The 123,134-nt window shown below is 40.1% G+C and overlaps 2 protein-coding genes and 1 pseudogene across 3 annotated transcripts; 2 read left to right on the forward strand and 1 right to left on the reverse strand.

Annotated features, from left to right (window-relative positions):
- Positions 1 to 23,998: 23,998 nt before the first annotated feature.
- On the reverse strand, positions 23,999 to 100,541 carry ELMOD1 (ELMO domain containing 1). Of its 2 annotated transcripts, XM_012495882.2 has the most exons (12): positions 100,141 to 100,541; positions 73,382 to 73,483; positions 60,978 to 61,123; positions 60,812 to 60,840; positions 59,862 to 59,959; positions 55,772 to 55,901; positions 43,167 to 43,300; positions 40,365 to 40,433; positions 39,857 to 39,880; positions 36,561 to 36,611; positions 34,716 to 34,849; positions 24,996 to 25,760 (listed from the first exon to the last, which is right to left on the reverse strand). In XM_012495882.2, exons 2-12 carry the CDS (start codon positions 73,396 to 73,398, stop codon positions 25,588 to 25,590), a joined length of 1,005 nt encoding a protein of 334 aa, XP_012351336.1. In that variant the 5' UTR covers positions 73,399 to 73,483; positions 100,141 to 100,541; the 3' UTR covers positions 24,996 to 25,587. The 2 variants fall into 2 exon arrangements, with proteins under 2 accessions (XP_003253133.1, XP_012351336.1); XM_003253085.3 differs by lacking the exon at positions 39,857 to 39,880 and having other exon boundaries at positions 23,999 to 25,760.
- Positions 46,363 to 55,616, forward strand: LOC105737564 (annotated as a pseudogene).
- LOC115838551 (translation initiation factor IF-2-like) lies at positions 99,168 to 101,760 on the forward strand. The gene is made up of 4 exons (XM_030828703.1): positions 99,168 to 99,210; positions 99,501 to 99,830; positions 100,111 to 100,698; positions 101,720 to 101,760. Exons 1-3 carry the CDS (start codon positions 99,168 to 99,170, stop codon positions 100,650 to 100,652), a joined length of 915 nt encoding a protein of 304 aa, XP_030684563.1. The 3' UTR covers positions 100,653 to 100,698; positions 101,720 to 101,760.
- The last annotated feature ends 21,374 nt before the right edge of the window (positions 101,761 to 123,134 follow it).

The raw sequence follows: 123,134 nt of genomic DNA on the forward strand, positions 1-123,134 counted from the left end.
TGTGAGTTGAGATACATTCGGACGTCGTCAGTTAGAATCTCAAGTGATGGATATGTCCCCCGTATGTAGTTGCTTCTCCTCTCTCTTCTCAAAAGGATTCCAAACGTGGCAGGGAACAGAGTCAGGTGACCTATCTTTTCATCTATTCCACCACCTCTTTATTTTATTATTACTTTATTTCTTCTGAAGGGTTTATTTATGACCTAAACAAGGAACAGAATCTAAGCCAAAACATTTTGTTCCTTCAAATAACAAATAACATGCCTGTAATCTCAGTAGTTTTGGAGGCCAAGGTGGGAGAATCACTTGAGGCCAGGAGTTTGAAGCCAGCCTGTCACACAGGCTGGAGTGCAGTGGTGCGATCTCAGCTCACTGCAGCCTCTGCCTCCCCAGTTCAAGAGATTCTCCTGCTTCAGCCTCTTGACCAGCTGAGACTACAGGTGAGTGCCACCATGTGCAGCTAATTTTTGTATTTTTTTTTTTAGTAGAGACGGGGTTTCACCATATTGGCCAGGCTGGTCTCGAACTCCTGACCTCGCGATCTGCCCGCCTCGGCCTCCCAAAGTGCTGGGATTACAGGCGTAAGCCACCACGCCCAGCCTCTAAAAATTTTTTTAAAAAATTAACTGGGTGTGGTGGCATGCACCTGTAGTACCAGCTACTCAAAAATCTGAGGCAAGAGGATCACTTGAGCCCAGCAGTTCAAAGCTACAGTGAACTATGATTGGGTCACTGCACTCCAGTCTGGGCGACAGCAAGACCCTGAAAATAGAAGAGAAAAAAAGAAAAGAAAGAAAACAAAGACAAGAAAAACCCCATAAATAACATAGGTGGTTTCAGCAATAAAATAAACTGACCCCAGGTGTAGAACTGGGGCAAGGTGTAGTACCCCTCAAGTTGAGAAACCTTTGCCCGGAATGAGCCTTTGTGGAAACTTTCCCGTGGGCTTCCTTAAAAGTTTCACTTTATATCCAACATATACACAGCAGAGGGCGCCCCAGTATAACCCAAGAGCCCCAGGGCCACTGAACAGCTCTGCGATTATTGGGCCTTTGCTCAATTCTTACACTTCTGGTGATGTTTGCTCAACAAACATCTAATGAGTGTTTATTATGTGCCAGGCACATACTCTCTTTAGGCACTTCAGACACAAAGCTGAATTTGGCTCAGTTCCTGTTCTCAAGAAGCTTATATGCAGTCAGGCAGGGGAGATGAATGTGTGTGTTAACTAAAAATATCAACAGCTAACATTTATTTTCCACTTACTATGTTTCCGGCACCATGCTAAAGGCTGTGCCTCTAGAATCTCATCTACTCTCCATAAGAGCTTTCCAAGTTGCTTATTATTATTACGGCTGGCATCACGCTGTGAGAAGTGCTATAATCAAGGAATGAAAGTATGTGGGAAGGAATAAGAAAGACTTAAGCCTACCTAAAGGAGGTAGAGAAAGAAAGAAGTGACATTGACTATTTACTCGTTTACCTTTTCTTCAACTGTGAGCTGGTTGAGTGCCCAGGCTGTTTTGCTCAGTTGTGAGACCTCAGTGCCTTGTCTCAATACATATCTGATGAATGAATGAATGATGTTTCAGCTGGATCTTGAATGACAAGTAGATTTTCACAAGATAGGAAAGAGAAAAGGGCCTCCTAGGCAGAGGATGCAGCATAAGAAAGTCATTGAGACATTATTGTGAGATACTCAGGGAATACCAAGTAATTTGGGGTAAGAATCAGAATACAAAGTGGGAAGTGGGAGGAGAAGCTGGAAGGTCGGTTGTTGTCTTATTTAGCTACTGCTGTGTGACAAATCACCCTAAGTCAAGTGGAGTAAACAATAAGTATGTATTACTGTTTACACAAGCCCTCTGGGGGTTTCTGCCAGACTTGGCTGATTTCATCTGGGCTTGGTCACAAATAAGCAGAGACCTGGGGGATAGGCTGGGGGCTGGCTTGCCTAGGATGGCCTCACCCACACATGTGGTGATTGGCTGGATGTTGGCTGAGACATGAGTCTCTGATCATTTAATAGGCTAGCGTGGGCTTGCTCAAGTGGCAGTGGCAGGGTTCCACAAACGTGAGTGGACATGGACAAAGCCTTTTTAGATGTAGGTTTGGAATTGGTACTCTGTCATTTCTACCACCTATTGACCAAAGAAAGTCACAAGAACAGCCTAAATTCAAAGATTGGGGAAATAGACTCCACCCCTTAATGGGAAGAGCTATAAAGTAAAATTACAAAGGGTGGGGATACAGGGAGGGGTCATGAACTAGAGACATGTTTGCACTCCAGCTATTTCCGTTGAGACTAGATAACAAAGGGTTTTCACCATCTGAATGCCAAGTATGGACTTTATTTTGCAAGAATGGGAAGCTCTCAAAGGCATGACGTAAGTTTAGATCTTAGAAATATATCTGTGGTAGTGTGACATGATACAAAGTTTGAAGGGAGGAGAGATTGAAAGCAAAGTACCGTTGAGGAAGCGAATTCAGCAGTACAAGATGATGTGGGTTTGAACAAAATCTATGATGTTAGTTTAGTTTATCTAGTCTTCCAAGTTAAATCAAGACCACCTCCTCTATTCTCTGTCCCCACCAATTCATTCTGCATAGAGCTTTAAAAATGTGAGTTTAAATACATGGGTAAGAAATCAATCTAGATGACCTCTAAATTTCTTCTGTATGTTAAGTTTCCATCATTCTAAGAAGAGCCTTGTCTATGGTTGTTTCAAATGCCTTAAGGATAAAATACCATCTAAAGGCGATTTTTCTTACATAAAATTTGTGGGGAATCAAGGAGGGTCTTTCAGCAAAAGAAAAATGTGATCAGACCTGCCTATGGGAAGCTAAATTTCACAAATAAGAGTAGAATAGATTAATGGGGGAAAGTTGTAGTGGGAGAACTATTTGGAGTCCATAGACATAGTTCATATACAAATTTATAAGGACGCGGATGAGCCAGTGAGTGGGCAGTCAGGGGTGGACTGTGGACCCTGGGGGTGGGAGAGGAGGAATGGATCTGCAGGGGGATTCTATTAAGATTAGAGAGAGGCCAGGCGTGGTGGCTCATGCCTGTAATCCCAGCACTTTGGTAAGCTGAGGTGGTTGGATCACCTGAAGTCAGGAGTTTGAGACCAGCCTTGCCAACATGGCGAAATCCTGTCTCTACTAAAAATACAAAAATTAGCCGGACATGGTGGCAGGGGTCTGTAATCCTAGCTACTCAGGTGGCTGAGGCAGAAGAGTCTCTTGAACCTGTGGGGCGGAGGTTGCAGTGAGCCGAGATCATGCCACTGCACTCCAGCCTGGGTGACAGAGTTGAAACTCTGTCTCTCTGTTTGTTGTTTGTTTAGAAGCATTTTGATGACTAAATAAACATTTATTTTTATTTGAAGACTAAATAAACATGCTTTTCTCACATGAATTACAGTGTAAGTATATTTTTTCCATATTAGTACTTATTATTTATTACTGTCTCTTCTTGGCTATATGAACCCAGGCAACAACTGTGCCTCAATTTCCTCATCATAAAAAAGGGATAATGGGGCCGGGCACAGTGGTTCACATTTGTAATCCCAGCACTTTGGGAGACTAGGGCAGGAGGATCACTTTAGCTCAGGAATTCGAGACCAGCCTGGGCAATATGCAGAAACCCTGTCTTTACTAAAAATACAAAAAATTAGCTGGGTGTGGTGGTGCGGGCCTGTAGTCTCAGCTACCAAGGAGGCTAAAGAGGGAGAATCACCTGAGCCTGGAACCCGGAGGCTGCAGTGAGCCAAGATCGTGCCATTGCACTCCAGCCTGGGCGAGAGCGAGACCCTGTCTCAAAGGAGGCGGGGCAGGATAATGGTAGTATTTTTCTCATAGCACTGTTTTGAGGGTTGAGTTAATACATTTAAAGTGCCTTGAATACTGTACATTGTAGTGTAAGCACGCAATAAATTTAGCTTTGAACATTTTTTTATTATTAATATTATAAAACAACATTATTTACCACTGTGCTATTGTTTTTACTTTTTTTTTGAGACGGAGTTTCGCTCATTGCCTAGGCTGGAGTGCAGTGGTGCGATCTCGGCTCTCTGCAACCTCCGCCTCCCGGGTTCCGACGATTCTTCTGCCTCAGCCTCCTGAATAGCTGGGGTTACAGGCTTGCGCCACCATGCCCAGCTAATTTTTTGTATTTTTAGTAGAGATGGGGTTTCACCATGTTGGCCAGGCTGGTCTTGAACTTCTGACCTCAAGTGATCCACCAGCCTCGGCCTCCCAAAGTGCTGGGATTACAGGCGTGAGCCACTGTGGCCAGCATGAGCATCTCTTTATATAAAATCTTTTTTCCTCTATCTCAGATTACACCCCAGGGACTGAATCCCACAAGGTGAATTACATGGTTAAAAATCACACTCTTTTTGGGCTCCATGGCCTTGTGATTTGACTTTTAAGTCTCTGCATTACTCTGTGTGGTTGGAATCAGGGAGGTTCAGGCCTAGCTCCAGGCAAAGCAGAGGTGAAGGTGAATGTTACCTAGGTTCCTCCATTCTCCCCTTTCTATGCTATTTTCATACCCTCCTCTTCATTCATTCCTCAATTATTCTGCAGAGAACTTGCTGTGTAGCAGGCGCTGTGCTGCGCGCTGCTTGAGCAAAGAAAGCCCAGTCCCTGACTTGAAGGAGCTTCAAGTCCAGAGGCATGATTACAATTTGGCAATGCTGTTTTGGCGCGAGAGGACTTGAGCTGAGCTGAGGGAGCAGCAGAGAGCTCCGCCAACTAAAACTCTAAAACTTAGGGGTTCAAGTCTTTCTGGGGGAGATAAAACTTGAGATGAGTCAGGCAGTAGAAGATAGCAAGATACTGACATGAATTTGACTCTGCCATTGTTATTTAGTAGATATGGGGCCTAAGGCAGGTTTTAAACTTCTCTGGGCCTCAGTTTCCTTATACATAAAATGGGGATGAAATTGTTGTGAAAAACAGAGAGAGTTGTTTGTAAAGTTCTTGGTATACAATAGCTAATAATGATGCAGCACTTTCCAGGTGCCAAGTATTATACTCATTGAATATATTATTGAATTTTGCAGGCAGTTACTCTCAGGCGATATAACTCTTGAGTCCTCATAACAACCCTATGATGTGGATGCTTCCATTATCCTCATTTTACAAATGAAGAAACTGAAGCCAAATGTATTGTGTTAGTCTGTTCTCACACTGCTATAAAGAACTACCTGAGCCTGGGTAATTTATAAAGAAAAGAGGTTTAATCCACTCACAGGCTGTCCAGGAGGCATGGCTGGGGAAGCTTCAGAGAACTTACAATCATGGCGAAGGGCAAAGGGGAAGCAAGCAGCTTCTTCACATGGCAGAGCAGGAGGAGAGAGCAAAGGCAGAAGTGCTACACACTTTTAAACAACCAGATCTCATGAGAACTCACTCACTATCACGAGAACAGCAAGGGGGAAATTCACTCCTATGATCCAATCACCTCCCACCAGGCCCCTCCTTCAACAATGATCATAATTCAACAAGAGATTTGGGTGGGGACACAGAACCAAAACAACTAACTTGTTACATTGATCCTAAATGGATAAACTGGGACTTTAACCCGTGCTTTTAACTGCTACACTATAGAATCGCCATAAAACGTCCCCCTAAATTGTGAATTATTTATTTTTAAGAGTATATTTTTAATTTTTATTTTTGTTGAAATGTTCAAGTTTTAGATACAGGAGGTACATATGCAGATTTGTTACATGGGAATATCGCATGATGCTAGGGGTTGAAGTATGGATCCCGTCACCCTAGTAGTGAGCATAGTACCCACTAGGTAGTTTTTAAAAACCTGCTCCCTTCCCTTTACCCGCTAATACTCCACAGTGTCTATTGTCCCCATATTTATGTCCATGTGTGCTGCTCCCACTTATAAGTGAGAATATGTGGTATTTGGTTTTCTGTTCTTGCATTAGTTTGCTTGGGATTATGGCTTCCAGCTCCCTCCATGTTGCTGCAAAGGACACAATTTCATTTTTTTTTTTTTTTTTTTTTTTTGAGATGGAGTCTCGCTCTGTCACCCAGGCTGGAGTGCAGTGGCATGATCTTGACTCACTGCAAACTCCGCCTCCCGGGTTCAAGCAATTCTCCTGCCTCAGCCTCCTGAGTAGCTGGGATTACAGGCCCCTGCCACCACGGCTAGCTAATTTTTGTATTTTTAGTAGAGACAGGGTTTCACCATGTTGGCCAGGCTGGTCTCGAACTCCTGACCTCGTGATACATCTGCCTTGGCCTCGCAAAGTACTGGGATTACAGGCATGAGCCACCGTGCCCAGCCTCATTCTTTTTTATGGCTGTGTGTATTCTGTGGTGTTTGTGTACCACATCTCTCTATCCAGTCTACCATTGATGAGCACCTGAGTTGATCCCAAGTCTTTGCCACTGTGAATCATTATTAAAAGAGGAAGCGCACACAATGCAGAGGAATCGGCATGTTAAGGTCTGGGACATAAGAGACAGTATAACACTGTGACTTAGGCACATGGCTGGTTTTGGTGGAATATCATTGAATCAGGGAGGATTTTTAACTACTAGCAATAGAAATGAATTCAAAATAGTGTAAGCTAAAGGGAATTTGTTGGTAACATCCAGGGGCCCACACAATAGACATGAGCCTGAAGGACCAGGCTTCAGAAACATGTAGAATCCATGGACATCTCAACAGGCATTGTGGGGAAAAAATCATCTGGTGAGCAACACCTAGAAAGAATGACATCCGATCCTAGCCCCAGTTGGCTCACATTCCAAGTCCTCATAGGAAGTGTCCTATTGGCCAACCTTAGTATTGCATGCTAAGACCAGAGGAAGGAGGATCCTAACTCTTCATCTTCTAGTGTGAGAAATGTTTTTCAAGAATTATCCTCTCTCCAGGACTGCAGGAGGATAATTATTCCCCTGCTAGCAAATTGAGATGCTAATAGAATGGGGATGGATGTTGAAAGCTCAGTAATGACCTAGACCACTGTATGTATTGAGAGTAATGACAGTTAATGTTGAAGTACCGTTCCCTAAGTCATCAAACAGGTATTTATTTGAACTCTGAGACTTTGTGTTCCAAGGAGAGAGAGAGGGAGATGTTTGATCATCTTTCACACTGTCAAAAAAAGTAGACATAGGCCTCATTACTCTTGGGAGATTTGAAAGGTTTCTGGAAAAAGATAATAGCTGAAAGATTATTCTTTTTCATCATACGTTCAAAGTCTAATGTGGATAGCTACCTCATCCTTGGCTTTGAAATGACAGTTTGCCAGCTTTTTCTCTCTTCTTACAGCTCCTTGATGAAGAGCTGATTCTTGCATCGAAATTAAGGTAGATGACATATCCCCCAAATTACATTTTCTGTTTTATGGCTGGCTTCTTCTTTCGTATAGAGAGTTGGAGAATTTCAGAAGTGGAGAAACATTAGAGATTACCTAATGTCTTCATTTTCTCGATGAGGAAACTAAGATCCAAAGACATTCTGTGGTCAGCCCAAGGTCAAGCAGAAATAAAACTCAGTTCTGATCTCAACTCTGCTTTCTCCATCCTATCACATAGCCAATGAAATATTTTTTTCTCAGATTTTTTTTTTTTTTTTTTTTTTTTTTTTTTTAGGGTTTACAACACGATTCAGATACTTCAGAAAACTGAGCTTCCAAATTTCTAGGGAAAATATTCTCCCCATTCCATAGGAAAATGTGAGTCAGTTTCTCTCCTTCAGTTTTCCTGTACCCCAGCGCTGTTCCCCTTCTCCAGTTTCTGTGGCACTCGGCCCCCGTATCTTGCCAGTGTGCATTCGACCATAGCACAAGGATTGTTATGCTCTGCTCATTTTATGAATATTGTCTGGTGACCTTGGCTCCTTTATCTTTGCCTATATACACTGTACCACCTAACAGTATTTCAATCAATGTATGAATGAGAACTTGTAGGTTGATTAGTTTGTCAATCGTCTTTGTTTTGTGACTTACTTCTGCTTTCAGCACTTCTTGATCCTGCTCTCCACAGCCTCGGGCTGCCCGCCTGTCCACTGTAGCAACCTGCTTAGGCTACAGCCGTGTGTCATTCCCATTCCGGCTATCTTCCCAACCATCAGAGTTAGCTCATTATTAGTATCTTAGGCTTAGTTGCTTTGTTAATTTTGATGATCACATTATTAGGTATACATAGAGAGTGTCTGTTTCAGATACTTATTGCTGCATTATCAATCATCACAAAATGTAGTGACTTAAAATCACAGGCTCTTATTGTTTCTCATGAGTCTACGGCTGAGTGGCCCTTCTGATCTGGGTTGAGCATGGCTAATCTTGGCTGGGCTTGCTCATGCATCTGTAGTTAGCTGGCAGATCAGCTGAAGACTTGTTGGTCTAGGGTAACTTTGCCAAAGACAGCTTGACTTGCCTCCACGTGGTCTTTGGTTCTCCAGCAAGCTAGCCCAAGCTTGTTCCCATGGTGGTGAACATGCTAAAACAGAGGAACAGGAAACTCAAAGGTTCTTTTTTTTTCTTTTTTTTGGACGGAATCTCACTCTGTCACCCAGGCTAGAGCACAGTGGTGCAATCTCAACTCACTGCAACCTCTGCCTCTCAGGTTCAAGCAATTCTCCTGCCTCAGCCTCCTGAGTAGCTGGGACTACCGGCGCATGCCACCATGCCCAACTAATTTTTGTATTTTTAGTAGAGACAGTGTTTCACCATGTTGGGCAGAATTGTCTCAATCTCTTGACCTTGTGATCTGCTCGCCTTGGCCTCCCAAAGCAAAAGTTTCTTTTTCTAGCCTCTGCCTGAGTCAAGTTTGATACTGTCTATTGGTGAAACGCAAGGCACAAGTCCACAGTCAGTGGAGAGAGTGGAGAAATCAGATTCAGGGAGGTGTCAACATTGAGGCTTCTAGTGCAATCAATCTAGCACAACATCCATATTAAAATAATTTAAAAACTATCCAAGGCCGGGCACAGTGGCTCACACCTATAATCCCAGCACTTTGTGAGGCCGAGGCGACTGGATCACCTGAGGTCAAGAGTTCGAGACCAGCCTGACCAACATGGTGAAACCCCGTCTCTATTAAAAATACAAAAATTAGCCAGGAGTGGTGGAAAATGCCTGTAGTTCCAGCTACTTGGGAGGCTGAGACAGGAGAATTGCTTGAACCCTGGAGGCAGAGGTTGCAGTGAGCCGAGATCAGGCCACTGCACTCCAGCCTGGGCGACCGATCGAGACTCTGTCTCAAAACAAAACAAAACAAAACAAAAACCAACTATCCAAGCTGGTTGGTTGTCATATATATGCATATATATAAGAATGTATATGTAGATAAATAGATGATAGATAGAGAATGTCTATGTGTGTGCAATTTTAATCCAAAACAAAAATAATAACCAATGGAGTAGTAATCAACGGAGTAGACATTAGTTGTTTTTTGTCGCCCTTCTCCAGTGTCCATTTGCCTCACTTCTTCTCAAAGTACCTGATTTATTTAGAGGTGAATGACTCCTCCTCTTCTTTTCATGTCTGTAGTTTTGGTGAAGTGGCACATGACCACATTTAGTCAAAGCACCTAGCAACTGTCATTGTTCAAGGGATGAGTGCATGTCTCACGTTACGCTACTAAGAGACTCAATTCCAGGTCATTATTTAAAATAGGCCGCCCTACCAAACTTCTTGCCAGGACCCGAACCTAAAATTAAATAGCGTGGGAGCAGCTTCAGTCACTTTGCCACTGTGGAGCCAAGAGATGGAGACAAACGCAATTCTGGTGACGTTTTTTGAGCTGCTAGATTCATCTATGTCTGAAGCCAGATGCATGATTCATTTATTGATATTTATTGATGGTAATCAGTAAATCTTTTTATTTTATTTAAATGTTAAAAGATGAGTACATATAAAGTACTTAGATCCATTTCTAGCAATAATAAGCACTCAATATGTGCTATTACTTGTTTATAGCAATTTGAGTTGGGTTTTCTGTTATTTGCAATCAAAGGAATTCTAACTTAGGCAACCAATGAGAGAACGAGATATTGAAAAGAGCCCATTTATAATAGTAACGGGGAAATTACAAACCCGCCCCCCCCACCAAATCCGTAGGCATTAACCTAGCAAGAAATGAGACCTATATGAAGAAAGTGACAAAGCCTTATTGAGAGACCAGAAGAAGATCTGAATATTTGAAAAGAAACAAGAACCTAGATGGGAAGATTCCATATTTTAAATGGATTAAATATCCATAAGAAAATCTACAAAGTTGTCTACTGATTGGTTCCTTTTTCTCCATGTCCCACACCCTGATATACCTACCCCAACTCTTTCAAATGCACACTCTTCTTTCTCCTGTAATCGTGCACTCCTGATTTCACCTTCCCAATATTCTCCGAATCTGTTTCTTCATCTATATACTCACCTCTACAATTCCAGTTTGGGCCCCTATAATGTGTCACCTGGACTGCACTACCAATTTCCCAACAATCTTGCTGTTTCTTTTTGATGCTTTAAATTCAGCTTCAAGTTCCAGCTTTTTTTTTTTTTTTTTTTTTGAGACAGAGTCTTGCTCTGTTGCTCAGGCTGGAGTGTGGTGATACAATCAGTAGCTCACTGTAGCTTCAAACTCCTGGGCTCAAGCAATCCTCATGCCTCAGCTTCCCTAGTAGCTAGGTCTACAGGTGTGTACCACCATGCCTGGCTGATTTTTTTTTTTTTTTTTTTTGTAGAGATAGGGTCTTGCTTTGTTACCCAGGCTGGCCTTGAACTCCTGAACTCAAGGGATCCTCCTGCCTTGGCCTCCCAAAGTGTTCAGATTACAGGCATAAGCCCCATGCCTAGCCAAGTTCCAGCTCTTTAACTAAGCCATCATCCAAGATCTAGTTGCCACGATATATGATAATGATTTGTGATCCCAATGTCTGAAAATGGAGTCACTCACGTCAAGTGACGTTGAGCCCATAGTGAAGCTGTTTACATCTCAAAGTGATAAACATATGTGTAATGGACTGAGGTAGTAAGATAATACCTGCTGTGGCCTAGAACCACTGAGACATGAAATGAACCAATAAAAAGTAAATTCAGAAAGGTGGCTGAGATAGTGAGAACGGACACACCTCTGGAGGACCACAAATGTAGCAAGAACGTGACCTTGGACAGGACACCTTTTGATCCTCTGACACTGAGGCCTCCTCCCAACTTGGCATTTGCCCCCTCCCCATCCACTCCCAAGGCTCTGCCTAAGAGAAGCAGTGACTTCGTTGCTGATTGAAGTCAAGGACTTTGGACCCACTTAGCCACGTGTTGGTCTCCCAACCCATCGCTGTGGTTTGTTACCTCCAATTACTGTTTCTATGGATGTTATACAGGATATTATTGCTTCATTAATTGTATGTGACTCTTTTGCAACAAGCTGTGAATTTGAGCACATTTAATTGGTTATTGAGTCATTGTGAAAGTCAGAGTTGACACACCTAGACTGCACAAACCTAAGTAACACAACACCATTTTTATCCCATGCTCCTGCTCTCTGACAACACTGAATTGCTTGTAATGTTCTGTGCTCTTTCTCACCTTAGTGCCTTTATTCATGTTGTCCCCATGCGTGGCCTCTCCCATAACACCTAGGACTTGGTACCAACCATTGCCCTCAGCTTGCTCTAGCATAATGAACTGTTTATATGTCTGTCTCCCAACTCCTGGACCTGCAAGCGAGGAGTAGGTCTTATTCATCTTGTATCCAGGTACCTAGCAGAATGCCTGGCATATAATAGGCCCTTGAAGAAGATTCGCCGAAGCCTGGAAAAAAGAATGCAGGGTTCCCCGACCCTCTGATTGTGCCAGAACAGGAAAAATGAACATTTCTTTGAGAGATATTCCTCCATGTAACAGGACCATAAGCAAGTTGGCCCCAGGGTGTGTGAAGCTGATGAGCGGGAGAAAATAAAGACACAATATTCAGGGTTGAGCAGTGAGATGGAAAATGAATAAGGTCACTTGTGCTTAAACTGTCATTCTTTGCAGCAGCGATAATAGCAAGACATAAATATTCATGATGTCATTATTCAGAGAGTTATGAAGTGTCAGCAGAGGATGTTCTATCTGGAATTTTTGCTTCAATGCCTAAATTTATTACTGGTAAAATTAAGCAAAACAAAACAAAACAAAACATAAATAAAACCCAGTGGTCTCTGAGAGCCAGCGAGACGATGACAAACTCTCAAGGTCATGGCTAAGCAAAAGGAGGGCCCTGGTCAGCGCCAGCCCAGGGGGCTCCTCTCTGAAAAGGCTTTTATCTGGAATATTGCTAGGGTTGGCTATCATTGCTAATGGCAACCTGGCCTGAATACTTAAGAGGGTCTCCTCTTCCTTGCCAAAGAATATGCATAAATTCACTCTCCTGAGGCTGTTCTTTCTTTCTCATAAGGTTATTTGTGTTATTTAAATAAAAACATTTATTATTTTCTCCAGATTACAGATGGCATATATACTCACGGAAGAAAATGTGGTTAACAGAAATAATATGTATAAAATAAAAATAACTTCTAATCCTACCACCCAAAGATAACTGTTTTGGTATATTTTCTTTCAGTTCCATTTCTAACATAATTTAAGTGCTGAACTGGTGGGATATAGCATATGTTGTGTAATAAAGAACTGAGCTGAGCCAGAAAAGCTGGGTTTGCAGCATATCTGTGCTAGTTTCTTAAAGCTGGGAAACTGTAAGCATGGTACTCAGTTTTCTCATTTGTAAAGTATGGATAAAGACAATATACCACAGAATTAGTTTGAGAGTTAAAAGAGAAAATGGGCCTGGCTCAGTGGCTCACACCTATAATCCCAGCACTTTGGGAGGCCAAGGCGGGTGGATCATCTGAGGTCAGGAGTTTGAGACCAGCCTGGCCAACACAGTGAAACCCTATCTCTACTAAAAATACAAAAATCAGCCAGGTGTGGTGGCACATGCCTATAATCCCAGCTACTCAGGAGACTGAGGCAGGAGAATGGCTTGAACCCGGGAGGTGGAGATTGCAGTGACCGAGATCACACCACTGCACTCCAGCCTGGGTGACAGAGTGAGACTGTCTCAAAAAAAAAAAAAAAAAAAAAAAAAAAAAAAAAAAAAGAGAAAACGAATTTGTCCTAATATAATAGGACCATAAGCAAGTTTGCCCCACGGTGTGTGAAGCTGATGAGTGGGAGAAAACAAAGCCCGAATACATTTAACTCAATGAATAGCATGCACTAGGTGGTCAGTCATTGGTAGCTATCGTTATTATTATTATTATTATTATTATTATTATTATTGAGACAGAGTCTTGCTCTATCGCCCAGGCTGGAGTGCAGTGGTTCGATCTCGGCTCACTGCAAGCTCTGCTTCCCGGGTTCATGCCATTCTCCTGCCTCAGCCTCCCGAGTAGGTGGGACTACAGGTGCCCGCCACCAGACCCGGCTAATTTTTTGTGTTTTTTTAGTAGAGACGGGGTTTCACCGTGTTAGCCGGGATGGTCTCAATCTCCTGCCCTTGTGATCCGCCCACCTCAGCTTCCCAAAGTGCTGGGATTACACGTGTGAGCCACCGTGCCTGGCCACTATTATTATTATTAATAACTTAAGTCATCTAGTCTCAGAAATCATCCTACCCTCCTCCCTATACCTCACCCCTACATCAAGCCAGTTACCAAATCCTGCTGATTTTACTTGTTTTGTGCTACGCAAATATCTATGAGGGGATGGGATACTCAAATACATCCCCTCAGTCTCTGCTTTGGTTCAGACCCTCGGAATTTCTTCCCTGGGAAACCACAGTTCTATTTGTTTCTTTTTCTGCTGCCTTCCAACCATTCTTCAAGAAGCAGGCAGAGAGAATTTCTTAGATGCAAATGTGACCACATCAATCCTCTGTGATAGTCACAGGGCTGCCTTATATACGCGTGTATATATGCATATTTGCGTGAATATATGTGTGTGTGTGTGCGTGTGTGTGTGTGTTTGGGAATTGTGAAGCTGAAGGAAGGAGTTTTGTGCTTCGGCCCCAGGAGAGGGATGGAGGGTGTGGAACTGTGTCTAAAATCCCATCTGGGCTTGGGTTCCCCCTAATGGAGGAGTTTGTGCCAGCCTGAAGACACTGTTTTTTAGGCATCTTTGGTGAGGCTATTGCTGCAGGGACCTAGGGACCAGGGGGACTCTGAATGATTTGTCATAACATCTGCATGACCCACAGCTGCAGTGTCAGCTGCTGCAGCAGCAAGGAAGCCAGGAGGGTTGAGCTGCAGAAGGCAGCAGCCTGCTGAGGGCTCTGGCATAGCACCAAAACCAAGGCCAACACCCACTCTCTCTCTCAATCGTTTGTGGAAGAGCACATCTGGATGTGTGGGTATTCCTAAATCTTCCTCCAGGAAAGATTTCGAAGAAAGGATCTGTGTTCCTGAATACAAGCAGACCTGGTACACCACACCCTTCATGACCTGGCTTCTGCCTTTGCCTCTGGCTCCTGCCTCATTTCTAGTTAGGTACCAACAACATCCGTGCTCCAGCCATTCTGTGCTAACATTGTTCTCTGGATGTGTCATGTATATCTCCATGTGTTTGCACCTGGTCTGTTAGTCAATATTAGGTCAGACTGTAAATAACAGAGATTTAAATAAAAGCTAGCAGCTTAAACAAGATGGCTTATTTCACTTTCACATTCAAGTCTAGAGGAGGACAGACCAAAGCTGGTAGATCTGCTGAAGTTCTCAGGGATCTAGGCTATGTCCAACTCACCACTCTGACATCCCTAGGATGTGGCTCTTCTATTTACGGTCCAAGAAGGCAAATATCGCATCCGGTTTAGAGCAGCAAGAAGAACCTAGAAACAAGGGAGCAGAGAGTAAGTCCCACATATCTTTAAAAAAATTTTTTTTTTTTTTTATTGAGACAGGGTCTCACTCTGTTGCCCAGGGTGGAGTGCAGTGGCATCATCTCGGCTCACTGCAGACCTCCACTTCCTGGCTCAAGTGATCCTTCGGCAGCCTCCTGAGTAGCTGGGACCACAGGTGCGTGCCACCATGCCCAGTTAATTTTTGTATTTTTTTTTTTTTTTTTTTTGTAGAAATCGGGTTTCACCATGTTTCCCAGGCTGGTCTCGAACTCTTGAGCTCAAAGTGATCCACCTCCCTTGGCCTCCCAAAGTGCTAGGTTTACAGGCATGAGCCACCGCACCTGGCCTCAGTTCCACATATATTTAATGGAATAATCTTAGAAGCTTCCAACAATGCTCCCACCTACATGCTATTAATCAGAATTAGTCAAATACCTAGCTGGAAGTAAAGTCAGGAAATGTAAGTCTTTGTTCTGGGGAACGATGTGCTCCAGTTTAAAAACGAGATTTTCTGTTACTATGAGAGGAGGTTCCATCAGATATTGGAGAACAACTTGCAGCCCCTGCTTACTCGGAGATTCCTACTCTTCTTTAAAGACTTGGGTTAAGCAACAGTTTTCCTGGGGAGATCTTTAACCCTTACCCTCAGCCAAGATTTGTGCTCTCAGAGCTCTCTGAGATCAATCATAACCCTTGTTCCATCGTGATGTATTTGCTTAGATGTTTACTCACTTCCAAAACTGATAACAATTTAAGGGCAGCTATAGTGTGCCTGGCACACTGTCTGCCTCATAGCAGATTAATAAATATTTTCTGAACGGACTGTTATTATCCAGACAAGAAACTGAAGAGCAGAGAGATTCAATGATTTTTTAAAATACCTGCGCACCCACAGAAATACATCCAAGTGATTTTTGACAAAGGTGCAAAAACAATTCAATGGAGGAAGGATAGCCTTTCCAACAAATGTTACAGGAGCAATTAAATATCTATAGGCTAAAAAAATGAACCTCAATCTAAATCTTCCACTTTATATAACAGTTAACTCAAGATGGATCAGAGACTTAAATGTAAAACATGAAACTCTAAAACCTTTAGGAAAAAAAAATCATAGAAAATCTACAGGGCCTAGGACTGAGTGATGAGTTCTTGGACTTGACACCAAAAGTGTCACAATCCACAAGAGGAAAATTGATAAATTGGACCTCATCAAAATTAAAATCTTTGTTTTGTGAAAGACTCTGCTAAGGGGATAAAAAGACAAACTAAAAAACTGGTAAAAAATATTTGCAAGCCACATACCTGACAAAAGACTAGTATCCCATACGTATAAAGAACTCTCAAAACTAAACAAACGATTCAACTAGAATATGGGCAAAAGATATGAACAGACATTTCACTGCAGCGGTTATAAAATAGCAAAAAAAAAACAAAAACAAAAACATGAAAAGATGTACATTTTAATTATTAGGGAAATACCAAATGTAAACCACAATGAGATATCACCATATATCCATGTGAAAGGAAAATATCTTGGGACCTCCAAATCACTAAGCTAATGGGAAAATTCAAGCTGGCAACTGCTTAGGGTAAACCTGCTAAACAAACTGTGGTATGTTCACTCCATGGAATACTACTCAGCAATAAAAAGGAGTGAATTATTGATGCACACAAAAACTTGGATGATCTCAAGGGAATTATGCTGAGTGAAAAAGCCAATCCAAAAAAAAGGATATCAACTGTATGATTCTATTTATAAAATTCTTGAAATGATCAAATGATAGAGATGAAGAACAGATTAGTGGTTGCCAGGGCTTATGGGGGGTTGAGGGAGGGAGGTGGCATATTTATAGTGATGGAACTATTCCAGATATTGAGTGTGGTGATGATTTCATGAATCTACCAACATGAGAAAGTTGCATGGAAACACACATGCACGTAGAACTGATGAAATCTGAGTAAGTGGTTAAATTGTATCAATGGCAATTTCCTGGCTGTAATTTTGTATCATAGTTATGCAAGTTGTTACCATTGGGGGAAACTGAGTGAAGGGTAGATGGAATCTCTTCATATCATTTCTTACAACCTCATGTTGTAAAGAAATACAATGATGTTAAGAAGTTTAATAAAAGATGCTTTTGAAAGCTGGAAAAAAGTTCTCCAAATAAATGTACTTAAAAGGTATTAATTATAAAAACAAGTAAACCCATAGCTAATGGTATTTTAGATAGATCCTGTTTAGATGATCCATGTGTCCTTATGTGAAATAGTAATAATTTTTAAAAAGAGAACTTCTCACATTTGTATAGCAGGTTCATCCATGTTATTTCTTTCTTTTTTTTTTTTTTTTTTTTTTTTTGAGACGGAGTCTTGCTCTGTTGCCAGGCTGGAGTGCAGTGGCACAATCTCAGCTCACTACAACCTCCGCCTCCCGGATTCAAGTGATTCTCCTGCTCCAGCCTCCTTAGTAGCTGGGACTAAAGGTGCCTGCCACCATGCCCAGCTAATTTTTGTATTTTTGGTAGGGACTGGGTTTTACCATGTTGGCCAGGATGGTCTCGATCTCTTGACCTCGTGATCCACCCGCCTCAGCCTCCCAAAGTGCTGGGATTACAGGCATGAGCCACCACGCCTGGCCTTCATTTCTTATTTAAATAGGGTCAGGAATATAAGTTTAAGCAAGGAAAAGACCTGAAGCCAGGAAATTAGCTATGTGGCTTATGGTAAGAATGCACATAACCCCCAAACCTACGTTTTCATAGAAACATGTTAATAGCTTTCTTGTAATTGGCTAGTATTTTTAATTGATTTAAATTCCTCATCTTTATTCTAGATTATTCAAAAAGATTCAGATGGGTGAGATTCTTTGGTTTATTTAAGAATGGATTCCACCTTCTCTGCAAAGGTTTTGGTATTCTCTTAAAATAGGGTTAGAACAGTTGGGCAGCAGAATTGTACTATTTTGATTGTATTGGTGCCTTCAAGCTCCTGGGTTCATTCTAGGAAGCACAAAGCTCAGACTTCAAATAACTTCTAGAAAGAGTTGGTGCTATGGACTCAGTTGTGCCCACCCCACACCCCGGACCATTTTATATGTTGAAGCTCTAACCCTCCATGTGACTCTATTTGGAGATAGGCATTTGAGGTAATTAAGGTTAAATGAGATCATAAGGGTAGAGCTCTAATCTAATAAAACTGGTGGCCTTATAAGAAGCGTCAAAGAGGCCAGGTGTGGTAGCTCATGCCTGTAATCCCAACAGTTTGGGAGGCTAAGGTGAGAGGATTGCTTGAGACAAGGAGTTCAAGACTGGCCTGGGCAACATAGTGAGACCCTACCTGTAAAAAAGAAAGTTAGTGAGGTGTGGTGGTGGATGCCTGTGGTCCCAGCTGCTCAGGAGGCTGAGGTAGGAAGATTGCTTGAACCCAGGAGTTCGAGGCTGCAGTCAGCCCTGATGGCATGACTGCACTCCAGCCTGGGTAACAAAGTGAGACCTTGTCTCAAAAAACAAAAAAAAAAAAACAACAAAAAAAGAGAGAAGTAAAAGATTCTCAGCCAGGTACGGTGGCTCATGCCTGTAATCCCAGCATTTTGGGAGGCCGAGGCAGGTGGATCACCTGATGTCCAGAGTTTGAGACCAGCCTGACCAACATGATGAAACCCCACCTCTACTAAAAATACAAAATTAGCCAGTGTGGTGGTGCATACCTGTAATCCCAGCTACTCGGGAGGCTGAGAGGCAGGAGAATAGCTTGAACCCAGGAGGCGGAGGTTGCAGTGAGCCGAGATTACGCCATTGTACTCTAGCCTGGCAACAAGAACAAAACTCTGTCTTAAAAAAAAAAGATTCTCTCTCACGCTTTCTCTTTGCACATGCACAGGGGAAAGGCCATGGGGCACACAGTGAGAAGGGGGCCATCTGCAGGCCAGGAAGAAGGCCCTCACCAGAACCCGACCATGCTGGCACACTGACCTGGGACTTGCGGCCTCCAGAACCGTGAGACTGTTTAAGCCACTGAGTCTATGGAATTCTGTTACGGCAGTCAGAACGGACAAATACCATCACCAAGCTGCAACCAGGTGGTTCTGGTTAGTGAGGGAACAACGAACAAGCTAACAAGTGAAGACTCTACTCATTTGTTTTCTCCAGCATCTAGGAGATTGGCCATCCTGACAGACACCTTGAAAGAAGGATCCTCTGAGAAAGGTCATCCGTGGGAGTCTACATCGGGGCAGGACCAGCTTTGGCTACTGTAGGAAGCGCCCCAAGCAGCATGGGGTGGGGGTAGGCCACCCTCTGAGGCCCATGTCCAGGATGAGGCCCTCTTCCTCTCCATGCCAGCTCCTGTTTGCAGCTCTGGGTGATGACGACAGAACACGAAGTCCTTTGTTAGAGGTGGGAGCAGGGTCAAGTTATAGTGACTGCGTAAATTGAGGGAGAACAAAGGGAATGTTTGATTGATTTCTAAACCATCAACAGCTGAGACTAAATCTTGTCAGGTTTCAGTGAAGAACCACATCAATAATCCCTAGAGAAGTGCTTCTCAGCTGAATGTGCACACACATCACCTGGGGGAGCGTTAAAATGAAGATTATCATTCAGTAGGTCTGGGGAGGGGGCTGAGATGTTTCATTTCTAAAGTGCCCATCGTGGTGGTTCAAAGACTGGGCTTTGAGAAGCCAGGCACTAGATTTAGACTGTGAGGTCCCTGAGACCAAGGCTACACTTTCTTGTCTCCCATTTGGTCCCCAGACTTGGCCCGATGCCTGGGACTAAAATAAGTTTTCAATACATATTTGCTGAATTGAATTAGTGGGGAACCCTGGCTCCAAGGACAAATTTTGTAGCTGAATTCTTTGTTAGAGGAAGCTCATAGCCAAAAACCAGAGGGATGAAAATTGAACCGTAATTAAACCTGTGTTTAACTAGTCCTTTGGAGTTTCCCAAACACTTATAGCTAATAATTATTAGCTTATTTGAATTTTACTCCTACAATAATCCTCTGAAGAGGAGCTGTCATTATTATTTTTATGTTACAGATGGTAAAAACGAAGTTGGAAGGATGAAATCATTGACCTGAGAAAGGTAGCAGCACGTGCACTAGAACACGCGTCTTTGGATTGCAAGTTTTTCCTGCCGTGCTCTGCAGAAAGAGTAAAAACGTCACCCAAAGTGGATGATGTAACCCTTAGTACCATATAGCTTGAGGCTGTTGATGTCCCTATTCCTCTATAATTGCTATACACTTGGTACAGAGAGCTAATATGTCAAAAATGTAAGTATATGGGTGTAATATGAGGAGATTTCTCAAAAAAATAATTCATGAACTCTCTCTGGGCTGCTTGGACAAACCAGCTGCAACTGAGAGCTCCTCTCTCTTCCAGCAAAGATGTTGCATCCCAGCTTAGCTTCCCTTAAAACCAGAGATTTCCTCCCCCAGGGCAACATCCCACAGACCTTAGGGCCTCCAGGTGCAGGGAGCTAGTGCTCCCACTCAGCTCCCAAACCGCTGGCAGCCAAGCCAGACTGCCTGGCTGCAGTGTGGTCTGATCAGATCTTCACCACTTGGCCGAGGTTGCCTTCAGGCTTTCCCTAAAAGAAAGAACAACAGGGGGCAGGACTCTCTCCAGCTGAACTCAGACCGACACCACCAGGCCCTGGTGTGCCTTGTGAGCATGGGAAGTACCTGAACCTTCTTCTGTTGCTGACCCTTGCTTTAGAAATTTTCCTAGTAAAGCTGATTCCAAAACTTATGCCTTGTGATGCTGTGGAAATCCTCCGAGCCTTTGTAGGGTAGGTGCAATCAATCACAAAGGGACCATTTAACTTGAATGACAGAGGGAGTTTACCTAGGGTTTTTCACATTAATCTCAGCTTTCTCTTCTCTTTGCCACTCTTTTCTAGTGGCCATAAACTCTTTTTTTTTTTTTTTTTTTTTTTTTGAGACGGAGTTTTGCTCTTGTTGCCTAGGCTGGAGTACAGTGGTACAATCTCGGCTCACTGCAACCTCTGCCTCCCGGTTTCAAGCGATTCTCCTGCCTCACCCTCCCGAGTAGCTGGGACTACAGGCGCCCGTCACCATGCCCGGCTGATTTTTGTATTTTTAGTAGAGACGGGTTTTCACTATGTTGGCAAGGATGGTCTCGAACTCCTGACCTCATGATCCATCTGCCTCGGCCTCCCAAAGTATTGGGATTACAGGCATGAGTCACCACGCCCGGCCCATAAACTCTTCTTCTATGGTCTTTCCCAAAGCATCGTACAGTGCTATGATTAAAAAAAAAAAAAAAAAAGTAGTGAAGAGTTTGATCTTTGTAACCATGTCCTGACCCTGTCCTAACCATCTCTGTGGGGTTTCCATGAAGCATCCCAGAGATGTTAGTGGACAACAGAATTCCTGTTAGTGTCTATGAGTGGCAGCATTCTGAAGGCTATGTCAGGTCAATGAGACACAAGAACCTCAGCTGCAAAAGGAATGTTTTATTTATGAAGCGCGCACATGCCCAAAGCCCTCGTGTTTCTCCTTCCACAGAGATAAATGCCGTGTAGCTTCTGGCCTGAGCTTGCCATCACACAAGTCCTGCAAACTCACCTTGCTGAGGTTTCCCCTGCAAGGGAGCAGGAAGGAGGTTTGCAGCCCTCCTCTCCTGGGGGAGACAGGGATCAGGAGAAAGAGCTTACGGTCCTAGAATTGTTCTTTGAGTATCAAGGAGAAAAAAATCTGACCAAAACTGTGGGCAGTCCTGAGGGACAGTATGGCAGCATTTGAATTCACCCTACAGACATCTGAGCGAGAAATATTTATGAACACATCTCCTATCACTTGGGGGTGGAGTGTGTGTGCGCATTTGTGTGTGTTTAAAATTCACCAGTTCCCTGGGATAGTAGAGGATTCCAGTTAGGTAGACAGCAGCATAATGATTGAATGTCTGGGGTTAAGTCCTTGGGTTCAAGTCTAGCTATGCCATTTATCAGGCTGGTGCAAAAGCAACTGCAGTTTTTGCCATTACTTTCAATGGCGAAACCGCAATTACTTGTGCGCCAACCTAATACTTCTCTCTCTTGAGACCTTTGGCAATGTATTAAATTATCTAAGCCTGTTTGTCTAGAAAAACAAGTATGCAGGCAAACAAAAACCCATCCGATCCTGTGTGTTGCTAAGGAAATGAAATAATGCAAGGTAAGGACTAGCACCGTCCTGGCACATGGCATAAAAACCTGCTAAATGTGAGCTCTTGAAATGGAATCTGTACCAGAATCTCTTTCATCTTCTAGGACTTGATGTTATACTTGGTCCTGCTTTTCTGCCATTTTTTCTCTAGATTAGATCAGCTACCATTGTTGAGCTCCCTGAAGAGTTAGAGGCATTGCTTTAATACAGTCTGGGTCAGAAGGCTCAGTGGCTATGGGCTTAGCTGATGTTTTCCTTTTTCTCTGCCCCCTTCCTCTTCTCTCCATCATCTCCCATCTCCTATCCTCATATTCCACCAACTCTGGTCCCCTCCTCACTCCCCTTCAATTTGGATCTGGCACCGTATGTTTACGGATCAAGATAATTTGTTGCCATGGAGTTTGATTGCTGGGTTTTATTTCCCCATTGCCAACTTAGGCCCCATCTATGCAGCTGAATTTCTCAGCTCAAACCAAGCCCATGCCTGTGATGGGTCTCTAAGATTTTTGATAGTATCCTGGATATCAAAATGTCTATATCTCTATGATGTACTTCTCCTGCCAGAGGCTTGAAAGTAAAGAAATTGGGCTATATTTGCCTAATTAAGTTGTGGGTGGACAATCCTTACATCTGTCTCTTGGTGTCTCTTGGCCACCTAACATCTCAATTTTCTTAAACTGTCCCAGTTTAGTCTGTTGTTCTAAAGAAACTATTAAGAACATCCTCTTTCTCTCTCAACAGTGTTCTGTTTTGGAAGATATATTGTAAGGTCACCCTGTCTTTTGGGATTGGCATATATTTAAGCCTCTTTTCAAATATGGAAAAGATAGTGGGTTACCAGGCAAAATTTTTTTCAGCACAGTACAATAACAAGAACTGTGAGAAGGAAGGTCAGAGTCAAGTTTCAGAAACAGTGCTTCAAAAGGTTTTCTTTCTGTAGTGCAAACAGGAATGTGTTTTTATCATAGCAAGCAGTGCTTTGGAAGACTTGGAAGAGGCTTGCCGCACAATTTACATTTTATATGGTCAACCCTTATTCAATGGAAAAGTATAAGCTAAAAATATTCAAGGGAAACAAACACCACACACACACACACACACACACACACACACTCCACATGTTGTTGATGCTTTTGAAACCTCTCCTCTTCTTTTTCTCACCTCACTTTGTGTGACTGGGTGGAATGTATCTTCCACAAAGTGGTGTGAATGAGAAATCTAATAATACTCAGAGCTCAAAGGAGCTGTCACAGCTTGTTCATCCTAAGATTGTGCAGCCATGTTCAAATACAATAGAAAGAAAGCATCCTAGGAGCCGAGAGGGGAAACTCTTAGCTTTGTTGGCTTCAACTATCTCTATCTGAACAGAAGAGACGCAAGCTGGTGTAAGTGCCACATGCCGTCAAGCCGTGACGGTGACATGGGACCACAATGGATAAAAAGAGACAATGAGCACATGTGGCTGGCAAAGGCTGGACTGCATGTGGAATAATGCCTTCACCTACAGCAGCTGCAGATACGGTGGAAATTCAGGGCTCCTCAGGCAGGCCTGAGGAACTAGGCTGACAAGTTCTCCCTTACTCGGGAGAGGAATATACATTCTTGTCATTACTCATGGTATCCACCATGTGCTAATCAACTCTTTCCCTTCCTCATTCTAAGAAGGGACACAGGGCCATAAGAAAGGCAATGCAAAATGCTGCCACCTGGTACGTGGCTGAAAGGGAAAGAATAACACAGTCCCAGAAGGGAGAGAAAGGACAAGAAAACAACGGGTAGTTAATGTTTCTGCTTTATCTAGCAACAGCCAAGCCAGGTTTCCTAGGAAGTTATGAACCTGCTGACTCTGGCTGTGAATGATGGCGTGATTTATAGTCAGCTCCAGGTTGTCTGTCTTTGACATTCTATTCACTCACATATTTGCATATTCAGAAGCTGTACGAGCACAAAAATATTAATATGAAATCCACTGTACGTTACAGTAGAATGACATGTAATTTATTCATGTAACTGACAGTTAGGCAGTACTCAAAATTCATTTAAATAAGCAAGTGGTTACACAAACATCTAATAATACTAAAATTGGTAGTCAGAAGGTATAAAATACCATGGGTATGAAATGCCATGGTAAATACTATTCAACAGACTACAATCATAATTCCAAACTAAATCACGGTTTTTCAAATGATTTTTAGCAGTTCTGGAACAATTCGACTTTTCCCTTTCTAAGCAATTTACTTCTTCCACTGATACAAGACAAGGTCATTATTTTCAAGAAATATCGCAGAGTGACTTAGCTTAGGTTGCTCTCTGGAAACATATTTTCTTGCAAATTGTTTTTTAATATTGCCCCTTGACATAGAAAACAAACTAGTCAGCACTTAGTTCCTCAAGCAAGTATGCTTGGATCAGAACAGTGCTAGGGTGTAACCCCGTTCCGCAAGAGGCAGGCAGTGAAAAACCTTTTGCAGCTTTTGAAATATGCTTATTTCTTTTCTGAGGCTTCAAGCATCATACACTTAGGCATCCAAGCCAGTGAAGTTATGAGAATAAAATAGTTTGATATACAGATGACTATGACACAATTGCAACTGGGGCGAAGGGAAGTTACAATATAATTCTGCAGTACTTCAAACAAAAACAGCTCCTACCTAAAGTTACTTCTTGTGAGCCTCATGACATTTTCATGAAGTGTAGCTATGTTTGCAGGAACAGTTTGGCTTATCATGTGTCTGTCTGTATTATTTTATTTATTTATTTATTTATTTATTTATTTATTTATTTATTTATTTATTTTTGAGATGGAGTCTTGCTCTGTCACCAGGCTGGAGTGCAGTGGTATGATCTCGGCTCACTGCGATCTCCACCTCCCGGGTTCAAGCGATTCTTCTGCCTCAGCCTGCTGAGTAGCTGGGATTACAGGCACCTGCCACCACGCCCAGCTAATTTTTGTAATTTTTAGTAGAGGTGGGGTTTCACCATGTGGGCCAGGATGGTCTCGATCTCTTGATCTTGTGATCCGCCCGCCTCAGCTTCCCAAAGTGCTGGGATTACAGGTGTGAGCCACTGCACCCAGCCCTGTTTTGTATTATTTTAAAGTCTTATACTTTATCAGAATGAGGTCCAAGCATGAACCTGGCTTGAAAAGCTAGCAGCAGTAGTCATGAAACATATCAATAAATTAAAAGTCTTTCACAGAATGAGATTCAGCTAAACTTCTTACATACAAAATACAGCTAGAGAAATACAATTCTTTAATGCTGAATTATGAGGGAGAGGAAAAAATGTCTAAAAAAATAGAAAACTCTCTCCATACCTGGGTATCAAGGCAAGATGTAACACTGCATAATGCCACAATATGAGCAGTCACTGGATGACAGATACTCCAGAAACAGTAGTCTCTGGGGATCTCGGAATTATGACCAAGAGATGAAAACACTGTACCAAAAGGCATGCATACAATCACTGTGTGCATTCAATGCGTGAGCTGCGACCTAAGCAGAGATCTAACAAGACAATGAGGCAGTGTTCCAGGGTATCCATTAAAACTGGCGTGGGCAACTACATGTTGATTAAACCTTCTGAGGCAGCAAAATGTGGGCACAGAGCCATGTCTGGGTTCTGCAGCTGTTTGATGATCCTCTTGCGGAATTTCTCCCTCACACGGTTAAATTCCATTATGTCCATGGGGTCCTCTTCGATCCAAAACTTGTGAAATTCATGCATCAAATAGCCTGTTGGAGACAATACAATGATAAGAATGCAGGAGGAAAAAAAATCCTTAATCACATTCAAAATCATTCTGAATGCTGAGGGAGATGCTGAACCAAGCCACAGCAACCATGGAGCTCAAAGAAGACATCAAAATCTAGAAAATACCACTGTTTAAGATTATTCTTTAAAATCAGTGCAGTTGAAGCCTACCAATCTGCAAGCTTTTTGCAATTGGCCCTGGAATCATTCTCACTCTTCCCAAGCAGGAAGACAAAATCAGTTCTGCCATCTCTTGAATATGAATCGCATCGGGAACGTTTTCTGAAAGGCTGACAGTGACTACTTCATCCTTCTCCTCCTAATTAAATTAATGAAACGGTCGAACTTTTCAAAATCACCACACTCAGCCTTTATTCTCTTGATATTTGATGTAACTAAAGTTTTCAGTTACCCCGACAAATCAAACAAATGCATTCTGACACTCTATTATGAGACAATAAAAATTGTAAATCAACCCTGAACAACACAGACTGGTCATTAAACCACATGAAATTGTTAATAAGACTTCCTTGCTCTGAAGCAATAATTTCATATTCAAATCCTCTGGTATCTCAAAAATGCTATCCACGAGTGATCTGGATTGAAACAATTTGGGGAATAAATGTTAAGTATTTGATATAAGAACCTATTCATTGTGCTTTGTTCCCCATTATGCCCCCTCCCACTACCATATTTGTTTAATTATTTTTATCTATCACATTTAGTATTGAAATATGCATAGTGTGTTTTTTTTTTAAAATACTAGATACTTATAGGTAGTAAACTACTACAAGCTCAGGTGACTCTATGTATTAGAAAGAAAAGTACTTAAGGAAGTAATCCTAGTTTCAAAAAAGAAAAACAGCCAGGCATGGTGGCACATGCCTGTAGTCCCAGTTGTTTGGGAGGCTGAGGTGGATCACCTGAGCTCAGGAGGTCAAGGCCGCAGTGAGCTATGATTGTGCCACTGCACTCCAGCCTTGGTGACAGAGTGATACCTGTCTCAAAAAGAGAAAAAGAAGACAAAAGAAAAACAAAGATTATGCAAAATTTTCTTTGTCTTAACATTAGAAGGAGGTAGAAAATAGAAGACAGGATTCTGGAGCCAGAAACCTGGCTTGAATCCTTGCTTTTCCACCTGCATGCATAAATGAAAATGGGGAAGGGGAGGATGAGAAGAGAATTTGGAATAAACATACTTAATTCTAATAGTACAAAAAAAAAATCAATACTTTTTGTTTTTTCTGGTAACTAGCTATGTATGGAAAAATGCTCAACATAATTTCATACATTTTAAAAAATCTTTACTCATATTTTATTTTAATACAAAATTAGGAGTGACCTTCACTGCCCCCAACACAGATGGCCGGCTGCTGGTCCACTTCCACAGACCCTTCCCTCTGGTTACTTGTCTCATTACATTGTTAAGCATGCTTATATTTGTTTAAGTATGTGGTCTCTCTGTAAATGTAGGAGAAGGAGGGTTGGGTTGACTGTTCCATTTCTTTTTTTTTTTAAGTTTATTAATTTTTTGGAGGAAAGATCTTGCGATGTTGCTCAGGCTGTCCTTGAGCTCCTGGCCTCATGTGATCCTGCTGCCTCAGCCACCCAAATAGCTGGGACTCAGGCACATACCACTGTGCCTGGCTTATGCCATTTCTTTTAGGACTAGCCTGCCCTTGGGCCCTTCACAAACTAGAATTGACTGTTTTTAACATTTCTGATGAGGGCACACACCAACCATCACCCTACTGGCCTTGAGGTTACACAAGCCAGGGCCCCACTATCACTGTCATGGGAACCTGAACACATCAGAAAAGGCCCAAATCAGAAGTATCAGTCACCCCAGAAGCCATCTCCTCTGTCTCTCTTCATCTGATGCTTGGATTCCCGGAGGCAGCATTCAGGCTTGAACTTCTCTGGTGACAACACTGACTGTTTGTTCCTTGGATGAGGAACCTGATTCTTAAAAGCTTGTTTCTTGCCAGGCACTGTGGCTCACACCTGTAATCCCAACACTTTAGAAAGCCAAGGCAGGAGGATCACTTGAGGCCAGGGGTTTGAGGCCAGCCTGGGCAACACAGGAAGACCCCGTTTCTACAAAAAAAAATTTTTTTGAGACAGGGTCTTGCTCTGTTGCCCAGGCTGGAGCACAGTGGCGAATCTCAGCTCACTGCAGCCTCCACCTCCCAGGTTCAAGTAATTCTCCCAGGTTCAAGCAATTCGAGCGTGTGCCACCACGCCTGGCTCATTTTTGTATTTTTGGTAGAGATGGGGTTTAACCATGTTGGCTGGGTTGGTCTTGAACTCCTAACCCCAAGTGATCCACCTGCCTCGGCCACCCAAAGTGCTGAGATTACAGGTCTGAGCCACCACGCCTGGCTTACAAAAAGTTTTTTTTTTTTTTTGAGACAGGGTTTTGCTCTTGTTGCCCAGGCTGGAGTGCAATGGCACGATCTTGGCTCACCACAACCTCTGCCTCCCGGGTTCAAGCAATTCTCCTGCCTCAGCCTCCTAAGTAGCTGGCATTACAGGCATGCGCCACCATATCTGGCCGATTTTGTATTTTTAGTAGAGACAGGGGTTCTCCATGTTGGTCAGGCTGGTCTTGAACTCCCAACCTCAGGTGATCTGCCCGCCTTGGCCTCCCAAAATGCTGGGATTACAGGCATGAGCCACCGTGCTTGGCCACAAAAAGTTTTTTAGAATAAGCTAGCTATGGTGGCTTGCATCTGTTGTCCCAGCTACTTGGGAGGCTGAGGCGGGAGGATCACTTGAGCCCAGGAGTTTGAGGCTGCAGTGAGCTAGGATGGTGCCACTGCACTCCAGCCTGAGCAAGAGAGAGAGAGACTCTGTCTCTAAAAAACAAACAAACAAATAAAGTTTCTTCCTCATTCTGGGCCTAAATCTGTTGCCCTGTATTTCACAGAACAACTTCAATCCTTCTCTAACTCAAGTGTTTGAAGTGTGCTTTATGCCCCGAGCTTTTCTCTTTCCCTGCTTCTCCTCACCATTTCTCATATGCCATGATTTGGCGCCTGTTTGTCATCTGGTTGTCATACTAGCTATGTGTGGAAAAATGTGCACATCAACAGAAACTTGTTTCCTCTGATCTCGGTATCTTATTCAACCAACCAAAAGAATTCAATCACCTGTCCATTTCAGTCACTGGGCAAACTCCTAAAATATTCCAAGAATGATCTGGGGTACTTGTTAAAAATGCAGATCCTCCCAGATTTAACCAGACTTGCAATTCAATAAGACGAAACTTGTGTCACTAAAGTTGAGAACTTTGGTCAAGAAGATTCTCTTTTTAAAAAGAAAGTTTCCTTGGCTTCCTTCTAAATATAATTTTTATGGTTCTAAAATAAATCTATGATAATTTATAATTCCTTCTTTCCTTACTATATAAAATACATACATAAATTTTCCTGACTGGTCTCTGAGCTCAAATAAACACAGCTATTTTGTACATAGAGTCAGGTTTCCAATACTATGAATTAAAATCATCGATAATGCATCTCATTAGTATTTCATGAGTAACAGCATCTTTTCTCCTGTTGACAATGATAAACAGGCAATATGAAAAATCATCTTTTAATGAAGAATTCATTTTTCTGCAATATACATAAATGTTCACCTTTCTACAATGTGCAGGAATATTGGCAACTCACTCTAAAGGTGATGTAGTGTGGCACAGTTACAGAAGAATGTGGATTCATTTGGTTTCCCCATTTTCCTACCTTACACACAATTATAGAAAAACATCTTGAAAGGTTTAAAGGGCTTGGGTAAGGGTAGAGGAGGGGCTGGCTCATAATCTGATACCATGCTCAGGATTCTTCCTCCGAAGATTGAAGACTGATTCCCTGGGACTCTCTTTCTCTATCCCATCAGGAAAATAATTAGAGACCATGTAACATGATCTTAATCAAAATGCAGAAATGGTGGTCTGGCTTCCGAGGTGCATATTATAGTCATAAAACTCCACTCACTTATATAAATTACAGTGTTCAAAAATTCATTTGGTCTGATCTGTCAGTTAACTCATCTGCCGATGAACAAATATGAAACAGACACAGTACTAGGTATTGCGGATGAAGAAAAAGGCAGACTTCCTGTGCTCCCTAATGCTGGGTCTTTTGGAGAGAGGCAAACAGGAATATAATTGCAGCTGATGATTTGTTCACTACGGAAGCTAACAAAGTGGCATGGAAAGAAGAGGAGAAAACAGAGGCCAAGCTATTTCCCACCATCTCATTGCATTCTTACAACAGCTTTGTGGAGTAGGTAACACAGATATTACATCTCCATCTTTCAGATGCAGATATTGGGCTCAGATGAGTTCCTTGAATGGTCTACAATAACAGGTACAGCTGGAAGCTGGAAACCAGGGCCTGAAACCAGCTGACTTTTCACCACGGCAATAGGCTGCCTTTTCCAGTACATTCTGTTTCTCTGGTTCTTATTCCTACGGAATAGTTCCTTCTTTTGGAGGTCAAAGAAAAAAATAGTTTCCTTTTCCTCTTCTGGCCTTTGTACTTTCCCTTCTGCTCATTACACCTAACCTCACTCCATTTCAATGGGGCTGTGTGTTCAGTGGAGCTTTAGACTGAATGCAATTTTTGTAACATAGTGCCTTGGCAGCTCAGTGTTCACCGAATAATACTGTAAAGTCAGAAGGATGGAGCTATTATATTCTTATATTCTTCTACCTAGATGGAATACTTGTTTTGAATACTAATTTGACTCTCTGACTCCAGCCTGCAGCATATTTGTTGCTGCTTGAATGTCTTGGTTTTGCTTCACTGCATTTGGTTAGTAGAGAGCAGAGACATATGCAAGGACACAGGTAATTCCAAGAATATTACAGAGGAGACGTGCAGAACTGATCATGTCTGATTGAGGAACAATGAATCTAGGGCACAGTTGGTTTCCCTTAGAGAGGCCTGAGTCTCTCTGCCTACATACACCACAATCCATGGGGGGATTGCTGCTGCTTCCAAAACCTGATGAGGGCCTTCGGAAATATGTAATCCTATTGCATACTTGCTCATCTGGGCTAGGATTCTCTTGGAAGCATATCAATCCAGGCCAAGACTAATATTTTTTTTTTTCTTTTGTAGAGATGGGGTTTCACCATGTTACCCAGGTTGGTCTCGAACTCCTGGGCTCAAGTGATTGTCCTGCCTCAGCCTCCCAAAGTGCTGAGATTACAGGTGTGAGCCACCGTGCCCAGCCTAATGCTAAAATTTCCCACAGAAACTAGACTATCCTTTCTCCTGCAAAAAACATCAGCCAGTATTTCAGCCTTCCATATATCCATCCATCCATCCATGCATCCATCCATCCATCCACCCACCCACCCACCCGTTACTGAGCACCTCTACCCTGTACCAGGTTTTATGCTGAGGATACAGCAGTGAAACCTGCCCTTAAATGCCAATTCTTTACGATTCTAACTTTGACTTTTTCCTGGGAGTGCTCCCCCACTGTGTGGCTCTGATATTCTCCCGGGTGCTAATTAGTCACAAATCTGTAGCTTGAGCCTTTCTAATCCTTCAGCACTCCAGAGCCCTACCTTATGAGAATGCCCAATCTGCAGCTCCATACGGATTTCCCAAGAGCAGCTCACCCTCAGTATGCCTAAAACTAAACTCACTCTACCTTCCCTCAAAACTACTTCCCTGATTTCCCTAATGAGCATGGTAAATACAGAATAGGGCAAGTATAAGGGGCTAGGGAAACACGGCAAGAGGCTTTCTTTATCTGGATGTTGATGCTCTTTGACGTGGCTTACAGAGCTCTTCAGGACTGCCCTCCATCCTGCTCTTAGGCTTCCAGTGCCATCTCTGGTCACCACCCGGCAAACCCTATGCTCTATTTCTTAAATCCACATACTCTTTTGCTTTATGGCCTTCACTGGACCACTCAGCCACCATTGCCTTATTTCCTGCCACTCATTTTTTGGGTCTCTTCAAAAGTGGCATTTGCTTTGGAGAAACTTCCCTGACTTCCAGGCTGAGTGAGCTAAGGCAGTCACAGACTTTTTCAATATTTATTTATTTATGAGATGCAGTCTCACCCTGTCACCCAGGCTGGAGTGCAGTGGCGCAATCTCGGCTCACTACAACCTCCACCTTGTGGTTTCAAGAGATTCTCGTGCCTCAGCCTCCTGAGTAGCTGGGATTACAGGTGTGCACCATCACACCTGGCTAATTTTTGTATTTTTCATAGAGACACGGTTTCACCCTTTTGATCAGGCTGGTCTTAAACTCCTGACCTCAAGTGATCTGCCCTTCTTGGCCTCCCAAAGTGCTGGGATTACAGGTGTGGGCCACTGTGCCGGCAACTTTTCCAATTTTTAGAAGCAGTACCTTTACTTCCTCAATCACTAAATTCTTCCCACTACATTTTATTTTTTTAAAGACTTTTTTGTTTCCCTGAAGATAATGCTGTACCCACTACATTTTAAGTATTTGTTTAAATGCCTGTCTTCCTCAGCATAGAACCTAATCCATAGTAAAATCTCAATCGTATTTGCTGGAGATGCTCAGAATTTTTATAGGAGTGAATATAATCATCCAATTATCAAAGCAGGAGCTGTGATAATGTATGTAAGGGACTTACATTTTCCATTAACAAGTTGTAAAGTATATGTGTTTTATAATTTACTTTTCATTTTTATCTAAGTCACACATGCACATTGTTCAGAATCAAATAGTTTAACAGGTCTTGTTACAAAAACAAAAAACCAAAAAACCCCCCAAAACAAAAAAAAGCAGTCTCCTGCCCTAATTCCTGCTTTCCTAAAGCAGTATTTCAATTCTTTTAGCTGATTATTTTGGTTATTGATCTTCATAGCTCTAATCAACATGCTTTCCATTACTTGATTAAAAATTTTTTTTCTTTATAGAAGATAAAGATTTAGCTCCCGCTCACTCACCCCAGACACATAGTCACTTATTTTCTCACCCTTTTCTTTCCTTTGTATTAATAACTGCCTTCTTTTGTTTATTTGCCCGGCTTCCCCCTTAATTTAAGCCTAAACTGTCTCCTATATATGCCAATGTCTTCTCAATGTGTTCAAACATGGTAATATTCTGTCAATTTCATGTTCTTCAAAGAGTCTCTCCCACAGCCTTCTGACCTTCTAGAATCTAGATTTATTATTTGCAGCCAATTGCACAGATATTTTGGGCTTTCCCTTCACTGCTCTCCTGGGATAGATTTCGTATTTTCTAGACCCCATTTATTCCTTTAGGATTATTCTCTAACTTTGTGGAAATAAGCTTCCTGATAAAGGTATAGGGAAGTAAAGTTTAAGACCTTGCACTAAGAAACTGTCTTTATTCTACTCCCATACTTGATTGGTAAGGTAGTAAGTTATACTGTGTATAAAATTCTAAACTGGAAATCATATTCTCTTACTTTTAAAAGATATTCTCTTAACTTTGATTGACTGATTGATTGAGATGGGGTCTTGCTCTGTCACCCAGGCTGGAGTGCAGTGGCACAATCATAGCTCACAGCAGCCTTGACCTCCTTAGGCTCAAGTGATCTTCTCACCTCAGCCTCTTGAGTGGCTGGGACTACAGCTGGCTAATGTTTTATTTTTTGTAGAGACAGGGTCTTGCTATGTTGCCTGGGCTGGTCTCAAACTCCTGGGCTCAAGCAATCCTCCCACCTCAGCCTCCCAAACTGCTGGGATTACAGGTATGATGTGCAGTGCCCAGTCTCTCTTAACTTTTGAAGACAATATTCTAATTTTTTAGAATATTGTCTTCAAAATATACATACAATGTTGCTGTTGAGAAGTCCAGTGTCATCTTGATTCCCAATTCATTGTGACAGCTTTGGAAGTTTTTGGGGTCATCTCTTTCCAATATCATTAAATTTCACAATGATTAGAACCTTGGTGTGGGTATACATTAATCTATTATGTAGGTGCTTATTACTTTAAGTATGAAAACTCATACTTCAGTTCTGAAAATTTTTCTTAATTTATTTCTTTGATTCCCCTTCCTTAGTTTTCACCACTATTTTTCTGGCACTTCTATTATTCAGACACAAGACCTCATAGAATGATCCATTAATTTGACAACCTCTTTTATTTTCTATTTTTCATCTATGCCTTTTTGTTCTACTTTCTAGGAGAGTTTCAACTTTATCTTCTAATCCTTCTTGGAGATTTCATTTCTGCTAAAACATAGATCTGCAAATTAACTCAGGCTGTCTTCAGAACCTGTACTCTTAAGTGCTATGCCATGAGGATCAGAGGGAGAGAAACACCCATGATGTCTTTGAGTCAGACCAGAAGGGGATACACTGGAGATTATGCAAGAGCAGGAAAGAGAATTTACCATGCCTGAAAATATAAGTGTAGATTTTTGAATGAGAAAACAAAAAAAATCAGAACCAATAGAGGAAGTTCAAAGGCTCCAAAGCAGCCAAATCACAAAGATCTCTCAGCTTCGACCCTTGTCTGGAGTGTTCTATAGAAATCTCTCTCTCTCTCTCTCTCTCTACATATATATATATATAAAATATAAAATATGTAATATAATATATTATATTATATAATATATATAATATACATATATATAATTTTTTTTGAGATGGAGTCTCACTCTGTTGTCCAGGCTGGAGTGCAGTGGCACGATCTCAGCTCATTGCAACCTCCATCTCCCGGGTTCAAGTAATTATCCTGCCTCAGCCTCCCAAGTAGATGAGATTACAGGTGCGCATCACCATGCCTGGCTAATTTTTCTATTTTTAGTACAGATGGGGTTTCACCATGCTGGCCAAGCTGGTCTTGAACTCCTGAGCTCTGGCAATCCACCCGCCTTGGCCTCCCAAAGTGCTGGGATTACAGGCATGAGCCACCGTGCCCAGCGTAGAAACCTATATTGATAATTATACAACAGGATACTTACAGAATGTTTGCTGAAAGTGAGACAATGTTGGAGCTTCTGGGGCGATATTGTAGAAATGGGTTTTTAGAGCTCCGCTGACCAGTAGATTATATGCCAGGTCAGTTATATTGATGCCCACAATTGCAAATGAGTACCTATAAAGTATAAACCACAAAACCAACTGTGTGTCACATATAAGAAATAAGCATTTCCCATTAGCATGCTAAAAGACACTCCTACCAGTGCCATGACCGTGTACAAATGCCATGGTAATGTCAAGAAGTTAGATCTGTGGTCTAAAAGGGGAAGAACCCTCAGTTCTGGGAATTGCCCACCCCTTTCCCAGAAAACTCATGAATATTCTAGCCCTTGTTCAGCAAATAATCAAGAAATAACCATAAAAATAGCCAACCAGCAGCCCTTGGGGCTGCTCTACCCATGGAGTAGCCATTCTTTTCTTTTATTCTTTTGCTGTCTTAGTAAACGTGATTTCACTTTACAAAAAAAAAAAAAAGGCATTTCAATAATGGATAATCTGATATTTAACTTACTATTAAATTATCAGAGTGGCAGGTCACCCTTCCATCCCCACCCTATCAAAACCTTGACTTTGGTAATTTAGCAGAAAATTTCAGTAACGTGTATCAAGAGAATTGGTAGTTCATATACTTTGACCTTTCCATTTCCAAATATATGACAGAAAAAAAATCCGAAGTGGACAAAGCTTTATAGATATAATTCATTACAGCATTTTAAATAATGGCAACGACATGGAAACTATTCAAATATCCTAAAGAAGACAGATAGCAAAATAAATTATGGTAATCTCATATAATATACTACACCTGATTAAAACTATCTTCTTAAAGACGATTTCAGCAGGATATAAAACATTATGGATAGAGCAAGCCATTTTATTATATACACACAGATGTGCAAGAAAAAAACTAAAATAAGATGCCACAAAATATTAACATGAGTATGCTAGAGTAATAAGATTGGGGTGATTTTTTGTTTACTTTTCTGTAATAAATTGTATATTACTTTTATGATGAGAAAAATGTAAATAAGGATCTTAACAAATGTATATTTTCTAGTTCCTTATTTACATGTTTACCAAAAATTAACGGAACCTGAGTTCTTAAATCCTCTCTGCTAATATAAATCCAGCACAGAAAAAAATTCTCTGTTCAGAAATATTTTTGGATAATATGGGGCATTATAAAAAAACTAAAATAAATTTTTATCAAATTGCCCAATGTTTGGTAAAATCCTTAAAAGAAAACTACCAAACACAATTTTTTTTTTTTTTTTTTTTTTTGAGACAGTCTCACTCTGTCGCCCAGGCTGGAGTGCAGTTGCGTGATCTCGGCTCACTGCAAGCTCCACCTCCCAGGTTCACGCCATTCTCCTGCCTCAGCCTCCCGAGTAGCTGGGACTACAGGTGCCGGCCACCACGCCCGGCTAATTTTTTGTATTTTTAGTAGAGACGGGGTTTCACCATGTTAGCCAGGATGGTCTCGATCTCCTGACCTCGTGATCTGCCCGCCTCAGCCTCCCAAAGTGCTGGGATTACAGGCGTGAGCCACCGTGCCCGGCCCCAAACACAATTCTAAGTGATTTCTGAAAATCATTTCCTTATGATTTACAACTTTCTACCTTGTCAGTTGTTCATAGGCAAAGTAATATCATATAACCATACAGATAAATCCACAAACATATAAAAGGGTGCTTTAAACATTTTAACCAGATTGTATACTTCTATTAGGACAAGTAGAGTTTCAGCCTTGTCTTTCATGATACTCTAGTTCTAGTTCTGGTTCTGTTTCAGACGGACCATCTTTCCATGTGAGATCCCATACTCACCCAATTGCCTTATCCATCCTTTTCTTCTCCCATTCTGCTTTGCTGAATTTGCTGAATGGATGAATGAATAAGTAAGTCAGATTTAACCTCTAATTGGTACTTGTTCTCTTTTAATGCTTATGTTAAAACTGTTAACTATATGCAGAGATGTCTGTAGCTCAGTTATCCAACAAATGCTAAGCCACAGTACAATTTATATGGAGGTCAGAAATGGAATTATTTAAGACCATGCTATTTACCTCCTATCCACTTTAGTATAGCCACGGGAGACAGCCCTAAAGGCCAAACATTAAGCTATTCTTTTGCACTATCATTAATGATCAAACCTGTCCTTCCTGAAACATTTAGTGAGGTAACTAGATGTTGCCTCACTCTCTCATGATTCCCTACTGCATTTTGTTTGGTTTTACCCAGTGGTGTTTATCCTATTCACCATACTATAATAATATTATAAATAATGTTATTATATTATTTGTGATGCCTGGTACATGGTAGATGCCAAATAAATGTTCATGGATAAGTAAATTATTGAGTTAGTAAAAGAAAGAAAAGAAGAAAGGAAGGAGGGAGGGAAGTAAGGAAGGTAAGGAAAGGAGGAGAGGGAGGAGAGGCGGGGAGCAGGGGAAGCAAGGAAGGAAGAAATAAAGGAAGCAAGGGAGGGAGAGAGGAGGGAGGGAGGGAGAGAGCATTTACAGGTTTTAAAAATTCTGTCCCAATAAGTGCTGTGGTATTTCTTCTGGCTAAGCTAAGTCAGTAAGCCACAGCAGCTCCATTTTCATCTGTTTTTATAATTTGAGCTTCTGAATAAGACTGTTTGAAAAAAGATTTCTATCATAGAAGCATTCTGAAAATGCTCTCTCTCTCTCTCTCTCTCTCTTTCTTGGCCTCGCTCTGTCATCCAGGCTGGAGTGTGGTGGTGCAATCTCGGCTCACTGTGCCCTACATTCTATTACTCTGTGTGCATCTGCCCCACTCCCACTCCCCACCATACAGCCAACAGAAGGCGGCAGGACTCATGTTCCATTCTTCCCTGTGACTGATGTAACCTTTATTCAGTATTTTACACTAAGGTCATATGGCCTTTTCTTATATTTCCAATGCAGATAGAGATGTAATTTAACAAATAAGGAGGCACCATTTATTTATAAAGCTTTGTTGAAGAGAAAAATGGGTGCTTATAAACTCTTATATATAAAATTTGTATAAATTGTATAAACTGTAGTTTGCATTTGAACTCAATACAATATAAAAACTAGTTATCACGAATATTTAATTTCTCTCTATCTAACTAGAAGAAAGGAGCATTCTCCAGAACACACAGCAAAGATTTTATTACAAGACATGCATATAATACACACAACACACAACCACAAAGACATTACACAGAATTGATATTTAACAATGTGTACTTTCTATTCCATAAATGGCTATAATTGAAAATGACGGTTTTTAATTCATATTAAAATGTGCCACCTATTTTTAAAGTGTAACTTCTGGCTAACAAACCAAACAGCTGAAGAGGAATCAGGAGATCAGGAGATTTTTTTACCTTAAAGATTCATATCCAAACTAAAATAAGGTATGTGTGCAATTTAAGAAATTTTATATATAAGAATTTATAAGCACCTATTTTCTCTTCAGCATAGCTTTATAAATACACAGTGTCTCCATATTTATTAAATCATATCTCTATCTGCATTGGAAATGTAAGAAAAGGCCAATGATCTCTACTTATTTGATACTTATAGGATATCCTGGCCCACACAGATGGCATTCCCCTTGTTGGGAGAAAACAAACACACACACAAACTAATAGTCAAAACTTTCTCCTTTAACTTGAATCCACTTTTATCCCTCAAGTTACTTTAATACTCAACCAATGGATGTTTACAAGAGCAGTCATGTGTCATGCTTGCTGAAGGATAGACAGGAAAGAGCTTTCCTTAGTACACACTGACTTTTCTCTCTTGAACACCTGAAATATTCAGGGCTTGACAGAACCTACGTTGATATAATCAATCCATATATACTTTTATCAGACATCAATGAAAGACAGTAGCATTTTGAAACATTCTGATCTGTATCCAATGACATTTACCATCAGTTTGAAGTAATTAATACATGAACTTTATTGATTCAATTTTATTGTAATTTGAGGGATAAAGTATGGTAATTTTATACATGACTACACATATATGCATGCACACACAAATGCTAGTCTCTTTTTAAGTAAGAGTAGTCACCCCAAACCTCAAATACTTTCTCTTGGATGGCTGACACAGGAGATACAACTATAAAGCTTTTCTTTAAGAATGACTCATAGACAAAGTCAGTCCCCCTCCAATGGTTAATCAGAAATATTGCGAGCTTATTGTCACTTTCCAAGGACTGCAGAGGACTCGTGTCTTCTGACTGATGTTCCTCCAGGAAATGCCACCTGAGAGCATGGAAAGACTCCCCAGCCAATTTTAACTAGAGGGAGTTCAGAGTCTCTACATTACAGAAATATCAATTCAGAAGATGTAGTTAAAAAATTAATATCACTTGATTTTAACCGTATAACAAGAAAGAGCTAAACGACTGTAGTGGTTTTCTTAAAGGAATGAATTTTTAATCTTATAAAATATTACAAATGTAAATTTGGGAAGTGTAATATGACTTAATGAATCTTAGCCAAATGAAGCTAGAATGAGTAAAATAGTAAGGTGGAGGGGAAAAAAAAGCCCAACTCAACCTATCCCTGAATCTTGAGACGGTTTTGATAATATTTTGGATTTACTTAGCAAACATGAATACTAACAACTAATCTACCATCATGCTGAGGAGAAAAAAGTAATATAAAACTATGATTGCAAAATAATGGAACTCCTTCTAAGAAGAGTGACTAACACACACACAAAAAACTACCATTTATAATAATCAAATTAGATATATTAATAGAAGAGCAAAGTTATTCTGTGCAACAAAATTCCCAAATAAAATGCCCCTCTCGGGGGTAAATGGAGTCAGAATAGGTGTGGTGAGGTGTTCAGCCTTTAGGTGAGTATTCAAAATGTTTCTCCAACCAGGTTTTGTCATGGCTCTAGAAAGACTGTTTGACATTTTCCAAGTGCTCAGTCTCATCTGGTTTTCAGTTTGTTAAAACATAGCCCAGCTATAATTAACTGTATTAGATTAAAAGTTTGAAAATATTGGCTTTTTGAAACAAATAAATTGAGTTCCTTAAAAAAATTCTTACCCATACTTATCCTAAGACAAAATAAAAGCAATAAAACACAAAAACAAAGAAAAAATACCTTATTTCTTCTTTAGTGATATCCCTTCATGTAATCAAAGAAAAAAATTAGAAAAGTAAATGAAAATGCAAACAATTTAGAATCTAGAATTTTACAAGAAAGAAAGAAAGAAAAAGCCTTAGTAATTCCAGATGTTCTCACCTGGTCCCTGACTTCTTAACTTCCATTCTTCCTTCTGTTCCCCTGTCATCTTTCTTGTCTCTGGACTCTTTCCCCCAGACCCTGCCCTTCTTCCATGCCCACCTCCTCAGTCTTCCTGGACACTAGTGACTCTATCAGTCCTTTAAATACATATCTCACCTGAACGGTGCCACTTTACATCCTAAATCTTGAAATGAGTACCCGAAGTTTTAACCCTCCAACTCAGCATTTATTACAAGGGCTTGTTTGAAAAAGCTTTGAGCCTCACTGTCCTGAGAATCTCATCAACAGATACATGCAGGAGATGAATGAAGTTCATTTGATCTAACCCATAAAACCTAATTCATCTGTTACTTTCAATAATTACCTGCATTTTGGATGAAGAGAGTCAGACAGGACCTGCTGAGCTGCTGTGGCATCCCTTTCTGCGAAATACCTGCAGCGGGAGGGAAAGAAAACCGTAATTCTATACTTGCTTACTTGCTGAATATATTCATTTTAATCCAATTCGAGGTCATTTTGAATTCAGAGATGGATACTGGCATAAGGTTATCACTTGTTTCAGCTCCTCCAGGGAACAAACAGCTTTTCACAACAGAATTTTCCAAATGTAATGACATGGTAGTGTAGCTGTGAAACCCACATAGATTTACGAATGTATCCAGTAGATTTTGAAAATTTAATTAAGAGCTTTGCCATTACCCAGAGAACCAAGGATTTTATTATGAAGAGGGGTTATAGAAGAGGGGGTCGAATAGTTCGGTGTTTAGAGGCAGAAGGCAGAAGCCTTGGTGAAGGGACATGATGAAAGAAAGAAAAGACTGGAGGAGATGAGAGAGGGTATGTTTCAAATATTCACTGGGAATTTGAATTCTGGATGAATGGAAAATATCTTACTGAGTATAGATATGTTAAAAACAATAACATTTTATTCTAAGAGGAAAAGGTAGTTAAGTTTCCTAATAAACACAAAAAGTTGCACACCCTCAAAAACGATTCATTAAAAAGTACTTCATAGAGACAATGATAAAACAATAGCACATATTATTTAATGTGATGTGTGTATATTTCCTGCATCAATCCAAAGGGTAAAAGAAGTTCTTGAATTTCCTCTCAGGAAATTTCAAACCCAAGTCAGCAATTGTAATGCACACATTCATAGTTGTTAATGAGACTGAGTTTCTTTTCATACTTTTGTCAGTTATCTGGGTTTCCTCTTTTATGTCTCATCTGTTCATATTTTTTGGCTCAGTGAGTCTAAAAATGTCTTCAAATAAAAAAGACAAATAACCTTATAGAGAATAATATACTGAACATAGATCCTTTATCATTTATGTGAGTGTCAGTCTTATCTCATTTTACTTTGTTTATGGGGCTTATCTTACTGCAGTTTTCGATTTTAATGTGTGAAATTTATTGATTCTTCTTTTCCAGTTGATGCTTTTTTTGCTCGTGTCTTTAAGAGATCTCTCCTTACTCAGATATCGATTTTCTTCTAAAAGTAGGAAAGACTTGTTTTGGACTTTCAACTTGTGAACTGAGGTGAGGTAGTGATTTAATTTATTTTTCTCAGTGGAAGGCCAATTGTCCCAGTTATTTGAAAGCTCAGACTTTATCCACTTATCTGTGACATTGTCTTTGTCATTAATGTTTACTTTCCATTCATTAATATTACATTAAAATGTTTCATAAAAGAATGGGTGCTTATTAAACTTCTTAAATTTAAAATAAAGGGAAAGATCTAGGGGAAAAATGGGATGCCACCAAAATGACTGAGTAAGGCTTAATTAACTTCTTTTAAAAATACATCACTGCCCTAATAGGGTAGTGTCAAAGGACACAAGAACCAACTTGAAAGGACCCTTTGACTCAAAAAATAATGACTACACATGACTGAATTAAAGCATGAAAAAAATAACAAGTACAATTAGTTGAGTTACAATAAACATATAAAAACACAGGAGTTAACAAATGGTGTTTTAAAAATAGAGAGAGCAAAAAAAAAAAAAAATTGATGACTAACAAGGGAACCAGGCTACCAACTACTGACTCTGAGAATTGGTAAGCAAATACAAAAATTGAGTATCTGTCCTGCCTGTATTTCAGATAAACCAAATAACTATACTCTATAAGGAAACCAGGTCTTTAAAAATTCCAGCCAACAATTACAGGAAAAATAACAGAAATTGAAAAGCATTATTTATACAATTAATTAATTGGTTCAGTAAAGATCATAGAAGGAAGAAAGGCTGATGGTGGACTTTACACTGGAGGCATCAGGCTGGGATCCCTCTGATTTGTTGCAGCACAGGGCTGAGAGTGGAGGGACACTGAAGGCCTCCCACTGTGATGTCAACCTGAATCTCTTCAAGCCTGTCTGCATACCTCCAATTTTCAGGAAATACAGGGGACGGATACAAGTGCAAACAGACAAATCCAGACCATGGGACATATTACAGGACAACTGTTCTGAAATCTTGAAGGTAATGACATGGAGGAGGGGGCAAAAGGAAGGGACAGAGCAAGAGAGACTGATCTAATTTAAGAAGACCAAAGGGCATAGTAACTAAGTGCAATGTGTAGATCTTACATGGAAGTGCACTAGGACAAACCAGCTGTAAAAAGTATTTTAGAGAGAACTGGGAAATTTGAATATGGACTGGATAAAGATGACACCAAGGAATCATTGTTAATTGTGTTTGGTGTGATAATGGCATTGTGGTTAATGTGAGGTAATATTGATATTTTTTAGAACTACACATTAAAATATGAAGGGTGAAATGATGGTGTAGAATTTTCATTAACACCCTTCTGCCAAAAAAAATGTTGTGAATATTTGAAAACGTCAACAATTACTGAATCTGGATGATCTATACCAGGGTGTTCTTTACGATCTTCTCTGTTTTTACATGTGTGTGAAAATTTTAAATAATAAAACAATTTTTAAAATATATTTGAGATTTGCTTTAAAAATCCATGAAGTTTGCTGAAATACAAGGAAGGTAGCAGACACTTTTAACATTTTATGAACCTGACCTCTCAGGGGACTTGAATGTTTTCTTAGTCTTATGGGAAGTACCTTTTGAAGCTAATTACTCAACTTTTGCCATTTCAGTATGAGGAGACCAAAACATCACTCGAACACTCAGCTGCCCTTCATTTTACTTACTGCAAATTGTACAGTCCCAGAAGTCCCATTCCTCGAAAATCTGTTTTAGGGTCATCACCTTGGAAACCAATTTCACACCACTGCTTAGAAATCCGAGATTCCAGTGGAGTATTGGGCTTCAAGAATTTCCATAACTGTAGGAAAAAAAAAAAGAATTACTCTGTTGATACACCCTTTCCTATTGGTTCAGATTTTGTAAACTACATTATTAGGAGGAGCTTTGCAAAGCTGAATGTATGCAAATACATTACAATTAAAGATGTGATCATCTTTCAATTATTTATGACAGCATTTCTCAAAGTATGATCTGAAGCCTCCTTGGAGGTTCCCAGGACCTTTCCAGAGGGTCTGAGAGATAAAAACAAAACCAAAACACAACTATTTTATAATAAAAGAAGAAGTTATTTGCCTTTTCGCTCTCATTGTCTCATGAGTACACAGTTGAATTTTCCAAAGGATGCATAATATGTTGTGATATCTTTGCTCTGAAGGCAATAGATTGAGTACTTATATATTTTAATGTTTAAAGTCTATTTTAATTTTGAATGGGAAATTAGATAGTAGGTAGGTAGGTAGATAGATAGATAGATAGATAGATAGATAGATAGATAGATAGATTAGATAGATAATCTCCCACAAAAAAGCTCTTTGGTGCTCTCAAAAATATTTAAGAGTATAAAGAAAAGAGAGAAGAGGAAAAATTTCAGGGCCACCTATATTCAGATTCTCAGAAAATGCTTTAATGTTATATCAAAACTTTTAGCAGCATTATTAACCAAAAACAAAAAAAAATGAACTGACATGAGTTTCTTTTTGCCTTTTTTTTTTTGGAGATTCACTCCGTTGCCCAGGCTGGAGTGCGGCACATGATTTCGGCTCACTGCAACCTCCGCCTCCTGGGTTCAAGTGATTCTCCCGCCTCCATCTCCGGAGTAGCTGGGATTACAGGCATGAACCACCATGCCTCACTGATTTTTGTAATTTTAGTAGAGGCGGAGTTTTACCACATTGGCCAGCTGGTCTCAAACTCCTGACCTCAAGTGATCCGCCTGCCTCAGCCTCCCAAAGTGCTGGGATTACAGGCATGAGCCACCACACCTGGCCGAGTTTCATGTTTTAGGTCTCACCTATAACAGGAATGAGAGTAAACATTATCACATTATCATGTAGCTGGAGGAAGGAATATCAGTAATGTTCATGAATAAACCTCAAAATGTATTATTATCTTTAAGAGTTACCAAAAGTAATTTCAATTAAAATCAATTTTATTAATATATTATTGGACAATTATAAATTTTAAGCATTATACTCTTTACTGCTTAATAAGCTGGTTCTATTTTTTAAAGTTTTCTGTAGAAAGATAGATTCAGCACATATCATTACTTGAGAGAGATGCTGAGACCCATATTTGTATAAATACGTAATGCTCAGACTCTTAGTTTTTTCTAATAGAGATGGTCATGTAAGCAAGTTTACTATTTAGACTTACATCTTCATTACCGACAGGGTATAAACACAAATGTAAAATTTACTTACTACTATTTCAGAAATAATTCAATTTCTAAATTGCTTATTTTACATTACAAAGCTTAAATGAAACAGTAATACACAAAACACCTTGCTAAATCAAATTGTCACATACCTGACACAGTGTAAAACATAATATTCAATGACAGAAAATACTAATAAAGGCTGTTATTCATTTTACTAATGTTATTTTATACATTAATCTAATACTACTTATTATTCACATTATACAATATTTTATGTTAGTGCCACAACAGGTAAATTTGATTTCTCTAAAGGGCGAGAGAAAAAGGGTAAAAAGATAGGAAGTAGATCTCTCATGCTTGAAAGCAAAATATCAAGCATGAATATATAAAATCTCTTTTTAAAGAATTCATATAAGAATGTGCCAGTGCCGTGCATTCATCAAAACAGAAACTGGCCGGGCGCAGTGGCTCACGTAATTCTAGCACTTTGGGAAGCCGAGGATAACTTCAGGTCAGGAGTTTGAGACCAGCCTGGCCAACATGGTGAAACCCCATCCCTACTAAACATACAAAAAATTAGCCAGGCATGGTGGCGCACACCTGTAATCCCACCTACTTGGGAGGCTAAGGCAGGAGAATTGCTTGAACCTGGGAGGCGGAGCTTGCAGTGAGTCGAGATAGCCCCACTGCACTCCAGCCTGGGCACAAGAGTAAAACTCCGTCTCAAAAAAAACAAAAAACAAAAACCAGAAACTGTTTGAGATCATCAGAAAAGACTAAATGAGACCAGGTGATCGTCACTGGGGAAAGGTTTATTTAAAAAAATCCTTTAGAGGGCTGGCCATGGTGGCTCACGCCTGTGATCCCAGCACTTTGGGAGGTAGAGGCGGGTGGATCACAAGGTCAGGAGATTGAGACCATCCTGGTTAACACGGTGAAACTCCGTCTCTACTAATAATACAAAAAAAAAAAAAAAAAAAATTAGCCGGGCATGGTGGTGCGCGCCTGTAGTCCCAGCTATTCGGGAGGCCGAAGCAGGAGAATGGCTTGAACCCAGGAGGCGGAGCTTGCAGTGAGCCGAGATCAGCCACTGCACTCCAGCCTGGGCTACAGAGTGAGACTGTCTCAAAAAAAAAAAAAAAAAAAATATATATATATATATATACAAACACACACACACACACATATATGTATGTGTGTGTATATATATATATATATATATATATATACACATATATCTTGTTTCATGGAATGAGTGCAGCAAGGTGGCAAAAGCAGGTGCTTCATTTCCATAGGTGCGTGATAAACCTCACTCATTAGGTGAATGCTTATAGCATGGGATACTTAGTAAATGCTTAGTAAAACATTTGAATAATAAAATGCATTTTTTTTTTTTCCTTGGGAGACAGGGTCTCACTCTGTCGCCCAGGCTAGAGTGTAGTGGCATGATCTCGGCTCACTGCAACCTCTGCTTCCTGGGTACAACGGATTCTTGTGCCTCAGCCTCCCAAGTAGCTGGGACTACAGGTATACACCACCACGTCCAGCTAATTTTCGTTTTTTTTTTGTTTTGTTTTGCTTTTTTAGTAGAGACGGTTTCGCCATGTTGGCCAGGCTGGTGTCAAACTCCTGACCTCAAGTGATCCACCTGCCTCAGCCTCCCAAAGTTCTAGGATTACAGATATGAGCCACCGTGCCCGGCCTGAATAATAAAATGCTTTAAAAAGAAATTTCATTTTAATAATTGTATGGATCATGAAAGACTAGACAAATGGCTCAAAAGTGTTCTTAATTAAGTTGTTAATCTTCAGATGATGGCACTGTGGTCATGGCAGAGGGCATGGCAATGCTGAGGTGGACCAGGCTAGGCACCTGGCCTGATGATTCTTTTGATGAAATGGACAGTATGCTAGCTGTTCAGCAGTATATGCAACGGAACATAAGAGTCAAGATTGCTCCAATACTGACAAAAATCTTGAGCCACCTGAAGCCAAGATGCAGGTATATGGAAGTATGAACATTTAAGGCAATTCTGCCTTGAGCTAAATGGACTTGCTGTCAAACTTCAGACTGAATGCCATCCAGATACTTGTACTCAAATGACAGCAACTGAACAATGGATTTTTCTTTGTGCAGCTCATAAAACTCCAAGAGTGTTCTACTACAGACTATACTAGACACAGACTTGATGGTGCTGTGTCTTCTGTAAAGCAATAACTATTTCCCCAGCAGGGTTAGTATAAAGGAATCATCTATAGCAAAACTTGGACCAGCATACTTTAAGATTTCCAGAATATTTTCACATGCTTTTTTTTTTTTTTTTTTCCCTAGATGGAGTCTCATTCTGTCACCCAGGCTGGAGTGCACTGGTGTGATCTCAGCTCACTGCAACTTCTGCCTCCCGGGTTAAAGCAATTCTCCTTCCTCAGCCTCCTGAGTAGCTGGGATTACAGGTGCCAGCCACAATGCCCAACTAAGTTTTGTGTTTTTAGTAGAGATAGGGTTTCCCCATGTTGGCCAGGCTGGTCTCAAACTCCTGACCTCAAGTGATCTGCTGGTCTCGGCCTCCCAAATTGTTGGGATTACAGGCGTGAGCCACTGTGCCTGGTCACATGCTTCTTTTTATTACTCCAGATATTGGATGAATATGAAAATGAAACATTTTTGTGTCATTTTGTATCACTAAGTTTGTGATAAAAGAAAATTTGATGTCCAAGGATAACCTGATTGTACCAATTTTAGAAAAGAAAGTTCAGAATTCAGCTTCTGGAGAAAGTAGCATGAAGGGGAATCACAAAGAAAAATATACCGATCACATGATTAACATTAATTATGTACGGTATGTATCATTTTAGACCCATCAATCATGTATCCATATTCTAGCTTCTTTGTTTAGTATAGTTGTCTGCTGTGTTTGCCTTTTATAATTAAAGTTATTCATAAGCTGTATATTCACCAGTGTGGAACTCATTATTTTAAAATAAGATTAGTATTATCTGTTTATAATGTCTGTTAATAAAATAACTTACCGTTTGGTAAAATTGCTGCTAACCAATCATTGGTTTATGATCCTCATCAGACAAACCCATCTATTAAAAAATGAGTAAGGGGCCGCGTGTGGTGGCTCAGGCCTGTAATCCCAGCACTTTGGGAGGCCAAGGCGGGTGGATCATGAGGTCAGGAGTTCAAGACCAGCCTGGCTAAGATGATGAAACCCCATCTCTATTAAAAATACAAAAATTAGCCGGGTGTGGTGGCAGGCGCCTGTAATCCCAGCTACTTGGGAGGCTGAGGCAGAGAATTGCTTGACCTGGGAGGCGGAGGTTGCAGTGAGCTGAGATGGCACCACTGCATTCCAGCCTGGGTGACAGAGTAAGAGTCTAAAAAAAGAGTAAGCTCATACAATCCATTTACTAAAAAGGTAGTAATGTTTTCCTTTGATTTTACCTCTGAGTTTAGATATTCTAAATTCTGTAGTACATAGTTCCATCTTACCTGAAACACTTTTATCTCATTTTGGGAAATGAGTTTTTAATAGAATTATGTATAATCTAAATATAAGTGCAAATGAAGCATTAGTAATACTTAAATATTATCTCACTATGCTACATAAAGTATATTTTAGGCTAGCATACTTGGACAGGATTTACCTTCCTGCACCAGTGGGCTGTTACATGTAAGAGGATGATGATAAGGCATGTAAATGATGTTCCCACTGGAAACCTGCCCTGTCCGCCCTTTCTCATTTCCCTTAACTCTCTCCTCCAACTAGTTTAGCCGAAAAGCTTTCACCAGACTGTGATTTTGTGGTGGCTTATGCCTGTTTATATTTGTATTAATTGCTTACAGATTATACTTCATATTAGCAATTACATTACACTGCAGGAAAAATATATTGGCATAGGCTCTGGCATATCTTGGTTCTACTAAATTGTGGCAACTATTTAAAAAACAAGTTATTAAACTAGTTTGATTCTTCCTGTTAGATATATATATATATTTTTTTTCTTTTTTCTTTTTTGAGACAGAGTCTTTCGCCGTCACCCAGGTAGGAGTGCAGTGGCATGATCTCGGTTCACTGCAACCTCTGCCTCCCAGGCTCAAGCGATTCTAGTGCCTCAGCCTCCTGAGTAGCTGGGACTACAGGTGTGTGCCACCATGCCTGGCTAATTTTTGTATTTTTAGTAGAGACGGTGTTTCACCATGTTGGCCAGGCTGGTCTCAAATGCCTGGCCTCAGGTGATCCACCTGCCTCGGCTTCCCAAAGTGCCTGTTATTAATATTAACCTTTTTATCTAACCATCTAGGCAGCATTAAATAGGACTGAAGAAATATTGTAGTATTTATTTTATATCCCCTCTCCACAAAGTTTATGTTTGAATTACATGCACACATGAGATTAATTGCAATAATTCACAGGTTTTAAGGGTGTTGATGAATGGTCATACATTTATTGGACCTTGTTATAATTCAGTGTCCTAATAATGATTCAAATGCAGATTGAATAATTTTATAATCTATTGAATGCTGTTTTTGATAAAGCACAGGAGGTTTTATTGCTAAACTGATTTTTTTTTGTTTAAAAATTTATTAGCTCCTTTATGAAAAGGAAAACAAGGATTCAATCTATTTAACTTGCCCTTTCTGTCAAAATGCTTAGCATTATGCATAGGTACATTATTCAAAATGTCTTTTACCAAAAGAAAAAGAAACGTTTAAATGTAAAAATATTTCTACATTTGAAATTAAAATTCAGAAAATATTCACCCCCTAATTTTTCTTTCTGCTAGCACAATAAAAAGAAAAAAAAGAGTTTGTGATATTCAAAGACAAGTAAATATCTTCTACGTGTATTATCCTTGGACTCCCACTCAAGTTATGCTGCCTGTTTGTTCACAGGTGAAAAAGTCTTATAATGTGTTTAGTGGAGAGATTACTCTCTATTTGATTAAGAACAAGAAAAGAGAATCCATTGCTTTCTTTATGGACTCACTTATATATAGGAAGCAATGTAATGAATTTATGAACTATTTTTTAAAAAACGTTGAATTACTTTTCAGGCTTGAAAATAGTATAATTTTTGTCATTCTCCTGTATAACAAGATGCAAGAGCTGCTTTTCCACCATTTACAGTCTAGATTTCTGATTACAAAGATATACTCTTACTCATGCTCTTTCTTACAACATGATTAGCTAGTATGTTCACACACACAGTTGAGCTTTAGACTTAAAAAATCTGCTGATTCCCCGCTACCAATAGGATAAACTAATTAAATCTAAACATATCATGCCTTCACAATCACCAAACCATATATCCAAATTCATTTGCCTTTCATGTTTCTAAACTCTAACATAAATAACTTTTTATATCTCTCTGATGCAAAAATCCTCAATAAAATACTGGCAAACCGAATCCAGCAGCACATCAAAAAGCTTATCCACCATAATCAAGTAGGCTTCATCCCTGGGATGCAAGGCTGGTTCAACATACGCAAATCAATAAATGTAATCCAGCATATAAACAGAACCAAAGACAAAAACCACATGATTATCTCAATAGATGCAGAAAAGGCCTTTGACAAAATTCAACAACCCTTCATGCTAAAAACTCTCAATAAATTAGGTATTGATGGGACGTATCTCAAAATAATAAGAGCTATCTACAACAAACCCACAGCCAATATCATACTGAATGGGCAAAAACTGGAAGCATTCCCTCTGAAAACTGGCACAAGACAGGGATGCCCTCTCTCACCACTCCTATTCAACCTAGTGCTGGAAGTTCCGGCCAGAGCAATCAGGCAGGAGAAGGAAATAAAGGGTATTCAATTAGGAAAAGAGGAAGTCAAATTGTCCCTGTTTGCAGATGACATGATTGTATATCTAGAAAACCCCATTGTCTCAGCCCAAAACCTCCTTAAGCTGATTAGCAACTTCAGCAAAGTCTCAGGATACAAAATCAATGTACAAAAATCACAAGCATTCTTGTACACCAATAACAGACAAACAGAGAGCCAAATCATGAGTGAACTCCCATTCACAATTGCTTCAAAGAGAATAAAATACCTAGGAATCCAACTTACAAGGGATGTGAAGGACCTCTTCAAGGAGAACTACAAACCACTGCTAAACTGATTTTAATGAGGCACTCAGGGTCAAAAAATCGTACATGTTGTGATCAAAGTATTTAAATCCTTCTTTTGAACGAATTTAACATGAGGAACTTCTTTTTCATTAAAAAGGTTATTTTGAAATTAAGACAAAAATGTATTCATCTTAATTTTTTTTCAGACTTAGGGAATAACTTATACTGTATTATGAGACAAGAATGTACAGCAAAAATGTGGGGCTTGTAGTATACTGAGGGTATGTATAAATAGTTTATGCCTTTCCGAGCCTGCCAGTCCTTTTGGCTTTGAACAGTGCCCAGCAGCCACAGTCATTATTGTACCCCTTAAGAATTCTTATGTCCACAGTGAAAGGAATGTTGACTTTGAAATTATGCATTTATATTAATGGTATTATAAACCAATGGGAATAGTAATTTTTAAAACAAACTTGCTAAATATTGAGAGGCTAAACCAGTAGGTTAATAAATATATGTAGCAAATTAAATTGTCAAACTTATTTTGGAAGATGAAAGCCCATTATGCCAAAATACTTATATGAAGTACAATTATCTGTATATTTCCTATGTAAAAAAAACCTTGAGCCAGGCGCTGTGCCTCATGCCTATAATCCCAGCTACTCAGGAGGCTGAGGCTGGAGAATTGCTTCAACCCGGGAGGTGGAGGTTGTGGTGAGCCAAGATTGCACCACTGCACTCCAGCCTGCGTGACAGAGTGAGACCCTGTCTCAAAATAAATATGTATAAAATAAAATAACCTTGAGCTATTCCGATTCTCTTCCAATAGGTAAGCTCTTCCCTGAAAAAGTATGAGTAGGGGATGGGGTGCTCCTGAAGGATAAGGTCATGCACTAGGAAGCCAACTTCAGATCTGAGAAACGGTGGTGGGCTTATAGTGGGGACTCTGAGGAATCCACTCATCTAAGACTGTGCTACTGGGAGTAGTTATTACAAAGCCACCTGCGAAGCGGAGGAGACCAGGGGCTAGGAAAAGTGATGCCTATAGCAGAAGACAAGAAACAGATGTGGAGACTGCACTCTGAGTCAGACTGTTATCCATCACAGCCTGCTCTCTCTGCTGAACTCTCTTCGCTGTGAACTGAAGCTTTACACAAGTTTATTTGAACATTTCTGCCTGGTCTCGAACCCTCTGCAGGACAGAAAGGGAAGGCGATTCATCTACCCTCGAGCCAGAGAATTCAAGGAGAAGCAGCTTCTCACCAAGGTCACCGTGGGATTGTCTCTTTCCATCAGGAGAGGGTCTTTATTCTGGACTTTATGTTTTTCATTAAGTGCATGAATCCACCTAGAATTTTGTCTTCATTATTAATTTGGTTGGAACACTTTTAATAGAAATGTCCATATAAGTGATTCATATGGACAGTAATATTATTCAATTTCATCCCAGGCTATATTCAAATGATCATAAAATCTAGATTTTTAAAATACTTTAGAACTCTAGTAACACTGATAATGCTCTCCTATGCTTAAAAAGCCAAGCACTTAAACGTGTGGCAATACTATATATGACCTGTGCTTAGAAACTAGGGGTCAGCAAACATGTTTTTACATTTAACTTAATTTAATTATTATTATTATTATTTAGAAGGGTCACACTCTGTTGCCCAGGCTAAGCACAGTGGTACAACCATAGCTCACTGTAGCCTTGACCTCCTGGGCACAAATGATCCTCCTGCCTCAGCCTCCCAAGTAACTGGTACTACAGGTGCACATCACCATGCCCAGCTATTTATTAAAAATTTTTTTGTAGAGATGGGGTCTTGCTATGTTGCTCAGGCTGGTCTTGAACTCCTGGGCTCAAGTGATCCTCCTGCCTCAGCTTCCCAGAGTGCTGGGATTACAGGTGTGAGCCACTGTGCCTGGGCACAAACTTTGTAAAAGACCAGTTGACAAATATTTTAGGTTTTATGAGCTGTATGGTCTCTGTTGTAACTACTTAACTTTGCCTTTAAACTAGGATAGCGGCCATCGCAGCCATAAACGCCATACATAAATGAATGTGGCTGTACTGCAAATATTACTCGTACAATGGGTGGTATACCAAATTTGGTTTGCAGGCCTTGGTTTGCTGACTTTTGCTCTAAACAGTTCTGTGAAGTAGGTAACAAGGGTATTATTACCCATTTTAAAAATGAAGAAGCTTAAGCTCAGGCAGTGAAACACAAACCATGGGTCAGCCCTGGAAAGACAAATGCAAACAAGATGTGGTTTGTCTCTCAAGACCTAGTGCAGTGTGGTAGGTCAGAGCCCTTAGCTACCACCCTATATGAGCTCGCATAGCCACTTCACTGCTCAGCTTCAGTTTCCTCATCTGAAAAATGAAGATAACAGCAGTGTATCACCACAAGGCTACTGTAATAATGAAATGAAATAATGCCAGAAAACACCGTAACAATTGGCACATACTAAACACTCCATTAATGTTTTATTATTTCTGATTTTATTATCGTACTTGAAACTTGAACAAACTGAAGAAGAGAACAAAGATTCCTACTCCTAAGTTTGCTTGGGGAGTTAGTGACGGTTTCAAAATTCAGTGAGTGAGGATTTAAAATACGAGCTGGCTTCTGCAGTGAGAATAATGGGTAGCAGAGGGAACAGCATGAACAAATTCCTGGGCATATGGTATGGCACGACTTATTCTGGGTCACGGTGAATGGCAAAGCATGGCAGAAATGTGCTATATGTGTTGAGGATACAGGAGCAGTAGCTTCATGAAATACACTGGAAAGCCTCCAAAATGCCATGCTAAGATGCGTGGGCTTTCTACTATAGGACATAGCCTGAAGTTTCTAGTCTAGGGAATGACAATGAATATATCTGGGTTTTGAGAAAAAAAAAATCCCTCCAACAGTATTTTAGATGATGCGAGAGAAGAATCTAATGGTTACTGGCATAATTAAAAGGCTGTCACAGCCCAAGTTGGAGATGATGGCTAGAATAAGGCATTGGGCAAGGAAAACATTTCAGAGATACCTTAGGGTGCTGTATGGATAAGATTTAGTGACTTTTTGTTTGTCTGTTTGTTTGTTTTGAGATGGAGTCTTGCTTTGTCACCCAGGCTGGAGTGCAGTGGTGCGATCTAGGCTCATTGCAACCTCCGCCTCCTGGATTCAAGCAATTCTCCTGCCTCAGCCTCCTGAGTACCTGGGATTACAGGCATCTGCTACTATGCCCGGCTAATTTTTGTATTTTTAGTAGAGACAGGGTTTCACCATGTTGGCCAGGCTGGTCTCGAATTCCTGACCTCAAGTGATCCACCCACCTCAGCCTCCCAAAGTGCTGGGATTACAGGCATGAGCCACCACACCTGGCCAGATATAGTGATTTTTGAAGATGAAGAATATGCCCCAATTGGATTATAAGCTGCTTGAGGGCAGAAATGATGCCTTTCCCCAAAGTGCCTAATGCAGCAATGAACAGCCCTGACTTTATAATTTACTAGATGTGTGAATCAGAACCTGAGCTAAAATGCTTATAGTTTTCTCATCTGTAAAATAAAGACAGCCATCATTTCCTTGCCTACCTCATATAGCTGACAGTTTAAATGATAACACATAATCTAATCATAACCACAGATAAAAGTCATATATACAAGTTCTCAAGATGTAGCTAATGAACTATAATAATTTGTGTATTCACTCATATTTGTTGAAAACCTATTATGTGCCAGCACACATAAAATGGATCAGCTAAAGATGGTGCCTAGCAGGCACCTGGATGTCACTCATTCTGAGGGAACCTCAACTATTCTAATAAATTGTTCAGGCTCTTGTGACTATCTGTTAATTACAACACCTCTTTTCTCTGTCACCTGTTATTTCCTATGTTTGGGTAATTTTGTTGAACTACCTCCATCAGAAAATGGTCAGGAAAAAAAAGGCAATATAGAGAGATAAAATTCAGCAGGTTAGCTAAACTTCAGCAGAGAGAAAAGGAAGAAAAACTATTGCCAAGAATGAGGCATCTTTAATTTTTAATGATTCACATCAGATCCAGCACTAATTAACAGAGACAAATGAGTCATCTGCTTAAGTACTTACATACACAAAAACATACACTCCTTCACACAAAAACACAACAGGATACATTTTTGAAATTACGTCTTCTGTTGACATTTTTCAATAAAATAAAGGCAGCTAAACAAATGTTTTCTTACAATTTTGTTACTGCCTTTTTGAATTCTAGGAAAAGGCAAGGAGCTACCCTAAAGCACTCTAATTCTAAAGAAGCATCTATTTTCAGAAATGAATTTATAAAACATTTCAGGTAAGTATGTAGTTCTAAAGGGTAGTCTTAATTATTGTGGAGTCTTAATTTCTTTAGCCCCAAACTCAGTGTTTTGAGGGAAAGTTTTACTGATGTTTCTTAATATACCATCAGATCCTGTAAGATTTTTAAGGTTTTGCTTTGACAGCCAGGAGTATTCATAACTCCACGCTATTTCTCCAGAAGTTCTAGTGTGCCAAATATAAACCTTTACCTCTTCTAATACTCTCTAAGTTAATGCATAAATAATCAGCATTAAGATCTTGGGTAATTTCCCAAGAGGGCCATTGCTGAAGCCGAAACCAACTTTATCTTCTCTGATGTGTATTAAAAGTCGTAAATGGGAATCCCAAGTCACTCTTTGACAAATGCTATTTCTCCTGTTGGCTTTCAACACTTGTTAAACAATCTAAACTTAAGCCAAATGTGAGAGCCCACAGAAATCACCTCTGATGCTTTCTCAGATTACGAAAGAAAATTGGCTTTGAACTTAACTTCTCACAGGAATTTTCTGATGAAAAATTTACTTCCAACACCTGAACCAGCAAGAAAACTTGACCTTACCAACCAGTTAGGTGCCCGTGTCTGATCCATCTTTGTACCCCCGATGTCCAGAGCAGTGCCTAGCACATAGCAGGTGCCTGGCAAATGTCAGCTGACTTAGATGAAGAACTGAAATGTGTTCAAGCACTAACCTTCAAAAGCATTTCTTCATGTTGGGGATTATCAGAATCATAGGGCTCTCTACGCAGTTTTTCCACATCTGCAATAAGGTTTCTGTACCCAACGATTTGCAGAAGGCAAGCCTGAAGAGAGATTCCCAGCCTAGGGTGTTCAAAAACAGAAGAGACGCACAAGGAAGAACAGGGCATTCACTTTGGCATTTGTTCACGTGATGTATGCATGATAGAACTTTTCATATTAATATAATATTCAGGAAATTGCTCAAAGATGATCTATTTAATAGAAGCACAATTCTTATTAAATCTCCACATGGACAACTGTAGAACCTGGCTAAAATTTGCCTCAAAGTCTGACTTTTTTCTAAAGCTAAATTGCAATGGTATGGCTTAAAAATAAGGGATTTCTGAGGCCAAGATGGGAGGATTGCTTGAAGCCAGGAGTTCAAAACCAGCCTGGGCAACAAAGCAAGATCCTATCTCTATCAAAACAAAACAAAACAAAAACCCACAAGGGATTTCTTTATGCGGGTTACTTGAAATTATAGGTAATACTGGGCTCTTAGGGATTATATAGCACCTCCCTAGGTGGTCATATCAGAATTACTTTAGAAAGATGTGTGGAAAAGAACGAGGGTGAGGACAACAGAAAAAGCCCTTAAGGGCTTCAAGGAAAAAAAATCAAAACAAAATAAAGTGAAACAAAATAACAATAACAACACCACCTCCACTTGGGAATGTCCTCCTCAGGGGAGACAGTGCTAAGAGGGTAGTTACAACTTTACAAGATGTTCTATTACATTCTGACCGCTGTAGTTGTCTGAACACTTTTTCTTATGCTGAAACAAAATCTGCTTTGCTTATTACAAAGTGGTTCAAATTCTGTTCTCTAAGCAAATTTATTTCCACCTTTTCCCTGCCATGACTATTTAAGATAGTGAGTCTTCTAATCTCTAGGGAAAAGAGAAATCTAATTTCTTCAATTCCCTCTCATGGGACATGGCTTTCAGATGTTTTATTTTGTTTTTATTTTTTATGTTTTGAGACAGAGTCTTGCTCTGTCACTCAGGCTGGAGTGCAGTGGTACAATCTTGGCTCACTGCAACCTCTGCCTCCTGAGTTCTAGTGATTCTCCTGCCCTAGCCTCCCGAGTAGCTGAGATTACAGGCGCCCACCACTGCACCTAGTTTTTATATTTTTTAATAGAGACGGAGTTTCGCCATGTGTGGCCAGGCTGGTCTCGAACTCCTGACCTCAGGTGATCTGCCTCCCTCTGCCTCCCAAAGTGCTGGGATTACAGGCATGAGCCACCGTGCCCAGCCGGTTTTCAGATGTTTTATGATCGTTCTCAGTCTTCTCTGAATGTACACTATTTGAATAACAGCACCCTTAAAGCATATCACTAGAACAGAAAACAATCTGGCAGCTGTAACGCACAGAGGATCATTACTTTCTGTGATCGGAACGCTGTTTTCCCTGTCTACAGACTCTACAGTAAGGTAGAATCTAAAGGTCTAAAAGTAGTACTTCACGTTTATTTTTTCCTCCTAAATTCTTTAGAGTCATGTATTTTCTGTGGCTCAAAAATGGCTGAATATTGGCAATTGCATATGACACTCTCCAATCTAGTCTTTTGTCTTGTTCACTCATGGACTTTGAGCATGTTTGAGGTGGTGTGGTGGTGGTCATTATAATCACTGTACATTATCATATTTTATTTTTAGGGGTAAATGACATGCACAGATGTTAAATCTCAAATTGAGGGCAACAGAACTTAGAACTATGTACCTGCTCCAAACGTACAGGACAGTCAGACAGCCTAGGAATACTGAACTTTAATAAAGTCATATTCAATGAATGGCTTTCATCATTACTTGTTACCGTAGCACCAAACAACTAGGTCAGATATTAAAATTTAGGAAAGGGCACCATAGCACTAGTCACCCAGAAAGTCAATGTAGGATGGAGAAGAGAGTTAATTTTGAGGGAAAGAGGAGAATGGAAGGAATATAAGAGGCAGGAATAAGGAAAGTCAATTAAATTTTCTCTGGCTGGGCGCGGTGTCTTACGCCTATAATCTCAGCACTTTGGGAGGCAGAGGCGGGTGGATAATGAGGTCAGGGGTTTGAGACTAGCCTGGCCAACATGGTAAAACCCCATCTTTACTAAAAATACAAAAATTAGCCAGATGTGGTGGCACGTGCCTGTAGTCCCAGCTACTTGGAAGGCTGAGGCAAGAGAATTGCTTGAACCCGGGAGGCGGAAGTTGCAGCGAGCCTAGACTGAGCCATTGCACTCCAGCCTAGGCAACAGAGCAAGACTCTTGTCTCAAAAAAAAAAAAAAATTAAAATAAATAAATAAGTTTTCTCTGTCGTAATTTTTAGTGCCACCATAAGCAGCACTTAAAAAAATGTAATTAAAACAAGTGAGGTTAATAGTAGTAACAGTTTGGTAAGTTATAAAGTGTTTCCCCCATCTCTAAGCTATTTCTTTGTTTTCTCAGAAAAGTACTTAATTTTTTTATATCAGAGCTTACCAGTGTTGCTCTGTAAAAAAGACACTAGAATCCACATGGAGATTTAAAAAAAAAACTACAGGTTGAGTAACCCTTATCTGACATGCTTGGGACCAGAAGTGTTTCAGATTTTGGAATATTTGCATATACATAATGAGATATCTTGGGGATGGGACACAAGTCTAAACATGAAATTCATTTGTGTTTCATATACACCTTATACACATAGGCTGAAGGTAATTTTATACAACATTTTTAATAATAGATGCAGTCTGCCACATGAAGTTAGCTATGGAATCTTCCATTTGTGGCATGATGTCAATGCCCAAAAGTTTCAGATTTTGGATTTTCAGATTAGGGATCCTCAGCCTGAAACTAAAAGGGTCTTTTAAAAAAATGAGAACAAGAGAATGGATGGCAAAGAAATGCTCTTGAATGCACCTTATATAACTTTCATAGAAAAGATTTGCTATTAAATCTAATCCAATCTCTAAACATGATTACAGGACCCATATATCCCTCTTGCCAGTTGTAGTCTTAAATTTTTCGTTCAATCTTATTTATAATGAATTGCCTTCTTATCACCTTCCCAGAGGAATAAAATATATGTTAGAAGGTTTCAAAAAGACATTTACTATAAAAGTAAATCAACCTTTGGTAGCTGAATAGGCAAAAGGCAGCTAATGAACTGAAGTGGCTGCCGAAGAACGCTATGGAGACCAGGCGAAAATGGAGTTTTTGTGATGAGCCCCTGGATAGCTAGTATCTAAAATCCTTCCAAGAGATAGACCTATGCAAGTGTGCTCTGAAATTCCCTTCAGCTACAGTTCCTGTAATTATTAATAAAATCCTTTCTCAAAGGTAACACCTGAAGTTCTCAGACACGAACATCTAAAAGACAGTTTGATTGTTACCAACCTAAAAACTTCTCTAAATATATCTGCATTTGGAATTTATTCTACCCAGTGGCCTTAGTGCAAAATTTTACTGAAAAATTGCTGTACCCAGTGGAAAATATACAGCTAATTTTAAATGTCACGAACATTGCCAAATGCATTTTAATACTTCCAAGATGAGAGGAATAAATTATGAAGTTCTAAAGTCTTCATATAAAAACCATTTCTCCTTCCCACACATGCCTGTCTTCTTGACAAGCAGGTAGAAACAGTCTCCAAGATTCTCAGCCTGTCATAAAGTAATATTCATGAAGGAAGTGAAGGACTATTCTAGATGGAACAGAATCAGCTTAAGCACATTTACAATTTGAACATTTACTGTTAGCGTAAAACACAGGCATCAGATAGTCTGATTGTTGATGAATGGGCTCATCTTTCTCTATTGGGGCACCCATCACATTTGTTACATTCTCTGCATCTGAGAAGCATAAGCGACAAAGGAAGTACAAAGTTGCTGCCATTTACAAACATGAAAAAGGTACTTTTTTTCTTTATTCTTCATCTGAAAGTCAAAACATGGCAGATGATTATTTTAGGGAGGGAGGAAAAAAAAAGAGAGGAGACAGAGAAACACTAAATCTGTGGCCATGTGATTTGTGTTCTGTATTTCTGACATAAGAAACATATTCTTACTGTGGATTTACGTCAGGATTAATTTTTTTCAGTTCCATGATATCTTCTATAGTTTTTTCAATAGCGTCAGGGTGAACACTCACAGAAGTCTGCAACAGCTGGAAAACATGTTTCAATCACTTTCCTTTTCATTAACACCAGAGGCTTAATCAGTATCTACTGGGATAGAGGCTGCAAGCATTCGCTTAGGCTTCTATATGAAGATTTAAGTTAAAAGCAAAAATTGGTTTAGTGTACTTGAATTCTAATAAATTTGACATTTTCATGATGGGGGGGGGGGTAGTGCAATTTTCCTGATTACTTTAATCAGGAAAACACATACAATTTTTTTGGTTTTGTTCTTACCATTTTCCTGTTTCAAGCTACCTGTATTGAAATGTAGTGTTTTCATTTCCTCACCCAACATAGTTCCTATTGTTAATGGGCATTATGTTTATGACTAAAGAGTGAGGCACATGGGGGAGAGAGTCTTCAGGATTTCAAAATTAATAAAATAAAATTATCAAGAATCTTGAAAAAGAAAACAGGTTTTCTTTCTTATGTGGATGATCCACTATGCTACAAAAGCTACAAAAGCTAGCATAGTGGCTTCTTTGATGTTATTGAAAAATCTTAAGTATAATGTTAAATGATTTGGATATTGAGGAAATAGTAGGGAGTTAATACTACGTTCAAGGAATATTTATTTTATGATTTGGGAAGAGGTATAAGAAAGGGTTCATTTGACAATGAAGTAATAAGTACTTCACAAACCTGCCTAGAAATTCACATACTGGCTGTTCTCATGTAAATAGTACCGTGGTTTGTAATGGGCAAATGATTATTTCTTCTCAGTTGGCAGTAGTTTTCCTAGCCAATGGTATATTTTGGTTTCTTAGAATTTTTACTTCTTATGATAGGGGTAAGCTTCCAAGTGAAAAAAAAAGCTGCTGAAAAATAATTTTACTTACCTTACTTTTAGAATCCCTCAGTGATGTTTCTGTGAAAGCAGTAACAAAAACAGTCATTCAAAGATTATCCTTTACACATGGTTTAGAATTACTACACTGAAAGATAACATCGTATCCTCCATCCTACCAACTCTACCTTTTGCTTATTTCTTTGTGTCAGGCTTACCGATTTTCATGGTTCTAGAAGCTCCCGGCTTGGTATTGTAACAGATCCGTTGTAGTTCACATCTTCCAGTTAGCTTCCTCATTACAAATTTCAGGCAGCGCCACAGAAATTTACAGTAAAAATACAGGCATACCTGGATCAACATTCTGTGAAAAACAAAAGACAGCACCCTTCCAATAGAACTCTGGAAGAGAAGAGAAAGCAGCCACCACCAGCAAGAAAAGAAGCCCAGGAGAAAATCAGCGGTTAGAAAAATCACCTTATACTTAACATATGTTTCTAGTCCCATGCTACTTTATTTGCAGTAGCTACACTTACTATGACTGTAAGAAACTCCAGAATTTTCTATTCCAGTAAATCTGATATTCCAACAAACTGAGGATGAAGCATTAGAATCTTTTCTTTTCCCTCCTTTGCCTAAAAACATCTTGGAAATAAATGAGTACCTTGAAAACAGAATCCTTTAATACTGCTTGTGTTTTAGGAGTCACCCCTCCCTTTGACGCAGGGGAAGAACACGCTCTCCTCTTTTGCTTCCATGAACAGCCTCTCAGCTTGCCTCTTGTCCATTTCCAGCCCCTCCCTAGTGTCCTCCTCACCCTCTGCCAAACCCACTATTTGATTCCTTCCCTTGCTCCCGTTCTTTCCTCTCTCCCTCTGCTTTCCCTTAGGCATTGCAGACCTCCTTGAGGACTTGGTTGCGGCCACCTGCCTTTTCTGCTGACCTATCCTAACATTCCCTGGCCTTGTCAGAAGTCCTCCTCATCAATTTACTGAACAAGCACCATTGACCTTTGATTTTCCTAGAGGTGACAACCTTCCGTGATTTAAATATTTCAAAAACTCCTCTTGAGAAGTTTGTTCTTGGCTCTTGCTAAAGAAAGTTTTCTTTACTTTATACCCTACCTCACTCCAGCAATACCTCAACAAATGATGAACTATATTGTCACCAGTCATGTGCTTATTCACACATCTGTAGCCCACGTAAGTCCATCTTTTATGATGACTTTTAATTTTAAAAATGTGAGTGCCCACTATTTCATGGTATGGTTCAGAATTTCAAAATGACTCAAGCTTTAGTGGTAAAGGGACTTATTATCCAGGAACTTATATAGTCAACCTATTTTCTCTTTATACTGTACATTCCCAGGAGGCAGAATTATTTATATTACTCCCTTTTGGTGTCATTTGGAAAAGATTTTTCTTTATTCTCAAAAGTTCACTAATTCCTTCCAGTTCTAAAATAAGGTGATGCATGGTCACTCAGATATACTGGAGTAGTTAACTAGTAGCCTCTACAATGTGATCCATCCCTGAAAAAGAATCAAAACCTTGGCCTTGTTCCTTTCCTTAAATTGGTCTGGTTCCAATAGCTTCAACAGCCTTGTGTTAAAAATAAAAACTCGAACAGTCTGATTTGCACAAAGGCATAGAGTTTATATCTTATAAATGCAAAGGAAATGGAAAGAAACCTTACAAAACAACCGAGCTGCTGCACTGAGATAACATAATGGAATACTTTGCAGGCAACAAGGTTATGTCCTAGAATATCTAATAACATGAAAATATCCATGACATGTTTATCAAGTAGAAAAAAGTTAAAAAGAAATATGTATGGGATAATCCACTTTTCCTTTAAAAAATAAAACAAAAATTTTAATAGTAATGTATAAAGCAGGATACACAACAAAAATGTTAAGAGTGGTATTGATTGGTAATAAAATAATCAGTAATTTTAATCTTCTTTTTTGATTAAGTACATTTTTGTAATAAATATGTATTATTTTACTTAAAAAACAAAAATTATAACTAAAATTATGATGTATAAAATGATCACCAAAAGCCACTACAAAAGTGCATATAAAATTTCCATGTATAGTCAGTAAAAAGTCAACCAGGTTCTGCGGAAAGACAAAAATGGATTTACTATATTGTAAAGCCTAACATTCAGCTGTTCTAGTCAAATATATCCTAAGATCTGTTAGGATTTTGTTTAACAGCTTCCAAAAAAAAAAAACACCCCAAAAAACAACAACAACAAAACCCAGTAACCCTAAAAATAAATTTAGTGGGATATTTTAATTAGACAAGTGAGAAGATTTATAAAACCTCAGGGCTGGACGCAGTGGCTCACGCCTGTAATACCAGCACTTTGGGAGGCTGAGGTGGGTGGATCACGAGGTCAAGAGATCGAGGCCATCCTGGCCAACATGGTGAAACCCCGTCTCTACTAAAAATACAAAAATTAGCTGGGCGTGGTGGCACATGCCTGTAATCCCAGCTACTTGGGAGGCTGAGGCAGGAGAATTGCTTGAACCCAGGAGGCGGAGGTTGCAGTGAGCCGAGATCATACCACTGCACTCCAGCCTGGCGACAGAGCAAGACTCTGTCTCAAAAAAACAAAACAAAACAAAAAAGCTCTCTTAGAAAATGTTTTTCATTTTCTAACTACTGGATAGCTATGCCAAAAAAAAAAAAAAAAAGATTGAGCAATATCTTGTTAACTGGTCCCCAGCCAAATGGTAATGATATTAATTACTGGGATATATATGTATACACATTAACATATTAATATATACTATTAATTACTAAGTCAAAGATAAAATCTTTCCCTAATATCTGTTCTATGTGCAATTTTCAGGGAAGTCCACCCCATCTGTGGGCTTGCACCTCAAAGCAAGCTACCTTTTAAGTCTATGTGGCAGAACTCTTGCACAAGTGGAACTATGTGATAATCCAGTTCTGTTTGTACTAAATCTTCCTAGAGAAGAGGACCCTTATGATCGTTCATGGAGTGTCTCTGTATTCTTCCTATTTAGGTTCCAAGGCATCAAACAGAGCTTAAATTAAGCTACAAAAAGTTTTCCCTGTGACCTCTGTATCAGGTCTACACAAAGAGGAGGCTTGAGACCTAGCAGTGTCATCTTAAGTGGCAGGAAGTGTCCATATATAGAGTTACCTACAGCCCAACTCTAATTTCTCCCACTGGCATCCTTGTATATGAGAAAAATGGCTGTGTTACTGTTTTGCATCAAGACAGTCTTACATCAAAAGGAAGAAAAGACATCACATTCTGTTTGCTTGTATCTTTTAAAAAAAAAACTTCCTTGATGATGCTCATACTGTCAAAGACATGAAAGCCAGGAGAAATCCACAGTAGAGGTTAGGGATGAAGCATCATTTCTTAGGGTTCACCACTCTGTGAAGTAAATCACATCTCTCTCACATAATCATAAACAATTTCAATTATGCACATTTGAATTATGAAATGGTATCTATATGCTGCTTGTTCTTTCATAATTCCTAGGCCAACAGGACCCGATAATGCTACTTATTATCCAAGATATATTCTATTTTCTCCCCTTATTTTTCTAATGGGCCAACATGCCCACAAATATTTAATTAAAACCTCGGCTTGCTATGCTAGGTACCATACTTTCTTGCTATGCTAGTTACTGTATTTTTTAAATCCAGATCATCAGATCAAATTATGTTTTGACAGGTGTAATTCATTTTGTGTTTAGGTTAGAAACCTGGTCCAGGCAGGTCATGGTCAGAGACAGAAACACCAGGGCGATCCCTTACTTTGGAAACAATATACAATTTGCTTCCTTATAAAAGGACCAACTCTTCAAAACCTCCATGTGAGCAACTCAGGCTGGCTGTTCACCATCAAATACTGCCAGGAGCTCACTTCTTAAATTATTTGGACCTATTTAAGTCCCTAAATCACAAAGTTTATGGAAAAAACTGCTGAGGATCAAAAGCAGAACAATAAAAATGATTTACTATTTTGAGAGAATGTTATATTGGTTTGACATGTTTACCCTTAAAAGGAAGCAATAAAGAAATAGATCTGTAAATGCTCTTGAGCTAATCAGTGGTTGTTTAGGAAAGAAAGAAAGAAAGAAAGAAGGAAAGAAGGAAGGAAGGAAGGAAGGAAGGAAGGAAGGAAGGAAGGAAGGAAGGAAGGAGGGAGGGAGGGAGGGAAGGAAGGAAGGAAGGAGGGAGGAAGGAAGGAGGGAAGGAAGGAAAGAAAGAAGGAGGGAAGGAAGGAAGGGGAAGGGGAAGGGGGGACAGGAGGGAAGGGAGGGATAGGAGGGAGGAACAGGAGGGAGAGAGGAAGGAAGAGAACAAGGAAGGGAGAAAGAAAAGGTGTATCCGTTTCTTATTTGAGTTTAAGGATTTAGGGATTCATTATACCCTTTCCTCCTTTTAATTTCATTTGTTTTATGTCCTTTTTTTTTTCATGACTGCATGCTTTGGGAGGAGGCATTTCAAGTGTACCTGTGAGACAGAACCCACTTACTGTCTCTTGCACCAGCACTAATCTCAACCTCCTGTTTCACACCCTCTTCACCTTCTGAACCCTCTGCTCAGGGGGTTTATGGCTCTGCTCCTTTCTCTCCCAGGCTGAATCAGGAAACCAATAAGCTTAGTTTTAACTGGGCAATATTCGCTTTTCTTCTTCATAACACTAGACTTAGATTTCTTCATTTTGATGGAAGATTCTTGACTCACTACTAAAAAAAATCTGTTAGATTTTGTAAGAACAACAATTAAATCCTCAAGACTAGATGGAGAAAATACTGATCACTACCCCCTCTTTCTAATAACTACATGCATAGGCAGCAGTTTTTTTGTTTATTTCTGTTTTTTAATCACAGCTTTTTGATAGTGTTCCAAAAAGAGTTACTGTAGCTTCCTAAGATGAATGCCTTGCTTAAACACTGGGAGAATCTGATTCAATAATAAGAGCTATTACACATGCTCCATTTCCAATCTTTTCTGTTACTGCCTTTTATTAATATGCTGCAGAGTGATGTTTATGGCTGAGTTCACAGCAGTGTTCTTCCGTAAGGCAATTATGATCACGTTTATTATTTAACATTCATTCTCTAGTTTGAACCAGAATAGCCACTCAATGTAAATTATTCGAAATGGATCATATCTCTGCTACCAAACAAAAGCAACCTCCCGTTTTGTGGCGCTTTGTTAGAGGAATCCATTCAGGAGGGATGGGGCCTTCAAAACAGGAAACACACCTAAAACCATGTAGCCCCTTGCCTGTGGGGTGAGGGGGTGTGGGTACCTGTAATGCAACACTACTCCATCATCTTAAATTTGTGACTCTGACGTCTTCTTTTGGAACAATAAGAGAAAAGTGGCTTATTTTGAACAGTTTCAATGAATGTGCTAATGAAAGTTAATTCTTGCTTGAAGAAATCCTGTAATAAATAAAAAATACACTATTGTTGATGAAAGATATGTACAAAAATAATCACAGTTTCTTGGTTCAAACCACAGTTTCCCAAATGAAATACTTTTCATCTAAATGCCATAAAGAGGAGCAAGTGGCTCAATGTCCCCGGCAGTTCATTTAGTTGCTCCATTGAAGTTCCTAAGCAGGGGCACTGACAATCGGTTGGGAATTAACTTATCAATAGGTACTTTACCTAGGAAATGGGACCATCCCTATAAGAGCTCTCTACTAGGAAGAGAGGCTGCAGAGGACTTGGTACATGAACTGGAAATGTGAAATCACACAAAGAAACCATCCGTGGGTCTCTAGGAAAACAAGAGTATTTCCTTCCTATAGAGCAGGGGAGAGGTTCCAAGATCTCATGCCCAGATAGTGTGGGGCCCTGTGGTTTTTTCCCATTATTCTTTTTCTGAAGAGATCACACTAGCTTCTGAAAAGTAAAAATCAAGGGGATTTGTGGTTATATATCTATCATGGATCAATGTTATTCAAAATCATACTGCTGTGGCAAAGGGCACTCTTTATAATATATTCCAGGGAAATTTTATCTGAGGGCTTAGAGAGCACTAGTTGATTGTGTAATAATTAAAATAAATGAATTAATAGTGTAACCCTTTCCTTTCAAAGAAAAGGAGGTACAGGTTTCTCTTAATTTATTAACAACATCATTATTTAACCAAAATTTTGATGCTTAAACACACTTTATAAGATTTATTTCTATTTATTTATTTGTCAAGACACGGTCTTACTCTGTTGCCTAGGCTGAAGCAGCCTCGACCTCTCTGGGCTCAGGTCCTCCTACCTCAGCCTCCCCAGTAGCTGGGACTACAGGTACACGCCACCATGCTCGGCTAATTTTTGTATTTTCTATAAAGATGGGGTCTTGCTGTGTTGCCCAAGCTGGTCTTGAACTCATGGGCTTGAGCAATCTGCCCGCCTCAGCCTCCCAAAGTGCTGGGATTACAGGCATGAGTCACCGTGCCTGGCTACAAGATTTTATTTTTTAAAATCAGGTTATGTTTTACTCTTTGGATAATACTTTTATTGACTTATTTATAAGGAGAAGCAATGAACACATTATAACACATTATACTTTGACATTTTAAAAGTATTTAAATGCAACCTCAAATATAAACTTTTACTGGTAAATAAAAATATTTTTAAGGCAACCCAAATTAAGTAAATATATAAATAAAGGAAAGTCATCAAAGGTATTATTCATGCTCCATCATCCATTATAGGGTTCAAAATATTCTACAGGGGATAAGAAATAGGCCTGTTATTATTATAAATTTGCTACATAACATAATTCAAAAAAAATTTAAACAACCTAGTTAGAGGGCATGCTCAGTATTGTGAACAAATTCATTTTTGTTAAAGACCTAGAGCAGCTGAAAGAAAGAGATTTGAAATAAGTTGGGGGGAAAATGAAAAATGATAATTGAAAGGTATTTCAACTTATTTATTCCTTCATAGAGCCAAATACAAAATAAGACTGACCGTGCAGTACAGAAGAAATGAGAGTGGGAGATATGGCAGTGGAAAAAGTGAACATGAGTCAAGAACTTACTTTCGCAGCAAGCCATATGACCTCCCTGTCCACAAGGAGCTTATAGTCTAGCAAGGAAAAGGACAGTAAAAACAGAAAGTTGAAAAACAGTGTGACAATTCTATAAAAGAAAAACACCCAGGGTGTTGGAGACGCAGAGGAGAGAGAGACAGTACGTTCCTCTCAGGTTGGACAGGAAAGCCAACTCCACCATCCCACAGGGACAGCCAGAGCAGCCTGGAAAATCAGCGTGCTTTCCTCACTTCAGTACAAAAGTGAAAATTCCAATGAGTAAATGAATGAAATTCAAACTAACATTTATTGAGTGCCCATGGCTTTCGGTTATATTGCTCATGCTCTGCGGAAAGAGCTTAACAAACAGTGAAGTGGCCAAAGAGTTGGCCCTGAAAAGCTGAGGGAAAGCCAAGGGGCGGGAGAGCTGGGATGTACGTGATTGAGCTCCCAGAGGATCTTGGACAACAGCTTGAGGGCAATGGGCAGGCTCTGGGAAGGTCACCTACAAGAGATTGCCTAGAAAAAGATGCAGGTTAACATATTTCAGTGAGAGTGTGGACACAGCTTTTGTTTGTTTTAATGCAGGGAGCAAAATAATTTAAAATATATGTGTGTATGGACACAGGAAGGGGAACATCACACTCCGGGGACTGTTGTGGGGTGGGGGGAGCGGGGAGGGACAGCATTAGGAGATATACCTAATGTTAAATGACGAGTTAATGGGTGCAGCACACCAACATGGCACATGTATACATATGTAACAAACCTGCATGTTGTACACATGTACCCTAAAACTTAAAGTATAATAAAAAAAAGTGTGCATATATATATGTGCATATTTGTGTGTGTTTATATATATGTATGTGTCATATATATGCACACATACATGTAAAAATATACGTGCATATATGTATGTACCATAAAAAAGAGAACACTACAGCTAAAAGTACCAGTCTACAGTGAGAGAGGTATTTGGATGCATAGGCTATAAACTTTCCCTTTTTCAGGACTTAGCTTCTATATCTCATAAGCTCAGTCAATGCCTCAAGCAATGCTAATCAAATTCTGGAACAACTACACATTCCTGCAGCTTCTGCTCTTCAAAAGCAATGGAAAGTGGGTCATGCTGAATAAAAAGTTTGACTAACTTGTCTGAAAGTCAGACTTGGAGTCTAGTCCGAATTTGCCTCTATGAACTACGTGACTTTGGAGAGGTTACTTTGCTTCTCTGGGTTTCTTCTTTCTCACACGTAAGGTGAAGGGATTGGACTAGATTTCTGGCTCCAAGAGAAGGCCAGACGTGTTAGAAGGGGAAAAGATATTTTTATCCGATTCTCCTTCCTCTTTGAGGTGCTCTTTAAGTCGGGGTGAAAATGTTGCCGTGCTCTGGGCTGCTTCATGCTGTGCTTGCAAAGGTGACCAAGAACTGCTCCTGACTTGATTTTTGCAACTTGTCTTCTACTCACCCCAAACAGGGTCTACATCTTACAAACTTGGACCACTAGTGCTTATGGCACCAGTCATGCCTTCTTGGCCTTGTTTACAGCATCCCACATCTTCTATCCTTATTTTAAAATATTAAAATCCTAGTCCTTCCTTTCTCTCAACATTGTCTCAATGAAGCATTTCCTGAATATTCCTTCACAAAATGTTTGTAACCTGTCACTGATCGCATTCCTTTATATATCTCAGTTCTGTATGCATACGCCTCGTCTCTTACCAGGTGGTGTGTTACTTTGGAACAGAGATGTCTCTCATTTATTTTTGAGATGGAGTTCTGCTTTTGTCGCTCAGGCTGGAGTGCAGTGGCATGATCTCGGCTCACTGCAACCTCTGCCTCCTGGGTTCAAGTGATTCTCCTGTCTCAGTGTTCCTAGTAGCTAGGATTACAGGTGCCCACCACCATGACGAACCAATTTTTGTATTTTTAGTACAGACGGGGTTTCACCTTGTTGGCCAGGCTGGTTTTGAACTCCTGACCTCAGGTGATCCACCTGCCTTGGCCTCCCAAAGTGCTGGGATTACGGGCGTGAGCCACCACGCCTGGCCCTCACATTCATTTTTGAATCACCCACAATACCTTACAGTGGGCTCACAGTAATGGGGTAATGTGATACAAACATGAGAAACAGTTTGGAAGTCAAACAGGCCTGAATTCAAACATCTGTGTTCCTTTGTTTAAGTCACTTAAGTTCACTAAGCCTCCTTGTCCTCCTTTGTAAAATGGGACACTATGTCTTACTTAATTACATTTGCTATGAAGAGAGAATGAAAGTGGCATAAATACTTGCATTATTAGCAAGGAATGCGCACTAAATGAATTAGTGGACCAAGATATTAATCAAGTATGAATGACTTAAAAATCCAATTTGTAGTTATTTTTGCTAATTCTAAGCCTTTATTTACCTAATCATACTAGAAAAATAGTTCTTTCCCTCGATTGCCTCAAAGTTGGGGCATGGGATAAATCTGCTGTATTGCTCAGTGCCTCCCACAGAGGTTTCAGCTTGGCAGATATTTTCCTTTCCTCTTTTCTGCTGGAGGAAGGAAAATATGAGGTGAGATCCAGGGCCAAGAAACTGAGATTCTGAGACTGGAACAATTGGAAGCAATGATTTACATGGGTGACTTTAAAATTTTCCCTTATTAATTTCCAAAATTAATCATGTTCTGATAACTTTAAAAAATATAACCTCAATAACTAAATCCCAACAAGGGAAATGATCTTCAGCACAAGTCTTTGGACTTCTCTGTTATACACATCAACTGAATTAAAGTTAGTAAAATATATTACAAAAATGAAACCCTAAGCTTTTGTTCTAGCTGGGACTTAAAAAATGTTCCTTCTTTTTCTGATCACATGTAGGTATGTTTTGTTATCCATGTTATCCCATGTTTTCCTTTTCTTTTTTTTTTTTTGTTTTTGAGACGGAGTCTCGCTCTTTTGTCAGGCTGGAATGCAGTGGCGTGATCTCAGCTCACTGCAACTTCTGCCTCCCTGGTTCAAGCAATTCTCCTGCCTCAGCTTCCTGAGTAGCTGGGACTACAGGCATGTGCCACCACACCCAGTTAATTTCTGTATTTTTAGTAGAGACGGTTTCACCATGTTGGCCAGGATGGTCTCGATCTCTTGACTTCGTGATCCGCCCGCCTAGGCCTCCCAAAATGCTGGGATTACGGGCGTGAGCCAGCACGTCCAGCCTCATGTTTTCTTTTCATGCACATCATGGCTAAAGTCAGATTGGATGATTTGGGGATACATACCCAATATCCCATTTCTATCCTCAATTTAAAATACACATTTTGGCCAAGTGTACTAATCGAATAGCATTTATTCCTTATATTTCATGTAATTTTTGACATACATTGAATATTTTCTCTATTCCTTTTTACTCTGAATATTTATACCATTAATATATCTGATGGTAGCAATTGGGTATCCTGTATCTTAAATGTGGATCAAAATCCATTTTTTCCAACAACCTGGTTTCTCTAAGGTTAACCTAATTACTTCTGGGACTGTGCATGGAGCATTTCATTCTAGAGCATCTCAGAAGTTGACAGATTAATCACTGCGTGGGCTTTTAAATAATGCTGGATTCTTCCCAGTGAAAGTCAGCTCCTCATTCTCCATAATACATTTGCTGAGCTCAGGAATTAACACCTGATTCATTCAGGCTTTGCTTACATAACCTTCTCTTTGGTTCAAATGAAAAGATTGCCAAAATCGTCCAACGTCCGTGGAAATGGACTACAGAAAATAAATCAACTAAAGAAGGGAAATGATCAAGTTTCCTTTTATTATTTCAAAACCAATGGTCAATGAAAATCCTCAAGTTTCTGTTTTAATGTACAATCTGTTATCCTAGCTTTGGTTTCACATAAATAATCAATGCCATATAATATTTATAAAATATACACTCCAAGTTACATGAAAAAAATGTTTATCAGAACACATAACTAATAGGGATGTGTTGGTTCTATAACCCTTGGTGCTAGTCTATGCAACATTACAGTGGTAGATTTTCACTGTACCAGCTCTAAATCATCGTATACAAATTGATTTTAAAATGTACTCTTTACTAAACATGTTGCATCTATTCAGTTTAACAATAAAACTAACAGAACCAAAGGCCACTATTTTTCCTAAAATGACTGGTTTTGAGGCTGCTCAAGTTTTTCTAAAACAAATAAGACATTGAGGAAGAAATTGAGTAGTACAAGACTTGGCAACCTTACCACCATCATCATCACTTTTACAAAGGAGCTCCTAAATTCTAAGCTTCATCTCACACTAAAGCTTTCTGTTAACGTGATTCTGCAAGACACTGTGTTTACATTCAGGAGGTGTGCAGAACTGCCAAATTTTCATGAATGTATTGATAGATCAGTTAATTACCATGACAACCAAGAACATATTAGGTCAAATACTTGGCTGGCAAATATCCTCATGATTTTTCAAATACTATATTTTTACACAGATAAACAGTATTCTGTAAAATAAAACAAATACTGATGCCTATAAATTGTTTCACAGTCACCTCCTGAGAGGTTTTCACAATTCGAAGATCCAGTAAACTACCAGTAGCTGCGTCAAAACCCAGTGAATCCCACGCAAACTGATCTGGGTGCTCCAGAAACAACAATGGAACCAAAACCACCAGGGTGGGGGGCGGTGGATCTTCAATTATGGCCATTGAAGGAATCAAATCATTTCTTAAAGGATGCAAGCCTATTAATTTGCTTAGAGAAAATAGGCCCGAGCGAAAGACAAGAACGTGTAACAGAAGCAGGTCACCACTTGAGGAAAAGAAGCCCGATCTTCTGGAAAGTATGTTGTATTTTCTCACATTCAGGACCTGACTAACTTTATTTTGCCATATTTTAATATTATGCAAAACTTATCTGGGAATTCCATTAATAGACAACTGAATGGCAGTCAATACTCTTGAAAATAATTATAACTTTAGGTCCAGTCAAATGCTTTTCAAAACTAAAAAAGATCACCCCAAACATACCAATTTATGGCATACTCTGTCCAGCACAATCTTCAGGGAACCAACAATTGATACAAATTTCAGAGACATCACTGAGGTAAGAAGAGTGGAAGCTTAGAACATATAGTTTGACCCCCTACAAAATTTTAAAATGCCCGTATGGATTGGCCAGCCAACCAAAATCTAAATTAAAGGATATTTAAAAGGACACTTATTTCCAGAAAATGATTTTACACAGATTGTATTAATTGATTCATTGACAGCTATTTCCTTAAGCCTTTCAGGCCAGCGGTGTACCACTGTGCAGAGACACATGGCACCAGGGCTGTCTAAAGTGCCCATGCTTTTGTGCGCACGCTCTCTCGCCATCTACAAGTGCTCTGTCTTGTCATCAACACGCATATAGAGTTAGCAGAGGAATCTCGTGGCCAAGTTATTCCTAGCAAAAATGCAATGCTATTTCACAGAATCTTAGGAGACCTGGTCACAGGATCACAAACGATGACTGGTAATATTACCCTAACCAGTGAGGAGGTTTCTCCACTGCAGAGGGCTCAGCCAGGGAACCGTAAACACATACCTCAGGAAGTGCTTCATGGTGCCCGTGTTGACCGTCCAGATGCTATATGAACTGTCCTCAAGTAATTGCTTCCAAATTTGCCTTTGTCAAAGTAAGTGTCAACTGTGGGAAAAAATTAGATATTAGGTATACTTACTAATAAAGCTGGAAGCTGCAAACCAAAAATTTCTGCTTACTGAGGTAAGCAGGTAACATGCCAGCCACCCAGAACATTATCAACAGAACTGCCTACAGAGCAATGCAGTTCAATGGATGGAGGTTACAGCTATAGACTTTCACTTTATAATTATGTTAATATAATTAGCCTTTCATTTTAAATCACTTGCTGGAGAAATTATTAATTTCATGAGCAATCTCTTCAATATTAAGCTTTTCCTTTATTTTGGGTATTGTTCCTATATCTTTAGGAATAGTATTCATAAGAAAAATAAAAATGAGAAACAATAAAATTAACCATCTGGATTTCCAGATATCCAATAGTCTAGTATCTGGCAGCCCCAACTTTGTAGAAGTACAACTCAAAAATAACTGGAACCAACTAACTTTAAAATAAAAGATAACTGTTAAAGAGCTCAAGCTCAAGAATCACTTAAAGAGCAAGATACTACAAAGAAATGAATGATGCCCCAGGCCCCATTGTCTTTTGGCACTGTGAACAGAGCAGTGAGATTTGATATTTGCATGGCACTTTTCAGTTTATGGTTTGCTTTCACAAAGTGTACATCAGGTTATCAGCCTTCTTCCTTTTGATAAGGAGGACACTAGGAGCAGCCTGCAAAGCAGCAAGTTAGGATGAGAGGGGATAAAACAGACTATAGAAGAGAGAGTGTCTGCAAGTGGAGAGAAGTTATCTCATGAGAAAAGAGACAAATGGAACATCCACTGCAGCAGAAATGCAAGGAAACGAATATACATTCGAAAAAGAGCTGCGGGCAGAGACACATTGCCAACTAGAACAGCCCAGAGTGTGGGAACTCATACTTAGCTCGAATAAAAGCCAGTTTCTTATTTAACACGTTTATTTCTGTAAATATTCCATACATGCTTGAAAAAACTGTCTATACACCAATTTAAGACTGTGGTTGCTTTTGGGAAGAGAGGTGGGGTTTAGGAGTGGAAGGAGAAAAATGATCTCAACTTTGTGTGTTTTATTTCTTAAAATATATCTGAGGCAAAATAAAAGGAAAAATAACATTTATTCATTTTGAGTAGTGGGAGCACTTTGTATTTTTGTGGTTTTTCTAAATGAATCTAAATTTTAATTTAATTTGGTTAGTTCCCACCCAACACTCAGATCATAATTTCCAATACAATCAACAATAAAAGCAGCTAGGCGACCTTGGGGAAATGGTTGATTCTAAAGCTGGGTCAGGGCAAGGTGAACCTGAAGCATATTGCAGCACAAGAAAGTCAAGAAGTGCTCAAGGTAAACAAAATAGGCGTGTGTAAAATAAACACAGCAGCCAACTGAAAGAACTCCCAATGGTCAAATAATTGATGTAGCCACTCTGCCCTCAAGTAGGTGGAGCAGGCCAGGTGCCCTGGCTCATGCCTGTAATCCCAGCACTTTGGGAAACCGAGGTGGGCCGATCACTTGAGGTCAGGAGTTCAAGACCAGCCTGGTCAACGTGAAGAAACCTCATCTCTACTAAAAATACAAAAATTAGCCAGGTGTGGTAGTGCGTGCCTGTAGTCCCAGTTAGTCGGGAGGCTGAGGCAGGAGAATCACTTGAACCAGGAGGTGGAGATTACAGTGACCCGAGAATGTGCCACTGTACTCCAGCCTGGGTGAAAGAGTGAGACTCTGTCTCAAAAGCAAACCAAACAAAAACCTCCCTATCCCTTAAATATAAACTGGACATATGACTTTCTGTGTACAGTGTGGAAAGGGGAAAAAAGAATAACTACAGTAGGGCTGGGTGTAGTGGCTCACACCTGTAATCTCAGCACTTTGGAAGGTGGAGGCAGGCAGATCACTTGAGGCCAGCAGTTTGAGACCAGCCTGGCCAAGATGGCGAAACCCCATCTCTACTAAAAATACAAAAATTAGCCGGGTGTGGTAGTGGGCACCTGTAATCCCAGCTACTTGGGAGGCTGAGGCAGGAGAATTGCTTGAACCTGGGAGGTGGAGGTTGCAGTGAGGCAAGATGGCACCACTGCACTCCAGCCTGGGCGACAAAGCGAGACTCTGTCTCAAAAATAAAAAAAAAGGAAAAACCTGACAAACACTGCCTCAGCCAGGTGATCAAGGCTAAGACCACCAGTGATAAGTCATGTTGATAGGATGTAACCTTGACCTGATATGACGAAAATGGCACTTTACCCCCACAACCTATAACCCCAGTCTAATCATGAGAAGAACATTCGACAAACCCCAATTCAAGGGCATGCCACAAAATATCTAATCAGTATCTCTCAAAACTCTGAAAAGCTTAAAAAACAAGGAAAGCCTGAGAAACTGTCGCAGCCAAGAGGTTCAGGTCAAAGGAGCTATGACTGTTACACGTAATGTGTTATCCTGATTGGATCCTGGAATAGAAAAAAGGACATTAGGTAAAAACTAAGAAAAATTGAATGAAGCAAGGACTTTAGTTCATAATAATGTATCAGTATTGGTCCATTAGTTGTGACAAATGCATCATATTAATGTAAGATGCTGACAACAGGCTGGGCGTGGTGGCTCACGCCTGTAATCCTAGCATTTTGGGAGGCCAAGGTGGGCTGATCACGAGGTCAGGAGACCAAGACCATCCTGGCCAACATGGTGAAACCCCATCTCTACTAAAAATACAAAATTATCTGGGCGTGGCGGCGCATGCCTGTAATCCCAGCTACTCGGGAGGCTGAGGCAGGAGAATCGCTTGAACCCGGGAGGCAGAGGTTGCAGTGAGCCAAGATCGCACCACTGCACTCCAGCCTGGCAACAAAGTGAGACTATGTCTCAAAAAAAAAAAAAAAGATGCTGACAACAGGGGAAAGTATAAGGGAACCCTCAGTACTATCTTCATAGCTTTTCTGTAAATCTAAAACTGTTTTTAAAATAAAAAGTTTATAAAATATGTTAATGCCTGCTATGCTCTAGACATAGTGAGGCACTAGGGATACTATAGGGTAAACAAAAGGGGCATGGCTCTACCCTGTAGATGCAACAGTCTTTGGGGAGGAGAGGAGAGAAGATGATACAGAGAAACAAACAGGGACTTAAATACAGTATTACAAGTGGAAATAGGTGCTATGGCAGTGAGTAGGAGAGATGCTTAGCCTAGATGTAGGGGTTGGGGGTTCTCCAGACAGCACATGCAAAGCCCTAACGGCAAAAGAATGCACAATATGTATAACAGATAAAGTTCCAACATGACTTAGTGTGGTGCTCATTGAGAGGGATGGGAAAAATAGTGATGGCGAGATACGGAAAAGCAAGTAAGGGTCAGATCAAGCAGGCTTAGTAAGTAATGTTGAAGTTTGAACCTTATCTCAAGAGCAATAAGGAACTATTGAAAGTTTTCAAGCTGAGATATATGACATGATCAGATCTCTAGTTTAAAAAATATACTCTGGGCCGGGCATGGTGGCTCACACCTGTAATCCCAGCACTCTGGGAGGCCAAGGCGGGTGGATCACGAGGTCAGGTGATCGAGACCATCCTGGCCAACATAGTGAAACCCTGTCTCTACTAAAAATACAAAAATTAGCCAGGTGTAGTGGTGTGCGCCTGTAGCCCCAGCTACTCAGGAGGCTGAAGCAGGAGAATTGCTTGAACCCGGGAGGTGGAGGTTGCAGTGAGCCGAGATTGCACCATTGCACTCCAGCCTGGGCAACAGAGACTCCGTCTCAAAACAAAACAAACAAAATACTCTGATTGTAATATGAAGAATAAATTGTAATATGAGGAATAAATCCTATACCTCAAATTGTAGGTATAGGATACCATCTACAGACTTGTTGCAATAACCTAGGCAAAGACATTAATGGCAGGATAAGGCAATGGACAGACAGAGGTGTGAAAGATATGAGAGATAGTTAGAAGGTAGATTCAACAGGACCTTTGTTGATTGATTGGGGGGTGGTTGGTAAAGGAAAAGGGGAAGTTGAACCTTATGCCCATGCTTGTGGCCAGCAACTGGATAGACAGAGGAATTATTCATTAAGATATGATATTTTGGAGAATCATATTTGGGGATCTGGGTGTACAAAAGGTCTTTGGAACATTTTTAGTTTTCAGGACCAAGTGGTAAAGATTCATGGATCTGAAGGTCAGGAAGACAACACAGGTTGGAAACAAAGATTTGGGCTTCCTCAGCATGTAGACGGTAATTAAAACCATAGTTCAGAAGGAATTACTAAATAAGTAGCATATATGACACTTGTTCATAACAAAAGCTCTTTGTCATTAGGATACGATTGAAAAAGAATTCTCATGCAACTAAGGTAGTAAAGAATGGATTGCATTTTAGAAATACTTTATCTAAAATTTTAAGAAGGCTGTACCCTTAAGTGGTTTGATTTCAGTTAGCTATAAAATTGGTTTACCTAAAAAAAATTTATTTCATAATGATGTGAGATAAGTGAAATAATACTTTAACTCCCCATTCTTTACATAATAGTTCTTGAATTTATCCCTTGTAAAAACGTCTTGAATGTTTATATGTCCAACATTGTGCTGAGTAATGCAGCATAGTTTAATATAGTAAAAAAGCCTTACTATTAAGAGAAAATTTGGCAAATATGGCAGGGAGTGTGCATGGTGGTTGACAGCACAAGTTTTGGAGACAAGGTTCTTGTCTAGGATCTACCACTAGCCAAGTGGCAGCTTTAGACAAGTTGCTTGACCTCTCTAGGATTGCATGGGGTAAGTATTTAAATTAGCTTGTAGGATTGTTCTAAGGATTAAAAGAACCAAAGCGTGTAAGGCACTCAGCATAGTTACGGGTATTTAATATACATTCAGTGAGTAGTACTTATTATTAGTATGGTTATTTCGTCATTCTTATTATGTTCTCCTCTAAAGTAAGAGATCATTTTGTCAAGTGAAGAATCACTTAGGGGACTGTTAAAATAAATTTTTGCAAGTTGATGTGATCTGAACTGGGATGATGACTGTGGGGAGGAAGATAATTGAACAGAAGTAAAAAATATTTAGAAGGTAGAATCAACTGGACTTACTGATTGAATGGGAAAAGTGAAGAAAAGGAAAATAGCCATTAGTTCTAATTGTCTGTCCCCCAAACAGGAAACAAAGACAACAATTAGATCTCATTATCTGTCCCCCAAAGAGGAAACACCAAAAATGGCTTTGGGTGGCAGAAGCCTGTGCAAATGCTATTTAACTCATTATTCACGGGATATTCATTAAATAATTGCTAAATGTTTTATATAGAAAACAAAAAATTACTGTTCATTTTTAAAGTCAAATAATTTTGTTTTAAAGGAGACCCATTTATTAATGTTCTATTTACTGTTAGACAATCTGTGTTTAGCAAATCATTGTTGTGTGTGTGATATTCTGAGCCCACTATTGACAAGAAATGCCCTTTGAATTATTTTTCCATGAGTGGTACTGAGCTCATCTATTTCTTTCTACTAAGCCTCTGGTATAGCCAAACCAGCATTTCTCAAGTGGTTAGGCAGGACCTAAGCATGGGGAGAATTTTTTCAAAATAATTTCAATTTTTATTTTAAATTCAGGGAGTATGTTTGCAGGTTTGTTATATGCGTATGTTGCATGATGCTGAGGTTTAGATACAATTGATCCTGACACCCAGGTAGTGAGCATAGTATCCAATAGTTAGTTTTTTAACCTTGCTTCCCTCCTCCCTCCCAACTCTAGTAGTCCCCAGTGTCTATTGTTGCCATTTTTATGTCCATAAGTACCCAATGTTTAGCTCCCACCTGTAAGTCAGAATATCTGGTACTTTGTTTTCTGTGTTAATTTTCTTAGGATAATGGCATCCAGCTGCATCCATGTTGCTTCAAAGGACATGATTGTATTCCATTTTATGGCTATGTAGTATTCTATGGTATATACATAACACATATTCTTTACCCAGTTCACTGTTAATGGGCACCTCAGTTGATTCCATGTCTTTGTTATTGTGAACATATGCTATGATGAACATATGCGTTTATCTTTTTAGTCGAATGATTTATTTTCTTTTGGATATATGCCCAACAATGGGATTGCTGGGTCAAATGGTAGATCGTTTTAAGGTCTTTGAGATATTGCCAAACTGCTTTCCATAGTGGCTGAACTAATTTACGTTCCCACCAGCAGTGTATAACGTTCCCTTTTCTGCCAACCTTGCCAGCATCTGCTGTTTTTGGACTTCTTAATAATAGCCATTCTTGCTAATGTGAGATGGTGTCTCATTGTGGTTTTGATTTGCATTTTCTTCATGTTTGTTGGCTGCTTGTATGTCTTCTGTTGAGAAGTGTCTGTCCATGTCTTTTGCCCACTTTTTTTTTTTGAGATGGAGTCTTGCTCTGTCACCCAAGATGGAGTGCAGTGGCTTGATCTAGGCTCACTGCAAGCTCCACTTCCCAGGTTCACGCCATTCTCCTGCCTCAGCCTCCAGAGTAGCTGGGACTACAGGCACCTGCCACCACGACCGGCTAATTTTTTTTTAAATATTTTTAGTAGAGATGAGGTTTCACCGTGTTAGCCAGGATGGTCTCGACCTCCTGAGTTTGTGATCCGCCTGCCTTGGCCTCCCAAAGTGCTGGGATTACAGGCATGAGCCACCGCACCCAGCCTTGCCCACTTTTTAATGAGGTGATTTCTTTTTTGGATGTCGAATTGTTCAAGTTCCTTATAGATTCTGGTTTTAGATCCTTGTCAGATGTATAGTTCGTGACTATTTTCTCCCATTCTGTCTGTTGTCTGTTTACTTTGTCAATAATTTCTTTTGCCATGTAGAAGTTCTTTAGTTTAATTAAGTCCGGTTTTAGACCCTTGTCAGATGTATAGTTTGTGAATATTTTCTCCCATTCTGTCAGTTGTCTGTTTACTCTGTTGATAGTTTCTTTTGCTGTGTAGAAGCTCTTTAGTTTAATTAAGTCCCACATATCAATTTTTGTTTTTTGTTGCAATTGCTTTTGAAGACTTAGTCATAAATTCTTTCCCAAGGCTGATATCCAGAATGGTGTTCCTAGGTTTTCTATTTTTTTTTTTTTTGGATTCTTATAGTTTGAGGTTTTACATTTAAATCTTTAATCCATCTTGAGTTAATTTTTGTAGATAGTGATAGGTTGGGTTCCAATTCCATTCTTCTGCATATGGCTAGCATGCTATCCCAGCATCATTTATGGAATAGGGAGCCCTTTCAGGATAGGGAGAATTTAAGTTCACTCTTCATCTGCATTGCGTTCTAACGAGGCAGCCATGATACACTTCTCCTGTATTTTTACACATCAGCCTATTGACTTCAATATGGTTACCTGTAAGCCTGGTTTATATCTGTTTCATTAATTGAAAAATACAGATGTTTACATTTTTTTTTTAGATAGGATCTCACCTTGTCACTCAGGCTGGAGTGTAGTGGCACAATCTTGCCTCACTACAACCTCCGCCTCCCGGGTTCAAGCAATTCTTGTGTCTCAGCCTCCTGAGTAGCTCGGATTACAGGCATACATCCACACACAGCTAATTTTTGTATTTTTAGTACAGATGGGGTTTTGACATGTTAGTCAGGCTGGTCTCGAACTCCTGGCCTCAAGTGATCTGCCCACCTTGGCCTCCCAAAGTACTGTGATCACTTTACCACCAGGCCTGGCCCAGATATTGACATTTTATTTGTTTAATTCAGCTTTACTCGGTTATTAGTTACATATAGAAAAATTCGCCCTTTTCGTTCATACATAAACTTTAATGCCACCTGCTTCACAAAAATCAAGATGAACATAAAAATCACTCTCTGTGCTGAACCTTCCCAAAGACGTCCTCTCTAGAGGTGTTTTTCAAGGGGGACATTAGAATTACCTGCTCTGTGTTACTAATAAATTGCTAATATTGTTCCAAAATGATCTGTTTCATGTCTCTTTCTGCTCTGGACTGTATGCTTTTCTAGGACACCCATGGATGGGTACAATGCCTGACACACTACTTGCTTAATATATACTTGTCAAAATGAACTTGTACTCTTTTAGAAAAGTACTTTTTTATCAGCATTATTCAATCATAGTACTAATAAAACAAACTGCAAATCTTCCAACTGGAAGAAAACAAATCTGTAGACTTATTTTTAACTAAAATAAAGAATATGATTGTAATCCTGGGTTTACTAACCTGTTCCCCTGATTTGTAGTAATTTCTCTCAGTGTATACAGGGACATTGCCCTGAACTCATCCAAAGGGAAGGATCAAATGATGGTGCTTGTCATATCAAACGCCCCTAGAGATCAGTTGATACTTCAGTGCTAAGCTATGAGGTTATCTGCCTCTTGTCTTTTTTTTCTTTTCCAGCTGAGAGAAAAGTGGCAGTAATGAGTGTGGTCTGCTACTTCTGAAAACTCATCCTCTCACCTGGCATCAAGAAACCAGCCTTACTTCCTTTGAGCAAGAAGCCCCCTGAGGCTCTTTGTAAAGTGCTACGGGGTAACCCTAACTCTTAGAAGTCGATCTCTCTATTAAGCACCCCAGGGAATGAATTAGAGACTCAACTAGAAGGGACGGAACTCCTTTCTTTAAAATCTTGAAATCCCTAGATGAGACAAAGAAAGCTACTTTCTGTGTAGCTCTTCACATTCTAAGTTTATCCCTTGTAACAACCAAAAGGCTGGTGGACTCATACATAATAAATGTTTGACTCATACATAAATTTACGTTTATACATAAATAAAAGGTAATCTACAAAGTAAATACTATTTCATTTTTATAATCTTCCTAATTTGAGATTACCCCAGTTTAATAAAAAGCTGTAGAAAGCACATTTATAAACAAAATTTAATTTTAAAAATTAAGTCTTAGCTTAAAGTTTTATAAAATTAATGATAATAGCTAATATTCACAAAGTGCTTATTATGTGCCAGGCAATATGCTATAAGCTTTACTCGTATTAACTCACTTAATCTTAACTGTCGTCTTATGAAGTGAGCAATAACAATTATCTCCATTTTGCAGCTGAGGAAATCAAAACACAGAGAGGGTAAGGAATCTTCCAAGGTCACACAGCTAGGATGTGGCGGAGATTCAAACCCTTTCGGCTTGGCTCCCAAGGTAGTGCTATTAATCACTTTCCTGTGCTCCCTCTGGAAACCAAAGGTAAACTTCTGGATTGACATGTGAATAAAGAGAATACATAGTGTATTCATTTCAAACTAAACTGCAAAGCTGGGGATAATCAAAGCCAGGATGTACATACACATCTGAATAACAGTGTTCCTCTGGGAGCCATCTGGAGGACTCCCAAATAAAAACAGTTACCCTGCCACTGAAAACTAACCTCTTTCCTTTCCTGAAGCAAATGTATTACAGATCTAGAAGTTTCTAAACCAGAAAATTTTATGGGAAGAAATTATACAACAGAGCGAAAATACACGAGTTTTATATTATTCTTTATTGAGGCTTCATTTCCAAGGCAATAAAAACTGTTGGCAGTATAATTCTGAAATAACTAAAAGTAAAAATATCCCCCACCCAAAATGTAAATCAAGGTTTTCTAAACCCTGGGTTTAGAAAATCCGATGAAATTCAAGCTTCCACTCTACGTTCTAATTTATGTGGCGATTTCGGTCTCCAGTCTTCAGCTTTTTTCTTCATTTCAGTCTACCTCTGCATGCTTTAGTCTTTATAATATATCACACCTTTCCTTTTATAGGTGAAAATATGTTTTTTTTTTACGATACATAAAATATATCTAGTGGCTGGTAAAATATTTCAAATCACCTAGGAGATACATACTAACTTGAATGAGTTCTTGAATTCATCGGAAAGCAGAAGAAGTTCCATGGTCCTTTAGGTTTCCCTAATTGCTTCTTCTTGTTTTCTTTTCATGCCATAACACCAGTAGGAGAAAAAAATCAATCACAAGGGTCACCCTCAAAACACAATTACTGTAATTAGTAATAACTAGAATATGAAAACATGTTCCATGTTCCACTCTCCTAGATTTAGTTAAAAAAAAGAAAGTTTAGGCAAAGTTTTTTTTTTTTTTTGGCAGTAATGAAAAACAAAACAAAACAAACAAAAAACATTCCATTTAACAATAAGGTTGTGGGGGGTCCGGGAGTTCACACACAATTTGACTTTGCCAATGATACATTCAAGATCAGTAATATCTAAATTATTTGCCACTGATTAATTTCCTCAGCTTGGGCTATTCTCATTTCAGGTGAAAGAAGAAAGAAAACAACGACATGCAGAACCATAGCCTCATAAATAATAATGTTTGTAGTCTTCTCTCCTAAAAATAAGATTGATCCAAAGCTGATCTGGGTATCAGAAGGAAGCCTGTAGCTAGGTTGGTTCAATACCATTTGTCCTATATCTTTTTTGTTTATTTTTGATTTTGTTTTTTTTTGAGACAGGGTCTCACTCTGTCGCCCAGGCTGGAGTGCAGTGGTACAATCACAGCTCACTGCGGCCTGGATCCCCCAGGGTCAAGCAATCTTCCCACCTCAGGCTCCCAAGTAGCTGGGACTACAAGTGCATGCCACCATGCCTGGCTAATTTTTGTATTTTTTGTAGAAACAGGGGTCTCACAATGTTGCCCAGGCTGGTCTTGAACTCCTGAGCTGAAGTGATCTGCCTGCCTCAGCCTCCCAAAGTGCTGGGATTATAGGCATGAGTCACTGCACCTGGCCTGCCCTATTTCTTTATTATACTGTGTCACTTTAAAGCTTTTCTAAAAGTAATTGAGAAAGTTTCAATGACAATTAAAAACTACTAGTAAATTCTCTTTATGTGAAAAATTTTAGTTTCTCTCTTGAATGGTCTGACAGTATGTACATGCGGCCCTTCTGGAGTCTGATGAAATCAAAATAGTGACATCCCTCAATCAGCCCGTCAAGTGGAGATTTTGGAATCAAACAGAAACAGATACAGGCTTCTCTTTTTCCACCCCTTCTTCAGTGATGGCTATGTCTGGGTGAGGTAAAATGGAGGAGAAAGAATGCTATTCTGTATTTATATGATTTTTAATTGACAAATCATAACTGTATCACACTATGATTCGTATGTGTATATACATATAGAAAGTGGAGAGATTAAATCAAGCTAATTAACATATCTATCATCTCATTACTTCACATTTTTTGTGGTGAGGCACTTGAAATTTACTCTCTTTGTTAGAAGGGCAACTGAAAAAGTGGAAAAAGGCCAAAACTAACAGGTAACTGAAACCAATGTAGGTTTTTTTTTTTTTTTGAGACAGAGTCTTGCTTTATCACCCAGGCTGGAGTGCAGCAATGCAATCTCCACCTCCTGGGTTCAAGCAATTTTCCTGCCTCAGCCTCCCGAGTAGCTGGGATTACAGGCACATGCCACCATGCCCGGCTAATTTTTGTATTTTTAGTAGAGACGCGGTTTCATCATGTTGGCCAGGCTGGTCTTGAACTCCTGACCTCAAGCAATCCACCCGCTTTGGCCTCCCAAAATGCTGGGATTACAGGCATGAGCCACCGCGCCCTGCCGCCAATGTAGTTTTAAGATGTAATTAATTCCTGTCACAGCTCCCATTAATTCTTTATTATGTTCTGCACATATGCACGTCTGTGAATGGTTTTCAAGAAATCAGAAAAAGTTCTCCAAAATAAGCCTGCCCTCCTAGCAGAAGCAGGTCTCTGAGGGAACATCAGGCAAGAGCACAGATGGTTTGTAGATGAGTAGATGGTAAGCCACCTGCCATGTGAGGAGCTGGGCTGTCGCTGAGCCAATCCACAAACACAAGGGGTCAGTCTTCTGAAATCAGATGGGCCAAGTATCAGATTCACTTAGGTTTGAATTAGCATATTGAGATAATGGCTACGTTTGCATCCTGCTTCACATGTCGTTAGAGCCTAAGAGGCACTAGGCCTATGCAAGGAAGACCTAGACAGGTGAGGGACTCATGGATTTCAAAGGATATAATTCAGTAAGACTACATGAAACAAAATGAGAGAGAAGAGAAGGAATGGGCAAGGAAAGGAAGAGGAGGAAAGAAAAGAAAAATAAAATTTTCTAAGGTTATTTTTGAGCATTTGAAGCACGAATAAAATGCAATTTTTGACTTTATACAGCTATGCACATGAGGAGAGAAAGAAGCGACACGAAAAATTACCATCATGTACAAATGAAAAATCTTTCAAATTATCCATTTACATTTCACACAGGCTATGGTGCATCTCATATTAGAGGTACAATGCTTGTGCATAAAGATCTCCCTGAGGCCACATTCCAGAATTTTCCTTTCCTCCCCCAGTGACTAGCCTGAAGAACACTGCTGACACTCATTAAAATGACAACAAAGAAGGTTTTTTCCCCTTCATGAATAAAACACTCATCCAGAGTTAATTTTTATGATTTATAGCAAGGGAGGTCCATGCCAACCACAGAATTCAGGGCTGCCTGCAAATGTATTTATGATCTGTTTCAAAGTCAGTGTCTTTCTGAATTTCACTGTGGTTGCCTATATCTTATGCACTGTTTTCATGGGGGCAGCAAAGTGGGAGGATGCAGGATTGATGAAATTCATCTCTCAAGGCTGGGCGCCCTGGCTCATGCCCATAATCCCAGCACTTTTGAAGGACAAGGTGGGCGGATCACTTGAGGTCAGGAATTCAAGACCAGCCTGGGCAACATGGTGAAAACCCATCTCTACTAAAAGTACAAAAACTTAGCCAGGCATGGTGGCATGTGCCTGTAGTCCCAGCTACTAGGGAGGCTGAGGTGGGAGAATCACCTGAGCCCAGGATGTCAAGGATGCAGCTGGTCAAGATTGCGCCACTGCACTCTAGCCTGGGACACTGGAGGGAGATCCTGTCTCAAAAAGAAAAAAAAAAAAAGAAAATTCATCTCTCAGCTACAAAAGAATAAGGAGATTTCAAAATACATATATATATCTGTTTTGCCCCAAAAGTCATCTGAATTTTGTAAATTCTCAATGTTATATTTTAGTTTTAAAATTAAATTTCTCAATAAAACCATGATAAAATAATAAACTTAAGTTTGCATAAAAATTAAATGGACATAATTTTGCCACTATAATCTGATGCTTTTGGCAAAATTTTTGCTTTCATACAATCAGAACATAGTGAAAGCATTTATCTAGAAACATTTGACAGGAAAGTTCAAGCAAATTGGGGCATTTCCAGCAGCTTGGAGGGAAGCAGGGTACTCTGCTCTTAGGGCAATGCTAACCCTGACTGTGCAGAAGAGGTAATAGCATTCACTTAAAGGAATTCGACCATTTAGACTGGGCGTCTGCAACAATTCATATGGTAAAGCAAAAAAGTAGTTTTTAACACACTTTAGAGCTATGATTATGCATGGCTTGACAGATGTTTGCTGAGTGAATATTATTTTATTCTTTCCAATGGTATTTCATCAGTGCCATCAATGGTAGAATTCACCATTATTTTATGTGCCCTTAAGGAAAAACAAAATGCTGCTAATTAAACTACAATGCATCTAATTTTAGTGATGTGGGGAGGGGGAAGTATCTTAGAAACAATGTAACATAGTAAGACTGAAACCTACTTACTTTCAGATTCTGGGCTGTGATGCTTCTGCATAAGAATTTATCGGTTGGTGACAATGAGTACTAATGACCTGCAGCAAATCACACTATAGGACTCTCATTTCCTGACTCTGACATTTTTATTCAGGTTAAGCCAGGTTAAGCAATTCCAGAATATGTTATATGTTGTTGATAGAGCAACTCATATCCTTCTTAGCCTCACTGGAGAGCCTCCCAACGCTCTTACTCCAGTCTCTGAGCCCTGGTTCCCTTGCCCTATCACAATCCCTCCAGTGTATGTGTCCATACATACATTGTAAGATAACTTTCTTTTAACACAAAGAAAACACAAAGACAGCTCGGACCATAAACAATTTCTGGAGTGATTAGCACTCCTTACCTCGACACAAAGGGTGGGTGAGTAAGTACATGCTTGGTTGAAGGCAGGGTATGCTCTACTCCAAGCTCCATTTTCCTGTCCTGTCTCATTCCGCTTCTAACACATGCGAAGCTGCTTCTTAAAAGGCCCTTTTTGTGGCTTCTGTGATCTCATGTTCTCCTGGTTTTCCAGCTGTCTCACAATCATCATTGCTGATGTATTTAACACTGTGTTTTTTTTTAAAAATCTTTAATTCCTTTTTTTTTTTTTTAGACAAGGTCTAGCTTTGTCACCCAGGCTGGAGTGCAGTGGTACAATCTTGGTTCACTGCAACCTCTGCCTCCCAGGTTCAAGCGATTCTCCTGCCTCAGCCTCCTGAGTAGCTGGGATCACGAGTCATGTGCCACCATGCTCAGCTAATTTTTGTATTTTTAGTAGAGACAGGTTTTCGCCATGTTGGCCAGGCTGGTCTCAAACTCCTGAGTGAGAATCTCAGCCATGTTCAGGAGTTAAAGGTGCCCAGTTCCTCTAAAAGTGGGAGTGTAAGAAGAAGCCCAAAATAGAGGCTTGGTTGAAAGGTTTTTTGTTGTTGTTGGTGGTGGTTTTGTTTTTTAAATACAGGGTCTTGCTCTATCACCCAGGCTGGAGTGCAGTGGCATGATCTTGGCTCACTGCAACCTCCACCACCTGGGTTAAAGCGATTCTCCCACCTCAGCCTCCCTAGTAGCTGGGACTGCAGGTATGCGTCACCACGCCCAGCTATTTTTTGTATTTTTAGTAGAGATGTGGTTTTGCCATGTTGGCCAGGCTGGTCTCGAACTCCTGGGCCCAAGCGATGTGCCCACCTTGGCCTCCCAAAGTGTTGGGATCACAGGCGTGAGCCACTGTGCCCAGCCTGGTTGAAAGTTTTCATAGGAGTAGTCAGGACCTATGTCTCTTTCTCCATCTTTTGAAATTAGGCATAACCCCTCTCCATTCTATCAGCAGAGATGAAATTTACTTGTAAAGAGGTTGAGCTAGTGAGGCTCTGAACTTGGTGATGGAGGAAAATGAGATTGAGTTGACATATTAAATACAAGGAGGTTGCATGAAAATCTACTTGGTAACTGTGAGATCCCTGCCATCCTTCTTCTCCTGCTCAACTCCCAGAACAGAGGCAGGCAGCATAATACTCCTCAGGTAGGATATTAGAGGAGTTATCTTTCAGGAAACTAACCAGAGACACATATAGCTCTCCCCCAAAGAAGCATTAGCCCCCAACTGGGCTACTGTGAAACAGATGGTCAACAAGCCCCACCTATGCACAGAGAGCATTTTAGTGCCTCAATCTTAAATATGAACACATAGCCAAGGATTATCAGACAATTAAGGGATGTTTCTGACATGAATTACAGAGACCCAAAGCAAAGAAAGAGGAAAAAAAGGGAATCTGAAAGAAAAAGAAACAATGCAAAGAGAAGAAAACTATTAAAACATCATAATTTTCACAGATAAAAGAAAAATATTATACTCATTAAATAGGAACAGGAATCAATAAAAGGGAACTTTAAGATAATTAGAAAATGTTCTTGGAAATTTTATAAAAGTGTCTGAAATGAAAGACGAAGTTGAAAATATCTATCAAATTTGAGGGAATCTGCCAGAAGAATTTAACAAAAAGATGAAAAATGGTGAGAAAAAGGTTCAACATCCAAGTAACAGACATTCTAGAGAGAAAGAAAAGCAAGAATGTTGGTGAAGAAATTATCAAAGAAATAATACAGGAAACTCTCCAAGAGCTGAAGAACATGAGTCTCCAGATCAAAAAGACCCATAGGATACCCAGCTCCTTGAATAACAAAAGATCCTCACCGAAGCATATTATGATGAAATTTCACAAAACAAAAGTTTCCAGAGGGGGAACAAAAACAAACAGTTCACATGGAAAGCACCAAGTCTTCAGGAGCATTCATTTTGTCAACAGGAACACAGAAGCAAAAAGAAACATTCCAAGAAAAAATTCTTTCTAATCTAGATTTCTACACTTAGCCAAAATATTCAGCATGAGGAGAAAATGAAGACAATTTCAGACATACAAGACCTTCTATGTATCTTTCAAGTATGCCTTTTCTGGAGGCTTCCGAAGAAAGCATTCCACCAAAATGAAGATGGAGAATGAGAAAGACATTGGACCCAGGAATCAGAAAATCCCATACTGGAGGAAGGTGAAAAGATTTCTTAGAATGATGTGAATGTAAGGCGTTTAACAACAATCTAACCAGTTCAGAGTGCATTAGAGCTTAAGGAAAGATGTCTTCAAAAAAAACTGGAACTGACAGATTTTTTGGCATGTATGAATGTATACAGAAAATATTCACAACTCTGTTGGTTTGGGGATAAATTTGGGATATGCATTAATAGATAACAAGAAAATTAATAGAAAATAAGATTAATAGGCTGGGCTTGATGGCTCACATCTGTAATCCCAGCAGTTTGGGAGGCCGAGGCAGGTGGATCGCTTCAGTCCAGGAGTTCAAGACTAGATTGGGCAATGTGGCGAAACCCCGTCTATACTAAAAATACAAAAATTGGCTGGGCATGGTGGCGCATGCCTGTAATCCCAGCTACTCAGGAGGCTGAGGCAGGAGAATTGCTTGAATTTAGGAGACAGAGGTTGCACTAAGCCAAGAACACACCACTGCACTCCAGCCTGGCCGACAGAGTGAGACTCTGCTCAAAAAAAGAAAAAAAAAAAGATTAATAGACATTAATAGAAAATAAGAAAAACAAAATTAGAATTACTAATTCTTGAGAAAACAAAAAGTTGTGCAAAAAAATATAACAAGCTATAAATAAATTTACATTGTCAAAATAAACATTGAATATTAAATCAAAAATAGTGATTTTGGGAGAATTGATAAAGGAGAAACATGTGTATAAGAGAGAGGGATTAGATATGAATGTTAAATTTTCACTTCTGTAGTGGAAAAGCAATAGATCTGATACTTTTAATATACTGAGAAACAGCAGTATAAACAGTTAAAAGAACTAAAGTGCTATTCCTGAGAAAGACAAATCTAGAGTAGAGATGGATTAGGGAATGAGTTTTTCCATTAAAAGTCTTGTAGCAATACAATGTTTTAAATGATGTGTAAGTGTTCCTTTGATATACACAAAAACTTAGATTTTAAGAAGATTCCATGGGGCTGTGATTTCAGCCCACGTGGAGGCACCAGTCACGTCTTGAGATCCAGTGCCGTTAAACCTTGACTTAAACCACACTTAAAAAAAAAAAAGGAAGAAGAAGAAACTAAGGCTTGAGGAACCACAGCATTGCCTCCAATAAGTGGAGGAATTCCCAAAACCTAAGCCATTCTAGGACAGTATCCATCAGGCCACACATAACAGATGTGTGTGTTGGTTTTGACATTAGATGAAGATGTGTAGGAAATATTTAATAGTAATGTGGAAGAGCTTGAGTAAACAAATGTTGATATGGTTCAATGTGATGTATGCTCATTAGCTAACAGAATGTACAAATCATTTGATACGGTATTACGAATCCTTCGTTTAGGACCAAAAATAATTAAGAGTCAGATATGGCTTTTCTGAACACCGCATTGGAAATGGCAAGAATATTTTTTACACAAATCCTCAGCTAGAGCATATATTCAAAAGAAAGCTGCAGGATGAAAAATCAAAAGAGATATTGTTGCAGAACTGTGATATGACGTGTTAGCAACATACAAATTTCATAAAAAAGACATCAGTGGACATTGAAGTGGACCTAATTTGTTGTTGTTACTGTTTTTTAAAAAACCTTCAAAGACAAAAGTAGCTTAAAACTTAAATTAAATTAAAAAATTTATTTACTAAAAAAAAGATGTTACAAGTTATAGATTTTTTTCCAGGGGCATATTTTTGAAAAGTCATTTTCTTTTAGAGATACATACTGAAGTATTTATAAATGAAATCATATGGTATCTGGGATTTGCTTCAAAATAATATGGATGGATAGGGGGTAGGGTTAGAGATCAAACAGCATTGGTCATGATTTGATGATTTTTAATTACTGGGATTCACACTATCCTATGTACTTCTGGATGTATATAAAATTTAAAAAAAAGGTATCAAAAAAAGGTGCCATCCAAATAATTGAGAATCATCACAGGTATGCTAGGTATTTTTTTACAGCCAAGCAAGGCTATAATAATTAGCACCTGAATTGGTTTATAACAAAAGTTAGAGGTAAATCTATTGCTCCTTAATAGCTTTGGAAGACTATGAAACAACAATGAAAAGGAATTTGGTATCTAACCCATATCATTTCCATAACTGACTTAGTTCTCTTAGGGTCTCTTTGAATACTCTAGTCTGGAGAGGCCCCAGTATGCTGTTAGGACATAGTCTTTTTTTTTCTTTTCTTTTCTTTTCTTTTCTTTTTTTGGAGACAGGTCTCGCTCTGTCGCCCTGGCTGGAGTGCAGTGCCACAATCTTGGCTCATTGCAACCTCTGCCTCCTGGGTTCAAGTGATTCTCTCACCTCAGCCTCCCGAGTAGCTGGGATTACAGGCATATGCCACCATACCAGGCTAATTTTTATATTTTTAGTAGAGATCAGGTTTCACCATGTTGACCAGACAGGTCTTGAACTCCTGGCCTCAAGTGATCCACCCACCACAGCCTCCCAAAGTGCAGGGATTACAGGTGTGAGCCACTGTACCTGGCAGAAGCATCTTTAAAATAATTATTTATTGAGTTTTTCCTTAGAGGTATAAAATAGTATATGACAATGACATCTTAGATTCAGTAAAATATGGTAGACGAGTTGAGCAGAAAAAAGTAACAATTAAAACATGGCACACTCTAACAATGCTTCCTAATTTCATAAATGTTAAAATGAAGGAAAAAAATTTTCTCTTGGAATGGATGAAATGCAGTATTTATTTTCCTGAAAAGTATCCTTTCTTATCTCAACACTTCATCTCTGTACTAAATCAATTTTAAAATTAGCATAGCCATGGAATTACATCTACCCTCCCTTTAAGTTTGCCAGTAGTATCCCCACCTCCTCCTACTTGTCCTCATAGCACTAGTTCGAAAATACCAGTTTTGTATGTCTTTCCTTCTGGCCAATGCCAAGCAAGATGCCTTATTCCATAAATACTCAGAGAATGAAAAAGCATTTCCTTTTGTGCCTTTCTCAGTGCTGTGTGCTCAATAGGTCCCACGTAAAAATGGACTCGCACCCTGTTTATCACTGCAAGAAACACAATCTAGCTCTGCCAACTTAAGCAGAAATGGAATTTGTTCTGAAGGCAACACACAACATCTCCAGGTGGGCTAGAGAACTGAGTATGGAGGCTATGTAGCCAAAAATAACACTTGAAATGCTGACCCAGAACTGGCCCAGTAAAGACACCTCTACTGCCACCACCAGGCACAGACTGGAGTGGCCCCACTGACGATCCAGCACTGGTCAAGGGGCACTGCCGACTGGAAAATCTGCCACTGGGGCAGAGTTTGGATCATGGGCGCAGGCCCAGGTGCAAGGAGGTTTGGGGAAAGGAAGCATCTGGCATTTTCAGCTCCTAGAGTGGGGAGTGGGCTCTGTGATGGTGAATTCTCTGTGTCTACTTGACTGGTCAAAGAGTGCCCAGATTAAACATTATTTCTGGGTGCACCTATGAGGGTGTTTCTGAATGAGATAAGCATTTGAATTGGTGTCCTCAGTAAGTCATTTCCCCTTCCCAGTGTGGGTGGGCATTGTCAATCCATTGAGGGCCTGAATAGAACAAAAAGGCAGAAGAAAGAAGAATTCACCTGCTTTTGCCTCCTGCTTGCTTGCTAAGCTGGGGCATTAGTCTTTTCTTGCCCTTGGACTGGAATTACACCACCAGCTTTCCTGGGTCTCTAATTTGCAGACAGCAGATTGTAGGACTTCTCAGCCTCCATAGTCAAGTAAGTCAATTCCTCATAATAAGTCTCTTAATATAAATATATCTCCTTTTTTCTGGAGAACCTTCACTAATACAACCCTCAACATGGAAAAGAGATTCAGATGGCATTGTTGAAAAAGAATGATAGTTGTCTACTGTATGCTATAAACAAATACTTTGAAAAGTCAAAACACAGTGCAGAGTAATGACAGAGTACACGTAGAGTACACTCAGAACAAACACATGTTCATCTTCCATCGTTGTCTAATTTGATTAGGTGTGCTGTGCAATTTTATTTTTAGGACTTGGACACAAGCCTATTTTATGGCTACTCAAAATACATATCATCATTTTGAACTAGAATTTCAAGTACGATCTTAGATAATTAAAGAATACCTGGATACAGGCTGTTTAATTTAACCTGGTGCTAGTTACAGAGCAGATGCACCTATTTTTAGTTAGACTGATTAATTACCTAGGGAATAACTAACACATGGAAAAGAATAAGATCATACATTCATTATAAGTCAAAGAAATGATGTACAATAGTTATCTATCACATACATGCTACTAAGCTGAATTAGACATTGGCAGATTCGTGGATAAGTGCCTGGGAGCTCAATTTAAACTGCAGGATAAGATTTAGGAGATGTTTTTAAGGTCATCAGAATCAATGTCCTACCCAATAAAAGCATTCTCTCTCTCTGATAGGTGGCCCAAAATGCATCACTTTCAGTACAGTATGTTATATTTTTTGTTTCTGACCTTCTTAGATCTGGGCTCTATTTATCTGTGAATCCAACCAAAGTATAGCATTAATTTCTTCTGTACTGTTTGCTAATGCTCAAGTGAACTAAAACTATTTTTTGAAAACCAAACCGTTGGTAAACTAGGACTTCTACACTATGTCCTTAGCAAGTGATTTTAGAACCTAAATGAACTTCACATCCATCCTTTTAAAATATAATCTTAGTTCCAGTGCTTGCTCTGGGCTAAGAGATTTCAAATTTAATCTAGATTGTCATCCAAATTCTCTATTGCTTTGAGCTTTGCATTATGATCTATGTACATCTGAGTCCTTGATAAAATTGTAGAAATGTCATGGTCAAATAAAGAGCTATAAGGTAGACCAAGAGAAACCAGCTTCTATGTTGGCTTCCATACCTATGAACATTCTTTGGATGTAGCTGATCAACCCAGCTACAACATTACATTCCAGACCTCATTTCTGCCTCTCGCCCATAAAGATTACTCAATATTCTAGTTGATAAATGTGTGCTAGAGGGATTGTGTATATATAAAAATTTGATAATTCTGCCTCTATTTTAAATACTCCAGGTTATCTACAGTTTAAAGGAATAGTAGAGGAAATTTTTGGTACAGCATAAAACTCTCTAGTGAAGCAAAAACTATAACTCAACCCATCTGTTTCATAAGCCTTGATTTTAATATATTGGATTCACATATTGGGCCACATATACATTATCCATGAGACAGAATATGAAAGTCAAAATTCTATGTAAAGTATTTTAATAAAGGCTTTTTAAAATTATGACTAATGATGTACATAATAGGCATTTTAATTTAAATAGCTTTGATAAATGTTTACCATTTTAAGAGAATGTACAATTGAATTTCTCAACTAAAAGCAATTATTTAAGTTTTTGCTCATTTAAGTGGATTACAAAGCAAAGGAAATCTGAAATTAACATGTCAGTGTTTATGGAATATGGAATCTTCAGAAAATCTGGCTTCCAAATTCTGAAGAGCGGAATATTCCTATTCTTTTAAAGGAAAAACTAAGAAATGTACAGTAAATTCATTCCAAAGATTGATTCACATTTTAAATATTTATAATGCCAACTAGTAAAGTAAAAAAGATCTAGGGAGCAGAGTTTCTGATGTCACTGATGATATCTGTTAAGCCAAAAAACAGCTGAGATAAATAGTTAGTTTCATTATGAATGAAAACTTCAAAACGTATGGTAGCCTTTCACCAACTACCTGTACACACACACACAAAAAAAAAAAAAAATAGAAAGGAGAGTTATAACAGCTGAAATGAGCTCTTATAACCAGCATTCTAATTACCCAAGTCCTAATCCCAATAATTAAAATGGAAACATTTAAAAGTTATGTAAAGACTTTTGAATCTGCAGTTATTGGCTTGCATGAGACTGATTTTTTAAAGAGGCTTAATGAGCTCTCCTTAGGCATTTGCCACAATTATTTTGCTTCACACCAAAAAAGCAAAAAAATCAAATTGTGAATTATTTTGATGGCATCTTAAATATCATATAGAGTACCCAGACATTGTACAAATCATCTACTTTCATTGAGAATAAAGTTACTCATCCCTTGGAACCACAGCAACACTTAGAGTTTATTTTATAGATACTGAGATTAGGGTTGGCACAATATTTTTTTTAATGTGCATATCTTCCATTTTACAGCATAGAAACTGATATGAAACATGACTTGCTTATGGTCAGCATAAGTGAGTTGGAAGGTTAAAAGCTCCCAGGATGAAAGAACATACTGTCTTCAGAATCTTTAAATTCAGAGTATCCACTGAGGACTTAGAATATAAAATGTAAATTGGGCACACAATTTCAGTTAAGGTTCTCTCTGGGTGATATTCCACATAAACTGTCATTGAGGATTACTGCAGTAAGCCTTTCTTTAATAAGCCATGTTCATGTGAACCCTTGCTGAAAACAAAACCTATGGTCTAATTGCCTTGAAATTTTAGCAACATCAGTACATTCTTGATCATATTTTTTTTCTCATATACTATCAGAATTACAAGGCAGAATGTGTTTGGCAAACATTGCAAAGAGGAACAGTAGAAAAACCTGAAGTAGAACTGTTTTCTGCTCTGTTGAAAGGATAATCATTTGAGAAGAAACACCCTAATGAGCTACTTAGTTCTAAGTTTTAGTATAGGGTAATTTTTATAATTTTAAGACCTTATTATAAAATTTGAAGTGGAAATTTAACCACACATATGGACACTCAAACGCATGAGGCTCTTCTGAAGGATGGTTCCAAAAAAAAAAAAAAAAAAAAACAGATTTGTTGACAGAAGGGCAATCTAGAACGACATTCTACTATCAGTTGCTGGAGTTTGCAAATTGGAATCTTCAAGAAATGAGGAACTGTTCTCTACATGGACTGCAGTGGTTTGATCATCAACTTCCCTGGAAATTTACCATGTTATTCAATAATGAAAGTAGCTTCTGGGTCTCCAAAGACACACATGTATGTGGTGTGCTAGTTTTTTGGAATTAACTGCATTTGGAACATTCCGACTAGGCCCTCTGCGGTACTACAAGCATATAGCCATTTTCACGTAGTGCTATATCTGTAAAATGTACACTCTTTCCATCATCAGAATCTAGTTTTTTAAAGATAGCTGGATCAAATCAGAAATGATCTCAATTTAATTTCTTTTCCTACTTGAAGCAACAGATTTGCTAAAACCAAGACATCTGCTTATCTTATTTCAGACATTTGTGCCAAGAAGCAACTGACTATTGATCGGCATCTCAAATATTATATTTAATTATCTACTTTTATATAAATGTAGTAAAACATTTAAATGATATATTCCAGTATTGTGTGATGACAACTTTTTACCTGAGGAGACCAGGATGGTAACAGAATAGTAAACTAGCACTTAGGGTATGAGTCAAGAGCAGATCAATTGCTATTTTAAATGCACTGAGGTCCATTCACCGAAGTACCATTTGCCAATTCCTGCACTTGTCCCTTTTCAGCTCTCTCTTCCATTCCCATTGGCAACTATTTAAAATCTTTCTTTCAGAATCCCCCTCTCTTCCCTCATTCTCAGCAGGCCACTCTGTCCTCTCACTGAGGCTATCAGATCAAATCCTTCAACTTCCAGCACCACTCTACTATCTATTAACACAGAGATTTTTTTTTTTTCTAATTTTCGCCCAGGATAAGATCTCGCTCTCTTATTCAAGGCCAGCCCTGTCAAAACTGCTAGGCATCTCACTCCCTGACTACAGCTGCCCAGCATAATTCAGTGCCTCTCCTAGGCTCCTACAGTAGACACGCCCCTCCACCACCACCATAAACACACACTACTGGCACAGCAAGTCCCAGAACTTATGATGCAGATCCCTCCCCCTGCCCCATTTCCCCTCGTCATCTTTGCATCCTTGGCACCTTCCACTAAGCCTAGCAAGCAGAGATACCCAACCAATATGTGTTGAAGTGAAACTGTTCACTTCTAAGCATGAGTTATTTTCAAAAGCTTGAACCAGAACTGAGCTTGTCCCAGATTGTCCGCAGAACAGCATATGACTTCTGCTCCACTTTATTTTTTCAACCCATAAATGACCCAAAAAGGAGGAATGAAACATTTCCAGTAACTAGGGTTGCCAGAAAAATACAGGCTGCCCAGTTAAAACTGAATTTAGGATAAACAACTAATAATATTTTGTAGTATAAGTTCGTACCAAATATTACATGGGACATAGGTAAAAACAATAATTCACTGTTTATCTGAAATTCAAATTTAACTGGGCAGCCCACATTTTTATTTGCTAAATCTGGAAACCCTAACAGTACTTTGTTAAAAATTCTCAGAGGACTCGGAGAACACTTCCTTTAAGGCACCTGGGGATTTGTATGCAAGCTCCGCAAACTTCTCAATCATCCAGATTTCATGTCTGTTAATGCAACTGGGTTTCTTTCTGAACATCTCAGTAACATGCTCTAAGAAATGCTGCTTAATTTATTATATGACATTTTCACTTATTTTGTCAGTTTCATAGAATTTTTCTTATAATACAGTTTATCAAAGATTTTACAAAGAATGCTGTAATTTTGCTTATGATCTCTTGGAAAGCTAACATTTATAGAGTTATAGAGCCTCAGTTAAGTCCTGGCTGCAAGTATTAATTTTTGAAATTTTCATATTTTCAATTAAATCAGCAGAATGCAAAAAGAGAAATAAATAAATCTTTGATTTGGAGATTTATTTTCTTCATTAATCAAGCACAGCAATACATAGTATCCTCACTAACAGGCTTGCAGAAGCAGCCTGGCAGGCGGAGGTGGAGTCTGTGATGTAACTGCAGTAGGTCTTTGTTGGAAAAGCCTTCCCTAAATCTAAAACATCTGTAAATTGAAGCACTTCAGCTTCACTGTGTATGGCCTGGCAAGATTAAAGAGTTGCTTCTTTCAGCATCTTGTACTGGAGGCTTAAAATTTTGTTCCACAGAGGAATTCCTTATAGGTCCTTATGAAGATTACGTATCTATCTCACCAAAGCTGGGAGAAAAGCAGGCTTTTTCTGCAAAAGAGGACCATTTCGAGTACTGATTGCTGTGTGTGCTGGTTTACTGGTAAATGGTGGTGATGCAATGGAAGTTATAACCCAAAGTATAGGAAAACTGCCCTACAGCCTGTTCCAGTCCTCAACGTTCCCTACGTTAATGGGTTCTTCTTTCAGTGTTCTTGACAGTGATGTCTTACAGAGAAGACATTTATTTCTTCTTCCTATGAAAAAGATTAAGATGAGAGAAATACCTCCCAATGTAGATACAAGAGTGTGCCTTTGGCAAAATACCAACTAAACTGACCTCAGAGAAAACTTTTGGGGGAGGGAATGACTAAGTCTGGTGTAACTACGTGTTGTCATAATAGGTTAATGAATTAAGACATTTATCCCAATACAAGCATACTACCTGCTTTCCACCATATTGGCAGCACCAGTTAAGGACGGTTGTCAAGCTACGGGCACAACACGTATACATTGCAGAGATGCAGAACAATGCCTGGATGCCTGCCCAAAATTGATCTCTCCAAATGACAGACTCAATTGATAGTACAAATCTACGGCCCACTGGCGGTTAGCAGCGTCTTTTTCCTAGTTGGTGGGGGAAAGGGATGAAATGTGGAAAGCTCAGGGCACTGTGCAGAGCAGAAAGGCTGACAAACATATTCATTAAACTTGATCTGAAGCAAGTGAGCCCGTGAGGTCGTTCCTGAAATATTCATAAGCTGTGTTACCGGACTCGCCGCTTAGAGGTTGAGCAGAAACACTGAGTCAGAACAGCCCGCACCCACACTTGGAAAAAAAAAAAAAGCACCCACAACAGCTCACCCCACCACCACACTCCACTGCTCTGCTTTTAACAGCCCCGTCAGCTGTCAGCTGTCACTCCCCACTCGGCTGTCCAATTCTACCTGCCCAGGAAAGAGATGCTCTAATATTGAAGTGCGGAGTTGCCCAGCAGTTGGAGGAGGCGCAGCGCAACAACCCAGCCGACCGCTCCTCCCAGCTCGCTGCGCGGAGGACCCCACAGTCCGGCGGCCCCGCAGCCCGGCTGCCTTGCTCCTCCCTGGAGACCGAAGCCCACAAGGCAAGGGGTTCCCAGGGACCCAGACCAGCCCCTCGCCCCAGCCAGGCCGCCCTTGTCCCGCCTTCCATTTTGGCTTTGCCTGGGATCCCTTCCCCGAGCCCTCGGCGTTAGGTCGCTAGGCGACCTACGCCCGGGCGGAGATGCAAACAGCCTCTCGCGCCGACCTGCAGCCTCTCGGGTGTTAATTGGGAGGACAGAATAGAAAGGGAAATCACAGTCCTGGGTGACCCTGGAGCCCCTGCACCGAGGTAGAGTGCATTTTCATTCACGTTCCCTCTCTGCCCCCGATGCTTAGCATTTCTGCTGCCTCCCAGGCACAGCGCAGCTCGCGTGATGTCTCGCGTCCTCGTCGCACCTCTCTCCTCCCCAAGTGCATTCGCCCCTAGTCCCTAGGCTCCTCTGGGGTCGCCAATCACCTGGACTCTGGCGGCGGCAGGCTCAGCAGCTCCCGGCGCGCGGCGGCGTGGTCTTCATCTCTGCCTTCCCCAGGCGCTCCGGCTACGCTCTCCGCGGCGGCGATCGACGCGCTCGGTCCCGGGCGCCGAAGCTGGACAGGGGCGGCAGCGGCTGCCGCACTGGCTGCGGGCGCGGAAGGGGCGGGGGCGGGGCAGGAATCTGGGTCGCGTGGAGCGGAGCAAGCCGGGATGCACCCGGGGCGGCTGGCGGCGGAGAGGCGACCGAGAGCAGCGGGGGAGGGCGTGCAGAGGCTTCCCTGGGAGCACGAAGCGGGCGGCTACTGAGCATGCCCAGTCCGGGAGCCGGGGGCGCGGGCGCGGTGCTGGGGGAGGGAGCGCGGCCCCCAGTGCCGGAGTCTGGGGGGAAAGGGTTAAATCTGCGGACCCCGCTGCTGTGGGAGGTGGCTGGTGTGGCCCAGTTTAATTGCTCCCGGGTGGACTCGCTGGAGGATCCCACGACAGGAAGATGGTGAACCTGAGATGACCTGTCAATGGGATTCCCAGACAGTCCCGGGCAAGGTGTGTTCCCCGGATAATTGTCCAGAAGTCAAACTTTGTTTTAGTTCAGCTCCAACCTCCCCCATCTCACCGTGCACCCAGTGACTCTCCCAATCCTGATCCCCACCCCTCACCTGCCTTCCCGGGCCTGCAGAACCCTACCCCTCACCCCCACCGGCAGCCCCCGCCTTTCCCACTCCTAGCCCAGTCGGGTCAGATTCTCAAAGAGCCAGCTCTTTAATTAGGTGTAATTGAGAGATCGTGTCAATCCTGCCAGGTCCGTATCTGCATTTCAACAAGGGCTTTAGAAACAATACCGTAACCCCGGGGTTAATTATAACAGAATGAATTATAGACACCCTGGTCTGGGGCTGTTTGGGGGAACATTGCTTCCTGGGGCCCCAGAAGCCACTTCACACACACACACACACATACACACACACACACACACACACACACACACACACAGAGAGAGAGAGAAAGAGAGAGAGAGAGAGAAAGAGAGAGAGAGAGAGAGAGAGAGAGAGAGAGACCTGTGCCTTCAGGATTGCATTTCATGTTTGATGAAGAACGTTTTCTCCATAGCTAATCCAAAAAGTCTCTTTAATGAGGCCGCATGGGGTTGGGGAAAGACCAAATGAGCTTAGAGGTCGGCGCTTATTTTAGTTTCATTCATCACTCCAAGCCGGTTACCTGGCCGTCCTGCGCCTCTGTTTCCTCACCTGTAAAACAAAGGGTGGTAATGCCTACCTCTGTGGGCTGTTGTGAGGATTACTTGGGCAGCTGGCGGCGCACAGCAGCCCGGATACCAAAGCATCTGCCTGTCCCCGCAGTGGATGTTCCCTGAATAAAAGTCTCTGAAGGTTCCGTCCCCACTATTCCGTCTTTATAAAAAAGTTGGGTTAGTGATAATCCTTAAATGCTGAACATTTATCTTATTTCCTCTTCACATTAAATGACCTTAAAGCCTTGACCTGTCTGATTTTTTTTTTTTTATCATTGTTAAAAGCATTAGCCACTATTTACTTTTCTTTCTTTTCAGGGAGATATGAAGGATACCTCCCTGAATAAACGTCTTGGAAAAAGATAGACCTTTGGAGGGAAAAGCTTCTCGGGAGAGATTCATTAGGGATAGATTAATCCACCTGACAAAAGAATTTCACTCCATAGTCTTTTAAAAGTAATTTACTTGCATGTCTCTGTGGTCCTTGTTTCACAACTATTGCATGAAGTAATGTATGCTTGTATGGAAGGAAATTTACTTCCCACGCATACTGTTGACTATTTAAGTATCAGCGTTCAAAAGATAAACTTTTTATTATCCCCCAAACATACTATTTTTTTCATAACACATTGCTTTATTCATGGTGTTCCACGCTTTCTGAAATACCATTCTCTCTCATTCTATTTCATGAAGTGCTACTCATTCTTCAAGCTCAAATGTCACCTTCTCTCTGAAGCCTACCCTGAACCTCAAGGCAGAGTGAAAGCTGTGCTCTCATAGCACCAGTGCGTACTGCTATCCCAGCACTCATCACAGCCTATCACTGTGGTTCAAGCAATGTAAAACTATTTACTGAGCAACTGTTATGTGCAGGCACCATTCTACATGTTAGGAAAATAAGAACAAACAAGACAAGGTTCCTGCCCTCATGGAACTTACAGTCTAGTTGAAAAAGACAGAATATAAACACCTAAACTGTAAATAATCACTAAGGACAGAAGTCTAGTAATTCTGTTAATTTTTGTCTTTGTGTTATCCATCAAATTACGCAATAGAGTCTTGACTCATCCTTCCAAAAAACATCAATAAAAATATTAATATTGGCTCTAGGCCAAACAAATGACATGGACATGGATCTCTGCCAGTTTGTTGCTGAACCAGTGACTTTTACTCCTTTCAGTTGATTCCCTCAGCTAAAACTTTCCTAAACTCAAACCACTCAAGGTAGGTAGCTGCAATCCCATGTGATGAATGGAAAATGGTGGGGGAGGGCCAGAGAGTTTAATCTCCACAACAAATTATATCCTTTAACCTTTAGGAATGGCATTTCTAAAATGTCCAGAATCGACCTGGATCCCCCAGGTCTCCTGCATCCCAAAAGTCTCTTCCAGGATCTTGCACACCACTCCCAACCTCTCACCTTTTCACCATCTTTGGCCTCTATTTATGTCAATAGTTATTCTCTGTCATACATCTTCTGTTTGAATCTACCTACTGTCTGAATGACAAGCTTTTCTCTCTGATTCTCTTATTGTCTAAGTGTGAGGCAGCCTTGGTATCACTTAGAACTGACTTCATCAAAGCATATTTGTACACATGTATTCCATAGCAATTAGAGACAATCTTGCCACTGTTTAATGTGAGCAATTCAAGTGGAGGGTCTCATTCATCTTTGTGTTACAGAACTTAGCAGATGACCAATATGTAATAGATCCTCAAGGAAAAGTGTGAAAGGAATGAATGAATGTAAGCAGGTTCTTAACTCGATGTGCCTCCTTAGACTATAGTTCTTTTCTAATTGGTTTTCCTGCTAAATCTAGAATTGCTTCACCAGGATTTGGCTCAGTTTTTCTTTTTATAATTTCTCTTCCACCACAAATCCACAGATTTCTCCACTTCTGGGTCCTGCATTATTTTGGGATAAAAATACCTATTGAGCAGATCAACATGCAGTCAACAAAGAGGATATTTGAAGAAACTGAGATCATGTGATGTAGCATTTACAGGTAACGAGTGAAGAATCCAGAGAGGAGAATGTTGTGACTCTACAGCCTCCCCAGAGTTACAGCCGGAGAGCTGAAGAGGAAGGGGAAAAGCTAGGAGATGCTTTATCATTGGCTTAGACTCCACACTGGGCCATTACAAGTGACACAGAATTTGAGTCTTTTCCAGACAGGTGGATATACTTCCTTGCTCAGAAGATCTCTTACTGAACATTATCATTTGGCATTTATTTGACTGTAAATGTCCTCACCTAGAAATGTCTTCCTTTAGCAAAGGGTAGATTGAGCAATGGACAAGCACGTAGGAATATCCTGCCTGGATCATTTTGTGGGTGGGGTGGAAGTCATGGCCCATTTATTTATTTATTTGTAATGGCCCAAATATTATTTATTTGTAATCTAGCACTTGTCTTAAGCACTGTGGGAGGAAAGTATTCTTCGATGTATTGGCTTCATAATAGAACTAGAAAGGAAATCTCTGGACTTAAAATGCATGAAGTCTTGTCTAATTTTGCCTAATTGTTATGTAAAGTTTAGAAATTAATGTAAGGCCACTCTGCTTTCCAATGGAATGGATTTTATAGGCTTATGGTATTCTGGACTTAAAACCAAAGCAGCAGCTGGACTCAACATGTTCATTAATATCTATAGTGATAAAATTGTGACTGAGATTACATGAGGGTTAATCCTCATGTTAGAGAATGCTTTAAACTAAACAAACTAAGACTCTCAGACATGCTGCTGTGGCAGTCCTCTAAATGTGATCTCGAGAGGGTTTCTGGTGGCACAAGGACTCATCCAAACTGTAATTCATGTAATAACCATTTATTAAGCACTTATATGTATAAGGCACTATACTAGATACTGGGGATACAAAGCTGGATAAGACACTATGATTTTCAGGAACTCAGATCTGAACACAAGCATACACCCCCCTGCCCCCCCCACCCCCCCACCACAAAATGTGGGCTTTTTCTCAAGGTTGGTTTCCAATATAGAATTAAATCTGTATGAAGTCCCTTTCTCACTGGGCATTGTGGCTGGTTCCTATAGTCCCAGTTACTTGGAAGGCTGAGGTGGGGAGATCATTTAAGCCCAGGAATTTGAGACCAGCTTGGGCAACATAGTGAGACCTATCTCAATAAAATGAAGAAAAAAGATCCCTTCTTCTCTCATCTCAGTTACCTAGTCAGACTCCTCTGTGCCTGGTTTTTGTTTAAAAAGTGTCATTCTCCTATGACAATGCAGGTCAAAAACTTTTGTGAATGCTGGTGCTGAGGCCCCACTCCTTTCAGAGAAATCCAGGGGAGTTGAATTAATATCTAAAAGATGGCTGATCCTGCAGGTACCTAGGAGCAAGAAACTGATGTCACAAAACAGGGTAAAAGTTAGAATATTTTGTAACTGGCACTGGGTGTGATGTTCCCACTTGGAAGTTTTAATGGGCTAATCCTGCAATGGCCTTTACTGATGGCAACCTCCAGGAGGGGCGTTAACAGTCATAGGTGGCAGCTTCTTACCAGAATTTATTTTTAAGGAGGAAATTTACATTTTGAGGGCATAGAGAACAGTCAAGTTTAGTAAATGGGAAAAAATTTAGGCTTCTACAGGTCTACAAAAATCAGGCTTAACCAGCAGTAAAATCAGGTTTTACTGCTTCCTGAAAAATATGCTACTTAGCTTGAAGTGAAACCCTTTGGTGAAACTCTGGAATGATAGGTTGTCTATTTTGATGTCATGATAAACCTTGAGGACAATGCAGAATGTCCACAAAAAACGTATTTGGCATGACCAACAAATTAAAAATGTGTCTATCGAAAATGAAGTAACCAGATATGACCTAAAATTAAAACTAGATGGGAATCCTTACTAAGTGATGCTGGGCTATACATGGCTCTCTGAGACATTATTACCCTTAATGATCAAAGCCTAGCCAACTTCTTAGATAACGGCAGTAGCGTAGAGGAAGCTCAGGTGTACTCAACATTTAAATTGCTCATTGCTGATCCTAAGTTTGAAATCACCCTCAACATTGTTTTAGGTGTGACAGTGAATTCTGCTATCATTGCCAATGGCATCATCAAACACTTCGGAGAACTAGAACTCATGGCCCCTCTGGTGGTCAAGTTTGAAGGATTCAATGTCCAGAGCCTTAAAATATGCTCAATAGCATCTAACTAACTCCGCATTACTTATGGCATTGACTTGGAGGATACAGCTAAGAAGGCTGTGGCCAGCATGGCAAAGAAATAGCCATGCTTCTTCTTTCTAAACCACTGGGGGGAGAAATCTCCACCCTAAAAAAAGGAGTGAATATCATCACTGAGAAAAAAATATCTATCCACTTGGGGGAAAAAGGGGAGGGTGTAGAAGAGGGTCAGTAATCAGTAACAAAAAATCTTAAAGCTGTTCTTTATTTTCATGAATAGATATCCAGATAGCCTAAATAATTCTGATTTCACATACAATCTTCACTAAAATAATGGTCTGTTTTTGCATGTTATGTTCTTTATCATGGTAAACCTGTCCATAGACAGTAAGTACTTGGCAAACAATGTGGATGTAGTGAAAACTTTGAATCAGGCCCTAGTTATTTAAGAGAATTCTGCTGGACATTTAGTTTAGAAGAATTAAAAAACTAGAGACAAAATCTCAGGCAAAATTACATTTCAAACAGATGGCTTGGTCACATTAAACTATTGAAAGGACACAACTAATACATTCTAACAATAGTTATTAGGCATTACAACATTTTAACAAGTTTCTTATTCTGGTATGTATGGCAAATTTGTGAGGTTGTTTTGTTCCAAAATATTTTCTAATGAAAAAAATCCACATTTACACCTCACATGAGTATTGTACAATTTGACTTAATCTTTCTACTATTTATCTCACAATAAACATAAACGCTAAGGCTTATTTGTGCCTATGGAACAGAAGTTTATTTTTATTTCAAAACTGAAGAATTCTGTCACTTTGTCACCCAGGCTGGAGTGCAATGGTACGATCTCGGCTCACTGAAACTTCTGCCTCCTGGGTTCAAGCGATTCTTGTGCTTCAGCCTCCCAAGTAGCTGGGATTACAGGCATGCACCACCACGCCCAGCTAATTTTTGTATTTTTTAGTAGAGATGGGGTTTTGCCATGTTGTCCAAGCTGGTCTTGAACTCCTGACCTCAAATGATCCACCCACCTTGCCCTCCCAAAGTGCTGGGATTACAGGCCTGAGCCACTGTGGCCAGCCCTCTTTTTCTAGAATCTGCTAGCTTGTGGGAGAAAGATTTTAAAAAGTAATAAAATGTGTTAATTTCCTTTTGTTTACATTTTGAAAAAAATTTCAAAATATTTTTACAAATTTGAATAAAATCCTGTATTATATGAGCTGTTAGCAACAAATTCTGTACTAAAGCAAAGAAAGGTAATCTTGCCACTTTGCAGTTATTTTCATAAGTCTAAAGCAACAAATTTCCTTCATATTTTTGAAAATGTGAGTTGGTGGTGTCCTTTAATAAAGTCATGGATGAATGGATGGATGATGAGGTACAGATAGGTGAGCGAATGGCTGGATAGATGGAGAGAGAAAGGGAAGAATAAATGAATAATGTAACTCACACATGGATAGGGCATTCATCTGTTCAGAATTTTCTGAGATCATCTAGATTTCAAATATTTTCTCTCATTGTCAGATTGTGTTTCAGATGACAGATCTCAATTTTTGGTTTGTAAAATATACAAAATATACATGGAGACATTTCTCATGCTTATTTACTATGGAAACTGAAAAAGATGAAGATTACTGTGACATCCTGTCTTCATTTAGCACTTGTTGAGTGCTGTGTGCTAGGTTCTGGTGAGCACTGGAGATACGAAGATAAATAATGTGGAGACTGCCTTCAAGAAGCTCACAGCTTGGTAGTAGAAGAAAGTGATGGAAGCAGATAAACAATGCAAAGGAGTACATGGTGGACTAGAGATATGAACAGCTTTCTGACGGGAGCCCATTGGAAGGAGTGTTTATGATCCATTTTTCTTTAGTATGTCCCAGAATTTCCTACACACAATAAAAATATTCCACCAAGGAGTATGCCTACTCTTAGCTCAGTGACACATCATGACAGTGCCCTGTTACTCACGCAGTACAGGTATGTAGGTCACATAAAAGTCTGTGGCTTTACATTTCATGGCATCATGTATTGAAGTGTACCAGTCACAATATAGAGCAGCCTGGAGCGATGTGCCCATGAAAGTTTTGACTTTTCAGCTCTTGAAATTCCACATAACAGCTGTGCTTAGAGCACCTGTTCTTTCCTTTGTTACTCTCGAAAGGGCGTTTCTTCTATGGAGCATCTCTGAAACTCGAAAATGTTATTTATGAATTCACCAGGATTTTTTTTTTTTTTTTTGAGATGGAGTCTCGCTCTGTCACCCAGGCTGGAGTGCAGTGGCGCGATCTTGGCTCACGGCTCACTGCAAGCTCCGCCCCCAGGGTTCACGCCATACTCCTGCCTCAGCCTCCCAAGTAGCTGGGACTACAGGCACCCACCACCACACCCAGCTAATTTTTTGTATTTTTAGTAGAGACGGGGTTTCACTATGTCAGCCAGGATGATCTCGATCTCCTGACCTCATGATCCTCCCGCCTCGGCCTCCCAAAGTGCTGGGATTACAGGCGTGAGCCAGTGTGGCCGGCCAGAATTCACCAGGATTAACTTCCTTTACTTCAATTCAATAAGATTTCTTGAGTGCCTACTATAAATAAGACACATATCAGGCAGGGTGCGGTGGCTCATGCTTGTAATCCCAGCACTTTGGGAGGCTGAGGCGGGTGGATCACGAGGTCAGGAGATCGAGACCACTGTGAAACCCTGTCTCTACTAAAAATACAAAAAAATTAGCTGGGCGTGGTGGCGGGTGCCTGTAGTCCCAGCTACTCGGAGAGGCTGAGGCAGGAGAATGGAGTGAACCCGGGAGGCGGAGCTTGCAGTGAGCCGAGATCGCGCCACTGCACTCCAGCCTGGGCGACAGAGCCAGACTCCGACTCAAAAAAAAAAAAAAAAAAGACACATATCTAGAGAGAATCCACATGTTTTGGTCCTAAAAATTGGTTGTAGCCCAAATATAATAATAAAATTAACTGAAGGTAATAAAAAGGGATAAAAATAACTAACATACATGCTCTATGTACCAGGCACTATCCTAAGCACTATACATATTAACTCAATGAAAATGACATAGGGGGCCCCCACAAGCCTCTGACTTTATTGTTTTCTATGGTCTTGGGAATAAAGGAGATGAGAGATTGTGTTGAATGTACAGAGAAATAAAGTCCCCTTTTAAAGTCCCTTTTTTACTTGGCAGATCACTTTACCTGGTATTTCTTTAGTGCCAGTATAGAAGGGGACTACTGTAGATAGTAGAATTATCAATAATTTTTAAAGGCAGAGAAGCAGCCAGTGATAATAGGGAGAAATTTGGAGGCTCAAGAGGCACCAGTAGGTGAACAAATTTGCCTTTTTTTCTTATAATGTCTATCCTTTTATGAAAATAAGAATTGTGCTTTAGTTAAATAGAATTCAATTATATTTTTCCTGTTCTCTATTTCGCTCTTATCTCTAGATCAAAGTTCTGAGTTACTCGAGTCTCTCATATGTGAAAGTAGACAGGTATCCTAAAATAAGAAAGTAGGAGGACAAACACCCAAGAGAAAAATAGAAATTGCAACAGCAATGCCATCACACTCTCAACATCCCTGTGCAGAGTCAGCTTCAAGTGAGAGAAGTTGCAAAATTACCCGCAAAGGCTTTTGTTATTGTTGTTGTTCTCATAAAAATGGCAGAAAAACTCACTGGAGAGCAGCTAGTAGCTCAATCTTAATGAAACATAATTCGTAATTCCATGGAATATTAGCAACATGAACTAAAGATATTTTCTTCTGTGAGTGGAGAATTTGGTAGAAGATTTCTAGCACACCTCGTTATGTGGATGCTGTCAAACCTGTAGATGGTCTTTACATTCTAGTTGAAGCTGGTTTTTGCTGAATGGGAAGAAAGGGGCCAGAAATACTTGGAACAGGAGTTCTGTCTCAGAATCCCTTGGGTAAATGTTTTCCAAATAAACATGCCAGAACATCACCTAGGCCTTGTGAATCAGAATCCTTGGGGAATGGGGACCATACCTGTATGGTTTTTGAAAACTTCCCCAGGTGATTCTAATGCACATAGTTGATTAAGAACCACACACTTAGCGGACGAGCCAAGTAAAAGCAGCAATTGAAGTTCATTTGTTTCCTATTTTATTATATTCTTGCAATAAAATAATAAAACATATATGTTGCCCCAGGCTGAATCTTCTAAACAGGCCTGTTGTGAATAGACTACAATGTAGTTAGTTCCTTTCTTTGACTAACTGAAATTAGTGTATTACTAGCACAATAGTCAGAGCATTTAATAGGCTCTCCACAGAGAGAAGCAAGAGCACCGAGCGCCCCAAAGCTTGCCATCCTTTACCATCAATATTTATTAGGCTGTGACAGGCATGGTAAGGCCAAACGGGACTGGGTCAGTTCATTTGCAAGGGAACATGATGTTGTGCTCAAGGATGGAGGAAGAGACTTAAACCTTTTTTTTTTTTTTTTTTTTTTTTTTTTTTTTTTTTTTTTTTTGTAGAATAGCAGCCACCATGTATAGTGCCTTACTTTGTGCCAGGTCTTACTCAGAACACTGTACCCATATTATGTAATTTCATCCTCATAATGACCTTAAAATATTATTACCCCCCGCTTTTCCTACAGATGAAGAACCTGAGGCATAACAAGGTCAAGGTCACAAAGCTAGCAATGACAGTGGCTGCAAGATTCCAGGCAATCTAACCGAGAGCCCACACTTAAACTTCGTGTGATATTATCTCGCAAAATCGTACCAGTTGACTGCTACTTGATGAGAAAGAATGGAGAGTGCAAGTTTTATTCTGTTTTTGTCCTTTACTAGATTATTAGTCATAAGCAGCCTCACACATAGCGGAAATTGGGATATACTTTGGAGAAGGAGTGAGGAAGAGTGCATATCACCCATGCCAAGAAACAAACACCTTCCTTCATTCCTCTTGCCTTCCTTGTCTCCTTTTATCTTTTCTTTTTTTGTCCTTTTTTCTTCTCCATTAGTTAGGCTGTTAGTCTATAGACATCACCCACAAAATTTTTTTAGTGTTCATGGGAATCCTTTTTAGTGATCATGGGCCAGGGCTGGAGTTTGGGTTGGGGGAGCCAAATACTATGCCAGGCAAAAGAGAAATACTAAGAAGCACAAGGTAAGAATGCAATGGAGAGCAAATGCGGAAAGAACCAGGAGTGCATTCAAGCTGAGTGAAGGAAGGGAGGTGTCCCAGGTGGCTCTCCCAACAATTAGGACACCAATTAAGTTCACACGAAGGTTGGAGGAAGGGAGGAGCTTACACGTTTGAGATGACTAAGATTAGGAGCACAAAAGAGGAATGCAGTTAGACACAAACAACATCCATGCAAAAGTGGGAGATGTCCCCAGAGGAGGGTGAGGGTATTGGGAAGCACAGTTCTTAGATGGGATGGACCAATACCAGATAAGACAACTATCATTTAAATGTCAATGAAACAACAAAATCAAAAGTTACAGTCAAAGGGACCTTTGAAATAATCAATTCAGGTAAGATTTAAAAATTTTAGGCCGGGCATGGTGGCTCATGCCTGTAATCCCAGCACTTTGGGAGGCCGAGGCAGGCGGATCACGAGGTCAGGAGATCAAGACCATCGTGGCTAACCCAGTGAAACCCTGTCTCTACTAAAAATACAAAAATTAGCTGGGCGTGGTGGTGGGTGCCTGTAGTCCCAACTACTCCGGAGGCTGAGGCAGGAGAATGGCGTGAACCCAGGAGGCGGAGCTTGCAGTGAGCTGAGATCACACCACTGTACTCCAGCCTGGGCAACAGCACAAGACTCCGTCTCAAAAAAAAAAAAAAAAAAAAAAAAGAATTTCTAGCCTAATTAGGGAAAACTGAATAATAACGTAAAAGTTAAATGGTTAAAAGAGCCCAGCTGGGCGCCAGAACTCATTACTATAATCTCAGCACTATGGAAGGCTGAGGTGGGAGGATCTCTTGAGTAGAGTTTGAGGCCAGCCTGGGCAACACAGGGAGACCTTGTGTCTACAAAAAAATAAAAGATTAGCTGGGCATGGTGATGCGCACCTATAGTCCCAGTTACTTGGGAGGCTGAGGTGGGAGGATTTTTTTTTTATTTTTAATTTTTGTGGGTACATAGTATGTGTATGTATTTATGGGTTACATGAGATATTTTGACAGAAGCATGAAATGAGAAATAATCACATCATGGTAAATAAGGTACCTATCACCTCAAACATTTATCCTTTATGTTTCAAACAATCCAATTATATACTCTTTTATTTTAAAATAAACAAAAATTTTTTTACTGTAGTCACCCTGTTGTGCTAGCAAATACTAGGTCTTATTTATTCTTTCTATTTTTTGTACCCATTAACCACCTGCTCCCTACTACCCTTCCCTCTGCTCTCTAACTCCATGAATTCAATTGTTTTAATTTTTAGCGCCCACAAATAAGTGAGAACAGGTGATGTTTGTCTGTCTGTGCCTGACTTATTTCACTTAATATAATGACCTCCAGTTCCGTCTATATTGTTGCAAATGACAGGATCTCATTCCTTTTTATGGCTGCATGGTACTCCATTGTGTATATGTACCACATTTTCTTTGTTCATTCATGTCTTGATGGACACTTAGGTTGCTTCCAAATCTTGGCTATTGTAAATGATGCTGCAACAAACATGGGAGTGCAGATATCTCTTCGATATACTGATTGGAGTTTTGGAACTTCAGTCTCCAGGTCTGCATGGGAAATTTGCCTGTAGGCACTTGCTTCTTGAATGTGCACACCTCTCTTAGTATTTCTTATTTGGTTTGGCATAGCACAACTCTAACCTGGTACACCTGAGAGTTGGGCCTTCCTTTGAAGCCTGTCACTTCCATGGACTGTGGCTTTTCTATGTCCTTTGAAGGCTGTTACTTCTATGGCTTTTAGTTTGGAGACCAGCCCCTACTTCAGTGTTTTGAGAGCAAAAGGTTTTCTCATCATGTATTCCATGGCTTTAGGGCCTTCTAGGTGATCAAAGTCTGGAACCCAAATCCTTCAGGAATTGCCATATATCAGACTTCCTTGGAGGCTTTCTTGTCTCATTTGTATAAAAAATAGAACTGGAGTACTCTGGTATTGCTTGCCTATCATCCTCTACCTCAGGACCATCTCTGCTAAGCATTTGTTCCAAACCTGACCCAAACAGGAGAGTATGAGCTTGGATCCTGATATAAAAGAGGACTGTCTGGACCTAGCAGGGCTGCCCTGAGGCACTGCTGTGTATCTCATGCTGACCACCATCTCCCATAACTTAAAAGAAAGATGACTGAGTCTCACTTGATCCTGGACTCTGGCCTAGATGGACAACCTAATACATTTTGGTGTTAACCCTGCTTATGAAACCCCAAAAGTATGGCTAATAGAAGTAATGCTTCTGGAGCACATTGCCCCTCAGGAAATGCAAATGGATCTCTGAAATCTAAGTGTTTTTGTTTAGAAAAGCAAACAAAGTTCTCAGCTTTTTCTTCATGAATACAGTTTGACCTCATTTCTCCACTTTCACTGTTCCTAGGTACTTAGGGCTCCAACCACCATCCCTGGTGTAGATTTGTCTAGAGGAACTACAGGCAGTTCTAGATAGTCTTGAGATCAAGGCATGCTTTAAAAAAAAAAAAAAAAAATCACAACCAAGAGTGTAAGGCATTGTATTAGTAGTGAACTTCTTAATGCAGTATCTCTCCCTCTTGTGGTGATGAAGTCTTTCCCACCTCTTGAAGATACTGGGAAGATCATTCATGGGCCTAATTGACACCCCTGTTTCAGTCCTCATTACTATTTACTTAAACAGCTAATTGGCAAGGAAGGAGACATTTGCGAACAATACCATTAGATTTTAACTACTCTTACAGACACCTTCCTATAGCCCAGGAAAGTGGACTGCCCTCCAAATACCTGATGGTTTTCCATTGTCCAAACACCTCCTAGCCCAGACCCTCGTCCTCCCAGGAGGCCTGCTGGTCTGCTTCCCACCACTGCCTTAGTAACTGGTGAACCAGAAGCCCAGCCTAGACCACTGGCACTAGCCATTGTATCAACAACTTTGGTTCCCAGGCAGATTTGCTTTTTTTTCTGTTCTGTGACTTGTGGCTTAAATCCTAGTTCATCTTTCAATTGTTATTATGGTGGTTCAGTGTCTCTGTTAATTCTTGTTGATTTTTTTTTGGTATCAACTGGGCTGACTTTTGAGAGATTCTTTGTTACTAAGGCTTAGTAACATCTACTTAAAACTCCTAACCTTTGATTTTAGTACTTGGACTCCTCTTTTGGATGCTGAATGGGAGGAGCCTGGCATCACTTCGCGGAAGCGGCACCCTCTAAAGGCCTCCTTATCAGCCAGAAACCTTTGGTGATTCAGGAGCTTTTGAGACAGTATAACTGCCCAGTGGGTTCACCTTTCCCTCTGCCTAAGCAGAGCCGATCTATCAAGATGGGGGAATTGCAATGGAGAGAGAGTAATTCACCAGAGCCGCCTGTGCCGGAGACCAGAGTTTTATTACTGCTCAAATCAGTCTCCCTAAGCATTCAGGGATCAGAGTTTTTAAAGATAATTTGGTGGGTAAGGGCTTGGGAAGAGGGGAGTGCTAATTGGTCAGGGTGGAGATAGAATCATAGGGGATTGAAGTGAGTTTTTCTTGCTGTCTTCTGCTCCTGTGTGTGATGGCAGAACTGGTTGAGCCAGATTACCAGTCTGGGTGGTGTCAGCTGATCCATTGAGTGCAGGGTCTGCAAAATATCTCAAGCACTGATCTTAGGTTTTATAATAGTGGTGTTATCCCCAGGAGCAATTTGGGGAGATTCAGATTCTTGGAACCAGAGATTGTATGACCCCTAAACTGTAATTTCCAATCTTGTAACTAAGTTAGTCCAGCAAAGGCAGACTTGTCCCCAGGAAAGAAGAGGGTGTTTTTGGGAAAGGGCTTTACCAATTTTGTTTCAGAGTCAAACCATGAACTGAATTCCTTCTCAAAGTTAGTTTGGCCTGTGCCCAGGAATGAACAAGGACGGCTTAAAGATTAGAAGCAAGACAGAGACGGTTAGGTCTGATTTCTTTCACTGTCATCATTTCTTCAGTTATAATTTTGCAAAGGTGGTTTCAATAGTGTTGGTATTTGCCTCAAGATACTTTGTTTCTAGAAGTTCTTGCTTCCACTGCTGCCACCTCCTGGTCAAAGGTGCCTGATATACTGAAAAGAATTTGTATTTTCTTTGGGTCTTAGATTTTTGTCTTTAACAATTTGTGCCTAATTTTTTGTTTCCTGAATTCTTTGCCAAGGCTTGTCTAACCACCTCACCGCACCCCACCCCAATTTCCTTGGGTTAGATTAAAACCAATTAATGTGAAGTCACTGCTAACCACCTCAGCTTATAATATTTATTTATATTCATTGGCCTGAAAGACCATTTAAAACTATGGAGGAATGTGTAATGTGAGGGATAACCTAAGAAATAAGCCAGAAACTCACAAGCCCCAAATAATGATGACAGGCATGAAAAACATTTGTTAATATGAGATCATGGTCCACCTATATTCCCTGGTCAAACACTCAACTTCACTAAACTTTTTGTTTCAAATAATTTTTTCAAAGCTTTTCTCAATATGATACATTTCCTAGTCCATTCCTGCTATTATAACAAAATGCCTTATAAATTACCTAGTCTAAGCAACAGAAATGTATTTGAAACAGTTCTGGAGACTGGGAAGTCCAAGATCAGGGCAGAAACATCTGGTAAAGATCTCTTCCTCATAGATGGCATCTTCTTGCTATATCTTTGCATGGCAGAAGGACAGAAGGAACAAACACACTTCTTTTTCTCCTTTATAAGTGTACTAGTCCCATTCATGAGGGTGGGGTTCAGAGAATTAAAATTTATATTTGCTTTAAGTTGACTCATTAGGTCTAGTGGGGTTGGAGACCACTTAACCAAGCACTTCAGGGATTCTGATGCAAGTAGTCTAAGAACCAGCCTTTGAGAAACATGCCCTAATGCAGTGGCCTCTAAAGTGAAGTGTGTATGGCTTGTGGGATTTAGAAGAATATTCTAGAAATTCCATTTATATATTTATCTAAAACAAATTAATCTCTATTCACATTTAATATCCTGGAAGCTTCATTAGGTGTGAATGTCTGATGTTACATGTCACAGACTTTATGAGAGGTGCTCTAGAAAAGGAGAGGAGTGACAGCTCACAGGCAGGGGAGCTGCCTCTGGCATTCTCTGTCTTTTGATTTAAGCAAGACGTTATTTTTTGTGGTGCCTGGTAAATGGATTTTTGGATTATATAACCCAAAAACTATTTTTTGCAAAATGGACAAGTGGGTTAGAAAACTCTGAATTCCCTACAGTGAAGATGAATAAAGACAATAACTCAAGCACAAATAACCAACAGAAAATAGCAAAATTAATGCTCCTATATGAGATCTCAGTCCCAACCTAACAGCTAAGGCCATCTAATCAGATCTGACAGGAAGTCTACTCCCCAAATTAGAAGCGATCACAAATATAGTTAATAATGAAGCTTGCCCTCTCTGGGCAAATATCTTTGGGTCTTTGAGAAATTAATGATAGAATGAAGCCATCAATGTGGCAAGACATTTTTAAATGAAATGTTTATACATTCTTAAAATATACTTTTTTCTTGTACATTTAAGGGAAACATTTTTAAAAGATTGTCATAACCTTTTAAAATCCACAAATCCCACACCTCTAGCCACCCCAAAGATTTTCCTGCACTCTGAATTGCCTGCTAGTTCTTTATTCTCATCTATTTAAAAAATCTGTGTAGAAAAGAAAATTATTCTGCAAAGTAAGCAGGCCTTTAGCCTCAAGAATAAATAGACCATTTGGGGGAGGTTTATGCGTCACAGCTAAAATCGTATACTTTGCAAATGTCCAAATAATAATAATAATAATAATAATAAAAAATGAATTCTCTAAGCTGAGTTTTATGTTTTGTATTATAAATTAAAGGCTGACCCTTTTCCTTCCCCTCTTTTTTTTTCTTGGTTACTTTTTGCCTGTAATGACTGTACAGGGAATACTTTCACCATATGACTTATAAAACTGTAAACTTTTCATTGAATTTTTATCACCATAGCATGAATAATGTATTCAGTCCTGAAATGTCACAGTGAACATCAAATGGTTTTACATAATGCATTCTTGCTGAAGTTTCAAGAAGCCAGCAACCGGGGAAGCAGCAGAGAAGACACAAGTTTGGAAAGAAAACTTGATACAAATTTGTCATTTTTCCAGGAGGGATAAAATAAGTAGCAGAAGAGTAAATGAGAGGAAAGACTGAGAAATAGAACTTTTTTTAAAAAAAAAAACCATAAATAGAAAAACAAGCAAAACTAGTACAGTTGCCACAGGGGACAAGTGGAAGAAAAACTAGAAAGTAGCCAGAAACAGATGGTGGGGAAAGGGGCTGTAGGGAGAAGGGGGAGGTTAGAAACCTCATAACCATCGGAATTGAGTTTGAAACTACAGTTAAATAGTATCACAGTTTGGAACTACAGTAAAAACGTAACAATTTTCAAGGACTGTTGGGGCCATTTTCCATTTTTTTCTGATTGAAGACTCTTGAAGTAGAATACAATAGCTGTAAGAATTCTAGTTTTGGATGCTTTATTAGCTGATGAGAGTGCTCATTACTCTGTCGCCCAGGCTGGAGTTCGGTGGTGCAATCATAGCTCACTTTCACCTTGAATTCTTGGGCTCAAGTGATCCTCCCATGTTAGCCTCTTGAGTAGCTAGGAGTATAGGTGCATGCCACCATGCCTGGCTAATTGAAGAGTGGCCATTCTTTTAGCATCCTTTTCTCATAGGTTTGGGGAGAGCTCGTAATGTGATAATCTGGCCAAAAATAAGTGCTCCATCCCTTATGGAACACACTGTTAGTGGTCTACCCAATGAATGTCTCCCCTTTTTCTTGCTAATAGAAACCTATTCCCCTCATTCCTTGCCCATAGTCTGTCAAGGTCTCTTGATCTCGGGGAGGACACACTTCATCCAAGCCCCACAGAGTGAATCATGATTGGCCTTATAGCAGTCATGGTAATTCTACTTCCATTAGCTACTGTTTGATATGGGGGTAAGCATGTGTAGCGGTTTTCTATTGCTGCTGTAACAAATTACCACAAGTTTAGCAGTTCACAGCAACGCAAATTTATTATTTCACAGTTCTGTAGGCTGTAAGTTTGGGTTGGTTCAGTTGACTTCTCTGCTCTGAACTTCATAAAGGCAAAATCCCAAGAAGCCAACTGGCTGGGCTCTTATCAAGATACCCTTGGAATGATCTGCTTCCAAACTTATTCAGGTTGTTGGCAGAAGGCAGTTCCTTGTGTGTGCAGGATGAAGTCCTCACTTCCTTGTTGGTTATCAGATGGGATGGCCCCTAGCTCATTAGAGACCTCGCTCTGTGTCCTTGCACATAGACCCTTACATCTCAGAGCCGGCTAGTGTTGGAATCCACACTTGGAACCACTCTGACTTCTCTAGCTGGAATAGCTAGAGCAAATGCTTTGCCTTTAAGGAATTGTGTGATTAGACTGGGCCCTTGGCAAATCTAGGATACTCTATTTTAAAGTCTGCAAACCTAACTACACCCATATATTCATAAATTCCAGGGATTAGAGTGTGAATGTTTATGGGGGCCCATTATCCTGCCTACTATAGTATGAAACTCCTGTGTGCTTAAAAAAAAAAAGGAGAAGTCCATTGGGAGCTGTATTTCCTGGATGAAAAGACTGAGAAACTGATTTTTGTTTGTTTGTTTGTTTGTTTCCAATTAGAGATGCCAGTATGGGGACAAGATGTCTGGAGCTGTAGCAGCTACTTTGCAACCAGGAGACATCAGGAATGAGGCTAACAAGTCAATACATCAAGGATGGCAGAGCAGAAGAACAGAAGGCATTTTTCACCAGCAGAAACAGTACCAGTGATTGCCTTGTCTGGCTGGCTTGTCATTTGAGGAAAGATAACTATTTGTTTAAGCAATCAGCCCAGTTTTCTGTTACTGGCAACTAAAAGCAATTCTAAATGACATTGATATGGAAGGGAGGCAGGGAAATGCTGGGAGGAGAAGGGCAGGTCCCTGGCGAGGGCTCCACCCCCAGGCCAGTGCCCAGGAAATGCACTCCTGCCTTCGCATCCAAATGTTGCATTTCCCAAGACCACCCTGGCATGCCATCCTGTGTCTATAAAAACCCCGAGACCCCAGCAGGCAGACACACAAGCAGCTGGACTTCCAGAGGACGTCCAGGGGAGCATGCCGGTGGAAAGGCACAACAGACACAGGCAGCAGACACAGGCAGGTCGGCAGGCCTTCAACGGGCAGAACTACGCAGAGTTTGGCCACGGCGGTTGGAGGAGAGCCTGAGCCACTGAGCGCCCAACTCCAGGGGAAAACCATCTCCCTCTGGCTCCCCCATCCGCTGAGAGCTACTTCCACTCAATAAAACCTTGCACTCATTGTCCAAGCCCAGTGTGATCTGATTCTTCTGGTACACCAAGGCAAGAAACCCTGGGATACTGAAAGCCCTCCGTCCACGTGATAAGGAAGGGGGTCTAACTGAGCTGACTAACACAAGCCAACTAAAGGCCAGCTAAGCTATAAGAACACCCTGTAACACACGCCCACTGGGGCTTCAGTAGGTGTAAACATTCACCCCTAGACACTGCCATGGGGTCAGAGCCCCCCTAGAGGTTGGAGCAGCAGGGCACCAAAGAAGCGAATCACTCCCCCACTGCACGCCCTGTGAGGGGGACAAGGGAAGTTATCCCCTTTCAATATGTTACTCCTAGCCTTAATTTCTGGAACTTTATTTTTCAATGCTTTAAAATGCAGTGTTGGTTAATCTGATTAAATTCACTTATATTTCATTTATATTCTATTATAATTCATAATAAATGTCTTAACTGGTGGGCTGATCTTACCTTTACTTTGAGATGGTGCTCTCAATTCAGGGAGGGTCCAGAGGGTGGAAAACTATAGCCCACTGGCCAAATCCTGCCAGCATAAGCTGGGGAGCTGAGAAAGGTTCTTTTTTTAAAGGATTGTTAAAAACAGGCTGGCTACGGTGGCTCACGCCTGTAATCCCAGCACTTTGGAAGGCCAAGGTGGGTGGATCACTTGAGGTGAGGAGTTCAAGACCAGTCTGGCCAACATGGTGAAACCCTGTCTCCATTAAAAATACAAAAAATTAGCTGAGCGTGGTGGCGGGCGCCTGTAGTCCCAGCTACTCTGGAGGTCGAGGAAGGAGAATGGTGTGAACCCGGTAGACGGAGCTTGCAGTGAGCCGAGATCGCGCCACTGCACTCCAGCCTGGCGACAGAGCGAGACTCCGTCTCAAAAAAAATAAAAAAATAAAAAACAAAAAACAAAAAATTAGCTGGGCATGGTGGCGCGTGCCCGTAATCCCATCTACTCAGGAGGCTGAGGCAGGACAATCGCTTGAATCCAGGGGGCAGAGGTTGAAGTGAGCTGAGATTGTGCCACTGCACTCCAGCCTGGGCGACAGAGTGCGACTCCGTCTCAAAAAATAAAAATAAAAAAATAAAAACAAAGAATATTTGGCCACAAAGCTGAAAATATTTATTATCTGGTCCTTTATAGTAAAATCTTGCTGACCCCAGTACTAGTCACAAAGAGGACTCACCTCTCATGAAGTTGAGACTAAGGTTTTACTAAGGAAACAGGTCAGCATTTCATACCTTTGGAAAATTATTATAGATCACCATGTAAAGTGTTTGGCACAGGTGAAGATGAATTATATCTTCAAATAAAAATTCCTTTTCAGCTCAACATTTATTAAATTTCTAGTATTACAAGACTATGGAAGACATTGTGGTTACATAATAAATAAAACAAGGTCTCAGTGTACCTGAAAATCTTTTGGGGAATTATCTTCCTTAGATGAAATGGTCTATGCAATATTCCAAGAAAAGATAAGGGTCTGTATACAAAGGATGGCACACAAAATTGTATATGTATTCACCTTTTTCTAGAGATATTGAGACAGGGATGGACAGCAGGTAATGGGAAATGTAGGCTTGTAACTCAGCAGCAGAAGATAAATGAATAATCACTTAACAGGTAATCTCTGTTTGGTGTTTTATTAATTATCATGTAAATCTCAACAAAATAAATGCTGTTTTGTAGTTTTGATTTCAGGTCATACTCCAATGCCCCCATATTCTTTAGAAACCACTCTGGTTTCTATAGGGAAGTGTTAATCAAGTTTAGCCTAAAGCTGCCTCCTTACATATTTAAGTTCAGCCTAAAGGTTTTTCTGTACATCGTGAACAAGTGGAGGACTAAACCGACCATAGCCCACACCTGTGCCAATCATTGAGTTTTGGCCAATCAAATGTAGCCAACTGTTTGAACAGTGTTCAAATAAGGCAAACGCCAACCTGTAACCAATAACAGCTGTTTCTGTACCTCACTTCTGATTTCTGTACATCATTTCCTTTTTTTTTGTCTATAAATGTTCCACCACATGGCTGTGCTGGAGTCTCTCCAAATCTGCTGTGATTCTGGGGGCTGCCTGATTTACGAATCAAAAGTTCATTGCTCAATTAAACTCCTTTAAATTTAATTTGGCCAAAGTTTTTCTTTTAACAGAAGCCAGGGCTGAAGATAAAGATTAGGGAATGATTCACAAATCTCTTTATAACTCTGGGGAGGGCAGACAGGAAGAGACTAGAATAACAGAAAAGAGTCAAACACAAAATGTGAGGGATTGCCTATATTTAATTATGGACAGAGCGAGAGAAGCTAGTGGAAAATTCTGAAAGTAAGTGATCAGATTGTATAAAGAGAATTAAAAGAGAGGTGTAGAAAAAAAGTTTTAAAACCTTCAGCACCTTAAAGCAGGACAAATACTGAGATGAAGTAATTGAATTTGACCAGTAAAAGAGAATATTTTACACTGTTACCCAGTTTGGTAGACACCAGCCATTTGTGGCTACTTAAGTTTAATTGAAACTAAAATTTAAACATTCAAAATTCATTTCCTTAGTCGTACTAGCCACATTTGAAATGCTCATAAGCCACACGTTAACTAGTGTCTATTATGTTGGACAGCTCAAATTATAAAATATTTCCATCATTGCAGAAAGCTCTATGGGGATGTGTTTTTGAAAGCATCCAGTAGTGCAGAAGCAGAATTGCAATGGGGAGATTTCCTGTGTGTCCTCTTACACTCACGTAGCTTGCAATGTCTGGTGGATTTGACCTCTCCAGCTTGCACTTGCCTCCTCATTTTTACTATTAAGTTTTGGTCTCACCCTTTCTTTCCTAGACTATTGCAATGCTTGCTTATCTGCCTCTTCTGTTCTTTCACCTTTGTAAACCTATTCTCCACACAAATCATTCCGCCACTCAACAGCACTCTTTTTTCACTGCCACTTTTCCTGGCCAGCCAGCTATTTTATCGTTAGTCCACTGTGGTGCCCTGCAGATAGGGGGCATTGTTACTAACAACATGGGAAGGTGATTCCTCTTCCCCTACACCTTTCCCTCCCTGCACTCACATAGCTCATAAACCAACGCAGGTAGAATGATTACGGTACATTTATATAACAAATAACAGAGCAGGAACAACTGCTAATCATCACCCTCTTCTTTGTCTTTTACTTATGATCTGTTACCAACTCTTTTTTCTTTCCCTCTGCCACTACTGGGCTTGTTAATATTTCGCTACTTTTCACTTCAACAGTCATCTTCTAGTCTCTCCTCCCACTTACCACAAGAAGCTCTGGTCATATCATTTCATTTCTCTAACCTTCCTCCCCGCAACTCCCACTCCGTAGGCCTACAGAATTCTGTCTTGCTTCCTTCATCATTCTTCCACACATCTTTCTATTACTCTGTGGTACTCACCATTCCCCTGGCACATTCATGCATATTCACTTCCTTCCCTCCCGCCCATGCAATGTCATCTTTCAGACCCTAGGATCCTCTCCCATATCTCTGTGAACCCTGAATATCTGAGACAGGTCTCAGTCAATTTAGGAAATTTATTTTGCCAAAGTTAAGGACGCCCGCCCGTGACATAGCCTCAGGAGGTCCTGATGATATGTATCCAAGGTGGTTGGAGCACAGCTTGGTTTCATACATTTTAGGGAGACATGAGGCATCAATCAATATATGTAAGATGAACATTGGTTCGGTCCAGAAACGAGGGACAAATCGAAGCAGAGGTGGGCCAACTCAAAGTGAGGAGGGGGCTTCCAGGTCATACGTATTACAGCTGAGAGACAAATGGTTGCATTCTTTTGAGTTTCTGATGAACCTTTCCAAAGGAGGCAATCAGATATGCATTTATCTCAGTGAGCAGAGGGATGACTCACAGGGATGACTTTCAATAGAATGGGAGGCAGGTTTGCCCAAGCAGTTCCTAGCTTGACTTTTCCTTTTAGCTTAGTGATTTTGTGGCACCAAGATTTATTTTCCTTTCTCACCTCTAATAAGATTCAGGAGGAAATATGCACGAAGAATCCAAGGTGCCAGGGGATATTATTGAAAG

This window comes from Nomascus leucogenys, chromosome 15, assembly GCF_006542625.1.
Source record: "Nomascus leucogenys isolate Asia chromosome 15, Asia_NLE_v1, whole genome shotgun sequence".
In the NCBI taxonomy this organism is placed as follows: domain Eukaryota; kingdom Metazoa; phylum Chordata; class Mammalia; order Primates; family Hylobatidae; genus Nomascus; species Nomascus leucogenys.

Coding starts and splice junctions, on each gene's coding strand:
- ELMOD1 (XM_012495882.2), bottom strand. Junction 39,881..40,364: donor TCTCTTCATCCAAAATGCAG/GTAATTATTGAA, acceptor GATTACATGAAG/GGATATCACTAAAGAAGAAA. Junction 36,612..39,856: donor ATCACTAAAGAAGAAATAAG/GTATTTTTTCTT, acceptor TCATCCATTCAG/CAAATTCAGCAAAGCAGAAT.
- LOC115838551 (XM_030828703.1), top strand. CDS start 99,168: ATGACAGACTCAATTGATAGTACAAATCTACGGCCCACTGGCG. Junction 99,211..99,500: donor AAATCTACGGCCCACTGGCG/GTTAGCAGCGTC, acceptor TGCTTTTAACAG/CCCCGTCAGCTGTCAGCTGT. Junction 99,831..100,110: donor CCCTTCCCCGAGCCCTCGGC/GTTAGGTCGCTA, acceptor ATTCGCCCCTAG/TCCCTAGGCTCCTCTGGGGT.